This window comes from Sorex fumeus, unplaced genomic scaffold (genome assembly GCF_029834395.1).
Source record: "Sorex fumeus unplaced genomic scaffold, SorFum_2.1 ptg000265l, whole genome shotgun sequence".
NCBI lineage: Eukaryota > Metazoa > Chordata > Mammalia > Eulipotyphla > Soricidae > Sorex > Sorex fumeus.
In genome coordinates this window covers 12,191,438-12,335,616 of record NW_026606322.1, presented here as the reverse complement: position 1 = coordinate 12,335,616, position 144,179 = coordinate 12,191,438, and the positions used below count along the sequence as shown (strand labels likewise).

At 40.4% G+C, this 144,179-nt stretch overlaps 1 protein-coding gene across 1 annotated transcript; it reads left to right on the top strand.

Moving 5' to 3' along the window:
* Nucleotides 1–23,862: 23,862 nt before the first annotated feature.
* On the top strand, nucleotides 23,863–141,577 carry PHLDB2 (pleckstrin homology like domain family B member 2). Its single transcript, XM_056109422.1, has 18 exons — nucleotides 23,863–23,915; nucleotides 43,583–44,907; nucleotides 71,795–72,166; nucleotides 76,495–76,638; nucleotides 77,667–77,804; nucleotides 92,669–92,797; nucleotides 99,414–99,569; nucleotides 101,542–101,652; nucleotides 107,161–107,250; nucleotides 110,872–111,015; nucleotides 114,292–114,432; nucleotides 115,587–115,686; nucleotides 123,845–124,049; nucleotides 132,497–132,587; nucleotides 134,074–134,220; nucleotides 135,848–136,067; nucleotides 140,328–140,413; nucleotides 141,393–141,577. Exons 2-18 carry the CDS (start codon nucleotides 43,597–43,599, stop codon nucleotides 141,531–141,533), a joined length of 3,726 nt encoding a protein of 1,241 aa, XP_055965397.1. The 5' UTR covers nucleotides 23,863–23,915; nucleotides 43,583–43,596; the 3' UTR covers nucleotides 141,534–141,577.
* Nucleotides 141,578–144,179: the final 2,602 nt, after the last annotated feature.

Genomic DNA, 144,179 nt, shown 5'->3' with positions numbered 1-144,179 from the left:
AGCAATGCTCAGTGGTTACTCCTGACTCTGCACTCAGGAACTACTCCTGGCAGTGCTTGGGGGACCATATGGGATGCCAGGGTTTGAAGCCAGGTCGACCGCGTGCAAGGCAAACACCCTACCCAATGTACTGGCCCCTCAGACAACTTTTTTTCTAGGATTTTTTAATAGCTTGATTTCTAAAAGATTATGCTTCTTGAGATCTAGATGGAGGGAAGGGAATATTGGTGGTGAAACTGGTGTTGAAACGCTGTGTGCCTGAAACAACTCTATTATGAATAACCTTACAAACCACAGTGTCTCAATAAGCATTCCTGAAAAAAATTAACTAATTCTATGAAATATAGAGATTCTGCAGAGTGGAGTAAAAATATGAACGTTCATTATAGTGGTTGTCTGGAATTTGCAATTCAGATAGCACAGACTAAATCTAGTCTCTGAGCTAGAGAAAACAGAATGTGGTCACTCAAGAGAGAGAAATAAATGAAGATAAATGTTTATCTTTCCCTCCCCAAACATTCAGATTTTCTTACTACTTAAATAACTTCACCCAGATCTAGGATGTTTCTCTTCTATCATCACCATTAATTAAAGCTAAAATACTAATGATAGGGCTGGAGCGATAGCACAACGGATAGGGCGTTTGCTGACCCAAGTTCAGGTCCTCCATCCGCCTTAGAGAACCTGGCAAGCTACTGAGAGAATCCCACCGCAAGGCAAAACCTGGCAAGCTCCCCATGACATATTCGATTTGCCAAACACAGTAACAACAAGTCTCACAATGAAGATGTTACTGGGCCCCCTGGAGCAAATCGATGAACAATAGGAGAACAGTGCTACAGTGCCATGCTAATGATAAAAAAAAGATAATGGAAGAATCATTTGTCTCCTTTATCTCACAACTTCAATTGGAAAAGAGAGAACAGGAAAGAGGGTTTCCATGAATTGTTCGAACCAGTTACCTCAAAAGAAAAAACAATTTGAACTAAAGGACAGATTATTTTCCTTCCCTTGCTTGAAGGCACTGTACTTACTCTTCTCTGCTCCTGGTTCCTGGATGTCCTATTTTTCTCCATTTAAAACAAAACAAAATGAAACAAACAAACAAAAAACTGGTAAAGGGGGACTGGAGCGATAGCACAGCGGGTAGGGAGTTTGCCTTGCATGCTGCCAACCAGGGTTCGATTCCCAGCATCCCATATGGTCCCCCGAGCACCGCCAGGAGTGATTCCTGAGTGCAGAGCCAGGAGTAACCCCTGTGCAAAGCCAGGTGTGACCCAAAAAGAAAAAAAAAATTGGAAAGGGGATGTGGCTCAAGTGGTTGAGCACGTGTCTTGCACTGGATTCTAAGAAAGGCATGAAATGATCCCTGAACACTGCTGGGTATGATTCTTACAACAATAGTGACAACCGCAACAAAACAAAACCTGAAATACTGTCATCTTAGGAGCAGAGAACGGCTCAGTGCCTAAAGCACCAGCCTTGCAAGTATGAAGCCATGAGTTTGATGTTGGTGCTACCACCAAAAGCAGATACCGATCCTGGAAGTGCTGGTGTACCTGGCATCTGTGAGGTCTAGCCCTGATGCCTCTATGATTTCCACCTGTACTACAGCCCAGAGTGTACTATAAAGGATGTGACTCGCAAAGTCCTGTGATTAAAATTAGACAACATAGAATCTTACACATCCAACTCTGCTTCTGTAACGTTTAAATAAAAAAAGGACAAGAGAGGCATAATAGCAGGGTATTGCTATACCTACATCTGTTCAGAATCTATATGCACTGTAGCACTGTCCTTCCATTGTTCATCGATTTCCTCAAGCACGCACCAGTAACGTCTCCATTTGTGAGACTTGTTACTGTTTTTGGAATATTGAATTCGCCATGGGGAGTTTGCCAGGCTTTGCCATCTGGGCAGGATACTCTCAGTAGCTTGCCAGGCTCTTTGAGAGGGATGGAGGAATCAAACCTGGGTCAGCCGCCTGCAAGGCAAACACCCTACCTACTGTGCTATTGCTCCAGCCCAACCATTACCTTACTAATGGATATTTAAGTTTTTAGTCTAAAAAAAAAATGTATACAGGTCAACACCTACCTGTAGAAGCACTGGACTAGTGGTGCTCTAGGACCCTGCCTTTTGGTGCTGGGTAGAAGGAATAGGGTGCAAGGGGCTGAATCCAGAGCCTTGCCAATGCTAGCTATGTGTTGCCACTAGCATTCCCCAACTCTCTATTTTCATTTTTCAATCTTGTTCCAACCCAAACAATGCTACATTAAATATTTATGAACATATAACTATTTTTTCTATAATTTCCTTATTAGATAATTTTAAAAGTGAGATTACTGGATCATAGGGTATTCTGCATGAATAATTTTTCATAGATTTTATCAAATTAATAAGATCAATTTGGACTTCTCTTTCCCTTTATATCAACCTTCTGCTTTGTAGATTCCAATTCAAAGCTCATGGAAACTTCCTTTGAAATAACATCCTGTCCTTTAATCCTGATCTAACATCTTCCTGGCTTCATTGTTTGAAACTATTTAGACTGTAACATGCTTAGAAGCTGATTTTTGGTTCCTTAACTGGTTTTAGTATCCGTGGTCTCTGGTGAAATATTCTAGCCATATTTCACTCAAACTGCCCTGTTTAGATCCCATTTCTATAATCTTACGTGGGTCGCTAGTGTCTGGAATAAAAGAAAATATCTTTGATTGTATATTCAAGATCCTTCATAAACTTAGGCCTCACTTGCCATTTTTATTCTTTATTACGAATATAAAAATTTGAATAGAGGGGCTGGAGCGATAGCACAGCAGGTAGGGCGTTTGCCTTGCACGCAGCCAACATGGCCGACACGAGTTCGATTCCCAGCATCCCATATGGTCCCCCCAGCATCGCCAGGAGTAATTCCTGAGTGCATGAGCCAGGAGTAACCCCTGAGCATCGCCGGGTGTGACCCAAAAAGAAAAAAATAAAATAAAATAAAAATTTGAATAGAGTTAAGGATGGAAAAAGAGATTTACCATGATCCAAATGTTTATGCTTTAAATATTTTAATCCTCACATCACTTTCAGAAGAAGGAAAACATGGTTTGGGGAGCAATTTACTTGGTACCACAGAACTTTGGAGTCTAGAGTTGTGACATAAAACAGTGTGTCTGACAGGAAAATCCATTCTTCAATTCAGTAAATAATTTCCAACATAGACTTCATGCAAAACACTTCATTAAGTGCTACAGAAATGTGATTTAAGAAACATAAAGAATTGCAAACAATTGACATTTAATCATGGAGCTTTCTTCCCAAGCACCAACTCCTTCCACAGAGCATTCTTTGTGCCATTTGACCTTGCCCCTGGCAATAACTGGTTAGAACAAGGGTATCGTGTTCTGGTTATCTAAAGCTTCTTAACTAGCTCTCCCAGAACTCAGTGGCTTAAAACAATGAGAACTTTTATGTTGTACCCAAATCCGCATTTAGGTAAGACTCAGAGGAATGTCTTGTCTCAGTTCCGCTCACCATCAGTTAGGGGGGCTCAAAGGTGAAGAGTGGGAATTCTCTCAAATCTTGCTCAATCGCTAGTCGGGAGGTTGTTGCTGACAGTTATTCGGGTCTTCTTGTGAAAAGCTTCCCAGAATGTCTTCCATATAATCTTATCCCTTCTCCAAAGCTGGGTGCCTGCTTTCCAATGCAAGTTTCCAGGAAGAGCAAGGCAGAAAGTATTTTACAAGTGAGGATTTAGTCTTTAAAAAGTATATAGTAATCTCTGGCATTGCAGATAGAGACCCACCCAGCTCCAAGATAAGGAAGATCCCATTTCATGATGACAGGCTTTGGAAATCACGTTACAAGAAGAGGTGAGGCGTGCTGTGGCCCTCCTAATATAAATCTGCCCTAGCACTTACAGATTTACTTGTGACTTGTCAATGGAATATAAATCTGGACCACCAAACTCCCTTTCATGTGAATTTAACTTACTAACAACATTGAGTACATAGATTTGAGTATATGAGAGATTAATCTGGAGGGAGATATAGAAAAAGAGGAGAAAGATATGATGAAGCACACCTTAAGTTATTGTTGTATGCAGAGAGGTAGTGAGGGCATCTTGATAATGTACTTTGGGAAAATATTAAAATTTCAGAAGAGAAATTTTATTTCTCCTACTCCTGAAGTGGCCCAAAGGCATGAAGTTCACATTCCTTTGAAATACAAATCCTGAGCTATTTGAAGAGAAGAAATTGTGACACCACCACCCAGATACAGAAACCCAAAGCCCCACTCAGAGAAGGGTGGACCCCTCAGAAAGGAGAAGCTACAGAAGAATACAGGAAATTATGGAAAGACAATCAACAGTGTAGTGTTCCCATGACAATGCCCAGATTAACTTTCACGTATACAAAAATCTAGAAAAGCCTATTTGGAAGAACTGCATAAATGACTCCTCTGAAAGCCATTTGAGGTTTGCCCTCTGAGCCCATATTTTTGCTTGAACACATACATTTCTTGCTTGTCTCTGTTTCTTTGCTTGCTTATTTCCACTCTGGAGAAGTCTGTGTTCTCTCTCGAACACATACTTCTCTTTGTCTTCCCTCACATCTTTCTTAAATACGTTTTTTTAAAAATGTTTTTTTATTGAATAAGCGTGAGGTACACAGTTATAAAGCTTTCTTGATAGGTTTCAGTCAGCAATAAGTTTTAATAAAAACTTTCTTGCTTCACAATTTTGCTTCCTTCTGAAATTCCTTTGTGTGTGGGAAAGGTGACGAATCCAGAACACTTGTGCTGGGATTAGGACTGACTTGATCTAGGCCAGGAATTTTTTGGAGAGCTGGTGGCCAACGCGGGTTGACCAGCGAGGGAGAACACACTTTTCCTGAGTCAATCACTCTTGCTCACCACTTTACTGAGTCACTGGCAACATTATGAGGCAGTAGAAATGAGAAATAAGATGTCTCATTTATAGAAAATAATGAGAGCAACGAGAGTCACTTTTATATGCATCCTCAACAGAACATGATGCCAAGCACATGGTATATCCTCTTATATGTCTCTTCCGAAGTAACGCATAAACAGTTAGAAAGTGAGAACACAAAAGAAGAAATCCTTTTGGAGGGGAAAGTTGAGATTTTATTAGAAATACGTTGTTTAGATTTCAGTTATAGCCGCTCATTGAGATGTCTAACAAGCAGTGAGATGAGTCTGTGGATCAGAAAAGAGAACAAAAGTTCAGAAAAGGGTTTGGGAAGTCCTGGAAAAGTTTAGACTAACAACGAGGAACGTGTAGAGGAGGATCAGGGATGAAAGCTCAGGAAACCTGTTGTTAATATAGACTCAACCTGAAAGCTTAGGTTTAATTTCTAGAAACCTACTTCACGACTTTGTGTTTTCTTAGATTTAGCTACTTTATCTCTGCACTTCAGAATACTATTATGACATTACTATAATGTGTTTGAAAGAAGAAGCCTTGTCTTTTATAGAACTATGCCTTAAATGACATGCAAAGTACTTATAATGGAGTCTTCTCCATTTTAAGCACATAATGCATATTCATTACTATTGCAAATGACTTAGGTGAAGAGAGGAGAAGAGAGAGAAGAGAGGTAATAGCTTTGAGACAGGGGTCTACTACCTTCCTCTCTATCACTCTAGTCACTCAAGGGAAAGACCTGAGAGAGTCAGGACTGAAGAAATCTGTTAGGAGAACTTACATGACATAGACACCAGCATCTGCCAGCTGCACTCAGCAATCATCTGATTGAGCCTGAGATCCGCTTGCTCTGCAGGGCAGAGGAATTCATTATTGCTATTTGATTTTTCAGAAACCCATGAAACTTAGATTGAAGTAAGGAATTGCTCTTTGCAGGAAAAGGAAAATCACCCTTAAGCTCTGTCTAGGTTCTGTGCAAGTCTATTAACTTTTCTCAAGGAAAATAATGAGAGCAATGTGTTCAAGTAAAAACACAGACTTTTTAAGAAGGAAAAGAGCCAAGGATACTCCATAAAATAAAAGAAATTTCACATTCCAAGTTGAGAAGCAGGTGTCTCCCAGAACGGGGAAGCATATCACTGGATCTTGCAAAGTTGAAACTCTAGACTTTCTTCCAAACTGCACCAACTAGGGGCTTTCTATATAGACAACAGTTTGTTGACAGAGCGCTGTCAAGAAGAGCTTTGAATTATTGGTGGCCCACCTTCATGTTCTCATCACAAGTTTTCGTTCCTTTGAAGGATCTCCTCTCAGCAGGAGGTCTAAGTCTCCTAGGTCAGTACTGGTGTCAGTTAGAATCTTACCAGCCTTTGTTCCTCAGTCCACAAAGTGAGCCTAGCCTTTGTGCTTTGGGGGATACCATAGGACTAATGACAGAATAGCTTCTTCAGATCAGAACTTGGTTAAGCTGAAGAGATAGTACAAGAAGTCTTACATGCAGCCAACCCCAATACCCAATATACCACATGTAGCCTCCTGAACACTGCCAGGAATGATCCCTGAGTATAGAACCAGGAGTAAGCTGTGAAAATGTCTGGGTGTTGACCAAGATCAAAAAAAGAAAAAAAAATGTTAAGTCACATCTCGGTTTTATTATTTCCCAAGAACTCATTGCCAGCTATCCCTCTCAATTCATCTGTCTGATTTAACTATTATAACTATTGTCATTTTTCATTAACATGCAAAGTTTAGGAATGAACAGAGGAAGACTGAGAGAATAATACTGGACAAGAAGACTTTATGAAACCTTGTATAGTCCTGCTAAATAGATAGTTATAGTCATTAATGAAATGCTTAACATCAAGGAGTTAATGACTGCTAATATAGAAGAGTTGTATTTTATGTAACAGTATTTCATAAACTGTACTTTGGGGGCTGTTAGAGAAATATGAGTTATTTGTATAACTCAGAAATCCCTGAGCATTTCCAGGTATGGCGCAACAGTCACTTTCAAAAAATATATGCCTAATATGTATTGTATATTATATATACAATTAGGGCTGGAGCGATAGCACAGTGGGTAGGGCGTTCGCCTTACAAGCGGCCAACATGGCTGACCCGAGTTCGATTCCTCTGCCCCTCTCGGAGAGCCCGGCAAGCTACCGAGAGTATTCGATATGCCAGACACAGTAACAACAAAGTCTCCAATGGAGACGTTACGGGGCCCGCTCGAGCAAATCGACGCTCAACGGGAGGGAGGGCCTTTACCTTTACCTTACAATTAGGGGAATATGTATAATTAAGGGAAAATAGTTAGAAACAATTTACAAAACACTGTCACTGTCCTCCCGTTGTTCATCGATTTGCTCTAGCAGGCCCAGTAACGTACCCATTGGAGACTTTGTTGTTACTGTGTTTGGCATATCGAATACATCACGGGTAGCTTGCCAGGCTCTTCCGTGCGGGCGAGATACTCTCGGTAGCTTGCTGGGCTCTCCAAGAGGGGCAGAGGTAAAACATTTAAATGCCTGACCATGATATTAGAGGAAATCTGACAGAGTTCCAAGAACTCCCAGCACAACTTTGAGACAGAATTAGATTAGAATTTTTTAGACTTGCTTCGTATTCATTCCTAACACAATAAAGACAGAGATGTGCTCTCTGTGTGCTTGCTTAAAGTTTAATCTAAGAGCTGTCTCTTATCTACAACTTGGAGACCAAACAAATCAGAAGGACATTGACTTAAGAAAAATCTGTTAAATCTAACCTAAGCAAGATTGCCTTAGAACTATTTTGCCAGATTTTATTGTGTACAATCTATCTGAGAAGAACTCATCAAAGAGTAAGTCATTTGACATATATCCATTTTTATAGCACGCTTTAAAACTTTTACGGTTAAAATAAAAGATAAAAGCATGACATCATTTCTGGCCTCCTCTTTATACACTCAAGCAATTCTTTATATATATATTTTTTTATGTTTGGCAGAATGAATTTTGCTGTAGTCAATCTCTGCCTATTCTATCACCCGGGGTGTAATGGGGTCAGCTGTAGGATAAATTAGCCTCAGGGGCCACCTATGCTGCTCTTATAGATGAAAACTTCTACAAAGACCTAAACAATAAGTATAAAATATGACAATATATTAAACTCTAAAAGAGTCTATAAAGAGCTAATACAGCTTTTATTTGAACAATTATTTTAACTTGATTAAAATTTTTGGATTCAGTGTTAATGCTAATAATTTTCTGGTTTCAACTATTTTATTGATGTTAATTGGAGAATACCTGTCTTTGAAAGGGTACACACTAAGCTATGTAGGAGTTATGGGCAATATGTTCAAAATTTCTCAAATGGTTCTGAAAAAAAGTGTTATTTGTGTTATCCTCTCCCTACCTGCTGTATTTGCTCACCAGGCCTAATTTCCTTCTAGCTATTCTGAAGGTTGAAATTATTGATAAATTAACACTATATTTTTCAGTTAAAATTGATATGTTTGTTTTTATCACATTAACCTGTCAGTGATTCTCTTAAATTCTCTAAACCATTGCATCATCTAAAATTAGTTTTACTCTTTCTTTTGCAATTCCTGTCTCTAAGTTTTTTCTCCTAAAACTACTATATAACATTTTCAGAACATATTTCAATAGTAGTAAAAATTGTGAACTTTATTTTTTAAAAATAATTTTATTAGAAATGCTTTCTTCTCTATGTGCCACAGAGCTGACTCAAAAAAAAATATGTGTGTGTGTGTGTGTGTATATATATATATATATTATATATGTATATATGTTCTTATTTTCTTAAACAGTAGCATGGCAAATAAAGGCGTTTGCCTTGCATGCAGCCGACCTGGCTGACCTGGGTTCGATTCCTCTGCCCCTCTCAGAGAGCCCAGCAAGCTACTGAGAGTATCTCGCCCGCATGGCAAAGCCTGGCAAGCTATCTGTGGCGTATTCAATATGCCAAAAACAATAACAAGTCTCATAATTTGTTCTGAGACGTTACCAGTGACCACTCAAGCAAATCGATGAAGAATGGGAGGACAGTGCTACAGGGCTACAGTATCTATTAAAAAGTTTTGCCAAAGACTTTTTATTTGCATCTAGGGAATGATTATTATTCTTAAGTCTATCTAATAATATGGGATATATATTAATTGATTAACAAAAACTGAATAGTCCTTACATTCTGGGTCATAGCATATTTTCTTTGAGTGAGATTGAGTTCCATTTTACCATACTTAATCCTGAATGTTTTGAATTAATAGAGGATGAACGTAAATATACTTAAATTCTAGAATCATGTCTTTTCTATGGGTTTTAGAAGAACATCCACAAAAGAGAACTTAGTGATAGCAGAGAGGACACAGAAGCTGACATAATGGAGAAACCTGACTTTTGAGCTATAAAGACCTTGGGAAGATTCCCGACCCTCTCTCTGGAGTGACCATGGTGCAGTTATTCTTTCTCTTCTACTCTCTGTTTCTCAACTCTCAGATAGGAGACTCTATCAAATAAGTTGGATGAGGATTAATGATAAGATGCCTGTAAAGACATCGTGTACAATGTCTGGCATAATGTAAATCCACACAGTTATTGGAACATTCTAATAAGACTCTTCTTCTTCTCCTGCTCCTTCCTCTTCCTGTTCTCCTTCCTCTTCCCCTTCCCCTTTCCCATACCTTTCTCCTCCTTCTCCTCCTTCTCCTCTTCCTTCTTTTCTTCTTTTCATTTGGGGGCCATTCTTGGCAGTGCTCAGGACTTATTCCTGATTTTGTGCTCAGGGATCACTCTTGGTGGGTCTCAGGGAACCATATGGGATGCCAAGAATCAAAACTGGGTTGGCCAGTCATATATAAAGCGAACACCATGCCCACCTTACTATTGCTCCATCCTCATAAAGAAGTATATTTCTTCTGCTGCATCTCACATCCTAAAAGACGTCATGTTGCTGTAACAAGATCAATCCTACTTCAATCCCTGGTACCTCATGTGATATTCTGAGCATAGAGTCAGGAGTAGCTGCTGAGCACTACAAACAGTGGCCCAGAAACTCAAAGTAAATGAATTAGTTTAATTCATTCTCCTTATTTCTTCAAGCACAATTTAAACAAACACTAATGTAATTTAAGCATTTGAATAGGAAATGGGGGTTGTTACTTGATGTAATATATAAATACTGGTTATGTGGCTTTGATACCTGATTCTCTGCCTTCTAGTCTATAAACAGAATTAATAATAGTTAGCCTTAGAGTCACTGTGAAAGTAAAACCAGAAAGAAGTATTTGGTGCAGTTGGTGCTCTGTACATTCAGAAGAGTCCCCTACAGGACAATGAACCACATGATCTCTGCACAGGAAAGCTTTGGGAACCTGCATGTAAGTCAGGAGCAAGTTGGAGAGCTCTTAAGAACAAAGACTTTGGCTTCCTTTTCCAAAATATGAGGCTTTTGTAAAACTTAAAGAAATTATAAATTCAGGGCTAAAGAGAGAGTACAGTTGGTAGAGCACTTGCCTTGCATGGAACGAACCAAGGTTTGTTACCCACAACACACACTATCTCTGAGCTCAGTCAGGAGTGATGCCAAAGTGCAGAGCCAAGAATAAGCCCTGAGCACCATAGAAAGAAAGAAAGAAAGAAAGAAAGAAAGAAAGAAAGAAAGAAAGAAGAAAGGAAGAGAGAGAGAGAGAGAGATAGAAGGAAAGAAAGAAGGAAGGAAGGAAGGAAAGAAGGAAAGAAAGAAATCAAAACACCTAACAGGATGCCTGGTTTTTCAAAAAGCAAGAAATGTTTAGAAACAGGAACAACAGCATCAACAAAGCAGAAACAACAAAGCAAAACTTTTTGTCTAAGTATTGCTTATGACTTGCTTCCTGGCATCTGGTCTGTTAAATGCAATTATTTTGTCCAAAACTGTGCTCTCACTGGTGGGAGTTCTTGATTTCATCATTCTAAAAGATACTCAGTGGTGAAACAGTAGGAAAACCCAGTGTCTGTGCTCCACATTCAGCCACAGTGTTCCCCAGATGCTAGCTCTGTTGGCCTTCAGTTTGCAGAGGTCACTTTAATTTCCAGCTTCCCAATCATATTCGTTCTCTTTTCTTAGTGCGCACAGGCTTCTGGCCTCAGTCCCAGTTCTCCTCTGAGATACAGCAGAAGATCCTGATGGAGGAGGATAACACCCAACAGGAGGAGACCAAGGAGGAAACAGATGATGACAAGCAAGATCTGGGTGAGAATTCTTATGATGTGCTCTTCGTTCTTAGAAATTTCCAGTAAATATTTGCAAGTAGCATTTCTCCACCCTAGAAACTGGAGCCACCTGGCATTTTCGGTTATTAACTCAAGTGACCAGCAAGCAGCAGGAAGATGGCCTGAGGCTGGCAATCTTTGCTTAGACCTCTGGTCACAAGGTTGCACATGGCATGAACATTTTTGTTTAGACAAGATGCTGAATGACAGGCAAGTCGAGGCAGTTGACACAGACACATCTTTTCCAATGATTCAGTCATTTACAAATCAAATCCCACATTAAAAAAAAAGGAGAGCCCAACTAGTTGCTGCCCCCCTCCCCAACAGGTTTCTACCTGCTTCTATGTTCCCCCTCCCACCCAGACGGATGCACCTCAACACCAGCCACCAGGGAAAGCCCCCCCCACACACACACCTGCCTACACTCCCTCAGAGAACACCAGCCCAACTAGTTGCCACCTCCCCCAACAGGTCTGTGGACTAGCATCCAGATAAGCTGTAAGTGTGGCCTCCACTGCAGGGGGTGTGGCCTCCTAAAGTGGGCGTGGCCTCTTCTGAGGCAGGCAGCTGTCCACTGCCAGAGTTATATTTCCCACTCCTAGCACTCTGGACTCACATCCCAACCTTCATCACCTAATTCTGTGGAAAACGTCCTGGCCACCTCAAACACAATACAATAATAATCCACTGGCCTACTCCCATTCCAACAAAAGACCAGTGTACTCAAGAAATTGTGCAGGCCCAACATAAAAGAGCACCTTCTCCAACGCTTCACTCAATGCTATCATAAACCACAGAATAATGTCTGAGAGGAAGGACATATTCTAGGAAGGGGAGAAGGGTGACCACCATCGACCGACTTATTCAGAATCTTTTCCTGCAATAACTTGAAGGTTTTACCTCTGTACAACCACAACAGCATGAGGAAATAGCGCAAGTCTCCACTACAAGGAGAGGACAAAGAAAAGAGTCTCGAATCCTCAACAGAGGTTACCCACAATATGATCTTTCTGATAAAGAATTCCAAAATGAAATGCTGAGGATGTTCAAGGAATTCAAAGAATCAATGGAACAGACGTCCAGAAAATTAAAGGAAGAAATGAAAGAAACAGTGGAACAGATAGCTGAGAAAATACAGGAAGAAATGAGAGCAAAAATAAGAAAGCTATAAAAAGAAGTGTCACAAATAAAGGAGATGAAATTAAAAACTCAGTGGCTGCCCTCAGAAGAAGAATGACTACAGCTGAAGACAGAATTGGTGAGCTTGAAGATGAGCAGCAGAAATCATGCAGGCAACAACAAACAATGGGAAAAGACCTCTAAATAGCTCTAAGGTGAATCTGAGAGTTAGGGTTACCCCAAAATTGCTGCTGTGACTTTGGCCAGACCCCAAAACCTTGGGGCAAAGTTTACCAAGAAAGTAAATGGCCAAAAGTTAGATATGTGAGAGACACACCCACAAACCACCTCTGGCTCAGCTATATAATTGGAGGCATGGCCTCTCTGGTTCCTGATTGAACTGCTTAATAGCCATGATCCCAAAGACTCAGAAACAAATCTCAAAACCCAACAGCGTTTGGCAGAAATGCATTTGTTCCCTGCAGTAGGCTACCGGTGCTGGGCCAACTCAGGTGGGAATAGGTTTTGTGCCTTGGCCTGTTCCCCTGGCGGCCTGGTGGCCGTCATCCTCCAGAGGCCACTGGACAGTCAGTTTTGGACCCGCAGTGATGAGACACGTGGGGCCTCACAGGATGGGGGTGGAGCCGGCCCTTTCCTCCCCATGCCAACGAGACCCCAAGTTGCAGCCCACGAACGGCCTCTCCGGCTCCTGATCAAGCTGCTTAACGGCCCTGATCCCAGGGACTCAGAAATGAATCTCGAAACCCAGTGGCTTTTGGCAGAAATCCGTCTGGACCACGCAGTAGGTTACTGCCGCCGGGCCACCCCAGGGGGTGAAGGGTACTGTTCCTCCACCTGCTCCCCCTTGGTGGCCTGGTGACCACCATCTTCCAGAGGCCATTGGACAGTGAGGTTTGGGGCTGCAGTGATGAGACACGCAGGGCCTCACAGGATGAGGGTGGAGCCGGCCCTTTCCTCCCCACCCCAATGAGACCGAGAGTCACCACCCACAAAAAGCCTCTCTGGCTCCTGATCAAGCTACTTAACAGCCATGATCCCAGAATCTCAGAAACAAATTTCGAAACCCAACGGCTTTTGGCAGAAATGCGTGTGGGCCACGCAGTAGGTTACCAGCTCTGGGCCACCCCAGGTGGGAATTGGTTTTGTGCCTTGCCCTGCTCCACCTTGGCAACTTGGTGGCCACCACCCACCAGAGACCACTGGACAGTCAGGTTTGGGCCCACAGTGACCCCTGACTTGATGCTGGGAGTGGCTCCTGACAGTGCTCAGGGAACCAGGTGGTGCTGGAGTAATCCAGGCTTTATATGCAAAACTTTGCAGCCCTTTCTCCCCGCTCTGTGAAGTAGAATTTTGCACGAAGGAGACGGTGGTCCGATCCCGTTCGAAATTTTGGGACAACAGCGACATTGGTCAGGCAAAACCGTCGATTGAATATGATGTGGTCTATTTCGTTGTGGAATCGTCCACCGGGAGACTCCCATGTCCAATGTTTAGATTCTGCCTTCTGGAACTGTGAGTTACCATGGATGGTCTTGGTCGACATGATGAACTCAGACAGTCTCTCACCCTGTTCGTTCCATTCTAGGCCATGGGTCCCGATGTGAAGTTCTTCAGCTGATCTTCTCGGTCCTGTCTTGGCATTAAAATCACCCACAATGATCTTGTAGAAGGTGTGGTCTTCTTTATAGAACTTCTCCAGCTCCATGTAGAACTTCTCGATTTCTCTTTCATCATAATGAGATGTTGGTGCGTAGACAACAAAGATAGAAACTGCAGGCAGTGAGCCACATCTATTCAAATGTAAACATCCAATTTGGGTTGTTAGGCATTCGATTGAATCAATGGTCTTGGCCAAGTTTGTGTTGACAAGGACACCGACGCCTCCGACACCTCTTTTATTGCATGTTCTAAGGAACAATTCTTCTCCAGTGTTGAAAACGGCATGGTGAGATTCGTGCCTTCTTGTCTCGGTCAGACCAATGATGTCGTACTTGATCATGCGCACTTGTACCATCAGGTCCTCGATGGATGCATCTGATGCTAGCGTACGTGCATTGAAAGTACAGATGATCATTTTTGTCTTCCTTCGTTGTGGCAGCCTAGTTCGGCCCTGAGATTTTGTCAGCCTCTCCTTTCTCATCCTTCTCAGTGCTGCCATGTCAGTGAAGCCTTCAGGATCAGGTGAATGAGACCAGTTGTAGTTACTGGTTTTGGCATATCGAATACACAACGGATAGCTTGCCAGGCCACCCTCGAGAACATCATGCGACGACTGGAATGGGAAGGAATGGGAGTGAAGATAGATGGTCAGCAATTACACCACCTCCGCTTTGCTGATGACATTGTTTTAATAACACTAAACATCAGCCAAGCGGCACAAATGCTGGCCGACTTTGACCGTGAGTGTGGAAAGGTAGGACTACAGCTGAATCTTACGAAGACAATGTTTATGAGAAACAGCCTCGTTCCTGATGCCCCATTCGCTCTCAACGGAACGACCATCTCCGAATGCAACAGCTATGTGTACCTAGGTCGAGAAGTCAACATGACAAATGACCTGGCACCCAAGCTGCGCAGGAGGAAGAGAGCGGCTTGGAACGCCTTCAAGAACTTCGAAGAAATAGCTAAGAGGACGAAGAACCTCCGGCTCTGGGCACATCTCTTTGATTCCACTGTTCTTCCTGCATTAACATATGCCTCAGAGACCTGGGCCCTACGCAAACAAGATGAGAATGCTATTCGGGTTTCCCAAAGAGGAATCAAAAGAGCTATGCTTGGAGTATCATGATTCACTCAAATGAGAGAAATAATCCGGAGTTCCGACCTCTGTCGACGGTCAAGAATCAGGGACACTGTCTCGTTTGCCAAGGTGTCAAAAATCAGATGGGCTGGTCACGTAATGAGATTTAAAGACGACCGCTGAACTAGAGCTGTTACTGACTGGATTCCACGGGATATCAAAAGACTGCAGTGGCCGCTTACCTACCAGATGGTCAGACTTCTTCGTCAAGATCATGAACGATCTGTTTGAGGCCCTTCATGTTCCCAGAGCGAACAGATGCCATTGGGCTACACTAGCACACGACAGGGACAAATGGAGACGTTACTGGCGCCCGCTTGAGCAAATCAACGACTAACGGGAAGTTAAGTGATTAAATGATATGCAAAACATGCACTCCAATCCCTTGAGCTACCTCCCTACCGAAACTTTTTTTTATTTTAACTGGACCCTAAGTGAATACTCAAATGAACAACCTTCTTGTAGGGTTGATCCCTTTGTTTAACATATGAGGAAAAAGAGTCAGATCATTTTTAAAAATTCTTGGCTGGAGTTCGTCCTCGTTTTTCATCCTGGTCCTACGTTATCCATTTTCCTTTCCTTCCTGAATTTGTCAGTCAAGGAAAAATCAGAACAAGTTTAGGGTAACAAAATGGTTTCATTAAAATGATAGTAAACATAAAATCTAAAATTTAAAACCGCATCTATCCTATCCCAAATCTGGCACCAGCTGCCTAAGTATTTAATTACTTACACTCTCCGCTCCTTATACTGTGAGTTCTTGCAAGCTGTGCGACTGACCATTTCTCTCACCTGCCTTGGCTTTGTTGCCCCCGGCCTAGTTCTTGAGGTCTCCCCTGTCTAGCAGAATGTACTTTCTGTTCCTACCACCCCCCCATGTGAAAGCCATTTTTGTCTTCTTCTCTGATTGGCCCATTGGCAGAGTTATCCCAATCTCTGAATTCAATTATATAATTTCTTTGGAAGCATGGTTTAAAGTACTTTTCTAAGACACATAATTTGTATCTTATTTTATACTATGTTCCACCCTTCTTGCATATTGTGTGGAACAAGGAGATGCTTAATACATTTGTGTTTAGCAGTCTTCATTTTTCTGAATCTTGACCTGTTCTCTGATTTTTTAGAAGCTTCCAAGGCACTGATATCTGCAGATATCAGATACATCAATTCAAATACTTTTTCCTACCCAATATGACTCAAAAAACATTTGCATTATATCATAAGGTCATATTATATCATCTTATATGGAGAATTTGAAATCAAGGAAGGTATGATATAACTGCAAGAATGGGGAAAGACAGAACTTAAAAAATAAGGAACAAAAAATCTGAATTTCCCACAATATTGATTATAGCTAATAAAATAAAAGGTTTTTTTCCTGTAATGAGCAGCAGAACTATAAAAACAAATAGCTGTTAAGTCTCATTTGGGAAAAGTAGATTCCTCTAGTGATTAGACCAATGAGCTAAATAAACACAGTTGCACAGTTGGCATTGATTCATCTAAAAAAAGGCGGTGTGTGTGTGTGTGTGTGTGTGTGTGTGTGTGTGTGTGTGTGTGTGTGCCTGATTTCAGTATATACTCAAAGAAAAGACTTAGAGTAGAACAGAGCAAAAAGACAAGAAAAAGAACAAAAGCAACCAATGCTGGCGCGGATGTGATGAGAGAGGGACACTCCTTCACTGTTGGTGGGAATGCCGACTGGTTCAGCCCTTTTGGAAAACAGTATGGACGATTCTAAAAAAAATTAGAAATTGAGCTCCCATTTGACCCAGCAATACCACTCCTGGGAATATATCCCAGAGAGGCAAAAAAGTACAGTCGAAATGACATCTGCACTTTTATGTTCATTGCAGTGCTCTTTACAATAGCCAGAGTCTGGAGAAAATCTGAGTGCCCAGGAACGGATGACTGGTTAAAGAAACTTTGGTACATCTACACAATGGAGTACTATGTAGCTGTTAGAAAAGATGAAGTCATGAAATTTACATACAAGTGGTACTACATGGAGGGTATCATGCTAAGCAAAATGAGTCAGAGAGAGAGGGATAAACATGGAAAGATTGTATTCATCTGGGGGACATAAAGTAACAAAATAGGAGATTAAGACCCAAGAATAGAGGAGATCAGTACCAGGAGGGTTACTCCATGGCTTAGAGGCCAGCCAGGCATTCTAGGGGAAAGGGCAGCTCAGATAGAGAAGGGAGCACCAAATAAAGGGTGTTGGGAGGATCCTCCCAGGAGGGGAGATGCATGTTGAAAGTAGACTATGGACTGAACATGTTTGCCACTCAATGCCTCTTTTGCAGACCACAACACCCAAAAGGAGAGAGAGAACAAAAGGGAATGCCCTGCCACAGAGGCAGGGTGGGATGGGGGGGATGGGTGTGGGAGGGATACTGGGATCCATGGTGGTGGGATGGGCACTGGTGGAGGGATAGGTATTTGATCATTGTATAATCAAAACCCAAGCACAAAAATTTGTAAATCTGCAACTGTACCTCATGGTGTTTCACTAATAAAAATTAAAATAAAATAAAATAAAAAACACAAAAATAAAAAAACATTCTAATACAGACATTAATTGGATACTCCAAATGTATTCAGACTATTCTCATAAATAGCCAATTTATCATCTAATAGTTTGAACACAATGGCAATAAATTATTCACTTTGGCTAATTCTCTGATGTTAACTTGAAGAATGAACACCACTTGTATTTCATATATTAAAGATGTATTTGAAAATAGAATCAAAGCCAATAATTTAATACATTTATTAAAATAAAATAAGTAGAAAGCACATAAAATTGAGATAGAAGCAAAATCTTTGTTACTGTAGTACAAAAATTGTATAGTGGATACTGAGCTTCCTGACCAGATACAAAAGGAAACTTTGTTTTACATTGTTATCCTTAGCAATGATTCAGTGTGGATGCGGATGACCTGCCTTTCTAAGAAATGGAAACACACTGATAATTTTTTAAAGAAAGAGAAACTTGGAGCCAGAGAGATAATACAGGGGTTGAGATCCTTGCCTTACAGAATGTCAATCCTGGCTCAATTCCCAGCACTGCATATGGTGTCCTGAGCACAGAGTCCCTCCAGGTGTGGCCAACCTCAGTCCCCACACTCCCAGTGTATCACAGCACTAAATTCTAAACAGAGTTTATAAGGAGGAACTTAATTTATGTAGCACAGAAAAACACACTGATTGATGTCTTTGACAACAGTTCCACAAGAGAAGGGCAAGTGTGGTTGGAAACTATGCTTTTGATGAGGTCATTATGCTAAGTGAAATACTCCAGACACTGAAGAAAAATTGCGTGAGAGGTGGAACCAAAACGAGTCAGACGCATAGCCCTAAAGAGTTGAAAGTGATTTATCTACTGGCCCCTTCCCTTTATTTGGGAAATAAAAGCGATATCAATAGAAAGTATACAATGTGACAATTTCATTGATGTGAACATCAGGAAATGATTACGAAAGACAAAGTAATTAACATAAGTCCTCTGAAGTTACCTCTATGTACACACACACACACACACACACACACACACACACACACACACACTCCTATATGTTATGATAATACTTTTAGTTTGCCCTTACTCAATTTTTATCTTAAATACAGTATTCTTCATGTTCAATTTTTAAATTATTATTTATACTTTTAATTGAATCACAGTGAGATACACAGTTATAGAGTTATTCATGTTTGGGTTTCAGTCATATAATGCTTCAACACCCATGCCTTCACCAGTGTACATTTCCTGTGACCAATGTCCCTAGTTTTCCTTCTGCATCTCACACACCCGCATGCCTGCATAGCAGACACTGGAGCTCTTCCCTCCCACCTCTTTCCTTTTGGGCCTATGGGTTATTCATTCATCCTCTATTTTAGATGTATAGATTTACTCATCCTATTTCACTACGACTGTACACTTGACCAGCATCTCACTATTTCCTCTGCCTCCCTGGCCTCCACCTTTTAACTCTTTTGTCTGTTTGTTTTGCTTGAGGTCTGATAAATAGGAAATGTTCATTATACAGAAACTTCCCCTGGTCTCAGACCAACTTAGAGAAAAGTAGAGGGAAACATTTAAGAGCATCAACCCTAGAACCACAATGCCCGTGTTCAAATTCTACTTCTACCAACCGTTAGCTGAGTGACCACTGTCCGTGCCTCATTTTTTTCACTTCTATTTCATAGGGTTATTATAAGGATTAAGCTGATGAGTGCTATAATGCACTGGGAGAGTGTCTGATATATTAACTGTTACTTCAGTAAATGTTATTTATATTTTTAGACATGAATATTAGTGTTGTCATTCTTGGTGTGTTGTGTTGGATGCATACTCCTCAGCTACTCTGAAAAAGAATAACTGTGAATAACTGTCTCCAAGATTTTTTTTTTTTTGCTTTTGGGATCACACCCGGTGATGCTCAGGGGTTATTCCTGGCTCTGCACTCAGGAATTACTCCTGGCTGTGCTCAGGGGATCATATGGGATGCTGGGAATCAAACCCTGGTCAGCTACATGCAAGGCAAACGCCCTACCCACTGTACCATCACTCCAGCCCCCTCCAAGATGTCTGTTTAGTCAACTCTGTGGTTGGCACTGTTCAGGCAAGAACATTTTTGCACCCATGGTGCTCTGGGTCAAAGTTATCATTCATAATTTAAAAACTAACTACAGTCAGGCAAAAAACCATTCCAAGAGCATGAGAGATATATCATTGAAGGAAATAGATGCCCTTAACTAATCCAAGGTCATTGTGCCCGAGGAACATATGCCCGAGGAGCATATGCAGCTTGAATGGGAAGATTCTACATTTTAATGAAAACTGTCAAACAAACAGACACTGTCCTCCTGTTGTTCATCGATTTGCTCGAGCGGGCCCAGTAATGTCTCCATTTTGAGACTTGTTGTTACTGTGTGTGGCATATTGAATACGTCATGGGTAGATAGATTGCCAGGCTTTGCCACGGGCACGAGATACTCTCAATAACTTGCCGGGATCTCCAAGAGGGGCGGAGGAATCTAACCCGGCTCAGCCAGGCTGGCTGCGTGCAAGGCAAATGCCCTACCAGACACTAAATATATTTATAAAAGTTGGGGTGGGGGGCGTATTGGTGCCACACCTGATGGTGCTCAGGGTCTTTTCTTGGGTCCCTGTTCAGAAGTGACCCACAGCAGTGCTTGGGGAAGCATATGCAGAGATCTGAGGCCAGTTGAATGTAAGGCAGTGCCTTAACCCCTGTACCATTTCTCTGGGCCCAGAAAGTATTTTTATATGGCTTGGTACAAAGTGATCATTCTGTCAATTTAAAAAAAAAAACACAAAGAAACCTTAACTGGTAGAAAAGGTGATTTTTAATTTTTTAAATTTTAAATAGACTGTGGTCATTGTGCCCGAGGAACATGGTAACGTTTAAGCAAGTCTTTAAGACTGTCAAGTAATGTGTGATGCAGATACTTGGCAAGGGAGAATTCAGAGTGAGGAGGTTATTGTGGTCAGGGGCAAGTCTGAAGGCAGAGAAGAAGGAACCCAAGTTGGAGAATGGCATGCCATTCCCATCTGGGCCATTATACAAACTTTGAATTTCGATCTGAGTTAGATGGGAACCATCTGAGGGCTTGAGTACATCGGCCATAGGAAATTCTTAAAGTTTAGCCTGGATTCCTTGGCTGTGATGTTGAAAATATGTTGTGTAGGGCAAAAGAAATGAAGGTACCAAGATGAGAACACCCCAAGATCTTCAGAATTTCCCTCCTCAGGAGTATCTGTTCTGGCATGGGCGATTTTTTTGGAGCTAAGAGCAGTGAAGGCTCCGGAGACAAAGATTATGCTCTTATTATCACCTTAGTCCTTTTACCCTTTCACTAACCAAAGAAGAGAATCAGTCTCAACTTGTCATTTTTCTAATCAAAGAAGTAATAATTGCTCCTCTTTTATGAACTAGAAAAAATTTTATTTGGGGGATATCTGTAAACATGCTTTATATTAAAACTTTTTTTTCTTCCCAGTGGAAAGATGAGCACTTTCTTTTCTTGTGATCAAAATATTTCCCTTTCTCTCTCTCTTTTCTCTCTTTATGAGGACCTCTGGCCCCCCGACTGGGACTTATACATACCTTTCTCTCCTTTGCTGATTTAGGGATCTACATACTCATTGTAGCTCTCCCACACGTGCTATTAAATCCCTTGCACCTTACAGATGCCCAGGTATGACCTGTGGCTGCTGCTGGATTACCAACCAGCCTAACAACCCAGAAAGGTGAAGTCTTCCCACAACTCCATTGGTAGAACAAGAAAAGGCCAAGAAGGGAAGAAAGATTAGACAAGAGGATTCTAATAATGTTGCATTTTTAATTCATTTTGAAAGTACAGTGGAAAGACTTTTCTGATGGAAGAGTTTTGAAATATAAAAGAAACAGAAAAGTTAAGGATGATACCAAGGTTTTGAGTCTGAAGTGAAGAAACTATTAGGACAGGTCAGTTGAGTGTTGGGGGAGGGCGTACAGGATGGAATTTCACTATTGCAAATGTTAAGTGGGAGAAGTCTAGTGGGCATCCAAGTAAACAGGTACTTGGAGCCTGCAGTTTAAGGAAGATGACTAAGTTGTTGGTAATATTTGGAGTCTTTACCACATACAAGGTATTATGAATGCTATGAGACAGAATGAGGTCACTAAAGTAGTGAGTGTAGATAGATAAGATGCCCAAGGTCTGAACTGTGGGCACTCGATTGCTCAAAGGCTGAGAGAAGAGAAGGAATTAGCAAAGGAGACTGAGAAAGAGCCACCATGAAACACGCAACCTAAATGTCAAATAAAGCCATTTCCAGAAGGAGCAAGGGATTATTTGACCAGGAGTTCAAGATGAGAACTAAAGAAGCATTTAATTTATCAGTTAAGTCTCCATGAAATGATTTCCAGGGACTCAATAGAAGCAAACGTATGATTGGAATAAACTGGATGAGTATTGGAGACACTTTTTCTTTACAACTCTTTAAATGGGGTTTATTGTAATTGAGCAAAAATAAAGGCTGGAAGGGAAAGTGGAAAGGACAAGTTTTTATTGGAGTGTGTGTGCATGTGTGTGCGTGTGTGTGTGTGTGTGTGTGTGTGTGTGTGTGTTTGGGCTACATCTACCTACCTGTGATAAGAGTTTACTCATGACTGTGCTCAGAGGACCCATATGTGCTGCTGGGGATTGAACGAACTCAAGTGGAATCCAGCCTGTGAAAGGAAAGTAACATCTGTACTATCTCTCCAGCCCTGCTCTTTGACTCTCTCTCTCTCTCTCTCTCTCTCTCTCTCTCTCTCTCTCTCTCTGCTCACACCTATTTATTATTTTTAAAGATGAAGAAAAGAACAATAAACATGGTTTTACATTGATGAGAAAGATCCATAAAAGAGAGGAAGCTGCTTGTGCCCTTAACTAATCCCAAACGTTTCCTGGGACAGGAATGGGTAGGGGGGTTGGGGGTGGTGGTCGTGGTTTAATTTGGTGTCAGGAGGAGGGTCCTATGAACATCAAGTCGTCCTTAGGTGGGCTTCTCCTTGAACTTAGAATCCAAACTTTAACTGTATAAATGAAAAGAGCACTTAATAACACTCGAGGTGCAAGTTAGTTTGCATCCATTAAATTGAACCCGTTGACACGTAACCGCGCTCTTTTGTGTTGTTGTGAGTGCTCCGGGGTCAAAGGCCTCCGTCTTTGCCTCACCCAAGTTTCCTCTTTAAGAACTTGGCAGATGCTACCAGCCCCGGGTGCCCACATAGACGATGGGGCCGCGTTCTGGGGACCCTTCTGTTGTCCTCAGAAACGCCTGCTGGAAGACGAGCCCCTGAGCACGGCTTTCATTGGTGGCAGCAACTAGTGGGCGGAGGGAAGAAAATCCAGAATCTTTGATGTGAAGGGACTGAAAGGCAACTAGTAGTATTAGTTGTTGGAGACCCGCACCTTGGAGACTGCGGCCGTTCCCCAAGACTCTGCAAAGCTGCTCTTCTGACGCATAAGTTCCCGCCCGCGGGTCAAGCGTCGTCAGGAGGAGGTGCAGTCACCTGGAGTTTCCCAGAAGAAACTTCAGCGTCGGGGGAGAAAATCATCCCCCCAGGACGTGTATCTCACTGCACTCACTCGACCCGTACTTCTCTCCCAGTTCTCAAAATAAAGAAAAAGAAAAGAAAAGAAAGAAAAAAGGAGCTGGGGTGTGCGTGTGTGCATGTGCGTGTGTATGCATGTGCGCGCGCGTGTGTGCGTGTGTGCATGTGTGTGTGTGTGTGTGTGTGTGTGCGTGCGTGCGTGTGTGTGTGTTAACCCAAGTTTGCAGCGGCGCGGCTGCAAACCAGACTTGGAGAAGCCAAGGGCGAGCAGCCGCCAACCTGCAGGCATCGGGGCTTTCGCCGACTTCAGTGCTCCGGAGCTCGGGGCGAGACCGAGGACCCAGAGGCAGCGGAGCCCACCACCGCCGCCCGAGGGGGACCCCGAGGCCCGGCCCCGCGCCCCGAGCGCGCTCGCCCGCGCTCGCCGCCGCCACCCCGCCTAGCCGCGGCGCCAGGTGAGCGGGACGCCGCGATCGGGCCCGCCGGGCGGGCGGGAGTCTGGGAGCCCCGCGGCCCGGGCGTCCCCGCGGGCGCCGCCTCCCCCGTGCCGCCGACTTGGTCGCCGCCGGGTGCGCGGCGGGGTGGGCGGGGAGCCGGCGGCGGCCGCGGGGCCGAGGCGGGGCGCGGGCGGCGCTCGGCGCGTCCGGGAGCGGCGGAGCCGGGATGAGGCCGTGAGTGGGCGCCGGGCTCGCGCGATCGGGGTCCCCTTGGCAGGCTGGAGGGGACACAGAGCCCCAGGTGGGGGCCAGTCGGGGCCCGGCCGCGCAGCTTTGGGGAGCTCCGGGTCCCAGGGGCACCGCCGGGGCGGCAGGGCTCCGGGGGAGGGAGCGCGGGTGGAAGCGGGGACCCTCGCCGAGCGGTTGTCCGGACCCCCAGCCGCGTTTCGAGGTGGGAAGAATCGGGGGCTCGAGGCAACTTTGGCTGAGAATTGGGGACTATCCTCGAGGAGGGAGGTCTGGCTGGAGCGGCTTTGTCGCGGCCGGCAGGGGAAAGAGTGGTGGGGGGCGCGGGGTCCGGGGAAGAACCCTTCCTTCTTCCAGCCCCCCACCCCACCCGGGTACCCCGCAGGACCTGGCTGACTGCGCTGCTGGTTCCACTTTGTTTCGAGAGTCTCACCCGCCCGGAGCCTCACACTCCGATTTGCCTTTGGATTTTCCCCGAAGTTTCTGGTGCGAGGGTCTCTGGACGCCCCGGAGTGCGTGAAGGGAGCTTGGGGGGGTATGTTTTGCACCCCTGTTTCCCCCCCACCCCCCACCCCCCGCCCCGATCTCGCGGTGCGCCGCTGAAAATGTGGGCTGGTGCATTGAATAACTTCGCCCTAGCGGTCATCACTTATTAACGCGCGGGGGACCTGGCTGACTCCCGCCACCGCCAGGAAATTAGAAGGCTGACAGGCCGTCTCTTGCGGGGCTGGACTGACTGCAGCGGTGGAACCTGCTCCCCGGGCCTTCCTCGCTAACTTTTTTTTTTTTTTTTTTTGTAAAAGAAGGAATTGAGTCCGCACCCTTGTGAGTGGGTAGCCCGGGGCTGGGATTCCTCTCGGCAGCTGCTGGCTCTGCACTCTTGCCTCGAAGTCTTCTTTCTGCAGCCCTGCAGTGGCTTACAGAGTTCTAGAATGCACCACGATTAGTCCCAGCCAGATGCAGCTAGGAGAGGACCGAGAAGAGGCAGAAAACTGCGGAATCCCTTTAGTATAAATATTTTTAAGTCATGTTTCCCTTCATTATAGGTCCGTCTAAGTGACCGCTATTTCAGGTTACCAGGCTTCAAACTCTGGTCTTCCTCGGTTAGCTTTCTGGAGCACTGCAGAAAGGTCTTTTGGGAGTCTAGCCATAGTGGAACTCTGTTGGTAGGGATCTAAATGAAGATCACCATTTAGAGGGTTTCACTTCAGCCCCAAGTTCCTTGAATTCTTGTTCCTGGTAGGGTAGCAACAGAACAGTTGGGTTGGGGGATAAATAAATCTTTAGCATTGCCTACCATTTTAACAGAACGGCTATATCCCTGGTACCGTTGCTCTCAAATGTGTAAATATTTAAAGAAAGAGCGAACGTTCTTTGAAAAGTAACAGTTGTGTCTATTCAGGATTCAAACTCTTATTCAGGGCTTAGTTATTTAAGGTTTATTTATGCCTTTACATATATTGGATGTGGAAATTTCAACATGCCATGCACTTAAGAGACTCTCTAAAGTACCCTGAACGTTTGTAAGTGGTGTTTGCTTTAAGAGAGGGGGAGCCGAGATTTTGCTCCTAGTTGACTCCCAAGTCCTCAGCTCTGGAGGTTTGCAAATCCCAGTCTTCCTTGCAAATGGAAAGAAACGTGATGTTTGTCTAAGAGTGGTCATCATTTCAGTCAGTTTGCTCTCTTCAGTCAGCTTTATGTGGTTGGCTGCTGCATCTCTCTGAGTTGAGGATATTGTATATGGGGTATCTCTCGACTCCCCTTTTGAAGCAAAACATTCTTGGGGAATTTGGCTAAGTGCTTCTTAATTTCTATCTTCAAGAACCCACACCAAATCTGGATCTCTTTGGCAAACTTTGCAGAAATGTTTTATTGTTTGCACGGGAGAGGGAAGAAAAGAACCTAGGTGATTAAACTGACCTCTGGTTTTCATTATTTTCTTCAAAGCCTTGTTTTGGAGGTATATAGTCAGTAGTGGATTCTCTAGAGTTCTAGAGAAGTTATTGTAAAAACATGGGATTCTTTTTCAATGCTTTTTAAGAGCAGTTGGGACTTTGGCTTTACGTGATGATTTTCAATCATTTACAGGAAGTCTGTGCTGTGAGAGACTTGGAAAGAGGGAGGTTTTGTTCATCTTTCACACGAAATATGCTTTTGAGGTCGATTTGGTCTTGGTATACTTTTCTTTGTTTTTTTGTTTGTTGGTTGGTTGGTTCAATTTCGGGGGCATGCTCAATAGTGCATGGTGCTTACTCCTGGCTCTGCACTCCTGGTAAGCTCAGGAAGCAATATGAGATGCAGGGAATTGAACCTAGATTGGCAGCATCCTGGGCAAGACCGGCTGTACTATCTATCTTCCCAGCCCCAGTTTTAAAATATATAAACATCATTTTCCACAGAAACAACTTTTAAGCATGTGCTTTATTACTTGGGCGGGGGGTGGGGGTGGGGGGGAGGGTTCTTCCTCCTGCTTAGTGTTCTGGGGACCATGTGGTGCCAGAAATTGAACCCGGGCCTTTTTTCATGCAAAACATGCACTCCAGCCCTTTAAGCTCTTTGCAGCCTAGCATGGGCTTCATTTGAAAGCCCTGATGTATTTGCCAGTAGTGGTTCTTAGGGAGGTTGGAGTGGGGTGGGATTTTGCTTCACCACACTCCTCAACCCTTTGCCCCAGGGGATATTGGCAAATCTCTGGGAACATTTTGGTAAAGGCTACTATCAACTGGGTCAGGCATTTAGTGCACAGAGGCCTCAGATGCTGCGCAATGTCCTATGATGCACAGGACATGTGAAAAAGTATCCCCTCCAAAGTCTTTGCTGGAGTATTACTTTGTGGGCATATGTTAACGAGATTAGGCATCTTAATTTAATTCAGATCCTCAGGAATCCAACTGTGTTCTTGCTCAACACAAAGAAACCATGTCATAGAAGCCTTTTTGTCTGCAGCAGATTCTTTTACCCTTGGCAGTGAGTCCCAATGTACCATAGATATGAAGGAATGTGTTGTGCTCATTGACAACTTTGAATTGGCTTAAAATCATAGGATTTGGGAGCCTTTGAGAACAAAGGAACCTCAGAGATCACCTTTTCATTATGTCGATTTGAAAATGGAATTGGCCAGAGATGGCTGACTGGTTAAGGTCTCAGATGAGTCTGATGTAGACATATGTCTAGGTATAATACACAAGTAGAGAATTTAGAAACTGATCATCTGGCAAATGTCAGTGTTGTTAGCCTGGACCTCACTCTCTGTGAGAACTACTCTCCATAAGAAACAAACTCTTTAAAGAGGGAAGAGTGGTATTAACCATGGTGACTGAAGAGCATATGCCTGGGTGTGTCTGCCTCAAAAAGGAGATAATTCCGTTTGGTGACCTGTGACACTTCACTTCTGTGCCTGCTCTCTCCTTTCCAGGGTGGAGTAGGCAACAGATGGTTCCACAGACATAACAGATGCTGCTTTTGAATCCAGGTACAAAACAGAACATTTGAGATTTTTCTATCCCTCCCCTCTTTATGGGCTAAGAGTCTTGTTCATGAATGAACAGGATTAGATTGAACAGAAGGGGAAGTAGCCATGCCATTAGGGGGTGGCATTAACTGGTATATAAAAAAATGAACATGTATTTGGGACCACCGTGGGAGAAATTTACAAACTGATGAACTAATAGCTAAGATATATTTGACTACATACAAGTACTATTTGGAATTCGAAAATAATTTAAATTTACTTGTCCTTTGGATAAGTGAAACAGCATTGGGGGTAAACTCTCTGAATCATTTGCCATGATCCACTCACTTGTCCACTCTCTAGAGTGTCTAGAGTGTCAGACTAACAAAACAAATCTCTTAGTTCTATTTCAGGTGTCCTTTCTCTCACACCAACTGACTTAACCGTGAGAGAAAAAAGTGATAGTTAATATAAAGTTACAACTTTCCTGAGGGACTTGTAAAAGATGGTGTTTATAAATGGCTTTATTTCTAGGAAGTTACCATCTCAGTGAGTTTTTGATCATCAGAAAACTTGCTCACATCTGGTCTTACCAATTATAAACTATACCGATTCTAACATTTATAGGGCTATCGTTAACCATTATGCAAAAGATTATGAGTTCTAATTCTGTGTATCATGTAGTTTTGCCAGTTAAAATCCTCTAATCTTAGGGAGGTTTATTGCAATGCAGAATTTTTTTTAGTTTATCTTGGGAGAGGTCAGAGCTATGAACTATATGCCAAGGTAGGTTCTTATTTTGACAGACATCCAATGGGTGAATCTCAAAGCCAAGTTCTTAGTAGTATGTTTAGAAAGGATTTGAAAGTGATAACTTTTTAAAGAGGTCTGCACTCAGGGCTATAATAGAGAGCTATAATAAAGAGCCTTTTCATTATTACCTTTCTTTTTTTTTAAGTTTCAAGAAACATTGTGTATTCAAGAGATAACATAATAACCCATGTTCTCTGACATGAATGAAAATGGCTGTCAAGTGTTGTGTTGCTACAACTGTCAAGCTGTGTCCTTGGTTTTGCAAACCTCTGCCTCTTGTTTTTTTTTCTATTTACTTCTTTTATTGAATCACCATGAATTACAGAGTTACAAAGATATATATGATTGAGTTTCAGGATTATATTGTTCCAACACCAGTGTTCCCTACCCTCCACCAGTGTCCCCCAGTCTGCCTTAAAAATGTTTCTTAGGTGTCTAGAAGAATTCTTATATTAAATTTGTTTTAAGGACAAGATTGTTTTTGTAGCAGCTGGTGGTGGTCAGTAGAAAAACTCAAGTCTAATAATCTTTTTTTTTTGTGGTGCAGCGAGACATGTAGGGCTTAGAGACATTTGCTTAATGAAGAAACAGAAAAGAGATAAAGCTACCATCTAAATTCTATGACAACATTTCTGAGAATTTTTTGTTTTGTTTTGTTTTTGTTTTACAAGGGATGGTTTGTTTAGTGTGTGATTGATGGAGTTATTAGTTAGATAAGCTGCTTTCCTAACTTTCCAAAGTAAGAGGAAGAAAACATTTGCTCATGGAGGCCAGTTCTTAATATCATTACCTCTGGCAGGGTTAGCCTTTTCTAAGACTTGCTAAAATAGAGTTCAGTGGAAACGAGCTTGGGTCATCTCAGAATATTTTGTTTATTCATTTGCACGTGACTTCTCCAGATGACAGTATGCTTTGGGGATTAGCAGAAGGTATTGTGAAAAAGCCTACAGTTACAAGATTTGTTGTTGCCATTTCTTAACCACTGTACTAGAGCCGGTAAAAGCCAAAGTCAGGCAGCTCTGGCATTTTTTTGACCTGAGCAGACCCAGCTTGAGTGGTACGAGAATAGTGTTTCCTAGCCAAGAGATATTCAGAAGGGACTGGGAAGTGATGTCTGGCTGCCACGCTGCTGACATCACTGCTGAAGCCGGTTTTCAAAAACAACTTAAGATTTACGAAGGAAATTGCAAGTCATGGGAATGCAGACAAAATATTTCTGATACATAATGCTGAATCATATACCCTTGCTTACATCGCATTATGGTAACTATGACAGGCCTTCTTCCTCGTTGTTAAGCTGAAGCTATTTACCCTGCCCTTGGGATGTCATTGGTGAAATCTTTTCCCAGTTAGGTAGCTGCCACCTTATCTCTAAAGCATGTTTCTGTTCTGTGGTCATTTCCATTTCCTGCATTGTATAACTGGCACGTCTGTGTTATTTAACCAGTATCTACAAGACTCTAAAACTTGGCCCCGAAAGCACATCTAATTTGCCCTCAGAAGTTTCAAATGGAGGCAAACCTCTGCTAAAACCAGGTGAAGACAGCCACAGTGACTTGCTCCAGCTCTCATTTCTTTTGGTTCTTTTGGCAGAACCAGGGCTAGGACTGGTCTCCTGACTCATGTTCCTGGCAGCCTGGCCAGTGTTCTTTGTAGTACATAGGCCATGACGATAAAAATAACATCCTAATGTAACCGTTTCCTTTATTAGGTGGTCCTTTGGTCAGATGTGAAAACGTCATTGCGTTCTGTTTATTCAATTCATTGATCTCTGCCGGTTCTAATAGCTTTCGTCTTTTCATTAGCAGCAACAATTCAGCAAAAGGGAATTAGCCAGAAAGGATAAAATGAGGAATCTCATACTAGTCCATTTAGTCAATGGTCAAGTATTGGAGGATTGGTAGGGGTATCGGTTTTTCTGTATTGCGTTATGGACCATGCACTCATTTTTTGTGTTAGAAGTGAGAAGTGTTGTGGGGTGCATCATGTGATTTGCTGATGTTTGTTTCATCTCTTTTCACTACTTAGGCCCTGGCTAGCCTCAGATCATTAATGCCAGGCAGGGAAAATAAAATATTAGGGCTTGGAAAGAATTACTTGGGAATAATCAAAAGTGAATCTTATTTATTTATTTATTTATTTATTTGTTTTTTGTGTCACACCCAGCAATGCACAGGGGTTACTCCAGGCTCTTCACTCAGGAATTACTCCTGGTGGTGCTCAGGGGCCATATGGGATACTGGGAATCGAGCCCGGGTTGGTCGCTGCAAGGCAAATGCCCTACCCGCTATGCTATTGCCCCAGTCCCATTAAAAGTGAATCTTAAAGTGTATTTGATCACAGTGCAGTAGGGGGACAGGATGGTGGAAAACTGCAAGCTTGCTCCTACGATGCTCAGCTTGCAGTTCAAACATTTTTTCAGGTTCAGGAAAGGCTATCTTGGGGCCAGAGCAGATAAGGCACTGCAGATAAGGCACTGGCTTTGCAGACAGCCAACCAGGGTCTGATCCTTGGCATCCCATGGTGCCCCAAGCATGACCAGAAGTGATTTCTGAGCACAGAGTCATGAGTAAACCCTGACCACAGCCAGATTTGGGCCCCCAGAACAACAACAACAACCAAAAATGAAGGAAAGGGGTCAGAGCCATCTTGCAGCAGGCAGGGCACTTAAACATGACTGACTAGGGTTCAATGCCCATCTCCCCAGATGGTCTCCCAAACCCTGCTGTAGTGGTCACTGAGTGCAGAGCCAGGAGTAAACCTGAGCACAGCTGGACGTGGTCCAAAATTTGAAAAAAAAAAATAGGGGGAGGATTGGGGGAAGGATATCTTTATCCAAATGTACCCAAGGTCAATATTTTCCTTGAAATAAGCTCAGAGAGTGCTTTCTCCTGGAGTACTCCTAGACTCAGGACCTAAATTTGAAGGGTGGGTATACACAGATAATCAATTTAATTATTCTGTGACTATCCATTTCTCTGGTTTTATCTTCACTCAGGTGATCAAAAAATAAAAAGTGCTGCCCCCACACCCCACCCCCAGTCTATAGAAGACTGATGAGAATGACCTATACCCAGGGATGAATTATATCAATGATAAGGAATAAGAAGCATCTAGAAATCTAAAATTTATTTGAAAATATTTTAGAATTTTTTTAAAGAGGGATATTAATTTTATTTTATTTATTTATTTATTTTGCTTTTTGGGTCACACCTGGCGATGCACAGGGGTTACTCCTGGCTCTGCACTCAGGAGTTACTCCTGGCGGTGCTCAGGGGACCATAAAGGATGCTGGGAATCGAACCCGGGTTGGCCGCATGCAAGGCAAACACCCTACCCGCTGTGCTATCTCTCCAGCCCCATAGAATTTGTTTTTTTTTTTTAAGGTAGGAGTACTGCTATTTATTGAGCCATTGATGAAGCTGATTGAAGTGGGCATGAATTCCACAAGAATTTATTTTTTTTTCTTTTCTTTCTTTTTTTTTTTTTTTTTGCTTTTTGGGTCACACCCAGTGATGCGCAGGAGTTACTCTTGGTTCATGCACTCAGGAATTACTCCTGGCGGTGCTCGGGGAACCATATGAGATGCTGGGAATTGAACCTAGGTCAGCTGCGTGTAAGGCAAATGCCCTACCCGCTGTGCTATTGCTCCAGCCCCTCCACAAGAATTTCTTATCTTGAACTAGTATTCTTTTAGGATTTCATAAAGAATATGAAAATTTGGTTCTATGATTTCCTGCTTGGAGAAATCTCTCATTTTCAAAGAAGCAGTAACATAATTTAAGTATATCTAACTGGGGTCAAAGAGATAACTCAGTGGTGGGTAAGGGCCTTGCCTGAATGCAGTTGAGCTGGGTTTGATCGTCAGCACTTAGTCCCCCAAACACAATCAGAAGTGATCCCTGAGCACAGTCAGGAATAAGCCTTGAATACCACCAAGTGTGGTCCAATGACAAAACAAATGGAACAAAGCAAAAGGAATCCATACCTTTTTCAGTCTCGTTCAATACAATTACATAAAGTGTGTGTGTGTGTGTGTGTGTGTGTGTGTGTGTGTGTGTGTGTGTGTGTGTATTCTTAAACAAGAATAATCAAGGGCAGGAGAAATAATGTAGAAGGTAAGACAATTCCTATGCATGTGACAGAGTTCAGTTTGATCCCAAGCACTGTATAGGGTCCCCAAGAACTGCCAGGAACGATCCTTGAGCACAGAGCCATAAGTAGTCCCTGAGCACTGGTGGGTGTGGCCCAAAAACCCAGAAAGAAACTCAACTAGAAGCTACTGATGTAATCTATCCTTTGTAAAGTGAGCTACTGTAATATTCACGTCAGTATGTATTTATATTAATTTGTTTATGTTGATTTTAAGAATGTATCACTTAATCACTTAATCACTTAACTTCCCGTTAGTCGTCGATTTGCTCGAGCGGGCGCCAGTAACATCTCCATTTGTCCCCGTCGCGTGCTAGTGTAGCCCAATGGCATCTGTTCGCTCCGGGAACATGAAGGGCCTCAAACCGATCGTTCATGATCTTGACGAAGAAGTCTGACCATCTGGTAGGTGGGCGGCCACGCGGTCTTTTGACATCTCGTGGAATCCAATCTGTAACAGCTCTAGTCCAGCGGTTGTCTTTAAATCTCATTACGTGACCAGCCCATCTGATTTTCAACACCTTGGCAAATGAGACAGCATCCCTTAAATGTCTCATTTAAGAATGTGTACATTTTATAAAATATTTTATGATAGAAAAATTTAAATATACACAAAAATTAAGAAAAGAATACAGTGAAATGCGATGTGTATGTATCCTCAACTTCAGTAATTATCTAGATATGCTAATATCTTTGAGCCTTAGAATTTATTTCTCCGCTAAACATGGATTGCTATAAAGCAGATTTTAAATCTATTATTCCACCCATAAATAAGGTAAAATGCAACTTTTGCAGATTAGGATTTAAACAGATATCATAGTTGTTATCATAGTTAAATTAAAAAACGGCAGTAATATTCCAAACAGTGCTTACATCTCTGATTGTATCATTACATTTCCTAAAGATTTGATTTTTTCAAAGCCTGATTCAATGAATACTACAGATTGCATTTAATTGGTATATGTCCTAAAGTTCTCTTAATCTAATGCGGTTTCCTTTGTGGTTTTTTCCCCCTCTCTTACCATTTACTGATTGAAAACTTTGGTTAATTTTTTTTCTGTACATTTCCCCATATTCTAGATTTAGGTTACATGGTGTTGCTTAATGTTTCTCTTTCCCCCTGTATTTTCATAATTAAAGGCAGCTGCTTTTAATTTGAGACCTATCCTACCTCACCATTGTGTTAAAGTTAATTGCATTATTTATGTAAATACTAACTGATTTAGTACTGTTTAAATGTTGCTAAAGCTACTTTTATAGTGGTATAATTATAAATGTGAATTCAGTGGGTAAAAGTTCCATCTTGATGATTTAGGTAAAAGCCAGACATTTTGCAAGTGGGAAAGGGAGGGAATTTGAATGATTTAAATGTTTTTCAGGTTACTTTTGCTTTTTCTCCCCAGCCTTCCTTTCTGGCTGAAGAGTTATCACAGGAAGCATGCAGCCAGATTCCTTGCATAGTCTAAAGAATATCGTAAAGGTCATACAAATTTTATTAAAGAAGTAGTACTCAGTTTTTTTAAAAATCTGTACAATTGTTGCTTTACCATCTTCACTACAAGTCCTCTAAACTCCTTAAGAATTTCTAATAGGAAGCAATATAAATTTATTTCAGAGTCATTTGTGGTCACAGGGCATAAAGCTTCTCATTGGAAGTATGTTATTGCTGTTGGCTATGAGTACTTTGGAGAATTTTTGAAAGCCATTCAAAGGTCTGTTTTTGACAATGCTTTAGTATGGCAAGAAATACGGAGGGAATGGTAGCTGGGGTTAGACATCTATGTGATAGAAAGAAGTTGGAACTTTCTTTTACTTTTCATTTCTCCTTCTTCATCTGCATCAAATGTTTTTATCCCTGTCATTCCTCCTCTTCTCTCTCCTTCTTTCCTCTCTCTCTCTCCCTTTCCTCTCTCTCATCCCTCGCATTTGTTCTTTCCCTAATGGTCCTCCTTTCTTTTCTTTGAATACTTTTTGAATGTAATAAAGTAAGAATTCAAAAGGTTGGTCTTGCACACGGCCAACCTGACTTAATCCCAGCACCCCACATAGTCCCTGGAGTCTGCCAGGAATGATTCCTGAGCACAGAAGTAGAAGCCCTGAGCACAGCAGGATGTGGAGGAAAAAAATAATGAACAAACAAAAAAGAAAAAATAAGAATTTAAAATCAGAAACAATGTAAAGTCAAGAAAAACTGATCACTTCCTGGGGGGGAGGGGTAAGAATAAAGAAAAGCGAATCAGTTCCTGAGGTATCACGTCAACATTCCAGGGACTCCTTCCCCCGGTACTACCCTCATCATCCCAACGCCTGGAGAATTCAGAGCATACCTCACATTGCCTGGATTCTGAAAACTCTTCTCTGATAGACACAAAAAATCTTCAAGTTAGTTAGACTGCACGTGGGCAGTCAGTGTATCTATGTGTGTGCATGTCTACACAGTAGCATTTATAGCTGCCTATTTTAATAGGCTTCTTTTGCAAAAAATGAGATAGTCTTTTTATTTTGCCTTTAAAACATATTCCTGCATTGGGGAGGTGGGGATCTTTTTGAGTGAGGAAAGTATCTTCTAAGAGATTATCACCAACCTACCTGTATCAACAGATAGTGCTGTGGTTCAAGTAGGGAGCTATTTCGATGATAGTGAACACAGAGCCAAGGGAATTTGTTTGATGCTATGGTTATTTGCAAAGAGAATTGTCACTGTCATCCCATTGTTCATTGGTTTGCTCCAGCGGGCAGCAGTAACGTCTCCACTTGTCCCAGCCCTCAGATTTTAGCAGCCTCTCCTTACTTGTCTTTCCCAACGCTGCCATATGGGAGGCTCTTTCAGGGTCAGGGGAATGAGACCCGTTATTGTTACTGTTTTTGGCGTGTCGAATACGCCACAGGTAGCTTGCAAGGCTCTGCCATGACTAAGAGAACAATACAGGTAATTTTGCTTTTTGTTCTGTTTTTTCTTTGGAAACAAAAATCTTGAGTATGGAGGAAGAATGAAAGCAATAGATTTGAAGAAGTTAGGACAGGCAAGTGGCAGGTAAAAAGATTCTATGGAGATGGACATTGAGGCAGGCAGGTCGAGCATCAGGGGTACTTGTAGACTCTCTGTGGGTGGTGAAATGTGAGGAGGAGATATTTGGGGATATTTGCTGGGTAGACAGTTTCCTGATGGGTGTGGGCCCCCCTTGAGGTGGTGGGGTGAGACTTATGTGCCAAGCTGGAGGAGCTTGAGGAGGATTTTGTGATTAAAGGAAATATTTGTGGAAAAGGAGGGTACGTTTTCCAAGTAAGCATTGAGAGGACGGAGGGTTTAACTAAGGGTGGTGTTTGAATAATGGGAAGGTGGGGGTTTCTGGCATGATGAACGAGGAATTGCTGGAGAAGACCGTGGTTTCCCTTAAGTTTCTGATGAGCCACCTCTTATCAACCTGTTGGGATTAGTGAGAGTAGGACAGAATTTTCTGCCCGTTGTCCTTTATTCTGAAACTTGGAACGTGGGGCTGAGATAGATTTCTCAGGTTTTCTTTTCAGCCTTGTAAAAACTTCTCTTCAAGGCCCCATGTGTTGCCCTTGGTCACCACAAAAATACACACTCCCCGCCCCAAATTCAGTAAAAGAATGGCACTGCTTCTGAGAGATTGTTCTAAGCTGGTGTCTGAATTCAATTACATGTCATCAGTAGATGCTTTATTTATAACATTGCCATATCGTAAACATCAGTGCTGAAAGAGACCAGCTTGTGGACCACCAGTGTGCTGGTGGAGTTTTGAATCCCAGGCACCAGGCAGCAATTATATGCTCCCAGAGCCTGTGCTCCGTCTGAGGGAACTTGAGAGATACTGGCGGCAACTCAAAATTTATTATAGTAGGAACATGTTCACCTATATCTCTGTAATTTTTAGAAACAACTTTTTCCTGAATTTAGTTTCTTTTGTATGTGCTTATGTGCTTTATTTGCTTTGGTTTGTTGGATCACCTGGGGACCACATGGAGAGGTCATGCCTGGTCATGCTTTGGGGACCAAACCCAGGCCTATTGCATGGATACATGGCATGTGCTCCAGTCTCTTGCTCTCAAATTTCTTTATGTCTAACTTGGTTTTTACTTTCAGTGCTGGAGATGGAACCTACTGAGGCGAGCTCTCTCATTGATTCAGATCACTGGCCACTCTGAATTTGCTCCTGTGTTGGCTGAGTTTGCTCTTTCCCCTGGGCCCAGTAATATAAAATGAGTTCCACTTTTTAATCTCTTTTTCATGTAGTCTCCTTCAAGCAATTTCTGCTATATTGACTGATTCTAATAAATGACTTTGCTGGGCAAGGTAGAATGACTGGAATCCCTCCCAGCTTCCTTGGAAATGTTTCCTGGAAAGTAGTGTTGATATAGTGGTCAAACTCGAAGTCTCGCTCTTCTGACACAACACAACCCAACAAATATGTTATTTAATTTTATTTTGTTTTTTAAAACTCTGCACTCTGGGTGTTTTTTCATTATCTTGAAACTAAAATCACCCCCATCCTGGCAATTCTAGGCTGTCAAATCACTGTGTTGACTTGTCCCTAAGATGGAGTCAGTTGCAGTTGTGTACTTCCTTAACAGGGTTACTGAGTTATACTTTAAAACAAAGGTCAGACTTGTGCGAAAGAAAAAACAATCTATCAAGACATTCTAAAATGATCCTTGAGGTTGGTTTTTCAAGTACTTTTCTTCTCTAAGGAAAAAGAATTGCAACTTTCTATGCTATCTTTCAAAGCTCTCCTTATGGCTTCTTCTGGCATTTTCTAACTCAGTGGTGTTCAACCACCCATCCGTGCAACAGTGCCGATCCGCAGGTGTAGAAGGGCTGGAAACCACTGACCTACTGCTTGGGTTATAACCAACGATCCATAGGCTGGTCTGTGTGACAGGTGCTGGTGCACAGGTGTGAAAAAGCTGAAGAACACTTCGAACTGACAGGAGATGATGTGTATTTCAGGTGGTAAAATAACAAGAGCTCTGGGGGATTAAGTTTATGGATTGGGGAAAAAGCCAAACGCTTCAACACACATTAACTTTTTTTCCTGTGTAGGCTTCTCGTTGTTGTCTTTTCTGTCAGATGGGCACCAGATGCCTCTTTCCTTTTTCCAGGCCCTTCCACAGACACACAGATAAAATGTGCAGCCCTTCAAACCCTAGCTAGGCACTGCTTGGCCTCCCCAGGAACGTGATGCAGTGCTTTTATAATGTCAGTGAGACTTCGTTTTTGTTTACATAAAATATACAGGAAGTCATAAATAAACACAGTGCTGTAGGTCAAAAAGCCGGACTGTGTTCTCGTACACACCGACAGAGGCCTCTTTTCTCCCCTGGCCGTCTTTCTTGCCGCTGTGGCAGCTCTTTATGTGACACTGCCCTTCATTTCTCACCTTCTACTTCTTCCTCCTCGTAACTGCATCTGAACTCTGCTGCAGTCTCCGAAGCATCCTGTGTGCAGTGTTTTGATCAATCATTCCCCCACTTGTCACTGGGGAATTAAAAACACACTCTTCCATTCTACTCCTAGCTGACTCCGCTCTTCTTGCCCATACTCCAGTTTTCCTTCAAAGTATACTATACTAAGTAGACCCTTGTCTCCTCAGGAAATAGGTTATAAGATATGGGTGGCTGAAAGCCTATGTAGATGTATTTTCATAGGTACATGCATACCTATGATAGTTAAGTATCAGTGCATTGTGTCCTAAAAAAGACATTGTCCTTCCATTGTTCATCGATTTGTTCGAGTGAGCTAGCACCAGTAATGTCTCCGTTGTGAGACTTGTTACTGTTTTTGGTGTATTGAATACGCCACGGGGAGCTTGCCAGGCTCTGCCACGCGGGTGGGATACTCTCGGCAGTTTTCCGGGCTCTCTGAGAGGGACGGAGGAATTGAACTCAGGTCAGCCGCGTGCAAGGCAAACGCCCTACCCACTGTGCTATTGTTCCAGCCCCTATAGGTACACAATAGCAATGACAAATCAGAGAATTACACTTACAATGAATTTGTGCGATTGTGGCCCCTCTCTCAAAATATCTTATTTTTTAAGTAATACTTTTGGAACTCAGATGACCAGAGGTAACTTTTTCATTTTTTTTCATTTCATCATCCTGTTATTCGTCGATTGCCTCGAGCAGGCCCCAGTAACGTCTCTTTCATCCTAGCCCTGAGATTATATTCAAGGCTCTTTAGGAGAATGAGACCCATCATTGTTACTGGTATTTGGCATATTTGGTATGCCACGGGGAGTTTGCCAGACTCTGCCCTGTGGGCAGGCTACATTCGATAGCATGCAAGTTTGTCCAAAGTAGAAAAGAGACAATAAGATGTCATTAAAAAAAAGTTCTGATAAGATGTCACGCGGCCGCAAATGCGGCCACGCGATTCCGGGATCTGCATTTTATAGTCTCTGAGTCTTGGCCGCTGATGGGATTACACGGCGCCAGGGGGCCAGGTGGTGGCCAGAGGTAACTAAAATTACAGAAAATAAAAATGTGGATAGGAGGGAGGATTACTGTATTGCAAATGTAAATGATTCTACATTTTCTTAGATTTTTTCCATTCTGAGTCTCTTTTCATGTGTTCTCACTGGAAATGTAAAGAATACGCTGAAAGTAGGGAAGGAAAGAAATACCAGTCACGGTCACGGTCCTCCCGTGAGGACCGTTGTTCATTGATTTGCTCGAGCAGGCCCAGTAACGTCTCCATCATGAGACTTGTTGTTACTGTGTTTGGCATATCGAATATGTCATGGGTAGCTTGCCAGGCTCTGCCGTGCGGGCGAGATACTCTCGGTAGCTTGCCGGGCTCTCCGACCCATATTACCCTTTAGTTTTGAAAGGTTTAGTTTAGCTGATTCTTCAACTTTCAAGTTGAATTGATTTATGGCATTGATGTTGATACAAGTGTACATAGCCAATCAGCTATTGTAGACAAACTAAAGTTCAGAGAAATAAATCAATTCCCAATCTGTACTTGAGATAAATCTATAAATGAACAGCCTTTATATATAGCCATGGATCCAGTAAGGTTGAACTAGAAGACAGATATCAAACATGAATATTTCTCTAAATGTGCTCTATAATGCACCTCCATTCAAATTAGATTCATAGTCTCTGGGAAAGAGACTAACAAGCTTATTACTTGCAAATAATAAACCACATCTGAGAAATAAGAATGCAACATTTATTTCTCCACCAGATATATTTGTGAAAAAAAAAATACTGTTCAGTAACATTTTGGGTTTTTTTTCTTCCAAAGTGCTCAGTAGTTAGACTTTTTTGATTTAAGAAAAAGTCTGTGGAGTTCATGTCCAATTCTATCAGTTTAATCAATGGCTGAATAAATAGCAGTACTTCTACATTAATGAAAAAAAGAAAAAAGTCTGAGAAAGTGAGGGGAAACGAAGGTTGCCACCTTATAAGAAACAGTGGTTTAATGCTCTCTGTTTTTTATTGCCTAAATAAAGTTTGGTGATATTCCATTTGGATCATTAAGTAGCATTTACAACAATTTACATTAAGTAGCATTTACAAACAGACTCAAATATATCAAAACATTTTATGATAAAAAAATAATGGGCTGGAGCAATAGCATAGCGGGTAGGGCGTTTGTCTTGCATGCGGCCGACCGGGGTTCAATTCCCTGCATCCCATATGGTCCCCTGAGCATGGCCAGGAGTAACTCCTGAATGCAGAACCAGGATTAACCCCTGTGCTTCATTGGGTGTGACCCAAAAAGGAAAAAAAAAACCCCATTAGTCTTTACTGCTGAACTCAAAATTAAGCTTCCTTGTTTTGCTTTTGGGATCACACCTGGCAGTGCTCAGGAGTTCCTCCTGGCTCTGCACTGCCTTCCACAAAATAATTGTCATTTCTGGATCCACCTATATCCTAGTTTCTTCAGTGCAAAAATTATGTTACCTGATGGGGGCAGGCTTAAAAGGTGATTGGGAAAATTGGAAATAATGGTGGTAGGAAGGTACACTAAGTGGTGAGATTGATGTTGAAATATTAAGTGTAATAAATCATCATGAATATTTTAAAAGTTAAATTTTTAAAAGAAAAAGAATTAAAAAAAACACAAAAATATATAACTTGAGGCAGGCATAAGTTCTTTATGGGGAATAGGGAGTTCTGATCTCAGTTTTTTGATCCCGGACAACTGCAGGGATCACTCCTAGCAGTAATTTAGGATCCATGTGTGGTTCTAGATAGAACCAGGGCCAGCCACATACATGGCAAGCATCTTAACCCCTGTGCTATCTCTCTGGCTCTGGTTTGTACAGTTTTAATGTGACAAACAACCTGATGTTAATCATCAATAGAACGGATCAAGATGAGGGCCTATCTTGGTTTTCATTCTCCACCACTGTAAAGTAAGTCTTAACCCAGGGTGGTGTTGCTTTTCAGGCTAGAACTTGCATCAGTTGACAGTTGCTGAGAGGGACAATTGTCTTGGAGGGGGGGGTGGGGAGAGAGTACTGATGAGGAATAGAAGAATAGGTCAGTCAGATGGCAGAGCCAGAAGCCACCTGGGGGGCAATCCTAAAGGAAAATCTTTGAGTTTTACTTTAAAAAATAATGTCATCATGTAAGGTTAGGATTTGGGGTTGGAGGATAGTGAACCCAAGGCATTAACTTGTGAGGGAAGTTGTAGCTGTGTAGGGTGTGAGGTATTCAGTCATCACTGGGACTCCAGCCCTCCCCTGTGTGGATGAGAAACAGTTCCTCCTTGGGCTGCTTGAGTTTGCCCATGAAATCTGTGAGGATGAGAAGCCACTCAGGTCTGGAGGAAGTGGGGGGATGCGGACTGAAATGAAAGCTTGTGTACCCGGAGTGCTCACCTATGGGATGATGAAAGTCTGGAGAGGTGGAGATAAGCTTGAATCACTAGACGTGATTCTCTTCCCCAGACTTGTACCCAGTTACAGAAACAAGCACATTATTAAATTGATAACTAGCTGCAAACAATGTAGTTTATAAAGAGACCAGAGATGTAATAACTGGTGTCTGAGGCGCCTGAGGAGTTGGGAGGCAGCCTTATTAACACCAGGGCTGGGTGAGGATGTTTACATTGTATCCTTACTTGGAGGATGATAAGAAAGTCTTTCTTAATCAGAACTGTAAGGCTTGTTCTGGGTAGTGAGAATTTGTGTGAAACATTTTGATAGACTAAACTTTTGATTTCTTTTTATCCTCTTCCCTTGCCACTCCCTTTGTTATTGTTGTGATGTTCAGTGATGTTCGTGGTTGTGATGTGTGAACACTTTTGGCACTGGTGCGCACATACATGCTTGTGTAGCGATGTTGCACGCTTGTGTCACTGGCATCTCAATGGTTGTGCCAGTGATGACACTCATGGTTGTGAGTCAGGGCTAAGGACCAAACTTGCCACCTTGCACTTGTGTGACACATACCCCATAGAGCCTCAGATGTATTCTTGTGGGTCACTCGTCACTTGTCCTGTTGTTCATAGATTTGCTCAAGTGGGTACCAGTAACGTTTCTAGTTGTCCCTGTTGCGTGCTGGCGTAGCACAATGGCCTTTTGGGGGCTCTTTCAGGGTCAGGGGAATAAGACCCATTTTTGTTACTGTTTTTGGCATATCGAATACGCTACCGGTCGCTTGCCAGGCTCTCTGTGTGGGCGGGATACTCTGTAGCTTGCCGGGCTCTTTGAGAGGGAGAAACTGCATCGCTCTCTTCCAGGAGCTTGTTTTTATAGGCTTTGGATCTTTGCCGTAGATGAGATTACATGACACCAGGGGCAGTTTGTAGGTAGGTTCATATTTTTTTTTTTTTTTGGAAAAATTGAAGATAGTTTCCTAATCTGAGCCTTGAGGAACAGGGGTTTTCAGGTCAGTGAAGATGAGAGAAAAGGGTCTCCAATAAGGGAGTTTGAGATCAAGGTTGGGCATCATGCATTTTGGGGTACATCAGTTTTCAATATTTCACCCTCACCCTGACTCGTGCACACTTTCCCCCCTATTATTTTATCATTGTTTTTGGTTTGGGTGGCGCAACTGGCAGAGCTCAGGCTACTCTGTTTCCTGTGCTCAGGGGCCCCTCTCTTCAGTGCTCCATGCTCAGGGAGGCATACGATGACGGGCTTTGCACTGGGATCAACCACAAGCAAGGCAGTCACTGTGACCCCTGTACTGTCTCTCCCGCTCTCTTTCCTCTGTTACCTGCCTTTTCCTAGCGCTTTCAGAGACTTTACTAAGTGTTTATATTGAGAGGGAAATTCTTATTGCCTCCTTTTAAAAAGATGTCTTCTAATATTATTGATTAGAATCAGAAAACGAATTCTTTTCACTCATGTTTTCGAAGTATGTCTAACAAATGTTTTCTGACAAAAGTTTTTCCTCAGGTCTCCTGAGCAGTTCAAAGTTTCTAGCACAGACATCTAAAGGAGGGCCTGTTTTTTCATCCTTGGGGGTGTTTGTCAAGAAGCAGGTGGTCCTCCACAGACGAAAAGAAACTGTCCTTTTCATGTGCCAGCCTAATCCTGCATGTGTATGTGATTCGGGATTTATTCCTCTCAAATGCCATTGGTATCCTCCTAAGGTATTTCACTTTTGTACAGAAAGCATCCCAGATCAGCAGTCTTTATTCTTCATTTGGCTGTACAGTTTTATTCTGTTTATTACTAACACAGAGACCGCAGGACTATTTGTTCAGATGAAGGCTGACAAATGAAAAATGTCTTTTTTGTTATTTTTCGAGGATATGGGGATTTGAGGTCATACCTGGTGATGCTCAGGAGCCGTTCCCATCCCTGTCCTCGGGGAGGACCCCTGGTAGTGCTTAGTGATGTGAATTGGGGTCTGCCACACTCAAGGCAAAAGCCTGACCTGGTGTACTCTCATTCTGGTTCTGGTATTTAAAAAATAACAAAAAAGTTTATTTAGGAAATGTGAGGAGAGAGAGAGAGAGAGAGAGAGAGAGAGAGAGAGACAGAGACAGAGACAGAGACAGACACAGAGACAGAGACAGACACAGAAAGATAAAGTGAGAGAGACAGAGAGACACACAGAGAGAGTTGAGCTTTAATCTTTGTTAAGACTTTGTCACGTTCTCTCAGATGAAAGCCCATAAGTGGTTGGTATTTCTTTTTTTTTTAAAAAAAAAAGTTTTATTTAGAAAGTGAGAAGGAAGAAGGGAGGGAGGGGGAGAGAGCTGGTTGTTAATCTTCTCCAGTAAAACTTTCTCTCCTGTTTTCCTTTCCAGATTCCAACGAGAAGATGGCAGAGCATAGCCACTCTCCAAAGCAGCTGGATTTGCAAAACGGCAACTTAGAGGCCAGCTTGGTGACCAGTCCCCTGGAGAGTGATTCCCACAACATGATGGAGAGCCTGAGCCCCAAGAAGTATTCCTCCAGCCTGCGGTTTAAGGCCAACGGGGACTACTCGGGCTCCTATTTAACCCTCTCGCAGCCCACGCCGGGGAAGCGGAGCCCTTCCCCGTTGGGGTCCAGTGTCCGGAGCAGCCCCTCCTTGGCCAAAATCCAGGGGGGCAAGCAGTACCCCAGTGAGGGGGCCGACAAGAGTGTGGCCCTGAAATGCCCCGCTCCCTTGCTTAGCAGCCCGCCTTCGCTCAGCGGGTACCCCCTCGGCAGAGCGGACTGGGACCCCCACGCCGGCCGGGACAGTGAGCGGTCCCTGCGGCTCTCCGAGAAGCCCCCCTACTCCAAATACAGCCCGAGGAACAAGTCCCACGACAACGTGTACTTCCTGGGCGCGCTGGAGGGCCGCAAGGCGTCGGGCTCGCTGCTGCCCATGTGGAACGGGAGCGCGGCGGGCGCCAGCAGGTCGGGGGCAGCCAGCATGCCCTCCAGCCCCAAGCAGGCCAGGAAGATGAGCCTGCAGGACCACCCGAGCCTCCAGGCCAAGCTGTCCCGGCCCAGGGAGCCCGAGAGCGCGCCTGCGAGAGCCCGCAAGTACTCCAGCAGCAGCCTGAGCCACCTGGGCGCCTGCAGCCGCTCCCTGCCCAGGCTGTACCGCGCCTCCGAGCACCAGCTCGCGCCCTTTACGCTGCCCCCCAGGAACTCGCTGGGCAACGCCAAACGCACAAAACTGGGGGAGAAGGATCTACCTCACGGCTTCATCGACAATGACAATTACCTGAATTTTTCCTCTCTGAGCTCAGGGGCCGTCCCCTACAAGAGCTCCGTGTCCGAGGGCCACCCCTACGTCAGCTCAGCCCTGAGCGTCCCGGCCAGCCCCAGGGTGGCCCGCAAGATGCTCCTGGCCTCCACCTCGTCCTGCGCCTCCGACGACCTGGACCGGGCTCCCTACTCTGGCCTCAGCTCGGGCCATTCCTTTCTTCCCGGGGAGACGGACCACCGCATGTTTCTGGCCCGGAGGAACTTCTCCTGCGGATCGGAGTTGGATGATGCAGATCTGGACAGTCTGAGACAGGCCTCGGGAACCCCGCAGCCTGCCCTGCGAGAGCGCAAAGGCAGCATCAGCTCCGTTTCTGGGCGGGACGACCTGATGGAGTACCACCGCAGGCAGAGGGAGGAGCGCCTCAGGGAGCAGGAGATGCAGCGCTTGGTAATCTTTCTCTCTCCCCTGACCTCACTCTTTGATGTATCTGCTCCGGGGTAGGAGGACCCCGAGGATATCTGTAGAATTTCCTTGTGCGCTGCCCACTGCGCTTTCTTCCTAGAATATCTCCCGCCCTCCTACTCTTCCCCAGATGGCTGTTGATGATCACACGTGGATGTGTTCTTGAAGACTAGATGCCTAATGTTGTATTAAGTCGCTTTGCAGAGTTCTCACAGGCATCCATTCTAAAAAAGGTAGTTGTGAATTTCACTGAGCTTCTTAGATCTTACCAAAAGTTTCTTCCAAGACAATGCGAAAACACTGACTTTGGTTATTTATTTTATTAAACTTGAATGCGCATGACATTATAGGTCATCCGTGAAATAATGATTCACCAAGAATTAGGCACTATATTTTTTTTCACAGTTGCCCTCCAGCATTGCCCTGTTCGGCAAAGTTGAAAAGTTGCCTAAATGATGTTCAGCCTTTTTTCCCTACACCACTCATCTCGTAGGCTCTTCAGCTTTGTTAATTAGTATGCAACACAACTCCTTGCTACACAAACTTATGAAGTTTATTGTGTTTTTTCTCTTTAATCTCTATTGTGGAAAATCTTGAAAACAAGAAAGCAGAAAGCATGAGAGTGACAATAATGAATGAGATCAAACTGCTACATTTTTCTATTTTCCCTTTTTTCCCTTTATTATTTTACACTCAATAATAATAGAACTTTGGGAGTTGGGGAACTTCCCCAATAGAGGATCAGTGAGCAATTCTTGGTGATGCTTAGCCTGGCCGTGCAGGCTGGGTGGTTCAATGTTCAGGCATGGTGATGTGCTTCTTGGGCTAGAGGTATTTGGGGGTCACAGTCACAGTCATGGTCCTCCCGTTATTCATCGATTTGCTCGAGCGGGCCAAGTAACATCTCCAGCGTGAGACTTGTTGTTACTGTGTTTGGCATATCGAATACATTACGGGGAGCTTGCCAGGCTTTGCCATGCAGGTGAGATATTCTCGGTAGCTCTCTGGGCTCTCTGAGAGGGGCGGAGGAATCGAACCCGGCTCAGCTGGGCTGGCTGTGTGCAAGGCAAATGCCCTACCACTGTGCTATTGCTCCAGCCCTTTTGGGGGTCACCAGGACTATTCCCAGTCATGAACATGCCATGCCTGGAATTAAACTTGGGGTCTTGTGTATGTCAGGCACGCATCCAACCCTTGAGTTATCTCTTCATTCCAATTATTTTCCTTTAAATGTAATTTTAAAGGATATGTATCTATAATATATGTTATCTATAATCACATATATAATAAGATTATTTTTAACCATTATCCATTATAAACTTTTTCCTTAATGAAAGAAACACAAGAGGGTGAAGTTGACTTGCAAATGTATATAAATATTAAAGTATTTTAGTTACTCAAAGAAAGCAGACTAGGATAAGATTTCTGAGTTTCATACAAAAGTAGTTCATGCCTATAGGACAATAAAATTGTAACCTTTGGTTTATAATAAACAAACCATTTGTATCTGTAAAGAACAGAACTTGTTTAAAATTTATAAATGAATCACTGCATCCCCCATAATTTTTGATGCATTAGTGTCTATCCTTATCATGTTTTCAAATATCCTGATTAATAACTGTGTATTTAAATGAATGGCTAAACCCTAAAAAAAGAACTTCAGGGTGAGACTTTTAGATGGTGGTCCTGTGTGACAGATTTTTTATTCTGATAGCCTCCAAAGGTGAATTCCTCTAGTTTCCCCAAATCTGTTAAGATTCCTGGTAATTGAGGGAATGACTGTCCTTACTGCCTGTTTATAAGGTAGGTGGTCTCCATAGGCTGTAAAGCTAGTTCAACTTTGGGGAGAACTGATGGGTGTTGACTCCAATTATGAGTCTACAATTTTTCTCTTTAGTAATGAATTATCATATCTGATGAAATGAAGCTTGTTTTTATTTATTTTTTTTGCCTTTTTGGGTCACACCTGGAGATGCACAGGGGTTACTCCTGGCTCATGCACTCAGGAATTACTCCTGGCAGTGCTTGGGGGACTGGGATGCTGGGAATCGAACCTGGGTCGGCCGCGTGTAAGGCAAAGACCCTACCCACTGTGCTGTCGCTCAAGTCCCTTATTTTTATTTTTAAAAGATTAAAAGATTTCAAAGATTTTTTTTTTTTGTCTTGGTGCCATACCTGGCAGTGCTCACAGCTTACCCCTGACTCTGTGCTCAGGGATTACTCCTAACTGTGTGTGGTCGCCAGGGATAGAACCTGGGTTGACTGTGTACAAAACAAGTGCCTCATCCACTGTACTATTTATCCAACCCTGGGTTTGTTTCTTTTTAAGTTCCTTCTCCACTTTCGCTTTCTCTTCAGCATTGCCATTGTCATAATGACAGGGGTGTTTTACCTACATGGTTAGTTCACACAGTTTCGGCTATGGTACTCACCAGACTTAATATCAGGTTGCATTTTTTTGTACTCTCAGCCATGGTGCTCACTGAGGTTTGCATTCCTTTAGTAATGCTTACACGTGCACTCGCTGAGGCTCATGCTCTTCATTGAGACATTGAGACAAGTAATGGTTGTGGTGCTCCCTAGGGGTTTCTGTAGTGCTCATACAGGTATGAGTCAGGGATTGCACTTCCTAGAGGTGATGCTCGCACATAGTTTTAGTTGCAATAGTCACACCACTATGTGTAGTGCTCACACACAACTCTCAGTGGTGTGGCAGGAAATTGCTTGCAGCACCAGGATTTACAAGCAGCAGAATTGCCAGGATCATGCCCTACGTATGTGAGACAGTGGGAATTTGAACTCATGACCGTACATTTGTAACTTTGCAAAGCAGCCATTTATGATCTTAGGAAGCTAATATTTAAAAATAACTTCTGGGCTGGAGCGATAGCACAGTGGGTAGGCCATTTTCCTTGCACTCGGCCGACCCAGGTTCAATTTCCAGCATCCCATATGGTCCCCCGAGCACCACCAGGAGTAATTCCTGAGTGAAGAGCCAGGAGTAACCCCTGTGCATCGCCGGGTATGGCCCAAAAAGCAAAGAAAAAAAAAACCTTCTTAGGAAGCTTATATTTAAAAATAACTTTTTAGGTTTGATCTCAGTTTTAAAGTTTTACTTGTCTGATTATCATCCCAATAAAAGGATACTCTTATCAAGCCTATGTAATCAATAGTAGTACCGTTTTAAAAAAAGTACCTGGTAGAATTTCTTTCTGGATTCTGAACTACATAGAACAACAAGCTACATTTTAAAAGAAAAATTCACTAGGGGCCAAAGCAATAGTACAGTGAGTAGAGTACTTGCTTTGCACGTGACAGACCTGGATTTGATCTCCAGTATTCCATAGGGTTCCCATGCCCTGCCAGGGATAATCCCTGAGCACAAAGCCAGAAGCCCACAACCAGGTATGGCGCCAAAACAAAATAAAACTAAACTAAAAATATTTTATTAGTCTGAAGAAGTCAGATCAAATTGAATGTCAGATGAAAATGAATGCTAAAAGATATCTCCCTATTAGAAAAGCAAACATTAACAAGAATACCAGTAATTTTGTAAAACATATGATACTTGGTATCACTCCACTTAGTTCCTTTGTTGTCATTCTTGTTACATAGTATCTTGTGACATAATTGATTTTTTGAAATTCTCTCTCTCTCTGTATTTAAAAACTGCTCCCCAAATATCTGAGCTTGCTGCTTCATAGTGCCCTTACTTATCAATCCAATGTCAGTTAAAAATTAAGTTTTTTATCAAAATCTTCTTTGAACTATGAAGAAGGAAGAGTACTGAGTGAATTTCTCTCAACAAAGTATTGAGAAAAATCTATCTTTGTAGACATTTTAGTCTACTCTTAAGCAGAGTTATTAAAAAGCATGAGAGAAAAGCAGGGAAGATAAGACCAAGTGATGGTGGGTAATTTGTGGTTAGTTTGACAAACACTATCAGCAAGAAGAGTAAAAAGTTAAAGTCGGGGCTGGAGCGATAGCACAGCGGGTAGGGCGTTTGCCTTGCACGCAGCCAACATGGCCAACATAGGTTCAATTCCCAGCATCCCATATGGTCCCCCGAGCACCGCCAGGAGCAATTCCTGAGTGCAAGAGCCAGGAGTAACCCCTGAGCATCGCCGGGTGTGACCCCAAAAAAGAAAAAAAAAAGTTAAAGTCTCAGGACATAAGATTTAGTTTTTAAAAATCATTGTTGTTTCTCATAAAGGTAGGAAAGAGTGATAGAGAGTGAGGGCGTTGACTTACATCTAGGATCTTTCTGTAAAGTATGCAGTTTATGAACTTTTATCTGTATTCTAATTTTTTTTTTTGCCAGGGAAAAATTAGCTTAGAGAAGGCTAGACTTCTCATAGACATATTTTTCCAGCAATTCTTGACAGCGTTGAGTTACTTAAAAATAAGGGGCTTAGCAGATAAGCCAAATTACTTCTAGCATTCTTTCTGTATAGTTTAGGATAAATCTTTGTTATTACACAAGAATTCTCTGGGGAAAATTAAAAATTGTTTGAGTCTAATTTTTTTTCAATTAGAGTTTAATTTTGGGAAGTCAAAATCAAATGCTAATAAGAGAAGATTTTATCTTCCACAGATTTTATCTTCTATAGATGAAATCATCCTATAGGATATATAGGACTGTGGATGTCTGAGAACAATAAATGTCTGCAGTTTCACTGATAAAGTAATGGTCGATTATTTTATAGCACACAGTAAACTTAAATCAATCAGAAATTAACATCTTGGAGGTAATTTTATTTTATTTATTTTTTAAATTTATTCATTTTTTAAAAATTGAATCACCATGAGATACACAGTTACCAGGCTGTTGATGGTCAGGTTTCAGTAATACAATGTTCCAACACCCACACCTGCACCAGTGTGCATTTCCCACCACCAGTGTCCCAAGTTTCCCTCCTGCCACCCCATTGCCCCGAGCCTGTCTCTGTGGCAGGCACTTTCCTTTGGAGATCATTTTAAATGTGCAAGATTATGTACCATTTGCACAAAGCACAAAAGTTATTCTTGTGAGATACTGAATTTCTACTCTCTGGACAAATTACAGTTAAAATATAACCTTCTGCTTTGTGTAAATGTAGGCTGCTTTTTGCAGTTTCTCCATTTCAACAGAAATGCTACTTTAATGGCATGTGAGATACTGACTGGAGAAGTAGTTCAAAGGGCTGGAACACATGAATCTCTGGAGTCTGAGTCCTGGCACAGCATCTTCCCCACACATTCCTGGGAGTGACGGCCAAGCACTGAGCTGGAAGTTGTCCCCTAGCACCGCTGGGTGTAGCCAGAAATTAAAAAAGCAAAAATTAAAACCCAATATTAAATAGATTATTTTATGTGTAAAATCATCAAAGTTGTATAACTGTTGCCAATACTTTACCATTATTTCTTAATAGAGTTTCTCTTTGCAAATATAAAGTTCCTTTCCTACAGACTTATAATCTTTAACCTTTATAATCAACTTTTGTTCTCCATGGTTGTCTTTCACTTTCTGGAACAACCAGACACTTGAAGACAAATGTATTTAACTTAAGATATAAAAATAACGTTTCAGCTGATATATTGTGAAACATACCTATTATTTATATGAAAGGTCTGTCACCATTATAATTAATTTCTCAACTAAACTTTGTATTTTAAATTAGGAATATGGAAATTCCTCATTTTATATTTTTCTTAAACATTATTTGCAAATAATCTTAACTTAGTCTGAAGTCATATAAGACATTTAAAAGTTCTGATGAAGTAGTCTTTTTATGATAAAAACAAGTCCAAACTTGGGGCTGGAGAGATAGCACAGCAGGTAGGGCATTTGCCTTGAACGTGGCCCACCCGGGTTTGATTCCCAACATCCCCTATGGTCCTCCAGCATCCCCTATGGTCCCCCAGGAGTAATTCCTGAGTGCAGAGCCAGGAGTAACTCCTGTGCATCGCCGGGTGTGACCCAAAAAGCAAAAAAAAAAAAAAAAAAAAAAGCCCCAACAAGTCTAAACTTACTTGTTTTTATTTATTTATTTTTTTGTTCTTGGGCTACACTCAACCATGCATTCCTGCCTCTCTGCCTTGCATGTGCACTTAGCTGGTTGAACTTGTTTTCTGGCCCCCAAACATTTTTAAAATAAAATTATATCATTAAATGCACAGATAAATCAAGGTAAATACATATAGCTATATTTTATGCCATTTTTAAAAATCAGTCTAGTTTGTATAGGTAAACGTGTCTTCTAAGGGAAAAATGCTTTTAAAGTCAGAGGTTCTGATGAGAAAGGAGAGGAGAGTATATCTGCACTGAGGAGATAATGTACATAAAGAGCAGGTACCTAGAATGAGTGAAACGTTGAGTTTGGTCCCCAGCATTGCACAGTCCCCCTAGCATCATTGGGTGTAATTGGTGGCTGTAGAGCACCATTCCAACAAACCACTTGACTGTTTGGCTCACACCACAGGCATGTGGATCAGATATTGGGAATCGATCCCCCAGGGCACCAAAGGAGTGCCCCCTATTTTAAGAGGTAAGGAGGGCCTGAGTGGTGGTACAGCAGGTAAGGCACTTTCTTTGCACATGGCTGGGTTCAATCCCTGGCATCCCGTATGACCCCTGAGCATAACCAGAAATGACTCCTGAGTACAGATCCAGGAATCTGAGCATCGGTGGAAGTGGCCCTCAAACCAAAAGACGAAATATATAAATAAAATTTAAAAAGAAGGAAGAACACATTTAAATAATTAGAACATTTTTAAATCTGGAGGATGCTATTTAAATGTTTATTAGTCTTTATAAACCAATCTGCTTTGTTATCAAGACAAAACTGCAATTTTCTATTAACCTCAAGAATTAGAGAAATATTTCACTCCATGGATGGTGATTCTGTCCCTTAGTTACAGAGACACAAAGAAAGAACTACAGCATAAATAATGTAGTTTCTGCTACAAATTAAAGTAAACACTGGCACACAAAATCTCACTGTTCTAGAACTCAAAAACTGTTTTCATTGAGCATATAGTGTTGTGCTAATTTGACCTCTCAAAAAAACAAAGTAGCAATAAATTTTAAGCTACAATAATAATAATCAGAGTTCAGTGGTCTCTTACCTAAGCAAAGCTAAATTCCATTTCAACTTGACAGATGTCTCAGTAGTTGGACCCTAAAACCAAATTCCCAGTCACTGCTGGTAAAAGTGAGAGGGACTTGTATGTGTGCAAATCAACTCTCGGATCAAACGTGACCAAGGAGAATCTAAAACAGAAACAAAAATTCAGAGACAGGAAAACAAAAACTGCAAAGAAGTGTGATCTGAAAAGGTGAAGTTCTGCCCCCGTTTGGGATTTGCTCCAAGAGCCAAGAAAAACGGTGCCTGGGCTTCTAGCCTGTGAGATGAACTTTATGAGCAATGTAGTGTAATTGACTCTGCAGGCTGAGATCACTTGCACATTTCAGCGGGACCTCCAAATTGAAAGCATGATTTCCAAAAAGTAAACACAACCCCTATGTGAAAAAAAAGGAGAGAGAAAAAAAACCTGGAGAAATGTCAGAGATTTATTTTATTCATTAATGAGGAAACCAAGCAGGAAAAATCTGGTTGACTAAGCAAAATTTCTGAGTATGCTTTGGCTTAGATACCTATTATTATGCCAGTGTTTTATCAGGGGTTGTTTTATTTTGTTTTTATCATGGGGCCATGCCTGGAGGTGCTCAGGGCTTATTTCTGCCTCTTTGTTCAGCAATCACTCCTGAAGGTGCTTAGAGAACCTTATATGATGCCAGGGATTGAACCCAACAGCAGGTAAGCACCCTACTGGTTATATCATCTCTCTGGCCCTCATCAGGATCTTTAAAAAGAAATTTCAATCTTAATTTGAAAACTCAAAGGTTGAAACATAATTATGAACCCACAAGGACCTAATATGGAGGTATAATAATTCAGTTTGAGTCTACATTGAATAGCTTCCAACTGTCTGCTCTTTGAGATACTTACTTTTCTTAAAAAATAATTTTCCGTCTTCTTTCTTGACTCAGCTGCCAATTCTTGCTTTCGTCATTATGCCAGTTTTTCCTTTCTTCTTTTTTTAAAAAATGATTTTAGAAACCAGATATCAAGCCTTGCTAGAAAATATTCAAAACGAAAAGTTACTGGGTGCAAGTGAGGTCAGGGGAGTGTTCTGTGAGTATGAAGTCTGCACTCAGTTCATAGACTTGTGGCATCTTTTGGGGCTGGCCAGTGGTTGTATAAACTTCCTAGTGTTTTCCAAGTAAAGGATATTACTTGGATGGACAAGTTATCACTATAGTGCTAGGATGCAAGTCAAAATGGTCTAGAAGTTGTGGAGATCACAATAAAGTAGACAGGGTATTCTTTTATTCACCTTATTTGATATCTGCATCCTCTCTAGTAATATAGAAATATACCAAAACTTAACTCCATTTCTGCTATGTGTAACTCTTTGGGTTACACTGCTGAAAGCATCTGTACACTGCTGTGGAAAACCAGTGGGTTTCCTTAACTGTATTGCAGCATTTCAGTATTTTCTTTCCAGCTCATGAGTCAGTGCCTTGATAAGTAGCTTTGTCACTCTTTGGAACCCATGCAGGACCACACTTGATACTCATTTCTCAAACTTGCAGTGAGGCACCATGGAATAAATTTTTCCATTTTCTTTTTAATATATTCTTTCTTTAGAAGATAAAGCTGGTATCCTTTCATGGATCCTGGTAGTATTTCCATAGTGATTATTTAGAAATGTGAAATGTTTGCATCAGCAATTCTCTACTGTTTGGAAGGTGTTTTGTTCTAATGGTTCTCTAAAGCACTGCGCTGCTAAAAGAAATTTTATGTTGCAAGACTCTAGGACCATGTGTGTTTTGCTCACAGCTATATACCCACCTCCTAACCAGCTGACCGGAGCATGAGAGATATTACATAGTTGTTTTTACAAAGAGCAAATGAATGTTTTTGATTCACATTCATGATATTTAACCTGACTGTCTTTATTTGGTGGCTCTAGGCTGCAGCTTATTCCCAGATATCTCAAATTTAAGATTATGCACTTAGGTAACAGCAAAGTTCTATACAATAAAGAATGCAAATATCTCTGCATAAATGCATAACTTCTCACTTCCAGAAAAGAGGAAATTCTTTTCTAAGTTTTAACTAAAAATTAAAAAGTGAGGTTTGTTTAAAATTTAAAATGTTTGTAGCATTCTAAGGATTAATGCTCATACAAAAAAACTACAGTAGCAAAATTCAAAAGGCTTGCTTGCTTGCAATGCTATTGAACAGGCCATAGATTTGATGTTTCTAAAATTAATAAAATGGGGCTGAAGAGATAGCACAGCGGGTAGGGCGTTTGCCTTGCACACGGCCAACCCAGGTTCGATTCCCAGCATCCCATGTGGTCCCCTGAGCACCGCCAGGAGTAACTCCTGAGTTACTCCTGAGTGCAGAGCCAGGAGTAACCCCTGTACATCGCCGGGTGTGACCCCAAAAGCAAAATAAAAAAATAAATAAAATTAATAAAAAATGTAATTGAGCTCCAGAGAGATAATACAAGGGTTAAGGCACTTGCCTTGCATGTGTCAGACCCTGGTTCAATCCCCAACACCACATAAGGTTCTACAAACATCACATGTGGTTCCCTGACACCACCAGGATTGATCCCTCTGCACAGAACTAGAAGTAAGTCCTGAGCATTGTTGGCTGTAGTCCAAAAACTAAAAACAAATTGTAATTGATGATCTTTAAAGAGTTATACTATTATGTAAGTGTTTATGTTCACTGGTTTTCTTAGTGGTAAGATACGGAAACTTACAGACCAGAGAACAGACAGATAATATAAACTCTTGTAAATTTTGTAATTAGGAAAAACTGCTTGGAAACTCAAGAAGCTTGAGCAAGATGCAGTGAAAGTTACACTTCAACTTTTCTACCAATTTAGTGCTTCCCCTTCCTCAGGACTCCTGACCCCCAAAGTCATCTTGGACATTTCAGGCCTATGCTGAAATGTGCAAAAAAACTTGACAGCATCTCTTGGGTGAGAGCAGAGTGGACATTGTTAATATGAGTGCAGACTGTTGCCTAGCTGTAATGCGATCCATTTTCACCATAAGAATGTATTTGAAATTCACACGCAAGCTTAAGTATTGAAAACTATTTGGGCCTCCCGTCTGACTTAAAAGGGATCTCCTTCCTGAGATCCTGATGTGGCACTTCCTCTGCTACATCCGGACTATAGTTTTAATTGGAAAAAAAAAAATATGTTTCCACCAGTGGGATGTGAGCCAGTGAAATTGCCAGTGGGGCTGGGAAGTGGCTTTCCTAACCAAATAGACTCAATGTCTCCAACTTTTTAAAAGGATATTTAAAATGATAAGTCTACTTATACTCTGAATTAAAGTATATGGGTCTTACAGTAATTGATCACTTGATTCTTCTGATTCAGCATTCGTCTTAGACTGGCTGATTTCTGTGGAGACTTGCTTATCTTGGTTCTAGTGTTTAAAACAAATTGTTTTCTAGTATTCTCTGTCTTTATTCACTCACAGTTGGATATTTGTTGAGTCTATCTGAGGAATATAATTTAGGCCATAAATTTGAGCCATATATGTAATCTTAAATTTTTGTATAAGGAGAAAAACTTTTAAGAGGATTAAAAAAATTATAAATTGGGGCTGGAGCAATTGCACAGCGGGTAGGGCGTTTGCCTTGCATGCAGCCAACCCGGGTTCGATTCCCAGAATCCAATATGGTCCCCTGAGCACTGCCAGGGGTAATTCCTGAGTGCAGAGCCAGGAGTAACCCCTGTGCATTGCCAGATGTGACCCCCCCAAAAATATATATATATATAAATTCATTGGTCTATTGGGCATCGTGAGATTCAGCTGTTGATTCTCTCTTGCCAAAATCACCTATCCATTCTCTAAGCTGACTTCTTTTATTTCCAGTAAACTAGAATAATTCTATGTCCAGTATTAATAGAATGAAGACTTGTGTTTATGGTCAGATCATTTTGGATAATTAGAGAGTAAAACGCTTTATCTTTTATCTTTTAAATAGCAAATTCCTGTCATTTGGATATTAGGAAATATCGAAGAACATTAATTATTAGCAAATTAGGATTTCTATTTTTTCCTCATTAACCGAAAAAGTTAGCATAGCTTTTTCTCCTCCTCCAGCTGGGGAGGAAAAGAACAAGAAAGTAAAAAACTAAAACTTGCTAATAATCTAATTACGCTACACCTCTACACTGGCAAAGCAGAGCCAAAATTAATGTAATTCTGTCACAAAAAAATTCTGTTGCCACAAATTTTTTTTAATTGACTGAAATTCTGCAGTTTACAGTACAGCTAAAATGGTTCCTCATGCCCATAATTCCAACACCTGTGTGCCCACCACCCTCTCCCAAGGACCACAACACCCTTTCCTCTCAGTGCTCGCCCACCCCCACATAATTGTGTGGATCTGCTCTCCTGTTAAGTTGCCTTTGGGTCTTTGTTGCTGAAAATAAGCCTTAGGATCCTGTCACATACAGTGGCAGTACAATCAACTGCCTCTTGATGGTGCCACACATTTAAAAATCCCTGCCCAGAATTGAGGGACTTACGAAGCTTAACCTAGTTTAATATTCTTGTGCTAAATGTTGATGGTAAATTCAAATTAAAGGAGGTTATCTGCGTCACAATTTTAATTATAGAGAAAAACCTCACTTTTTAAATGGGAAGGCAAGATTCATTATTCATAAAGCTCACGAACAAAATTCATAGAAATGTGATTATACTGGCTAGTTCTCTGAATTTCCTCTGTGTTGTGGAGTAACACAGAAATAGAATTTTGAAAGACACTCTTTTCTATTAGGAGGTAAAGAACAAGGTTTAAAGTCATTTAGACTGAGAAGTATAATTTTAAACGTTGTTCTGAGAAAAAGAACAATTTGTCATTTTCCTAACATCTCAAGTACAGAGAGAAGACATGCCATTGTTTACTTTGCATTTCCATATATACTATTTTGCATCATGCCATAAAATATAATTCACACAAATAGTTGGTTTATAGTACTTTCAGATAATCCAGCCTATCTTTCTTTGCTTTTTTGGAATTGCCTACTTTTTTTTTTAACCCCTAATGACTTCTTTGTGATTAAAGTAGCTCTCTTCCTCTCTTTCTTTCTCTGTCTCTCTCTCTCTCTCTCTCTCTCTCTCTCTCTCTCTAGCTATCTATTTATCTATCTCTTTCTCTGCATAGGTTTTTAAATGTGAATATTTAGTTTTGGTACCTCTGAGACAATAGTTTTAATGAAACAAAATTGTGTATTTCATAAAAATTATTAAATTTTAATAGATTATGCTTTATAGCCATGTTAATGATTTTTTAAATATTTTTATGTAAGAGTACTGCTACTTATTCAGCCACTGATTCGCTGATTGAATTGTGCATGAACTCTACCTTACTTTTTTTTTCATTTTTTATAATTTTATTTATTGAATCACCATGAGAGCAGTTAAAAAGCTTTCGAGTCTAAGTTTCATACAATGAAACACCCGTACCTTCACCAGTGCCCATTCTCCACCCCCAACAACCCCAGTGTACCCTCATCCCACACCCTCCCCCTACCTGTGGGGCAGATGATTTCCACATTACTCTCTCTCTACTTTGATCACATTCAATATTTTGACACCTGACCCACAATTATTATTTGAGATTTTACCCCAACACTCAGATCTGCCAAAAAGGCAACAGTAGACAATTTGTTTTCTATTGCTGGTTATGAATAACATGATGTCACGTGGCTGCGGTAGTGGCTGCGCGATTTTGAAATTATGAAATTTCAACACTTAAATCTGGAGGGTTTTCTGCCAAAACCTGCTGGGTTCTGAGATTTGCTCCTGGTCTCTGGGATCATGGCTGTTAAGCAGCTTGATCAGGAGCCAGAGAGGCCGTTCGTGGGCGATGACTTGGGGTCTTGTTGGGGTGGGGAGAACAGGACCGGCTCCACCCCCATCCCGTGAGGCTCAACAAGTTTCATCACTATGGGCCCAATCCTGACTGTCCAATGGCCTCTAGAGGATGGCGGCCACTGAGCCGCCAAGGGAGAGCAGGCGGAGTGACAACACCCTTTTCCCCCTGGGGTGGCCCAGCGACAGTAATGTACTGTGGGGTCCGAACGCATTTCTGCCAAAAGCCACTGGGTTTCGAGATTTGTTTCTGAGTCTTTGGGATCATGGCCATTAAGCAGCTTGATCAGGAGCCAGAGAGGCCGTTCGTGGGCGATGACTTGGGGTCTTGTTGGGGTGGGGAGGACAGGACCGGCTCCACCCCCATCCCGTGAGTCCCCAAATGTCTCATCACTACAGGCCCAAACATGACTGTCCAGTGGCGTCTGGAGAATGGCAGCCACAGGGCCGCCAGGGGTAACAGGCCAAGGCATGAAACCTATTCCCACCTGGGTTGGCCCAGCATCGGTAACCTACTGCAGGGACCTGCAGGGACCGGATGCATTTCAAACAAAAGCCGCTGGGTTTCGAGATTTGTTTCTGAGTCTCTGGGATCATGGCCATTAAGCAGTTCAATCAGGAACCAGAGAGCCATTATATAGCTGAGCCGGAGGTGGTTTGTGGGTGTGTTTCCCACATACTTAACTTTTGGCCATTTACTTTCTTAGTAAAATTTACCCCCAAGTTTTTGGGGTCTGGCCAAAGGCACAGCAGCAATTTTGGGGTATATGGAAGTCTGTAGGCACCATCAGGCTGCTGATGCACTTGCCTCACAGGTACAGATTCACCTGCTGGCGGCACCATACCCTCTTGTTAATGATTTTTGAGGGGGAAAAATCCTGCTCTGTTAATGCAGTTAATCCAAGGAAAAATAAAAGTAGACTGTAAATTTGGTTAAAACAAATGATGTGCTTCAGAGTTCTGTTGAATTCTCTTTATGTAAAATAATTTTGATTTATTTATTTATTTTTGCCTTTTGGGTCACACCCGGCAATGCACGGGTTACTCCTGGCTCTGCACTCAAGAATTATCCCTGGTGGCTCTCAGGGGACCATATGGGATGCTGGGAATCGAACCCTGGTTGGCAATGATCAAGGCCAACGCCCTACCTATTACTCCAGCCCCTTGATTTTATTTTTTTACTTTATTAAACACCATGGTTTACAAAGTTGTTCATAGTGTTAGCACAAACGTGGATTTTCCTGCACCGGTGGGTTCTAGAGAATTGTATGAAAGATTTGCATAAAAAATTTAGTAAATTAAAGGTTAGAGTTTATTGTACAGATAAAGAAGATGGGTTCTGGTCCCTCCCAGATGTCCAGGCCTCTCTTCAACCTTCCCCTGACGCTGCCTCATGCTGTGAATGACTTCCCTCTCTGGTCCTGCGCTGGCAACTCAGTTCCTGTGAAAGATGGCCAGGCCCGGTCCTTGCACCACCCTCTCGAACCTGTGTGCTCGGTACCCATCACTGGGCCTCCCAACCCTGTCCCAGCTCTCCTAGTCCCCAGCCACTGCCTTCTCTCTCTCTTTCTCTCTCTCCCTTCCTTCCTTCCTTCCTTCCTTCCTTCCTTCCTTCCTTCCTTCCTTCCTTCCTTTCTTTCTTTCCTCCCTTTTTCTCTTTCTTTCTTTCTTTCTTTCTTTCTTTCTTTCTTTCTTTCTTTCTTTCTTTCTTTCTTTCTGTTTTGGGACCACACCCAGCAATGCTCAGGTGTCTCTTCTGGTTCTGTACTCAGGAATTACACCTGACGATGCTTGAGGAATGATATGGAAATGCTGAGGGTTGAACACAGGTTAAACATGTGCAAGGCATGTCCCCTACCTGCTGTACTATCACTGTGCCCCTACCTCACTTCTTTTTACTGTGTTTCTTTAATGTTAAAGATAAAATAATTTCTTTAACATAAAACTCTAGAACTTGTAGTAGATTTTCTTCTGAAACAATTCATGTAAGAGGAGAAACATCTGTATTTTTCTTAGAAGTTGTGTGGAAATTATGATTATACTCCTGAATTCTTTCCCTTTATAACAGTGTTTTTTAACCTACAGAAGAAGTACATTATTCCCCCCTTAAATTATCTGAGTTGTAGCAATGTTGTAAAGTCATTTGTAAGAGACATTCTATTTAAATGATATATTTTAAGAACAGTTTATATCACCACTAATATTTTATAAAAGCAAATTTTTTCATAACCCACATTTCTGCCAGATAATTTTGAATGGCAAAACGCTGCAAAAAGGCATCAGAAAAGTATTAAAATACAAAAGAAGTTCATTATTTATCTGATCTTTATGATTAGACATTGAGTCTGCCTTAGAAATGCAAGTAACAGGGGCTGGAGCTATAGCATAGTGGGTAGGGCATTTGCCTTGCACACCATCAACCGGGTTCGATTCCCAGAATCCCATATGGACCCCTGAGCACCGCCAGGAGTAATTCCTGAGTGCAAAGCCAGGAGTAACCCCTGCGGTGAGTGTGACCCAAGAAGCCAAAAAAAAACAAAACAAAACAACAACTGAAATGCTATTGGTATGTGACCAACCTGAGTTCAATCCCCAGCACTCCATATGGATCCCAAAGACTACCAGGCATGATCCTTGAGCCCCTAGCCAGAGGTAATCCCTGAGCACTGCCAGATGTGCACTCAAAACAGCAACAAAAATCTAACAAAAAGTGCAATCAACCATGAGAGATGAAATAGCAATCTGAAATATTCTTGAGTTAAAAAGTAAAAAAGTAAAATAATTAATAAAATCATGTGGTAATATTTTAGGACATGTTTGATAGAAGTAAAAATAAAGGTTCCAGCATATTTGCTACAACATACAGCATTTTAATTGAATTAAATGTGTAGGTAGTTATATGCTTTATACATAAAGTTATATGCTTTATATATATATGTATATATCAAAATGCAAGCTCGTAATAGAGGGACACATCCAGAAATAATAGTAGTAATTGTCTGAGAGAGATTGACGCAATGATGAGTAATAATCATTTTTAATAGTATGCTTAGACTGTGAAGAATTGATTTATGAAATGAAATGAAAAGAACTGAGTTTCCTTTAAATATGATGAAAAGCAGGATATGATAAACTTCTTAGGTATTTGAATGATGCATACACTCATAAAGTAGAACCTTGATCCTTCTCTAAGGTAGAACCAGGGGTAATGTGAAATAGAATCCCGGAGTTATATCAGGGGGGAAATGTATGCCACGGAACCTAGGATGGACTTGAGTGGGGTACTTATATCTGGAAGCTATTTGTCTGAACTTAATGTTGTATAGGGAATAGATGTTTCTCTGTGTTAAGGGAAATAGAGGTACCAAATGCAGTGAGAGACTAAAATGATTCTTCCTGAGTTACAGTCACCACTGGGTAGATGCCAAAGGCATCAAGGGAGGGAATTTGAGTCAGTGGATGAGAAAGAGTGGCAGGAACACCCAACAGATTTTGAATTTTGGGGGGAGACATATACTTCTATTTATAACACATTTTACGTATTTTTCCCTGAAACAATTTGGGTTTTAGGGTGTGTGTGTGTGTGTGTGTGTGTGTGTGTGTGTGTGTGTGTGTGTGTGTTTCTTGTTTCTTCTATTTTGGGACCAGCCACAACCAGCAATGCTTGGGGGTTAATCTTGGCTTTTACTTAGGGATCATTCCTGATGGTGTTTGGAGGATCATTTAGGGTATTGGGGATCATACCCAGGTCTTTTATATGCAAGGCAAGCACCTTACCCGATATACTCTCTCTCTGGCCTTTGGGTTTTAGTTTTTGTTTTTTTAATTTTTTTTATTGACTCAGCATGAGATGGGGCTGGAGCAATAGCACAGCAGTAGGGCGTTTGCCTTGCATGCAGCCAACATGCCGACCTGAGTTCGATTCCTCTGCCCCTCTCGGAGAGCCCGGTAAGCTACCGAGAGTATCTCGCCTGCACGGCAGAGCCTGGCAAGCTACCCGTGACATATTCGATATGCCAAACACAGTAACAACAAAGTCTCATGATGGAGACGTTACTGGGACCGCTTGAGAAAATCGATGTACAACGGGAGAACAGTGACAGTGACACCATGAGATACAGTTACAAGGCTGTTCATAATCCGGTTTCAGCCACACAATGTTCCAACAGCCATCCATCCACCCGTGTACATTTCCAACCACCAATGTCCCCGCTTTCCCTCCTGCATCCCTTCCCCTTCCCACCTGTCTATATGGCAGGCACTCTCCCATCCCCTCCTTTTAGGCTTTATGGTTTTCAATACAGATACTGAGAGGTTATCATATTTGTTCCTTGACCTACTTTCAGCATCAGTTCTTATTCGAACTGATCATTTCCAACTATCTTTGTCATAACGGTTCCTTCTCTATCCCAACTAACTTCTCCCCTAGCATTTGAGGTAAGCTTTCAACCATGGCACAAACCTCTGGCTCTTTTTCTACTGTCCTTGGGTGTTAGCCTGATAGATGACTGGTTAAACTATCATATACCTATGCAGTGGAATACTATGCAGCTGTTAGAAAAAAAACAAGTCATGAAATTTGCTTATAAGTGTACGAACATGAAGAGTATCATGCTGAGTGAAATGAGTCAGAAGGAGAGGGACACATATAGAATGATTGAGTTTATTTGTGAGATGGGTTTTAGTTTTTAGATTTGCATGTGAGCTAGCATTAGAGATAGTTTCCAAGGACCTGCAAGACAGTTCGTTATTTAACTTCATATTGTTGATGGGCATCATCTCATATCATTAACAAATACTGAGTGCCTCTGTGGCAGGACTCAAATATAGATTTTATAGTAAAAGTGTATAACATGTTCTCACACACATTACCTTTGCTGAATTGTTGAGTTCTTCCTAGAAACTCAAATTGGTGCTAGACTTATCATTTTTGTTTTACAAATCAGATAATAGAGATTCAAAAGTTGTGATTGATAGAAAATGTTTGGTCAAAGATCTGGTCAGTTCCAGAACTATACATCTAAATCTGTGTTATTTCCACTTAATTTGTGCACAAATTCTAGTCTGAGAGTCCCTTAGTTTTATGGAAGAGAGAGAAGTCCATTTATCCCACAAAGCAATCAAATATACTAATACAAAGACAGACAGCATACTTTTAAATCAAAATCCTGATGTTTATTTCAAAATGCTTCTGTTTTGTTTTGTTTTGTTTTTGAATTTATTCCAAATTTTTCTGGAGAAGCAAGGGTATCCCTTCTATATCAGGGTAGGTTCAATCTGCACAAAAGCAGTACGATTCCCACCACCTTCAATTACCAAGGACTAGAGTGAAACAAAGTGAAATGTAGCAGCTTGGTTATAGGAACCAGGGACTCTGAAGACAGTAGGGGAGTATACTAGATGAAGTGAAAAGTAGAACTTGTTTCTTGAGTGGGAGTTGTGGTTTAAGTACAATTTCAGGTAAAAAAGAGAAAATAGAGAAAATAAGAGTGATGATAGAACAAGGCCACAGGATGGTGGTAGGAATATGAGTGCAAGGTTGCAGACAGAGGCATTACCTGAGGAAAACTGAGACCCTCTTTTTTTTGATAACTGATATGTTTATTTATTTCCTTATTCTTTATTTCTTGGTTTGGGGGCCACACCTGTTCTTGCTCAGGGCTTACTCTTGGCTCTGAGCCAAGGGATCACTCCTGGCAGGTTTGGAGGACCATGTGCAGTTGCGGGGATTGAACCTGGGTTGACCATGTGCGATGCAAGTGCCTTACGCACTGTACTATCTCACTAGTCCTGTTATGTTTATTTTTGCCTAGGCATCATGCTAAGTTCTAACCATGGAGATAGATAGATAGATAGATAGATAGATAGATAGATAGATAAAGATGGATAGATAAAGATGGATAGAGATAGATATTTTTAGATCTCATGACCTCTTCATTAGGTAAGATTCTCTTATAATCTGTGCTGTCCATAGGGAAAGTACTACTCAGAGAAGCCATGTAAATTGCTCAGAATCACACAGGTAACTATGGGATCAAGGTTCAAACCCAAGCAGTGCCATGCTTTTGACTGTAATGGTACATTGAAGAAACCGAAGCCGTTCAACCCCAGGGTTCAAACCCATACACAGGCCATGCTTTTAGCCATAATGGTACATCAAGAAAAGACCAGAGGGATAAGAATGAAAGGTAGAGGAAAGAAGTTTCAGTATGATGGCCTTCATAGCCTTTTAGGCAGTGCGTCTGTATATTTTGGTATTTTCAATGTATTTGAGAAACTGAAAAATAAACAATTTGAAGCATCCTAGTTATTTGTGTGTATCTTTCTCTCCCTGTCTATAGGACTATGCATTATTCTGGAGGGAGAATATGTGTATGTAACAGTAATCTGCACACAGCAAATGTTTGTTGACCTGCTAATAGTTGTCACATTATTAGTAACTTCTCCACCAAGCTTGCAGGTGTCTCTGGAACAAATACAGTCACACAAAACCAATTTTCTCTATTTGTCAGTTGTGCCTCTTTCCAGCCCCACTCTTCTGATAAGGAACATATGCACACATGTGCACATGTTTAAACTAAATTCAGCAGAGTAAAGTGCTTTTCTGACCAGAAGACTTTATAGCTAGTCTATAAAATAAAGAATTTATGGCTGGATACTAAGCTTAATTCCTTGAAGGTAGTTTACAAAACCAAACAATGAAAACCCATATATATATATATATATATATATATATATAATGTACAATTTGTTAATCAGATCCTAAATTATAAAAGACATACTAAGGCAATATTTAGGTAAGTATGAAAGTCAACGATAAGGTCAAAGGGTATCATCTCCAATGAAAAGTGTTCTCTTTTTTAAAAAAAACAAAAAGATTTTCCTCACTTTTGACATAAACTGCTAATATGAAGGGTTCCCCAAAGTGCCCTTCAATTTGGTCATGCTTTAGGCAGATATACAGAACCTACCTAGAGACATTATTATCATACTTCTATATCTGTAGAGAGAGGTGGGTTTAGGCTGCAGTTAAAATCTACATAGTGAAATACTATGCAGCTGTTAGGAATGATGAAGTTATGTAATTTGCTTATAAGTGGATGGTCATGGAGAGTATCATGCTAAGTAAAATGAGTCAGAAAGAGAGGGACAGACATAGAAGGACTGCACTCATTTGTGAATATAAAATAACCTAGTATGAGACTGACACCCAAGGACGATAGACACAAGGGCCAGGAATATTGCTCCATAGTTGGAAGCCTGCCTTATGAGCTGGGGGAGAAGGCAGCTGAAATAGAGAAGGGATCACTAAGTCAATGATAGTTTGGAGGAATTCTTCAGGAAGGGAGATGTGTGCTGAAAGTAGATAAAGGACCGAACGTTATAGCCTGTCAGTATCTATATTGCAAACCATAGTCCCCAAAGTAGAGAGAGTATGGGGAAATTGTCTGCCATAGAGGTGGAGTGGAGGGGGGTACACTGGGGACAGTGGTGGTGGAGAATGTGCACTGGTGGAGGGATGAGTGTTTGATCATAATATGCCTGAAACTCAAACATGAAAGTTTTGTAACTGTATCTCACAGTGATTCAATGAAAATGAAAATTGAGCCAACTCATTGTTGGTGATAGTCAGGTGGTCCCAGAGAACCTCACTGTCTTCCTATTAAGTTTGATAGCCAGACTGATTCTGTCGATGGGGAATAAAAGAATTGTTTTCCTTTTGACACAGAGGACAATCATTTACCCACCCCGCCCCCCAGATTTGCCTCTAAAAATAAATAGACCCACCGAAAGGACCTTTCACCACTGCTCTGTTTCTCTTTTTAAATGTTCTGCCTAATGGCTACAACTGTTTGTTCAAGGAATTCTGGAAATTCTGTGTTGGTCCTGACAGCATGTCCTCTTCTTGTCCTTCCATCAACTCGTTCTGCTCTCTGAGGTCCAGACTCACTTGTGTATCTTATGACTTTATTCCTACAGTTTATTTAAGTTTGAGACTTATAGAAGTGGAAGAATGTTGACTCTGTATAGACCATCTCTCTTCCTCTGAAGAGCCCTTGTCTCTGGCCCTATGTAATAGTTGCTGATTTCCGAACCTGGAGGTAGTATCCACAGTACTTTGTCTTTGCTTGTGTGATCCTTTTACAGAAATGCTCTGACCACCACAAACCCATAGTTATCCCTAAGAATGTGACCCAGACTGTTTTTCTATAATTTTTGTGTATTGCTTCCTAGTATGTGAACCTGTAGATTTTCTGTCAATCTATTGCTACTATTTCTTTAATTCATTCCTATTTGTGCCTCCTTTAAAGATTTGATTGCAGAAATACTGTCTTTTTTGTATTCCAGTGTATTTTGAGTAGAGAGTAACTAAATATTTATTGAAATGAACATTATGGTACTATTAAATATTTAGGATTAACAGAAAAGAGAAGTAAAGTCATACCAATTATAACAGGAACTTTGTGTGTGTGTGTGTGTGTGTGTATGTGTGTGTGTGTGTGTGTGTGTGTGTGTGTGTGTGTGTCCCCTGAGCAGTGATCACTCTTAGTGATATTCAGTCAGGCCCACTGTTCAAAGTGAGGGCTCGAGAATGCAGACTTGATCAGGCCCTGCAGTGCTGGGCCACAAAGGCCACCCCAGCAGTGCTCTGGGCCTTTCGGGGCAATACAGTGATATGGTGCTAGAGAGTGAATCAGCATCTGTGCCTTCTAGCTCCTGCACTGTTTCCTGTGCCCTATGTTAGGTATTCTTGTGTTGTTATTATTTTTATTGAATGTGGGTGCTTTTTTTTTAATTTGGTTTGATTTTTTTTGTTTGTGGGAGGGGTCCTCCTATTGATGCTCAGGACTTCCTCCTGGATCTGCCCTCAGGAATCACTCCTGGAAGTTCTCAGAGATCATATGGGATGTTGGGGATCAGACCTTGGTCTGCTGCATGTAAGGCAAGTGCCCTGCCACTGTTCTCTCACTCAGGCTCCTATGTTATGTTAGGTATTCTAGGGGGGGAATAAACACCTTTCAAGAATATGGGTGATACTAATGGAATTAGCAGTACACACTAGAGCGCTGTCAATTAATAAATGACGGGTAGGGGTGGGAGGGATGAAATGTTGAGCCAGAGTGAACATAGGGGTCGGGGGAGGGTCAAGGGCACGTCTGTAAAGGGGGGTTTAGGAAAGTATCTTTGTGCATCAATGCCAAGAACTTGAACCCAAAAAGAAGAAAAAGATCATATTTCAACTAAAGTACTTCTGATTATTAGAGATTTACCTTTTCTTTTGTGCAATATGTGACATGACATATTTATTATAGCAAGAGGAGTTTAACAAAGATTTCACTTATGCTTAAGTACCAACAGTTGATTTTCTGCATCACATTTACAGTGCTCTGGCAGAGACTGGCTGCTGGTGATTACATGGAGGGACGGGAGATGGATGAGGCTTCTGACAGGGCTGTGAACTACAGCGAAGCAACCCCAGACACCCAGCCAGACACATTCCTTTGAAATGTGGTCAAAAACATACACAGCCCACAACTTAAAAAAAAAAAAAAAGACTTGCTAAGGGAAGGCCTGCACACCATTTCACTTCCATACGTCTTTTAAGATCTTATACCCACTTCAAAGTTTTCTTTGATGTAGTATATAGAGGATTTTTTTAAGGGAGGAAAAATGTATTTTAAATTATTGTATTCAATGTGACCCACTTTTTAAATCCTTAATACCAATATGTTGGGCCATTTAGGCATCTAGCCTTTCTACTTTTGGTTCTCCAAGAGTATGCACATTACAGTTTTGGTTAAGAACGGTGGGTATGGGGGAAATTGTCTGCCAGGAGGCAGGGGGAGGTGGGTAAGGGGGATATTGGTGGTGGGGAACGTGCACTGATGGATGTTTGATCACTGTGTGATTGTAACTCAAACTTGAAAGCTTGTAACTGTGTCTCACGTGATTCAATAAAATCTAAAAAATAAAACAGTATAAAGAATGGTAGGTAGGAATTAGAGACATCAAAGAATGTGGGCTCCTAACTAAGCAGTGTGGAAGATGAGACATTAAAACGTTAGCGTTTGAGTTCAGATGGCTTGATTCTCGGTTTGCCAGTCTAGTTTTCTTTTAATGATACAGCTTAACTCTTAGTTGTACCTGTGTTGAGTTTCCAAACTGTCCAGGTCAGAAGTGCTGATGTTAGTTCATTAAAGGTGGATGATGTTGAATAATAAATGGAGAAAAAAGACTCTGAAATCTCAATCAAGACTTGAGTGAAGCAAAGATAAATTTATGAGATTAAATTCTGCTCAGAGCTTTCCTTAAAAGGCCTCTTGCAATGCTTTCTGAAATGCCTTGCAAACTTCTGATGTACTTCTTATCATCAGTTTATTTTTCTTTGGTACAGCTTTTATGAGACCAATGTGTCTTGGCATGGCCTAAATTTCTTTTTGACTCATGGGCAGCAGTACCGCATGTGTGTGTGATTCAAGCCTGGGCAGATTGGCTGTGAACGAGGTGATAAGAATAGAGAGAAGTACATACCAGTAGACCAAACTTCCTGCATAAGCCTTTGAATACTGCATTTCACTGTCTGAAATAACATTCGTCTTAAGGCCTGGATCATTTATTCCCTCTAGAATTAAGCAATAGCACTTGCAGCAAAAGAAACTATTTTGGGCACATGTGGGAGAAATTTAACTACGTATTACTAGCTAGACAAGGTACCTTGTCTGCTTTCAAGACCACACTTCATTAGAGCCTTAGGAAATGGAAGTTGACAACTTTCACATAACCTCCAATGTCACCGGTGGTTATCGTGTGACATTTATTCGCATTCTGATATGCAGCTATAAGAAAAGACTGAGTTTAAATTCTTCAATTTATTTTACCTAAATGACAGAAAAAGAAACTTCCTTTGGAGATTACCTTTAGTGTAGATTCTGTTGAGAGAAAGGGTGCAAATTAACTGCGTGTTCTTGTCGCTCTTATGGTCCCATGTAAACTTTCCCATATTACTGGAGAAGCGTAGAATAAGGCACTGAGTGTTGTACAGCCCCAGTTTCCCTCCCTCCCCCCACCCTCACAGCCCCTACTCCTGAAGCTGAAGTGGGAAGGGCTTGGCAACTGGTGGCAGCTGTGGAGATAAATAAACAGCAGGGCTCCTGGTAGACAAGGGTGCAGAAGCACCAGGATGAGGTGGCACAGCTATGTGTGTCTGCCGTGGGAAGAGACCGTGAGGACTGAACTGCAGCTGGAATCCAGAAGCCCGGGCAGTGAAAGGGAGGTGGGAAGTCTGGGAAGCAGTTAAATAGTCCTTTTGATCAAGCATTTGCGATGGGGGGTGGAAAGGGGGGGGAGGGACATGTGGAGGCTGACTTTAGAGGAAAGATCAAAGTCAAGTGAAACTTAATAGATTCTATCTTGTCATTCTATTTATGTATTTAACAGAAACCAGGTGTTATGTTTCTATTTGATACTTACTCAACTAATAAAGTGCGAACTGCCTTTGGAATTTTGTCATTATGAAGGAATTGCAGTTAGAAATGGAAAACAGCAGCCCTATGCTGCTTATAGATTTTCTATTTCATTACTGATGACCAGTTTGGAAAAAGTGTCTTAGGTTTTTTAATTCTCTTTTCATTGTAGTATATATGTTAAATGTTAAAGTTCCCTACCCAAAAGTGCTGTGTAGGTATATGACCATCATTCTGTAATTTACATTCCACTATTTACAAATACATAGTGAATTTATTTGAGGTAAAAAAAATCACATTTATTCTACCTATATTGATTGCATAGGGAGCTTGGTAAATTGTCAGTGGTACCATTATCTACACTGATGATCTCTAAATTGATTTTTAGTTTATTTATTTGGATACGTGTTGGTCTAAGTGGTGCTAGCGGCTACTTCCAGCCCCATGCTCAGGGTCACTCCCAATAATGGTTAGAAAACCATATGTGATACCAGGGATAGAACTGAGGCGAGCCACATGTAAGACCAGTATTTTAACCCTGTGCTGTCTCTCCAACCCTACTTTTATTTATTTCCTTTTTGGTGTGGTGGGAAGGGTGTTGGGCTATACCTGGAAATTTCCAGAAGCTGTGCCTCGATCTGTGCTCAGGGATCACTTTTGGCAGTGCTTGGGGGACCATAGGAGGTGCCAGGGATCGAACGAGGATAGGCTGCATGCAAGACAAGTGCCTTTAAGCTCTGCACTATCTCTCTGTCCCTCAATAATATTTTAAAACAAATAGACTCATTTTCTTTTCCAGCTTAATGAATCAACCATTTAATGATCTCAGCCTTTGAGTACAATGGTCCCTTTCTGTCCTGACTTGATTCAAAATAGTTTTCATTTCCATGTGACATTCCTACTTCAAACAAATTGTCCTCCTTCTCTTTGTGGTTGTCAGTGCTGCTGCTGCCGCTGCTGCTGTGGTCGCTACTGTGACCTGCTAACTAGAGGCTCATACATTCGATTCTGTGCTTGCATACTTGGTGGTACTTAGACAGCGAGGTCGCCTGCAGTCGTACACTTGGTAAAGCTGCTTATGCTTTTTAGGTCCATTGCTTGCAGGAGGGCACACACTACCATTGTGTTCATACACACCTGCAACTGTAGTAGCAAGGATTCCAGAAGCAAAGCCAGGATTGTGGCCCTTGGGCAGAGAAGAAGTGCCAGGGAATGAACCAGAGGCCTCACCGGTCTCTGGCTCTAAGGCAGGAACTGTTTCCACTGGACTATTCACAGGCTCCTGTCTCCTCGCTTTTTTCATTTTTCTTCTGAGGACGGGAAGGCTGCATGCAAGGCTGTACTATCTTGTACTTACCCACTGTACTATCTTTTTGGCCCTACCACCTTTTAAATAACTTTAGTTACTCATGGGTGGAAATGACCTTTATTGGTGGAAAAGATCTTTATAGGATGATTAGACATTCTTTTAAGTTTTTATTTTTTTTTTAATATTTAAAGGAAATTGAAGGACTTTAGAAATAGTACAGCAAGTAGGATATTTGCTTTGCATGCGGCCAACCCTACTTGGGCCCCAGTATCTCAGATGGTCCCCTATTCTCTGCCAGGAGTGATCCCTGAGTGCAGAGCCAGGAGCAAACCCAGAGCACCTCTGGGTGGGGTCCAAAGCAAACAAACAAGAAATTGAAGAGCCAATTATGCTCTTTAGAAGAAAATATTCTTTCAGGAGCATTTTTACCTTTGTGTCTAGTAGTAGAATAATATTTGCATAGGAAGTTAAAGAATTATTCTCGTACCAATGTCTATAGTGATGAGCACTGTAGCTCTGTTCTCCCATTGTTCACCGATTTACTGGAGTGGGCCCAGTAATGTTTTCATTGTGAGACTTTGTTGTTACTGTGTTTGGCATATTGAATACGTCTCGAGGAGCTTGCCAGGCTCTGCCGTGCGGGTGGGATACTCTCAGTAGCTTGTCGGGCTCTCCAAGAAGGAAGGAGAAATCTAATCCGGGTCGGCCGCATGCAGGGCAAACACCGTACCTGCTATGCTCTCGCTCCAGCCCATAGTGATGAAAAAGCTAAATATTATTGGACATAGAATGTGTGCAGAGGAATGATGTTTTGAAGTATATGGAGCTCAAAATTTCTCATTGCGTTCAAAACTAGATGGGCCCTCTGAGTACTGCAAGGCCATCACTGGAGTATACAAAGAAGGGCAGAGATGGAATTGAGTTAGGGACAAAAATCAGTCATTGCTAGCCCAGGCTTTATCTGTATCCTTCAATGTATCTATCAGAGATGATAAAAAATCCTCACTAGCTGAGGGACTGGGTGTTGTGGGATGAAATTCGCCTAGACGTGGTTGTGGTTGTGAGTCTTCAGTCTTTTAACTGGCAGTGGTCATCACTTCACAGACTCTAAGCTTGCCCTGGTGTTCTGTGTTCCAGGAGAGACAGCGTCTGGAGACCATCCTCAGTCTCTGTGCTGAATACACAAAGCCCGAGAGCCGCGTGTCCCCCGGCACCACTGTGGCAGATGTGCAGAAGATCAATAAGGAGCTGGAGAAGCTGCAGCTCTCTGACGAGGAGTCTGTGTTTGAAGACGCCCTGGTGAGCTCCGACCTCAGATACAGGTGCCACCGGAAAGGTTCTCTGCACGACGCAGACTTGTCAGCCTTTGGGAGCCTCTGCCAGAGCAATGCCAGCCTCCTGTCCTCCAGGAGCGTCAGGAATGATGAGCTGCTCAGAAGCCCCACGCCAGCCTCCTCTGCCTTTCTGAAAGCTTCCAGCGAGTCCACTTACCTGAGTATCTTACCAAAGGTAAAGTTAGCAGAGCATATAGACCAGGACTCGGCATCAAGGACTCTGTATCCATGGGCCGAGTGGTTCCCACACTTAACTGACCTGCTGCCTACTTTTCAGGCGGGGAGAAAAATTATTGCTTATTCTGGAAATCTACTTTCAGTAAAAAAAAAAAATACAAAATAACCCTTCAGGGGCTAGAGTGATAGCACAGCGGGTGGGGCGTTTGCCTTGCATGTGGCCAACCCAGGTTCGATCCTCAGCATCCCATATGGTCCTCTGAGCACTGCCAGGAGAATTCCTGAGTTCATGAGCTAGGAGTAACCCCTGTGCATCGCCAAGTGTGACCCAAAAAGCAAAAAAAAAACCCCAAAACCCCTCCAAACCCACAAAGTACCCCTTTACCCTTACCTCACTCAACCTAAAGCTACTACCTCCAAGAATATTTTAAGTGCCCCCTCTCCCCAACCCAGAAATAGTAGCGTTCATACCAGGAAACACTGACTAAGAGACTAGAGGTTTTTGTCTGGCTTGATTTCCCAAAGCAAGCACCAGAGAGAAAGAGCACGGCATTTGAGGTGCTTCCATGTAAGCGGCTGACGTGGGTTTAATCCTCAGCACCACATATGGTTTCCCCTGATCACTACCTACCAGGAGTGACCCCCCAACCACAGAGCCAGGAGGAAGTCCTGAACTACAGCCAGGCATGACTCAAAACCTAGAAAGAAAAAGAAGTTCCCCTTCTCTGTACCCCTCCCCGTTGAACCCTTTTGACCAAACACAGTTACAATGTGTGACTTGCCTCCTGTACTTTTCTGAGCATAGATGCCGTGTATTATATAGATTTAGGCATACACACACTTAGAATTCTGCACATTTTTCTTACTAAATGTCTTGATCACCTCTGAATGTTAGTCCACTCAACTCAGTCTTTTTCTTTAAAATGGCCATCTAGTACTCCAATTGTTTGGAGATGCTATTTATTTCCAATTTTTCACTTTAATTCAATGAATTGATCACTTTAAAATCTATATACAACAAATACTTCAGGATGTCAATGAAACAAACATCAGATGTTCCCTCCTGCTCTTCTAGGGAGGATTTGAAATTGTGGTAGTAAAACATGTAAGTTCTATTGAATCTAATTCGAATGCAAACTTAGAAATTTGGTAGAAAAAGGAAACATATCCTATAATCACAAATTTATTTACTTAAGCATTAATTAATGGAGTGAATAACGCTGACCTTTAAGTTCAAACTATGACTGTTGGCAATAATGTTCAAGGGGCCAACAGTTGCTTAAAACTGCATTGGTATTTTTCTAATTAGAGGAGATCATATACTGATTCTGTAAGGAAAAGACAGTATCACCATGCTAAATTCTCCAGCTATCTCTTATCAGAGTGTGGTCTCAGCATGGTGGTGGCTTGTTTGGAGGTCTTCGGCTGCCGGAGCCCTGGTCGGGGCGGGGAGGAAAACTCAACCCGCTCCCCTCCATGGGGCCCTGGCGAGGACAGCCAGGCGCGGGGGCAGGAGACTCTGCGCTGTTCTCTTCTATAAAACCCAGCTCATAAAGCGTGCCCCGCATTTGCGGCCGCGTAACATCTTATCATCTCATTCCTACTTTGGACAAACTGGCAGGCTACCGAATGTAACCTGCCCACACTGCAGAGTCTGGCAAACTCCCCGTGGCATACCCAATATGCCATATACCAGTAACAATGAAGGGTCTCATTCTCCTAACTCTGAAAGAGCCTTGAATATGGCACTTTTTAAAAAAATCTCAGGGCTAGGATGAAGAGACATTACTGGGCCTGCTCGAGGCAATCGACGAATAACAGGATGGTTGTGACATCTCTTATCAGGGAGAGGATTATGTGCTTGTTTTCATTTAGTTGGATTGCAGCCAGATCTTTTCACCTAGTGTTGCTAGGCAGATCTTTATCGCCTTAATGAGTTCTGCCATCTTAAGGATCAGGATTCTGAAATGTTTAGCCCCTTCTTTCCTATAATGGCCTAATGGCCATGCTTACCTTACAAATTTTCTTTGAGAGTAATTTTTCATAGAACATCTTTCTCTGTTGCCAGGAAATTGCACTGGGTAGAAACCAAGATCTGGGTTTGGTGGCCAGAGTGAATCAGAAGCTGTTGGTTTTCTGGCAAAGTAAATGGTCCATTTACTTTGGTCCATTTTGAGAATATGAGTGTGGTCATCAGTCACTTGACTTCCTTAGAAGTCCTTGGCTTCCTGGGGCTGGAGATATTTCAGCTATCAGCAGCTAAGGGGCCTGTCTTGCACACAGTGGACATGGGTTTGATCCTATTGAAGATCAGTTCTCATGTTCTTTTTTTCCACTGTCTTTGGTATTCATTATTCCACCATTATGTTTCTTTATATCCTAGAAAAAGAACCAGCTTCTTTGCATTATTAAGCCAGTAACTATAACATTTTACAATTGCAAAATGAAAACAGCAGCCCAGTGGAATCAATTACTGAAGTTTGTCATCACTCAGAATATATTTAAATTACTCATAGAAATCAGTAATATTTAGTGAATCCCACTGAGGTCACTTAATTTAACAATTCTGAAAATAAGAATTCAGATACCACGTCATGTTCTTATTCGTATTCTGTTTTCTTCATTCTACTTTTCTGCTCCTTAAGAAGATTAAGTGATTTAGAAATCAGAAGTAGCAATTGATTTAAACAAACACAAGCATTCCTTCCAAACTTTGACATATAGCTGGTTAATCATCATCTTAAATTCAGCACCTTATCAACTAATAAAACAACTACTGACCTTTTAATTCAGGCAGTGAATCTCTTTCTAATACAAAGGTGACCGCTTCAGGCCTGAGGAATGCATCTCTCAGGGAACAGCATTCCAAAGCCACTGGCCCTAATCCTAGCAGGAAAATCTCCAGAAGGTGAGTATCCTGTGAGGCCAACACTTCAGATCACGTTTCAACTTCCACCATGGTTTAAAAATACCTCTCTTACTGGTAGATGCAGAACATTAATTAAAAAAAATAAATAAACCAAACAATATGCAAAACTATAAACAAGAAAGTAGGAAGGTGAAAAACACTATTAGTGACAATTTTAAATATCTGAGTAACTCAAGATGTCTAAAAATGATCACAATAGGTATAAACTTAAAAAAACTATAGAGAATTTTGGAAATATTGTTTATAGCAATAAATGCTACCTAAGAAATGATGCTTTATTCTGACATTATTTATAAAATGCAGTATCTTGAAAAGGCATTCTAAAACTCTGAATGGAGATAATGGTACTGTGATTTTGATTATATTCAAATTTAAAATATAAAAAGTGGTAGAGTAGCTATTAAAGTAGCATTGGGGCTTGCCCCTTCCCTTTCTCATTGCTGTTGTGATGACTAGGGTGATACAATTGTTGTGGTACTCTGGTGGTGGTCACACAACTTGAAAACAACTTCAGTTTATGGTAATAGAGAAAACTGCAATTCAAGTGCATCAAGGAATTTTGTTTTTGTAGTGGATTCCACTAAGAGTGACATGTTTTAATAGGCCACTTACACAGGCAAGTACACCCACATATATGCCTTCTTTGAGGAAATGATATCCACATAAAGAAAGGGGAGAGAGTAGAGATGAAACACCAGATCTATCCTTTGATTTGCTGATTTCCACCAGGCTCACACTTGATATATAGTGCCTTGCTCCAGAATGGAACTTATTGGCCAAATTTCATAGCTGTATGTCTGAAAAGAGGCACTCTGCCAGTGAGCTACAGCCCAAGCTCTTTATTTGTGTTTTGACATTTTTATTTCTTTCCAAGGAAGTCAATTTTTGTATGAAACTGTCTTATAAATGATAGCCAGTATCCCACTTCATGATAGAAAAGACCAGTTGTCCAGTTAATGTCTGAACATATAGAAAGAAAGTTCTTGAGGACAAAGACAGTAAATAGCATACTAACAGAAAAAGAAAAAAACATGTATTCACTTAATTATAAGCATGGAGTGCTTTTGGTTTGGTTCTGTTTTTATTAAGATGTCTTAGAAGGTTGCCAAAGTAACAGAGCTTGTATTGTGCTGGTAACTTTGGGGAACATTTTGGTGAGACAGGGCAAAGTGTTTTTTGTCCTTGCCTTTCTACCTTGTGATAGTTAGGAAACAAATAGACACTACTGCCCATTTATAGATTTTTTTTTTTTTTGCAATAAAGCCCAAGAGTATGTCTACAGACACTGGCATGGCCCAAAAAAGCCAAAATTAAAAATAAAAAAGAATTGTATAAATAAATTTAGGAAATCCTGGAATGGATGTGTGAGTGGTCTCTTTCTGTGTGATTATCTGCAGACCCCTGAGGATATAAGTGAGGAACAAAGGATTCAGGAGTTGGCCACCATGGAAACAACCCGGATTGCAATTCTGAACAACCTGGAGGAACTTAAACAAAAAATCAAAGACATAAATGACCAGATGGATGAATCTTCCAGAGAGGTACAAATTCCGAGCTTTCCCCCACTTACCCTCACTCTTGGTAGTTTAGCTGAAAAATGTTGCTTCTTGTTAAGGTACAGTCCTTGGAGGGTGATTACATAGAAACCATTATGAACAATCATTTGTTCAATAGACACTATGTGGAGGGTGAAAATGCCACTTTTTGGGTAACATTTCTTTTTTCCTTCTGTACTTTTTAAGAAATCGGATATGATACATGTATGAATTTATGTTTAAGGTACTTTATTTACCATGATGTTATCTAGCTAGTATGTGCTTTCTCACTTGCTACAACATATGTCAGTTAAGGTGTTATGAGTTAAGTGAGTTCAAGTTCAATAAACATTTATGATTATGTTAATTATCACTTAGGTATCATGCTGGTATTTCCGGAGGGAGGTGGGATTTACATCTGAATCAAACATAGGAGCAGAGGTTTGCTGGCCAGTAAGGAGTCAGATGCATATTCTGTAACTATTACTGAAAAAAAGAATTTTTTAAAATATTGCCTTCAGAGAGTGTAAAAGAGCAAGTGTTCTGCTAAAGAGGGAGAACTTTGCACATTTATACTCAGATGATTGAAAGAAACCCATAAGCGGAAGGGGACTATTCACCTGTCATCTTCCACACAGACCCCACAACGCTCTCCTGCCAGCCTTGCTAGGAATGCAGTGCTTGGATGTTGGGCTGAGTGTAATTTTCACTTTCTGTGCTCTGCAGTCAAAGAAGCAGACATGGCTTTCTTGGTTCATGCTTGAGCTTGATTCCAAACTGATAGGCAAAATATCAGAAAGAAGGTTTTGATAGAAAAAAAAATTACATAATAAGGTAATAAATTTTCTTAACAATTATATTCTGGAGATTTTAACTTTCTTTTAGAAGAACTTTCTTGTAGTCTCCTTGGAATATTCCTTAGGCCCCACAGTCCAGTTGGCTTTTGACATTTGTAGCTATTACAGATGCACATGTAAAAGTAGAGAGTTTCCTCAACTAGTGAGACATCTGTGGGCTTTGTTTTGCGTCCTCAGTTGGACATGGAGTGTGCTCTGTTGGATGGAGAACAGAAATCTGAAACAACTGAACTCATGAAAGAGAAGGAGATTTTAGATCATCTAAACAGGAAAATAACAGAACTGGAGAAGAACATTGTTGGTGAAAAGACCAAGGTAAGACAAACTTTTGTTTGGATATGATTTTTATGGAGAAAATGATATTTCATTTGATGGAATTTTAACACTGCCTGAATTACAGTGCTTTTTTACAAATTTGTGTGTAGATACTCTCTCTGCAGAAAAGTCTTGAGTTGAGTTTTATATTGTCATAAATTAAGAACTGACAGGTATTCAGCAGCTAATGCTGAGAGAATAGTCTGTGAACTTTTCAAGCTGATAATCGTAGCAGTTGATCCTACTTGAAATGAGTAAATTGCTTTTATCCATCAGTCTTTCATCTCTTTTGATGTCAATATGTTTTTAAAGACTTATTTTAACTTACTGAATTTCTATACCACTGGTGCCTGTGGGGATGACTCAAGTATATTCAGATACAGATGCCTCATTTCCTTTTATTTTTCTGTTTATGAAAAAGATAACTTGGAACCATTCATCTGAGCTCACTTGCCTTGCCATTGTCTTTAATGCAAATGCAGTGCCATTCGAAAAATACACTGAAGTTTTCAGAGCTTCACACATTGTCAAACACATTTGGCACATCTTGGAAAAGGTTTTGCTTTTAGACTTCAAGCCACAACTCAAATATTAGCTGATATCTATAAGGGAACATATGAAAAATTTCTTGCAGTTTGTAGAATTCAGAGTGGTAGTTGGGTTGTTTATTTTCTCTGAGAATTATTATACTTATTCTCCTCTTGGTTTTGAGTTATTAATAACTATAACTAACCCTATGGAGAAAAAATAAAAATTTTAGTTTAAAAAAGAAAAAGCAGATAAACTTTAATACACTCTTCCTTGCTCACCATGTTCTCCACTAAACTGAGAAAAAGATTTTAGTTTGAGTAAGCTGAAGTGGTAATATGTGGAAAGAATTTCTGCTAGATATAACTTCCTTTTTAGACTCTTTGTTAAGACCCATGAATAAGGGCATTTGATCTTCATGCCAGAGAATGAGTTTAAAATGTTATTGTCAGAAATTAAAGACAGATTAAAAGCTACACATTAATCCTTTTCCAGACTTTGAAATAGCAAAGCATATTTATTACATTATACTATGTACTATATACTGTGCACTGTAATAAATATATTCATTACTATATTATTTTATAAGGAAGGTTCTATCTGCCTCAAAAACTTCCATTTGGGTGGTCAGTTAATTTTCCCTTAACAGCTCAAAACCATGTCAAAGAGCTGATTGTTTAGTTCTGCAGTACAGTAGGAGTTTTTTTTTTTTTTTGAAGATTTTGCACGGACAGAGTAAGAAACTCTGGAGATCGAGACATCAGTTCACTTTGTTTTGCAACTTATTATTTGCTATTTATGTCATACTGAAAAAACTTGTAGAATAGAGGAATAAGATGTCATTTTCTCTGAAAACCTTTCTGCCTCTCTAGTCTGTGTAGATTTTTATTTTAGTGTGGCTCTTCTCTGGCATAACTATAATATATATATTCAATTTGCTTATCTACCGGATAAACAAATTTATGAAAAAACACTGGCTTCTTCATAAAAGTCACATAGGGTCATCGTACAATTATCAGTGTGCCTGCCTAGTGAAATTTGTTACAGCCTCCATACCTAAAGCAGAGATGGAACAAAAGGATAAAGGACGCAAATGAGCATGGGGACCATTTCTGTTCTTTCTGTTCCTGTTTTGGTGTCTTGACAAGCACCGCATAAGAGAGGATGTTGGGGGCTTAAAGTATAGACCAACTCTTGCAGCTGTTGGGGAGATTAGTTGGTCCTGGATGGGGGGATTATCATTGTCTTTCATCACATGATGTGAAAAATGACAGAAATTGGCTTTGGGTGAGGGATGAAGGAAAGGGGAGCAGACAGGGCTGGATGATATTACTGGACTCCTGACAACCGGACTCCAAGAGAGATTGGCTACTGATTAACAGCATCACCGTATTTCTCAAATAAACTTATCCCATCATTTTAAACATGAATATTTCATACCTTCACTTTGTTCTAACTGCTGGTCCCCTTTTCCTCTCCTGGTCTCTGAAATGATCTTACCACCTGCATTACTGAGATATTAGAAGTATTTTACCTTTTCACAACTCAGGAAGGTTTATTTCCCTCAAAGATAAATTCCTTTGTCTTCTCTGAGTTCTAGTTCATTCTACCATCTCAAGGTCTTCAGTCTTTCTGTAGCCCACTCTACTCTCCCCAACTTCGCTTCTTTGCTGACCGTTTTTGTCAACATTATTGTTTCTAAAATGCATTGTTATGTAAAAATAAATTTATATTTAGCTTTCATCTATTTTTTTCTTTTTGGGTCACACCTGGCAATGCACAGGGGTTACTCATGGCTCTGCACTCAGGAATTACTCCTGGCGGTGCTCAGGGGCCCATATGGGATGCTGGGAATCGAACCCCGGTTGGCCGCGTGCAAGGCAAACACCCTACCCGCTGTGCTATCACTCCAGCCCTAGCTTTCATCTTATCCCACTTACATTTCTCTTTTTGAAAAACACCTGACTGTGCTCAGGCCTTACTGCTGACTCTGCACTCAGAAATCAGTCCTGGCGGACTCTGGGAACCATATGGGATGCCAGGGATTAAACCCAGGTTAACTGTGTGCAAGTTACATACTATCTCTTGAGCCCCTCACTTACTTTCATGATGAAAAATTTGTTAGGTTTTTTTTTTTTGCACACTATCTATCCTCTTTCTTGGTTACCAGTTAGCTCTTTTTCTCATTACAATTTGCCCCGGGTCTCACCGCTCCAGCAGATTTGCTCCTTTGGGTGCTGCTCAGCCCACCAGAAGCTTTCAGTCATCTTGTGATGAGACTTTTTGAACAGCATTCAAGACAGGTTCTCTCTCACGATTCTACCCAACCAATCACCACTGCATGTACCTACAAGGCTCCCAAGCACCACCAGATGCGGCCCTTGTTGGACCCCAGCGCTTCCAAGCCCAGTAGTGGTTCCAAGTATCACCACATTGTCTTGACAAGTCCTAGCATGGAACCATCTGGCCTGGTTGATAGAGAATCTCTCAAAGTGGCCCTCAGACCCTTTGAGCACCACTTTGGAGATTTGGAGAAAAAAAAATTAAGCAAAAGTTCTTGATATAGCCATTAAAAGTATGACTAACAGTACTGTAAATCCTAATTTGTTAATGAAAATGGTTTTTAAAAAAGAAGACATTTTCCAAGGTATTTTCAAGCTAGCACTTGAGAAAAATACATTTGCCCTTAATTGAGAAGGATCAAATTATATGAAGAGTTGGGGTATGTGAGAGAAGGCTTACATTTGTTTTTATTTTTACTGGGAAGTAATATGAGTTAGTCTGGCATTGTTAAATATCAAAATATGTCTAGTAAGGAGCTAATATATAACTCAAGAGCTCAGGAAAGATTATATATATATATATATATATATATATATATATATATATGGTTTCAAAGCCAGGAAATTGAAATACTCAACCATGAGTTTGAAACACTCCAAGCAGAGGTCAAGGGAAGGAAGAGAATTAATAGAAATCACAAAAGCTAGAGAGCTGGGAGAATTAAATGAGTCAAGAATTCTGATAGCTTAGGGCAGGAAATGATTTCAGATGCTTCTGTCATCTTTCCCGCTCTGTTATATTCGGGATCCAGCTGCTTAGAAGAAATTCAGGTCTGAAAGAAAGAGTTATTTATAATAATGTGCCCAAGTGGCATAAAGATTCTGATATTAGTGTTTGAAAATATCCCTATCATGTTTGTGACATTAAAGTGGATGGATTGAGGATTGGACAGTTGAGACAAAAACTCTTGTCTTGTACTTAAAGACAAAACCTCAGTTCTATGACACTTTTGCCCAAAGTTACTACAACTTTGAAAGCCTTCCTAGGAAACTTATCAGGGGCTCGGATTTGGTGGTTGTTGCCGCTCTAAAGGTTGCCACGGACCTCACTTTGGCAGTACTCTATGATGTAGATATTGCTCAGGCAACTTCTTTTCCTGATCAGAACAAGAACGAGAAGATGAAGCTAGGGCCCAGTGTCCAGTGTCAGAAGTCTAGATTTAGAGGCAACTATCTTGTGATATCAGTGGCAGCCTGCGTATTGCTCTATTATATAGCTAAACAGATATGTGCTTCATCTTTGACACCTACTTGAGGGGTGGGAGTTTGGGACCACACCTGATGGTGCTTGAGGCTTATAGCTAGTGGCTCTGCTCAGGAATTTCTCCTGATGTTAGGGTGACCAAACCTATTTGGTACCAGGGATTAAGTTACAGTCAGCTGCTTGCAAGGCATATGACTTCACCCCTTTGTGGCCTTTCTGTCCCACCTCATTGGGATACTTCGTCAGTGTGTTTCAAAGTGAATCTGGTAGTTAAAAAACAAACACCTCACTTTGGGGGTTGCAAATGTAGCTGTTTTGGAATGCAGTTGTTTCCTTTGGTTCCAAATGTAAAACTGCATTTCCCAATATTCAGTGTAAAATATCACAATATTCAACGGTAAAATCTTATTTGTTACTGTCAGTCTCAATATTTTTTGTTTAGAATCAGAATCCAATTGAATTTCAGATATCTAAAGAGAAGGAAAAGAGAGGGTAAGGAAGTGATTTAGTGGAGTGAGACTACTGTATCGTACATCTGTGCGAAGAGAGCACAGAAAGCCGAGAAAGACATCACAGATTCAATGAAGTTACAAGATTTTCTTGATAAGAGTGGATGGCAAAATTGTAATTGGGAAGGGAAAAAAATGAAAGGATCAAAGAAACAACAATGGCAGGGGTGCGGCTGAGTACTGACGTCATGACTAGGATGTATGATGCTTTGGCTCAATCTCCAGCACAGAAAAAGAAAAAAGAAAAAAAATAACTTAGTAAGTAAGCTGAATTCTTTGTACATATTTTCCTCTGAAAGAAAATTAAACAGTAGTGGCCGAAGCGATAGCACAGCAGGTAGGGCGTTTGCCTTGCACGTGGCTGACCCGGGTTCAATCCCCAGCATCCCATATGGTCCCCCAAGCACCGCTGGGAGTAATTCCTGAGTGCAAAGCCAGGAGTAACCCCTGAGCATTGCTGGGTGTGGCCTCCCTCCAAAGAAAAGAAAATAAATTAAAAAAAAAAAGAAAATTAAACAGTAACTGCATAAGGGATAATAGAAACTATAGTATTGCTATGATAAATAAAATGATTTAGCATTTTGGGGGGAGTATATATTACTATGAAAATTAAGACAAGGGTCAGCAAGATCCTGCAGGAAGTGATGCAGTTTTCTTGCATGAGACTGTGGCAGTACCACCCTGGTTAGGGTCTTAGGTACTATGTGTGCCACCACCATGGCCACTCCTCCTGAGCACAGAGCCAGGGATAACCCTTGAGTACCACTGGGTGTGGCTCAGTCCTTCCACTCAAAGAAAGGGAAGGGGAAAAGAGAGAATTTCTAGGAGACTATCTCTCACTCTAAGGAGAACAGGATGGGATCCAGGGCTTAAGTAGATGGGTTGGCCTTGAGCAATAAAACATGAAGTTAGTCCATCGTTAACAGCAAAAAAAAAATAAAATAAAAAGGCAAAATGCATGTGTTCAGACACAGAAATTCTTTTTTTTAATTGTTAAGTTTTTTAATAAAACAGTTTTCACTCAGGAAGCCCCAGAGGACACATCATAGGGCAATTCTTACCCATTTTCCATAATTACCATACCATGTTTGATGGAGTTCAGACAGTAAGCAACAAATCATAGAGAGAAATATACATATGCCTCTCGGAGAGCCCGGCAAGCTACCAAGAATATCCTGCATGCATGGGCAGAGCCTGGCAAGCGCCCCGTGGCATATTCAATATGCCAAAACCAGTAACTATAACAGGTCTCATTCCCCTGACCCCGAAACAGCCTCCAATCATTGAGAAGGAGTAAGGGGAGGCTGCTAAAATCTCAGGGCTGGGACAAATAGAGACGTTACTGGCACCTGCTCGAGTAAATCGATAACTATGGGATGACAGTGATACAGAGAAATTTTTTATAAAGTTGTTCGTGGTGATTTGTTACAGACATTGAATATTCCAACACCAATCCCACCACCATTTCACCTTCCCACCACCATTATTTCCAATTTTCCCAACCATCACCCAAGTTTTCCCCCAAGACAAGCCCTAAATAATTTATTTTATATCACTTGTTATGAATAATTCACTAAAAATGATCAAAAAGGGTTTCTTTAGAAGGAAGTGTGTGAAGATTTTTGTATCTCACCCTTGAGCCATTAAGCCCTTGTATAAGAGATTACTAACATGAAATTTCAGGTTAAGCCTTGTGTGTTAGTTAATGTTTCCTTAATTGAGATTGGTCACCTTCTACTTTATATCCCCAGACAAAAAAATTATTTTATTTATTTATTTAGTTAGTTAGTTGAATCACCATGAGATAGAGTTACAAAGCTTTCATGTTTGAGTCTCAGCCACACAATGATCGAACACCCATCCCTACCCCAGTGCACATTTTCTACCACCAATGTCCCCAGTATCTCCCTCACCCCCATCCTAGTCCTCACCCTGCCTCTATGGCAGATAATTTTCCCCAGTGCTCTCTCTCTACTTTGGGGCTTTATGTTTTGCTCAGATTTTTCCACCACCATTCAAGCCTACCTGCCAGGGGCAGATGCTAGATAATTTGTTTTTTTATTGCTCATTTTAAATATAATGAGAGTTTGCATGGCTGCTTTTGAGGCCACATGCTTCCTGAATTCTAGATTGTAAATGGTTGGGTTCCAGAGAACGTCTCTGGATGGTACTAATCCATGTGGGGATTCAATTGGGAGTCTCTGGACCAAGGCTGTTCAAGTGCTAAGATGGCGACGGAGGCAGATTGTGGGTGTGACAGGTAGGCCACTGAGCTGGTGATGATCCGGAGGGGGACAGCCCCACTCCTCTGCCACTATGTGGCCTGGAGATTTAATCCTGGAACCTGTATACCTGGGCCTTGCTTATGAAAGCTCTTGGTTGCTGGCATTCCATCTGGAGTAGGTAGGGAGAGTACATTTCCATCTGGGGTGTCCCAGTGAAATTGGCTCAGTATGGGTCCCAGAGAGATCACTGGCACTGTGGTACACAAAAATTCTTAAGTCCTGAGAATCTTGGTGGAGGTTCTCTTCTGATGTTTTCAGTGAAATAAGTAGCAAAGTTCATACGACTATTGTGCCTTTGAAAAGAGAAAGGAACTGAGGGACAAATGGATTAAATAGGGTGTGACTTTATGTCACCTTTCACCGATCTAAGCTAAGAGAATGATGATAGTTTGAAAGGGGTACGATCGGCATTTGCTTCAGCCACGTTCAGCTAAATAAAAGCACAAACAGTTTTTGAAGAACCAAATTGAACAACAACAACAAAATGACAGTAATAGGGGCCAGGGACTTAGAGTGCTTTCAAAGGAATTGTCTCTTTATGGAACCACAGGAGGAAAGAAACGAGACTCTTTACACTGCTACTATCAGTGGAGTACTAGACTGGTATGTTGGCTTCCTAAAAACGAAGAGGCTGGGAAAAATGGTAGTTTTCAACGAGGGGGTGTCTCTATATGACGTTAGCTGTTGGCCAGGTTGAGTCTGGGAATGTGAAGGTGGAAATGCTGGAATCCCGCAAGCTCATTGCATGAGACATACTTATTAGGGGCTGCTGGGTTGGTGACAGTAAGTAGAAACAATAATAAGGAAATAGAGGACACAGTTTTCAAACTGTGTTTCTATAGACCCAGGGGTAGGTAATAAGAAGGGGGGCGAGGGATCGTTCCTTAGGCTCCTGCCCCTGCAGCTTGAACACGTGGAGCCTTAGAAACTGAGCTTAAGGGGGTTGGGCCCCACACCTCACCATCCTGGATATTGATGCCTGCTGGCAACTCTCTCCCCATCACAAGCCCAGGCCAGTGTGCCTGCAGTGATTTGTTTCATGGGTGAGTTCAGATTCCAGACAGAACTCCTGAGCTACCTTACCCTTTGTCGGTTGCCTGATCAGACCCTAGATGGCCAGCCATGCACCCTGGAGGGGAACAGGACTGTGCCAGCCCTGTGCATGTGGGGTGGGGGGTGGGGTCTGTCCTGGAGACACTCCACACAGAGTAGTTACAGTGTCATTTGAAGACAGCAAACCAGATCCTAGTCCGGACGGTTTTCCATGGGAGCTGGTGGTATGTGTTAGTTTTTCAGAGAAACCCTATGAAAAATTTTCAAATCATATTTTTCCTATTTTCATTCGATCCTTTTCAGAATCTCATCTTAATATTGATACATGTTTGGGTCTTGTTAGATTTTTATTTCTCTCTCTAGCCTGTGAAATAGAAGAAGCTAGTATTACTCGGTTATACAGTAGATAGGTGGTGTCCAGGATGCTTTGTGGCTATTGTCCTTGTAGCAGCGGTACAGACGGGGGCCTTCAGAGAAGCACTCGACCAAACACTTGCCCGAGAGCTCTCCGGGCTCATGTTTCGGGACAGCTGGGCTCATCTGCCCAAGTGCACATGCCAGCAAGCTTGTGGTCACACTGCTAGTTGAGCCCTCGAGTAAGACAGAAGGAGGAAGTGGTCTTTCCTCTTTAGATCTTATTTCCTTTTCCACTCACCTGTTGCCGCTGCTGTTTAGTTACAACCTGTGGAATGAGAAAATCAAAACTTGAGACGACATCCCTGTTGGGCAAGCTGATTCAGAGGTCGATGGCACATCCTGTAAACCTGGCCTAGTGTTTTGAGGGCAAGGCCGGGGGTGTGGGAAGCAAGTTTAATAACACCCCAGAATTCAGATTTTGGTGTGAAATTTGAACACTACTTCCTTATCTCTCAACGCCATAAGGTTTTTCAGCTCACTTGGAAACTCTGTTTTACATTTTGAGTATAAGTTAATAAAGAATATAGGTAACCACTATTTATTTTATTTCATAAAAACAGAAAATATGGGCTTATTTATAGATACAACTAAAATATAGATGGTATATTAAAATTTATTGAACATTTTTTAACAGTTTTCTTGACAGAACCTCTCACTGGCCTCAACTGGGGAGGCTAAGAACCATGAGCTTGATCTGTGTGGCCCTGAGTTAAGTCCTTGGCCCACTGTATAGTCAGATATCACAGATGTTTCTATGAACATGGATAAACCTGGGGCAAATATGAGTGTCCACTTGAAACAAATGAGTCCACAGAGGTTTATTTGATGAAGCAGTAAGCAAAGAGGCTGTCCTGTTTTCTTAGGATGCATGCAATGAGAGGACTGTTAACCTCTGTTCTAGCATCTATTTCAATTAACGGGTTTTGTGGCTGAGCCTGGGGAAACCACAAGAACCACCAAGCACATTTGGGGCCAAGGCCTGGTTATAAAATTGGCTTCTCAGTCCCCTTGCTCCAAGTTAAAACTGCTGAGAAGACATGGGCATTTGCAGATGTTTCTGTATGGTGTGTTTTTTTTCTGTCCGTGTGAATTTCTGATAGCATTAAGTCTTTAAAACTAAAAATAGTTTCCTAATTTCCTCTATTCTACTCATCATCTCTGCTCCATAGCATCGAAAATCCATAAGCCAGTTACACTGAAATTAAACAAATCGCTCAGGAAAGACCTCTTCCTCTTTCAAAGACTTCCATAGTCCTCCCATTCACCAGACGGTAATCACAAAGCTCAGACCCTCCTTTCCACTAGGGATCTGTCCTTCTGTATTGGATCCTGATGCTAGCCCCTGGCACTCTTATAGATAAACAGACTTCATAGTGAATCTAAAGTTTCAGTGATCTGTAATATGTGACATAGACCAGAGTGAAATCTTAAAATAGTTGATGGGATTTTCTACATGAAGTAGGGATCTTAAATGGTTTAAAATGTTTTCCCTCTTATTATCTTACCAAAGTACCTGTTACTTCCTCCCATCCTTCCTCCAGAGTCAGGGCAGAAAGCCTGACCCAGAATTCCTATACAAAGTGTTAATACCTTACGAGTGCAAAGCATTTGCCAAGTCACAGTCAGTGTTCAAAAGGGAGCCAGCCCCTCCCCTGCCTCTTTCTTACATTTCAAAGTTAGCTCCCTGGTTAGAGGAAGTGGAATTGTATCGCAGGACTTGGGGATTAAATGAACAGGATTCCAAATTAGGGTTATTTTGGGGGGATGGTTGTTTGATTCTATAAATCTTGTACATTCTTGCACGTGGCTAAACTGGGTTAAATCCCAGGTTCCTCATATGGTCCACAGAGCACTGCCAGGAGTGATCCCTGAGCACAGAGGCAGGAGTAAGCCTTGAGCACAGGAGAATGTAGCCCCCAAATCAAACAAACAAAAACATTGAAAATCAAATTTAGCTGGGAATCCTCCGTCCCTTAACTGGAGTTATACAAGCTATCAAAACAAACAACATTTCAAATTATCTGCTCACCAAATGTTGCACTTAGATATAGTAAAATAATGTTTTCATTAATATTAGACTGTGTTCTCTGTAGCATTGGATTTAAAATCGAGTCAACAAGTTCAAGTGTAGTTCCCTCCTGTAACAATATGACTTAAAAGAAAATAACTTGGGGCTGAAGAGATAGCACAGTGGATAGGGCATTTGCCTTGCACACAGCCAACCCAGGTTAGATCCCCAGCATTCCATATGGTTCCCCAAGCACCACCAGGAGTAATTCCTGAGTACAGAATGAGGAGTAACCCCTGAGCATCACTAGGTGTGGCCCCCAAAAAAGCAAAAAAAAAAGATGGAGAAGATAACTTATATTGCTATTTTTAAACCACAGCTGTAACAAAAGAAACACATGGCTGTAGAATAATTTTTTTATTATAAGATCAATCAAGATGATTGGTCAGATGATTGGTCATGTGTGTGTACATAACAGAATTACTTAGGATGAACTTAGAACCCACTCCTTCAGTTGCATGATTAAAAGACTAATTTTGAGGGGCTGGAATGGTAGCATAGCGGGGAGGGCGTTTGCCTTGCACGCGGCCAACCCAGGTTTGATTCCCAGCATCCCATATGATCCCCTGTGCACTGCCAAGAGTAATTCCTGAGTACAGAGCCAGGAGTAACTCCTGAGCACTGCTGGGTGTGACCCAAAAAGGAAAAAAAAAAAGACTAATTTTGCTCCTGTATTTAAAATGCTGTATTCCTCTCTAATTAGTATGTTGTATATTAGAACCTCTCGCAGTTTACTTTTCATTTGATTTCTCTCAGGTATTTAATCTGAATATGAAAATTTTACAGGTTGTTATTTGTAAGAGCATCCTTTTATGCTGTAAAGAAAATGTATAAAGTACAAGAGAAAACCAAATGGTTTCAAAGTAACTTTTAGAAGGTACCGGTGTTAATAGTATGTACTCATTTGAAAAATGTCTGAAAGTTAATTACCTTTGCCTCTCACATTCACCTGGGTAGTTAAATGAACAAATCTCAACCAGGACACATAATTAGGTGTTTGGTTTTTTTTTTTTTTTGGAGGGAGGGTCACACGTAGTGGTACTCAGGGCTTACTCCCCACTCTGTGTTCAGGGGTTGCTTCTGGCATTGTTTTGAAGACCCTGCAGTGCTGGGAATTGAACCCAGGCTTTCGACAGGTGAGGCATGCATTCCTCCCACTAAGCTGTCTCTTGGACTCTAGAGAAACTTTTAAAAAGCTCCTTGCCTACCTGTTGCCTAGGAGTTTTGAATAAGTGAGAGCTTTGAAAATAGAGTATTTGAAAGCCCACCAAATTGTTATAACATACTATCAGGGTTAGAACCACAGAGCTAGACAGACCACATCTGTAGGGGACAGTGATCAGGCGCCCTTGTTTCCAGTCAGTGGGTACTGATCATAAATAAATGTTTCTTGAATAAGTTAAAAAATAAAGTCTCACCATGGAAGCTAATATAAGCCCAGTTTTATACTCTGATTTTCATTTTTATTTGCCTGTGAATAATTTACCTTTGACTTTTAGAAATGTCAGTCTTAAATCTACAAAACCAGCAGACAGAATGAATTTGACATCCAAATGGATTTTGCCAGGATATTAAGAGGAAAAGAGTGGGTGTAAGGTTAGCACAATACAAAGCTAATCATCTCTCTTGAGAACTCACATACCGTTCTTGGTTTTGTAAATGCTTCCTTGGTCTTCCAGTGTTTTCTAATTCCTTGCGATCTTAGTTTTCAGCATAGTTTTTTTTTTAATCAGATTTGTTTAAGATGCGTTTTATTCTATTTATAGATTAGTGAATTTTTTAGTTATTTTTTTAGTCAATTTTTTCCCTAGTTGCGATTTGGAAATATTGAGATATCTCTTGTAATTGAATGGGTTTACCAATTTCTCTTCCTGGGGAAGAGAATAAATCCTTTTCGCATGTTAAAAGCAAGAATTCTTGAATCCTGGAACCCCATGTATTTATCCATCTGATTTTTTGTTGTTGTAGAAAGTGATACTTCAGCTCTAAGTAACACTTGCCTAAAGCCATTTTTACTTTGAAAGCTTCCTGGGCAACAAAAGGAAGAGAGGCGTATTAATTTCATTCTGGCTCACAGTTGATCTGCTACTGGCTCTTGCAGGAATGCTGTCATTTCTGTAGTCCTCTGTGACTGACGATTGTCCCTCTTGTCCCTAGTTCATCTTTCATCCTTCCCCCTTTACTTCCTTTGCCCTAGCTTTGGCCCCCTGAGCTTTTGCTTTGAGTCTCACACACCACAGAGAAACGGCAGAGGGTTCTGATGGTGCCTGCTTGCATCCTTCTTCTTACTGCCCCGCTGTATGGCATTGCGAAACATTTTCAACACCCGAGAAGCAAGGCACTATGTAAAGATAAGGTACTTTCAACTGGTTGTTTTCTCTCTCTGTGTGTAGCATTCATAATTTTAAGAATATAAAGATCCATCCGAAGAACTTTTCCATTCTTTCTTTTTGAGACTCAAGTTTTAGGCCAGGGCCTTTTCGTGTTTTTGAATATTGTATCAGTGTTTCTATCAATGTGTTTTGAAATGTTAAGGCTTTGGACCCGCAGTACTTGAATTGGAATGGATGAGTTATTTTCTTATTTAACTTTTTGTTTGGAAGAAATTTGGTATCTAGAAATAGATTTCTTCCTGGGTAAGATAATTTTGCTGTATAAAGGCTATCTTTTATTCACAATAGAGGAAATAGCAAATTTTCTAGCTGAAAGACAATGGGTGTTTTATATTGCTGATTTTCCTAAGGGGAAGATTATTCTGAAACTCAAGACCAAATCTAATTGGTGCATATGTTCAGTTTTACTCTGAATTAACAATTGTGAATCCTTTTTCCTGTGAAGGATCCCAATGAATTCTCCAGCCTGTGTACAATCTGTGTGCACAGTGAGAAAACTTACCTTCAAGGATTGAGGAGATTTTCTTTATGGGCTGCTAAATCTTGAGTGATAAATTTATTTTTAGATTATATGAAGTAGCCTTCTGAATTTTATGACTTCCAAATTTAGTCACTTTGAGTGGAAAATGCATTTATAAATCTAAAGATACTCTTCTAACCTTTGTAAAAAAATATAAATCAAAATAGAGATTGAAGCTAAGCGTTCAAGGTGTTTATATCATATCCTTTTATATTTAAACTGTAACGTCTTTTATAAAGAATCTAAATGTATGTTTATACAGGAAATCATGGCCATTTGGATGAAGAAATTATAGTAAGTATAATTTTACAGGACTGTTTTACAGCTTCATCCATTTTAAATAATCCTTCCATTAATATTTTTAATAACCAGGGTTTTCTGCATCAATTTGCATAAAGTGAACTAGGGAAATAAATAAGTGAAATAGGGAAATAAAGTGATAATTTGACATGGAGGATCATATCGTGGCAGTATTTCAAGTGCTTTTATTTAGATTGAGATTATTATTCAAGGAGGGAATTGGGTCTAAAATTTGCTTCAAGGGTAAATTTGAGCATCATAAAGGGACCACAATTTGGGGAGATTAGTACTAAACAAAAGTTTTGTTTATTTAAGAGGTATAATTATAAGACCACATAATCATAGTGTTACAATGTCTGCCTGTTATACCCTGGAAAATGTTTATCCAGGATCACTCTGGAGTGTAATGTGGGAGAAATTTAATTTTATCTTTTCCTTTCTATTTTCTTAATCTTAGTTGTTCTCTCCTTTCCCCCTTTTTCTTTAAATCTATATTTTGATTACATTTTGTGTCAGTCATTATAGTCTTTATCTTCACAGCATGTGTCAGTGTCATCCTTCTGATGTGACCATCTGATCTACCTGTGATCATCTCCCCTTGTCAGCCTTGCATACTGACATCTCTCCCAACCTCTGAATTAGATACTTTCCTTGGAATCAGATTTTTCTATTTGTTTAATTCTAAGTTTTGCCCAATAACTAGAACTGTTTCACGTGACCAGGGTATCAATTACTGCTTCTGGCATGTTTCTGACCTGAAAACAAATGTTTAATACTTTCCAAAACCTGCTTCTTTAAACACCTGGAGCAAATTGAGTTACTAGCTTCTTGGGGTAAACGTCCTCTCCTTTGTCTGATTCTTTGTCAAGTGACTCTTTTGAAAGGCTCTTTTATAATTTCTATTGGCATCTTGTTTGTTCTTTATTGATCATTGACCAGTGAAACTAGTGCTTCCCTGGCTTTTATAATGTGGTTGGAAAGAAGGTGGGAAGGAAGAATAGGAGTCCCTGGCGATGCCCAGAGAAGGGGACTGTGTTTAGAGACTCTATTAATGGGGGCTACCTTGTCTTTCCTTCCACTCATGTCCCTTTATGCTAGTCACTAACAAGACATGTTTCTACATTCATAGGGTATCTAGAGTTGGTGTATGTTTGCTTATTTTTGTTATCCTAGATAAATGTTCACTAACGTCTGCTTGGGCTCTGAAGATAATTTCTATTCTATTTTCTGATTTCTGAACTTCAGGAGAAGGTAAAGCTTGATGCTGAGAGGGAAAAACTAGAGAGGCTTCAGGAGCTTTACTCCGAGCAGAAGACCCAGCTGGACAATTGTCCTGAGTCCATGAGGGAACAGTTACAACAACAACTGAAGAGGGTCAGTAGCAAACAGGACCGCAACAGTTATTTTTCCTTCTTGTTTTTTTCTTATCAAATTCCATTTACTTATGATATCTTACTTCCCATAACATAAGTTTGCATAAACAATAGTTGTTAGATGCTTTCTAAATAGACTTATGCATACTGACAGTGTGTATTATTTCATGCTAAAAGTTTTTTTAAAATCCTTATTAGAATACTTCCCTTAATTTGTAATGCAAAAACATTTCTGAAGTCAATCTTTGTAACAGAACAGAACTGACACATAACTTACACCAGGATTCAAAACACTCAAATAAACTGACATTTTTTCCCCCATTTTCTGCTGCATCGTGTACTATTTGCCCCTCTCATTTTCTTTTCTTAAATTGATTTTTATACTCTTTCTCACAATGGAGACGTTACTGGTGCCCGCTCGAACAAATTGACGAGCAACGGGAGGACAGTGCTACAGTACTACAGTGCCAAAATTATTCTGTTCGTTGATTTTCTCGCCACCACCCCCCATTGTTTTGTTTCTGTTTTTTTATTCTGCTTTGTAGAACACTGAACTCTTAAGCACAAGCACTACAATTGAACATCTAAAGCCTGGGTGCGCACGTACCTTGCTCTTGCTCTCAACACCATTTCCGATGAGCTTCTTAGCTTCCATGAATCTTAGGGCATCTTAGACCTTCTTGTTGAGTTTTATTGGGTTATTCTCCAATGCTTAACGCTCTCAGTAATAAATATGATCACCCTGGTTATGTTTTGGAAGTGAAACTTCCCAGGTAGAATTTTACAAACATCGAAATGTCCACTAAATATTTCACATTCTCTTTTCAACTGAATTTTACCCTCTAAGCAGCAGCCCAAATAAACTGTGACCCCAGGAAAGCAGTCAATGACAGTTTTGGACGGCAGAAGGAGCCCTTAGTAGTACTGTGTCCTCAGCCATTAGGAACTTAGAATTTCATGTGAGTTAAAAAGAAAGACTACTCATGTTGTTATGTCTGTATCTTCATAGGAATGAGAAAATTGAAAAATAAGTTAATACAGCATACTTTGAAAATTTTTATGACCGTTACACAAAAATATTTAATACCACTGAGTATCACCAGGTAAAGAAAACTTGCAGTTAAAATTTATGTAATTAAGGACTAGAGAAATATTACAGAAGTAAAAGAGATTCCCTAACAACCAACCGATTACAGTTCAATTCTCAGAACTATATATGGTTTCCCAAGTACCACCAGGCATGATCTCTGAGCACAGAGCCATGAATAAGGTCTTAGCACCTCTGAGTGTGTCCCAAAAACTCCCCCCCACCAAAAAAAAATAACACTTATGTATTTCAGAGGTTATCTGATAGTTTATTAACTATCTTAATAAAGAGTAATGCAAACATGTTAAGTTACCCAGTAACAATGTATTCTAGTATTTTTCATTAATTATAATATTATAGCAAAAAGTTTTTCAATAATTTCCTTCTTCCTTAGTCATTTTATTGTATACAGTAAAATTTTCAGTAAGAAGAGAAAACTTCCTGATCCTTAATGTCACCAACCTCTGGTAGTCTTGTGATAAAAATGAATAGTTCTAAAAATAAAAGGAGTAAAAGGAGTACTATTGTGAAATTAATTCTTGTTGTAATTTTTATGTCCATTTACAATAGAGTTGAGAAGTATTTTTTATTGTTTTTCAACTCTCCTTATTGCTAATGATTTTATAGTCTTCCAAATAATTTTATGAGTGAGCAGATGGTTATAAATTTTATTCTTTTCATCATGTAGTTATCAAATTACTAGATGGCTCTTTGTAAACATTTCTTATAATAAAATTTTGTGAGTTCTAATTAATAAGTTAGACTCAGGTTGTTATCAATAATTTTTAGTTTAATTGAATTCTATAGGATAGCATAATTTTGTTTATGCTCTAAGGATTATGTCTATGAAGAAGAAAAGGAAATGGTGCAGGCAGTCTATTCTACTAGTTGAAGGGGAAGACTCCTTCCCTTTCCATTTTAAATGGAGTATACAATTTTTATCATAAAACTTCTTTCCTTAGGAGAGAAAACTTAGCATGTGACAGCTTCTATTCACCTGATATTAAGAATCCTACTAATTCTGTTTCCTAGGGATGCCAAGCATAAGAACACTCCACCAATTCCTTGGCTTGATCACGCAAAACTCCACTCATTTCATGAGAAGTTTATTCATACTAGAAACTTCCTTCCTTTGTTATCAAAACTCATTTCCTTTCAGACTTCACACACTTTAGAACACCACCTAATTACAAAGCTTTCCTCAAAGTTTTTAAACTAGATTCAATGAAATTGTTTTAAATACAAATGACTACACTGGGTGGCAAATCTTACAAAATTTTTAAATCTGATGAGAAAGAAAGAAAGCCATTTCTTAAACCATATACGTCTCAAATACTTAATAGGAAATTATAGAATGATTCTGTGCATACACCATTTGGATTTATGACTGGACTTCTTAATTGTGAGTCACTGCATTATATAAAGTTAAAATACAATTTTTATGTGATGTTGATTCCATGACTTGTGATTATATTCATTGATGAGGCTTAACCAGATGAATTATCATCCCCCAGGTATGTACAAGTAATACAGGAAAAAAATTGAAAATGAGAGTCTTTCATGTGCTTGAATAGGTTCCAATATTAAATGGATTTGGGGAGTGGGGACCCCACCCAACAGTCCTTAAGACTTACTCCTGCCTCTGTGCTCAAGGATCACGCATATGGGAGACCATATGGAGTGCCAGGGATCAGCTGCTTAAAAGGCGAGCTTCTTAGCCACCCTACTATGTCTTGGCCCCTGGTTCTACTATTAAATGGAAGAGACACCTTGCCAGAACCATTTTCTTGTGATTTTGGTATTTACTCTGCTCACTGGCTGTTTGTGTTCTCTTAATTAAAGTGGTGGGGGGAGAGGGGAGCTGTCTGGGAGACTTCCATGATTTTACAATTTAGAAACTTTTTTTCCTCCATCAATGAATTAATCATTTAATCTTGAACAAAAATTTAGTCTTGAATAATGAAGTTATGTAACTTCACTAGTCCTCTCTCTCTCTCTCTCTCTCTCTCTCTCTCTCTCTCTCTCTATATATATATATATATATATATATATATATATATATAAAACAAGGCATCTGTTTTCGCTCATTTCCATTGGCTTCTGCAGATTCCAGAAGTATACACTTAAAGAAGCACTTGAGTATAACTCATAAAATGAAGAAATGTTAACAAACACTGCGCCCCATTTGCCTTCAGCACTGGCCTTGAGCTGTCATAAGATTTTAACTGTAATCTCTACCAGATATACCACTATACTGCACTGTCTGTCTGCACTGTCTTCCTGTTGTTCATCGATTTGCTCGAGCGGGCCCAGTACTGTCTCCATTGTGAGACTTGTTGTTACTGTGTTTGGCATATTGAATACGACACCAGTAGTTTGCCAGGCTTTGCCTTACGGGCAAGATACTCTAGGTAGCTTGCTGGGCTCTCTGAGAGTGGCAGAGAAATCGAACTCGGGTTGCCTGGGTCAGCCACATGCAAGGCAAATGCACTATCCGCTGTGCTATCACTCCAACCCAATAGACCACATATATATTATTTTATTTCTGATCCCCAGCTAAGCAAAGAAAACAAAAATTTGCTTGTAAACTTCTATTAAATAAAAGTAATTGGAAAGAAAAGAAGGCATTTTAACTGACTCGTCTTGTTAGCACTGCTGTATTATTTTCTATCATGCCTCTCCTTTGAGCTTGCAAAACAATAGAGATTTATAAAGTTCTTTTGGTGGGAGAAGTTTAAATAAGATTTTCACTCACGCAACTATACATCTGAATTTGATTGCTTATGTATTATTTTTTGCTCAATTAAACTGTGCCCACAGAGTTTATCCCTAATATCTTCTTTTATTTTATTATTTTTGCTTTTTGGGTAACACCGGCTGTGCACAGAGGTTACTCCTGGCTCATGCACTCAGGAATTACTCCTGGAGGTGTTAGGGGGACCATATGGGATACTGGGAATCAAACCCAGGTCAGCCACATGCAAGGCAAACGCGCTACCCACTCTGCTATCACTCCAGTCCCTATTCCTAGTTTCTTATCTTAAATTTCTGAAAGCTTTTTCCCCTCCCAAGTCGATCTTTTTGGCCCACAGTACAAGTTTATATACATTTATTTCATGGTTTACAAAACTTGATCAGATGATTGCTCCAGAATATTCTTAGTGTTGAGCTTAGCTTTAATTTTCAACTTTCCTACCTCGTGTACTATCAGTTTCATACAGAGGTTGAAATACTTACTAGAACTAAATTTGTGACTCTGTAACTTCCATGCACATCAGTAGCATGCTGCATAGTACTAAAGGTGGAGTAAGTGACTAGCATTGCATATATCGTGAGTGTTGACTTTGGATTATGATTATTTATAATTTTTTAATATTTATTTTTATCTCAATAACTTTCATCATAAACTCAGATTAACTGAAAAACCTTAAAAATTGAAAACGTATGCCTGTATGAATAAACATGTTTTTTCAGATTGTAAATATTTTGTTGAAACAAATCGCTTGAATTATCTTTTATTCCTTTAGTACTGAATAGATTTAGTATGACTTTATTAGTTCCTTTAGACTTAAAAACATAAGTTTTTTATTAAGCTGAAATCTTAATCAGTGACTTAAAACCAAGGCCAAGACCAAGAGTACTTTCTGTTGGTCAATTAAGATAAAAATCTATGAAGTGTTAGGCAACACTGAATATGTTTTTAAGATTATTTTGCTTTCCTTAATCTCAGAAGATCCATGGTCAGTGTTGACACAATAATGTTGTTGCTATAGTGTTGGTTGTAATTATATGGAAGCTAATAGCCTTCTATGAATAATTCCCAGTATGATTGCAGAATATGGAAATAAATTCCATTTGATTAAAATGTTAAAGAACTTAATTTATCACTTACATAAATATCAGAGGAAGGATGGTGCACTTAAATGCCAAAATAGCTAACCTATCATATATTTATTTAACTCTTTGGTATATTGATTTAAAAAAAACATTTTGACTTAACATATGAAGAGCTTCAAGCTATATAGCCCACCTATTTTCCTTTTGGGAATAGATTGTTTACATACGTATGAATATTTTTATATAGTTTTAATATCTTCTCTCATTGTAATTCTCTCAAAGACTCCAAATATAAAGGGAAGGAGAGCTAAAATAGGAGAAAAATTTATGCAACATACAACAATCTCTATACAGATATAATTATTCTTTCTTCAGCATCTTATAACTTGGTTAATGGTTACTTTGAACAATTTTATTTTTATGATTTCTGATTGCTCCCTAATGTCCTAAGACAATGTTCAATGTAGTAGTGCTTAACATGTTAAACCACCCTTTGTGCTTGATTAAATCTGTGGTTTCAATCTCTCTAGGAAAAGTTTTTGCAAACAATTTTAAGGAATGGACAGAAACCAAATTAAAGACTATATCATACATATATTTAGAATTATAATGTTAATAATAACAAAGTTAAAATATATGTATATATGTCTTCATGTATACATATAATGCATGTGCTCAAATATACATATAGTGTAAATATACCACCTCATTGTATATACTCTAGAAAATATTAACTGAAAAACTGCAAAACAGGAAAACTAAAACATGAGAAAGTTCTAATATTTCCCCTCACATCCCAGTGGATTTTGTTCTGTCCCTTTTGGGATAGTATATACATTTTTGAGACCTCTTATCTATTATGCATGCCAGTTCTTCCCATTTTTAAATAACTAGCAACTTTTTCTTCTTAAATTTAATCTACTTAGATTTATATATATTAAGGTTTAATTTTACTTAAAATTTTGTGGAAAATGGGAATTTTCTCAAGAGATCATGCCTTTGACTGCAGATAATGTTTTAAGTCATTTACTGAATTCTGATTTTATCTATCATACATTTTTATGCTAGCTCATGGATTTTTTTAGAAGTTAAAAATATCCTATTTATTTGCAGATTAAATTTAACTAATACAAAACAAATCTGAAAGAGTGAAAAAAAATAAAACTACTTTTAGAATAACAAATTCAGCGAAGTTACATAATATAAAAACCAACAAATAAAATCATTTGCTTTTCTGTATTTTGACAGTGAAACATCTGAAAAATAAAGAAAACAATCTCATTCACAATACCTTGAAAACAATAAAACAGCAATTAAAAATTGAATGAAGTCATTGAAAACAAACTATGCAAAAGAAATTGAAAACAGAGTAGTTGTAAGTTGTTCCATGATCATAGATTGAGATCATTAGTCTTGTTAAAATGAGAACCCGATCCTCAGCCATTTGGAGCTGAAGCACATATATGAAAGCAACAGTTCGTATGGCTGCAAAGCAGTCTAAAACTGATAATGAAGTAATCATTTGCTCCCCCCCACACACCTCTCAATTCCATTCTGTCGCTGTTTGGGGTGACAGAATGCTCAGTGTTGGAATTGGAAACACATTTTGGAATGCTTACTTTTAATACTTTTTCACCTTTTGAGGAATGCCTTAACAACTCCCGTGCTTTGTTTCCATTCCTTTTCTCCTAAGGATGCAGATCTATTGGATGTGGAGAGCAAACGCTTTGAAGACCTGGAGTTCCAACAGCTGGAGCGCGAGAGCCGTCTGGATGAGGAAAAGGAAAACCTGACCCAACAGCTCCTACGAGACGTGGCTGAGTATCAGCGGAACATCGTTACTAGAAAGGTACTTATTCCAGCTGTTGTTAAACATAGAAAGTCAATTCTGAGCCAGGGAGGTAGCTGGAAAAGTTGGAGTGTGCACGTAACATGAGCAGTCTCACCACCGGGCTCTGGATTCAATCTCACCACCGCCCTGTGGCACCCAGCTCCACTGGGTGGACCACTCCAAAAGAGAATCAGTTACAATTATTGTTATAGTTGTCAGTGTGTGTCTGTCTGCCCATCTTTTTATCTCAGTGTCACATATTAGATCTTGCAGATTTCGGTGGTTCCTGACATTTATATGCTAGTGACACTCCAAAACAAATAAATTAAGATGTGGCTATTGATGCCAGTGGCTGAGGAAAGGAGGGGGGAGCATGGGAGGTAGATAGAAAAGTGTTTCTCCCCCTGCTTGAAACACCTCTGCCACCACTTGTTGGAGAAATGCCTCCCCAGGTCAGGTCAGCCCCAACCTCAGCAGAGTATTTTGGATCCATTGTCTTTCCCTGTCAGGAGGGAGGGAGGGAGGGAGATAGGGGGAAAGAGAGAGGGAGAGAGAGTGAAGAGGAGAGAGGGAGGGAGGAGGGAGGGAAGAGAGAGGGAGAGAGGAGGTAGGGGAGAAAGAGAGGGAGTAAGGGAGAGAGAGAGAGAGGGAGAGAGGAAGGGAGAGAGGCAGGGAGGAAGACTGAGAGAGTGAGGGAGGGAGAGAGGGAGGGAGGGAGGGAAAGAAGAGAGGGAGGGAGAGAGTCGAGCGAGAGCAAGAAGGAGGGAGAGAGGGAGGGAGGAAGAAAAGAGACCATGAGGAAGAGAACAAGTGGGAGAGATGGAGGGAGGGAGGGAGGAGAGGGAAAGAGAGAAAGAGAGGAGAGAGAGAGAGGGACAGAGGGAGGGAGAGAGGAAGGGAGAGAAAGTGAGAGAGAGAGAGAGAGAGAGAGAGAGAGAATGCTTTTCTATAGCTTCTTCTTTCCCGAGAGGTCCACCTTTCTCTGTATGTGGCCTTGGATTTCTGCATCTGAATAGAGCCTCAGTTTCTCTTCTATAGTGGTCTCAGTATTTGTATGTGTCAAAGGGAAGTGGTCTTCATGCCATTGGGCTACTTCAGTTAGGATATCTCTTCTTAAGTTTTATTATTTCCCAAAAGTACATAGCCAGGTTCTCCTTACCTATACTCTAGATGCATTTATGAGCAATATTGAGTTTTTTTTCCTTTTATGTAAAAACCAAGACAGAGAAAACCAATAATTTAGATTTTTTTTTTAAGATTACTTTCTTTTGCAGTTATAAGTAACTTGGTTCAGAATAGTTTCATGAACACAGTCTAGTTTGGAATTCTCTGTTTCCATTCCTTGATAGTTCTCAAAGCTGGCTGATACATTATTACTATTAGAGACAGCAGTCTGCAGTGCCATGTAGATTATGGATTCCATTCAACCCCTAGTGTCAGAATGCAGTTTTTATTTCAAAATTTAGAATTACCACCAGTGCTCCATACCAAACCAATAAAACTGAGGGAAGAAAAGTTGGGTGTGAGGAAGACTTCTTATGCATTTTTCTTTTTTGGCAAGGGTGGGCATGGGGTGTGTCAGGGTGTGCCAGGGGTTGAATGAAGGAGTCATATTCCAGTACAGAGCAGAATTCTTGAGCTCTTAGTTTAAAAAAGAAACTGTATTGTATTTCCCATGGGGCACCTTTCAAGACGATGTTTTGTAAAAAATGTCCATTTATAGTCCAAAAGATTTCCTGTTGACTTCTGGTTTCCTCAAATACATTTTTAAAGCACTTGATTTGTATTGGTAAAGAAAGGAAACATAGCAAGTCCAAGAAATTGCTTTTCACATGCTGGGTAGCAGTTACAGACTACCATCAGCTAAAATGTGGTCAGTGTTACTCCAGTTGTAAACATCTTTCTTCCTTTTTTTTTTCCCAGGATAGTCTGGCAAACTCTTAAGTCTTTAAGTGTATTTTTTCTATGATCATACTTTGCCCCCCTGCAGGAAAAAATCTCTGCTCTGAAAAAGCAAGCCAATCACATTGTTCAGCAGGCTCAGCGAGAGCAAGATCATTTTGTGAAAGAGAAGAATAATTTAATAATAATGCTACAAAGAGTAAGTACTTCCTTTTCAGTCCTGGTCACAATGAATCACGGGTCGCTGAAAGAGGTGGCTGGCCTTGACCAAACCCGGAGTGTGTAAGCGCTGCCTGTGACCCCCACAACTAAATAGCGCTGCAAGTCCGGCGGCCAGGAAGGGCAGCGCCTGGAGAGCACCTGTGTGTGCGCTGCCGCCCCCGCTGCAGGCTCAGGGATGCAGAACTTGTGTGAGCATCGCTCCAGAGCAGGAGCCCAGGCAAGCAGGGAGTAACCCCACGGGGGATGGAGCGAGCACCCTGCCAGGCGCCCCACCATATGTGTGTAATCCCACGAGTCACGGCATGAAAATCAAGGGAAAGGGGAGGGTTGAGCCACTGAAAACAAAAAAACAAACAAAACAAACAAATACCCAGATTCATAAATTCCAACTTGGGGGAAGGTGGAACTTAATAATGAGAAGTGAAATAGAATTTAATACTTTTACATATATCTTCATGTAATCCTCCACACTAATAAGCTAATATGTGAATGATGAGTAAAATTCAGGAAACACGTAGGAGTGTTTCGTCATGCTTTTTTTCTCCACATAATGGAATTATATTATTAAATATTATTTTTTTACATTGAGAATGTATATATTACCTGATTTTATTCTTTTTTTAAAAAAAATTATGTCTTTTGTCAAATAGATAAAATATAGTTTCCATTTTTACTACTCTCACACATCTTAGTTCTGGTGTTTTGAACACTTATTCATATGTAGGTCTTCTTGACAGAAAAAAAAAAAAGAAACACATAGTTTGATTTAATGGTCTAGGTGGTTTTGTTGTCTGACCTGGGTCGCACTATCATCCTGATCAAAGGGACCGTGTCCTTATGTGCCCAACAACTCTTGGTTGACTTGTAAAGGAATTTCTTTTGGTCAATCCACAGCCTGTTTTTGTTGCTGCTGTTTTGTTGTAGTTGTGGTGATTGTTGTTTCACCTAATCACTTTTCTGTCTTCAGGGATATGGCGCCATAAGTTGATGGGGATGGTCTCAGTACTTAGGTTTGCGTACATGATACCACAACAGCACTGTAACACTTGGGATCAAAAATTGTGAGATGGACCCAGAAGGAAGTGTATGACAAAGACTAAATCCAGAAAGAAACACTAAGGAAGGAAGTTCTATGATAGTTCTGTGGTGATCTTCAGCACTGTAGCACTGTCCTCCCATTGTTCATCGATTTGCTCGCGCGGACCCAGTAATGTCTCCATCGTGAGAGTTGTTACTGTGTTTGGCATATCGAATACGCCTCGGGGAGCTTGCCAGGCTTTGCCATGAGGGTGAGATACTCTTGGTAGCTTGCCGGGCTCTCCGAGAGGGGTGGAGGAATCGAACTCGGGTCGGCCATGTGGGTTGCGTGCAAGCCAAACACCCTACCCACTGTGCTATCGCTCCAGCCCCCTGTGATGGTCATACCTATAAAAAAAAGTAGATGGAGTAGTCCCACCTCAGCCAATTTTGGGTTGAGGAAACCCAAAATCAGCTTTTTATGTAGAATTATTCTATTACATGCATAATATAATGATGTAATTATTATGTACAAAGTGTAATAATTATATCCTTTCTGTAGAAATTAGTTCTTTATGTAGAATTATGAGTCATATAAATTATTTATGTAGCCTCCATAGACTCTAACAACATTCCTTTTCCTCCTTCAGTATCAAAAATTTTTTCTGGAGGCAATTGTTCTTCTCATCCCCATCTCTTCTTTTGGGTTGAATTGACTCGTTATCACTATTTGCCCTTCACACATAATATAAAGGCACAAATTAATGTAATTATTTTTATTTACTTATTTGTTAGATGACATGGTGTTTATTTCTGTAACTTATTCAAAAAGAGACTGGATAGAGATACCGTTCTTAAAGTGGATAGATATAATGACAGGAATACTATATTTTTTAAAGAAATACATTTTTGGATAAAAACATAGAATATAATTCTGTGGTAAAAATTGTGGTCTAAAAATATTAAGACTTGTGTTCACTCATGTGTGAGGCTCTGCACGAACGTGTGGAGAACAGCCTTGAGCATTGTAGCAGTTGGGTTCTAGAGGTTTTAGGCTGCGGGGGCTGGGTCCCTTTGGGCGAGGAGGGCTCTCACCCACACCCCTCTGGGACGCCCTGAGTGAAACAGCCTGGCTCTGAGCCCAGTGGCACGGCTATGGCCAGCATCATGTTGCTCCCTTCTGGGAGAAAAAGCTGCGACTGTGCAACACATCATAAGATGTTTTTCCATAATAGACAATAAAAAAATATATTATTTTGGTTGTGCTTTGGAACAAGGATTGGGGCTTGCGATGGAAACATCCCAAATTTGGTGTTGGGAAGGTGTAATGGTGGTGGTATTGGTGTTTGGATATTAACTGTAATCAAATAGTGTGAACCACCTTATAAAATTAAAAAAATTATATCCAAAAGAACAAAAGCAATTGGTGTTGGCACAGATGTGGGGAGAAAGGGACCCTCCTTCACTGATGGTGGGAATGCCGACTGGTTCAGCCCTTTTGGAAAACAAGTATGGACGATTCTCAAAAAATTAGAAATTGAGCTTCCATTTGACCCAGCAATACCACTCCTGGGAATATATCCCGGAGAGGCAAAAAAAGTACAGTCAAAATGACATCTGCACTGTTCACAATAGCCAAAATCTGGAAAAAACCCAAGTGCCCAAGAACAGATAACTGACTAAAGACACTTTGGTACATCTACACAATGGAATATTATGAAGCTGTTAGAAAAGAGGAAGTCATAAAATTTGCATACAAGTGGTTCTACATGGAAAGTATCATGCTAAGTGAAATGAGTCAGAAAGAGAGGGACGGGGCTGGAGCAATAGCACAGTGGGCAAGGTGTTTACCTTGCACGCGGCAGACCTGGGTTCGATTTCCAGCATCCTATATGGTCCCCCCAGCACTACCAGGAGTAATTCCTGAGTGCAGAGCCAGGAGTAACCCCTGTGCATCACCAGGTGTGACCCAAAAAGCAAAAAAAAAAAAGAAAGAAAGAAAGAAAGAAAGAAAGAAAGAAAGAAAGAAAGGGAAAGGAAAGAAAAGAAAAGAAAAGAAAAGAAAAGAAAAGAAAAGAAAAGAAAAGAAAAGAAAAGAAAAAAGGGACAGACATAGAAAGATTGCACTCATCTGGGGAATATAAAGCAACAGAATGGGAGACGAACACCCAAGAATAGTTGAGATAAGTGCCAGGAGGTCTGCTGCAGGGCTTGGAAGCCGGCAGCACATGCTGTGGGGAAAGGCAGCTCAGCTAGAAAAGGGAACATCAAGTAAAGGGTGTTGGGAGGATCCTCCCAGGATGGGAGATGCATGCTGAAAGGAGACTATAGACCAAACATGATTGCCACTCAATGCCTCTTTTTAAACCACAACACCCCAAAGGAAAAAGAGAGCAAAAGGGAATGCCCTGTCACAAAGGCAGGGGGGATGGGGGGATGGGGGATGGGGGATGGGAGGGATACTGGGATCATTGGTGGTGGAGAATGGGCACTGGTGGAGGAATGGGTACTCGATCATTGTATAGCTGAAGCCCAAGCACGAAAGTTTGTAAGTCTACAACTCTACCTCATGGTGTTTCACTAATAAAAAAAAATAATAATTTAAAAATTCAAATATAAAAAATAAAAATTCTATATAATAGAACTAAAGAAAAAAAGACTTAAAAATTTCCCAATTTGGTCAGTAGATATCTCCATCCAAATAAAAATCTCAGCAGACGTTTCTGTATCACTTGATACAGCGACACTAAAATTTGTAGCTGATCCTCAATATTTGTGAATTCTGTGTTTGAATTTATCTACCCATTAAAATTTATTTGCAGGGCTGGAGCAATAGCAAGGTGGTTAGGGCATTTGCCTTGCACACAGCCAACCCGGGTTCGATTCCCAGCATCTCATATGGTCCCCCGAGCACCGCCTGAGTGCAGAGCCAGGAGTAACCCCTGTGCATAGCTGGGTGTGACCCAAAAAGCACACACACAAAAAAAAAAATTTGCAACTGTAAATCATTTCTTGTGCAGTCTGCATGGAACACTTTTAGGTACTCAGCTTGCACATCCCCAGCTGAAATATTTGTAATTTATTTGGTTTGGGGTCCACACCTGGTGGTGCTCAGGCCTTCTCCTGTTTCTGTACTCAGGGAAACACTCCTGGCAGTGCTTGGTGACCATATGCAATGCTAGGGATTGAACTGAAGTTGGCTGCATGTAAGACAAGCGCCTTAACCCCTACGCTCTTTTGTCTGTTCTCTCTCTCTTTTTTTTAACAGTTACAAAGCTTTAGTGTTTGAGTTTCAGTCATACAATGATCGAATACCCATTCTTCCACCAGTGCACATTCTCCACCACCAAGGTCCCCAGTATCCACACCCCCCCACTCCAATCCAGCCCTGTTTTAGTGTTCATTTTAACTTAATTTTAACTAAAATATGCACTATTTTAGTCTTCGTTTTAATGTAACTGTTATGAAAAATGAGACAACTATATGTTAAAATGCAGAATGTATTGATTATTCCAAATAACTTTAATAGGAACAAAATTGGAGAATCTATGTTATTTTATTTCAAAATTTGCTATAAACATGCAGTATTTCAGATGCTCCAGAAGTAGTTCCATACCTATTCGCTCTGTTCATTTTTGACAAAAGATCCAAAACAATCCAGCAGGGAAAGGAAAGTCTTTCCAACAAATGTTGCCAGATAATCTGATTCAATATGGAAAAATGCAAACCTGAATACCAGCTGTTCTCCAACCATGCAGATAAATTCAAAACATGTCATAGATCTGTCAAAAATGAAATGATATAATTTCCAGAAGCAAATGTAATAGTATATCGTTATGGTCTTGGGGTAAGCAAAAACTCCTTAAAATGGGGACTGGAGAGATAGCAGAGCGGGTAGGGCGTTTGCCTTGCACGCGGCTGACTCGGGTTCGATTCCCAGCATCCCATATGGTCCCCGAGCACTGCCAGGAGTGGCTTCTGAGTGCAGAGCCAGGAGTAACCCCTGTGCATCTCAGGGTGTGACCCAAAAAGCAAAAAAAAAAACCTCCTTAAAAAGGAATTGACAAAGGACTTACAGACAGGATATATTGAAAACTCCTGGGGCCAGAGCAATAGTACAGCAGATTGGCCATTTCCCTTGCACAGGACTGACCTGGGTTCGATTCCCAGCATCACATGTGGTGCCCCCAGCATTTCCAGGAGAAATTCCTGAGTGCAGAGCCAGAATTAAACCCTGAGTGGGTGTGACTCAAACAACAACAACAACAACAACAAATAAGAAGAGCAATATAAAAACTTAAAAACTCCTACAATTCAGTGATGATAAATGCACAAATAAAACAAAGACTTTAGTACAAACACTTAACCAACACAAAGATATTTTAAGATCTAATATAAAATTTTAAAATATCATTAATACCACTAAAATCCGAGGTTGACTAAGTTTAATAGATGTTGTTTTCTTCAGGAAAAGGAAAATCTTTGTAATTTGGAAAAGAAATATGCCAGCCTCTCTGGGGGGAAAGGTTTTCCTGTGAACTCCAATACATTAAAAGAGGTAAGCTATGATTTTACATGTCCACTCATTATGCCTTCAAAACCAGGAGATGTATCACAGTTTTATGTGATTCATTGAATAGGAAAACCATGAATTTAAGATTAAATAAATACACAATGCTTTGGTAGTTTTTCTACCTTTCATCATTCATGTTTTGAAGATTGTGTGTGTGTGTGTGTGTGTGTGTGTCTGTGTGTGTGTATGTCTGTGTCTGTGTCTGTGTGCTTTGCTTGGCAACGATATGATTTCTCTTGGACTTTCAAAAAATATAGGATCCAGAGAGACTACTTTTAAATTTTCTTCTCTCCTTCCTGCAATATCATTTTTCACTGCCTACTTTTTCTTTCTTCTCTACATCTTAATAAAACATTAAGTTTGAGGATATGGTCTGGTTTCTTTTTTTCTTCTCTGTTTTTCTTCTTCTTTTTTTTTTTTAGTTGTCTCCTTAAATTGGAAATTTCACTTTACCTTAAACTATACACACTCTTTATCCCAAACATTCATCTTTTTCAAACCTCATTACTATTCTTTCCCAAGTATCTTTTTATAGAATTACATGGCTACGTTGGTAGAATATTCTCTAAGTTTAGAAATGTCACTCTGACTGAGAAAAAAAACCTTTTTTGTTAAAAAACAAAAAAAAGGTTTTCTTTTACATAAAATGTGCATGATAAAAAAAACTTTTATATATTGTATTAAAATGGACAGCAACTAGGAATTCTCACATGAACAGTAGTGTGTGTGTGTACACGCGCATGCGTGTGTTTGTGTTTGTGTATGTGTGTGTCAATATGTGAAGTAAAATGTTTGTTAATATGTTGTGTTCTCTGTGGATGTTAGAAACACTTTATGTAATATTTCTATGAGTTCTTAGACCATCCTATTTCATGGTTTCTCTCATTATTCATAATACAGACCTGGGAGTTTCAGTGAACAAAGTATGGTAATGAATGGAATTTAGCAGATTGTCAGCAAGATAGGCCAGGCCAGATTCTGAGTCATGTTAAAGAGGTTGGTGGCTTAGATTAGAGCAATAGTTGAGAGATGGAGAAACTTGGATGCAGTGAGAGATAAGCAGAGGGAGGTTGACTCACAGATTAGCTCACAAATTAGATGTGGGGATGAAGCAAAAAAAAAAAAAAAGAGGGAGGTTTTTAAGGAAAGAGGCCATTATATCACTTTGAATAAGTAGGTGGATTGTAATTTCATTTTCCTAAGAATAGGCAAAACAGAAGTAAGAATAACTTTTTAAGGGATGGTTTACTGTTGACTCTGGATGGAGAGTTTGGAGTGTTTATAGCATATAAATGAAAAAGATAGGTTCCAGACTTCTTCTAGTACAAGAACAAAATCTTTTCTTTAGCTGACATTGGTCCTTTTCTCTTCAAACTTTTTATGTCAAAAGTTCACTTGACCTTTTTTATTTTTTAAATTTAATTTTATTTTTATAAAGTTGTTCATAATGATTTATTACAGTCAATAATCCAACACCAAATCCACCATAATTACATCTTCCCACCACCATTATTTCTAATTTTCCAAATCACCACCCAAGCCTGCCCCAATAGCAGGCCCTAAATAATTTATTTTGTATTGCTTGTTATGAATAATTCACTAAAAATGATCAAAAAAAATTTCTTAGAAGAAAGTGTGTGAAGATTGTTGTATCTCTCCCCGGACCCATTAAACCCTTGAATAAGAGATTACTGACATGTTGGTACAGGTTAAGCCAGGTGTGTTAATATTTTCTTAATCGAGATTGGTTGCCTTCTACTGGACATCCCATCCAATGTGGTGTTCTACTTCTGGGATATCAGTAGTGTAGAGTATGAGATGTCACTCCAGGAATTCTAAAATTTTGCATGGAGTGATAAAGCTGGTGTTAAATTTTTAACTGGATGATAACTTTGGGATCTGGAAGCATCTCTGCAGCCTATTGATCTCTTTCAAGATTTATTTGTGAGTCTCTGGATCATGGCCAGTTAATGAGCAAGGCTCCTGGAAGAACAGAGGGATCTGGGGGAGATCGCGCATCCCTGACTCTGTTGAGAGCCTGGAGATTTTTATCACAAAACCCACATTCCTGAGTTTTTCAACAGATTGTTCTTGTATGAGGCTCATCCCGAGCCTGTGGAGTCTGGCCATGAGTATACGGTGATTGGATTTTAGAGGCTCTGTTTGGGAGGGTGGTGGGCTCACCCGCCCCCTTCCGGGGTGCCATGGCTGAGACTCAGCTTAGTGTGGGGTCTGAAAACATCTCTGCCTCACTTGGCTTTTTGACTATTTTCGTGCATCTGTAACTCTTGTGTTTATTATTCATATGTCCTATTTCTTGTACCAAGTAGACTTGACTCACAAGCTATGCTGATCTCTCTCCCTTCCTTCCTATGATGTCTAATCAGTATAATGATTTTATTTTGTACAGTTTATTATTTGAAAGGATTGATGAGTTAATAAAAGATCCCAGATGTCAAATTTAACTTAATTCTACTTTAGAGAGAGAGATTATTTTATACCTTCTTTTCTTTATACTGTTTCATTGGTGTGGTAAAAATTATGATTGATCTATACAATTAACTTTCCATGAAAATTTATAGTGTTTTTTCCTAACAAATAAATTCAGGAGTTCTGATGAGTAAGATTTTGATTCATGGATATTTTCTCTAAACTGAAGCCAGAGCTAAATTTTGGAATTTCAAGTCACTAGAAATCCACCTGGGGATAGTTTGGGAACTATTGAAACTGCCCTAAATTGAAATATCCTGCAATTGGAGTTCTGCCTTATGTGTTTATAGTTGTATATGTGGTGCATAAATATGTATAATTAAATTAAATATGTATATAATTAAATAGGAAAAACTTACCCCATGACTCTGTTCTTTTTTATTCTCACTTGGTTGAATGCCTTATAGCTAGATTGGTATGGTATAGTAATAACTAGATCACCATTACATGATTTAAGAACAAATTACTGTTTTTAAAATATTGGTGTAAAATCCAACAATACTCAGACAATTTTACTCACACTCTAATTTTTTTTAAGAGAGAGGGAGCAGTTTGGGCCACACAGAGGGGTACTCAAGCGGCTACTTCTGGTAGTACTTGGGGACTTTATGGTAGGGGTCAAGCTGGGGCCTGCCGCATGTAAGGCAAATCCCTTAACATCTATTATATCTCTGGACCCACACTCTAATTTTTCAGGAAAGAGAAGAAGAGGGGGAAATCTAAAAATAAAGATTTTGGAAAAGGTAACTGAATTAGAGTGTGAGTGATCGCATTGTCAATATTACGTCTCAGATTTTTGTGTGCTATTTGTTCAAGTATTGTAAAGTAAAAATATCATCACAGAATGATTGTGGATACCTCTGGATATTTCAATGTTGAATATTCTCAATATAGTCATTCTGATTTCACCAAAAAAAATGTAATATTTGGGACATAATTCTTAAAGATTAAGCACCATATTAATTGCTGATGATTCCTTTAATGAAACATTTGATAATACCACAGATATCTGGCTATGCTGCTCTGAGCTAACTCCATTGTACTGGGAGCATTAATACCCTTGCATGCTTCAGCTTTGGCTTTCTTTGTGTTTAATTTCTGAATTCCTCCTTTTAGGGCTATATCAGTGTAAGTGAAATTAATGAGCCATGTGGCAATTCCACGAATCTATCCCCTTCCACTCAGTTCCCTGCTGATGCTGATGCTGTTGCCACTGGGCCTACCACAGCTGTGCTGGTGAGCCAGCCACAAAATAAAGAGGTGTGTTGGCATGACATTTCATTCATTCATTCACTGCTTTACTCATGTCAAAAATTAACCCATGGTTAACTGAAAATGAGTATATGTCTGACAATGTTATATCTGGTAAACAAGAGTGATGCTGAATTTGACAAACACCATTTGGAGGCCACTGCTCTATAATTATGATACTTAAAAACAAGAAACGTATGGCAGAATGGAGTCCTAAGAGTTCAGCATCTTCGAATTACATCTTAAGTCTCCAATCTGACTTTTCTTGGAAATCATAAAGTCTTTCTAAAATGATTGCTTTAAATTACCTCTCTGATTTGATTTTTGGTTTTTGTCTGTTTCGCAGTCTAGATTCTTAAAATTATAATGTCAGCAAACCTCGAGGGATGAGAATGTTTTCTACTGATCCAAGTTGCTTACATTGTGGGATTTTAAAAGGAAGCTAAATTAAAAAGTTAATGCCCATCATTTGTGACTTCTTGATTTAATTATGACAAAGCCAAGCAATTGGATTGATTTTCTTTCTTTCTTCTTTCTTTTCATATGGAAACATATATATATATACTTCTTTCTCCTGTAAAGCAAGGATCACTTGTCTATTCTGGATTTATGTTTCCTTCCACTCTTTTTCCTATCACTCAACCTCCATCAGCCCCTTGGCCTGAAGTCCTGGCTTCATCTGTCCATCCTTTCCCTTTAAATGACACGCCTCCTCCTTTACCAGCTAAGAAACACAGAAGGCAACAGGAGCAACAGGTAACTAGGAACTCGTATTAAAAGTGTGATTCTGACCTGATAGCAAAGTAACTTATATGAAAATTTTTTTCAACTTTTACAAAGGGATTTTTTTAAAACAAACCATATCCTCCTTTGGATTTGGATGTATTTGAGTTTGGTTTGGGTTCTTAAAGGACATTCAGCATAATCTGAATTATTAGGATTATTATAGATTTTTCCCCCCTCCCAATGGGCTCCTAGTCAACACTCAGGGGACCTGAGGACCAATCCCAGAGGGTCCCAGTCAGTAGGGCCAGAGGGATGAATTCTAGTGCCAGGGGATGTCTTGCTGTTTGGACCCTGCAGTGCCAGAGACAAGCAGGGTCTCCCTGCAGTGCTTGGGAGCAGGAGTCAGGGTCCTACCTAGCAATGCTGCTTAGACCTTAAGGGTTATACCTGGCAATGCTGGAAGACTTTGTGTTGCCAAGATGGAGCCAGGGTGTGGTATCTCCCCAGGCTGTCTAGTTTTTAAGGCATTAGTCACCTGGCTTTAGACATGTCTGAACTCATATCACACCCTTAGGCTTCAGCTCACATTCATCCAAATATTTCCACTTACCTTAGGTGTTTCCCAAAGTAATGATTATTTGCATAAATTCATGGTAGAAAGAGCTGCCATGTCTACAGAAACATTTTTTTCTGCACATTATTGAAACCATGATCACAATCACAACCATCCTGTTATTCGTCCTGTTATTGCCTCGAGCAGGCCCCAGTAACGTCTCCTTCGTCCTAGCCCTGAGATTTTTTTTAAAGAAGTGCCATATTCAAGGCTCTTTCAGAGTTAGGAGAATGAGACCCTTCATTGTTACTGGTATTTGGCATATTGGGTACGCCACGGGGAGTTTTCCAGACTCTGCCGTGTGGGCAGGCTACATTCGGTAGCCTGCCAGTTTGTCCAAAGTAGGAATGAGATGATAAGATGTCCGCTTCCGGGAGCTGGGTTTTATAGTCTCTGATAACCGACATATTTCCTATGCTATCTGTCAAGATATGCAAAACTTTTTACAAATATTTCATTTTACCCTAACCAGGTGGGATAAGAATTATATCCATGTTGACATTCAATGGACAAGCTAGTTACTCACATCTGTCTATCTGTCTAGGCAAGTAGCTTGTCCAATCAAAGGCTACACTACAAGCAGTGTACTACGACTATAAGACAATAGTTTTTTCTTGTTTTCATTTTTGTGCCATTTCTAGTGGTGCTCAGACTCCTGGTCTTGCACTCAGGAATAACTCCTGGTGGTGCTTGAGGGACCATATGGGATCCTTGCCAGGGATCAAACCTGAGTGAGCTGCATGGGAGGCAAACACCCTATCCTCTGTACTATCACTCTGGCCCCAAACAACAGTTTTCTTCATTGAACTTTTAAAAAATATTTTAAAATTAAATAAATAATTTACTATTCTAAATGTTTTGATTTTTTAGTACAATCAGTATGTAAGTACTATACTAATCGGTTTGGATATCCCTTTTGGCTATGTGAATTTGACCCCCTCAAAACCCTAAAATATCCTAAGATTGTCAGATCTCCAAATCAAGATTTGCTGTACTTAGCCCTTACATTTCCTGAAAGTACCTTTTACTGTTAACTTCTCTTAATTGTATCTGCAAACTATTTTTATGTTAGTGAACAGTAGCTAACATATATAGGTAACTGTAAAGTTAATATGCACATATTTCTCATGACCAGAATAGAGATTGACAATAAATTTGATTACTCAAATTTACATTGATCTTATGAAGCATTGCAAACCCTATAAAGAACTTTAAATTAAGAAATAACTTTACTACTAAGTACATTTTTAGAGGTAACAAAGAAAGTGTGTATAGATTTCAAGTGAGCAAAATTTTTTCCTTAGAATTTCAAAGAAAATAAAACACAACCCAAAAAACCCCCAGTTGTCCCCACTAGGATTTTTAACTGAGCGTTTACTGCCAGGTTCCTAGGGTTTTTTTTTCCCAGTAAAATATCACTTAGAGGGATGTTTTTCATGGAGACATGAGAGTTTAGAGTTTGTGGGATTAAATTATTATTCCATCTTAGAAATAGCTTTCCAATTCATTTTTCTTCTTTTCATTTTCTTCCTTCTCCCTGTCCTTGGTCCCCTCACACTGGGATCTGTGCTATCACACAGAATGTGCCCACACACAAGGGGAGAAACTGTGCTTGCAATATTGCACTGGCTCTTTGCCATCCACGTGACGACCATCATAATAATTTATAAGTTGTCCCAAGGCCCCAAGGCAGCAGGAACTAAATATGGAAGGTGGATTTTAACAAATGTTTCTAGATTCAGTCATAAATTCTTAAGGGTGCCTATATTTCTTGTCAAATGTTAGTCTTCATCTCTTAGTGAACATGAGTGAAAATGGAATCCTTCTAAAGATATAATCTGATAAAATTCTAAAATTTTTTTTTTTGTAAATACGTACTTCTTCTTTTCTCTGGCCTGTTTCAGTTTGACAAGTATTGCTATTTTGCTTTATATTTGCATTTAAAGCACTTTAGAAGTCTGGAAGAAAGAAAAAAACAGCACAAAGAAGGCCTCTATCTGAGTGACACTTTGCCTCGAAAGAAAGCGGCCCCTTCCATATCCCCACATTTCAGCAGTGCTACTATGGGGAGAAGCACCACCCCAAAGGTAGGACTTAGGGAGAACCCTGAGTTTCACATTCAATGAGTCTTCTGCTCTTTATGTTAACAGATGTACAAAGACTCAAAGAAAATACCAAATAAAAGATCATTAAATTTGCTTGCAGGGAAGGCTCTATGTCTAAATCTCATTTTTCCGTACTCTTTGGAATCGTAAGTCCTCTGATCAAGGAAAGAGGACCAGGGTTTAATCTAGCGCACGAGTGATGGAACGCATCCACGTGTGACAGATTCTCCTGGCTGCATTCCAGCTCTGAAAACGGGAAGATATAAACTGTGGATTCCAGGAGTAATAGTCACAAATATTTATTGAGTCATTTTCATACATGTGATGCTAAGCTAAGCTAAGCCCTATATGGGTATCGTCTCCTTTTAAAACTATGCAGAACACTATGCAGTAGAGGTGCTATTGTCTTCTTTGTTCCTACGGATAAACTGAGGTGGTAAGAAGCAAACTGGCTAGCCCAAGTGCCCTGAGCCAGTCAGTAGTGATGCTTGAAGGGGAGCCCCCCAATGCCTGATGCCTGAGTCCTTCTTGTTCCATCACATATTCAAGGGATCATGGCTAGAAGAGGTGGGAAGGCAAGAAGGCCGAGAGACAAATCCTTTTGACCCTCTGTTTGCGCTTAAGCAGAAATTATGTACGAATCTCCTTTATAAACTATTGTTCCCAAGTGTATTTTGCATAAAGAATTTTACTCTTTTTCAAAGTAAAGGCTTTTTGGACGCCCTCTGGGTAGTTCATAGCTTTATCCAGTTTTCAGTCTCTAGAAAATAGGAGCTTGTGGAGACGGATGCACTTGTGACTCCGTCCGGGTGCATGTGTGCATGCGTGCCAGTGCTTGCGTCTGCCCTCTGCTTTTGTGCATGAGCAACTTTCAGTCGTTTTTAAGTTGGTTTTACATCATGTTTTCCCCCATGCACCTTAGCCCTTGGAATCGCTGATGCTGGAGGAATTGCTGTGATGCGAACCCCTTGGGAGGGACAGCAGCCCCCCTTTACAATGTAGCATCAGTAAAGGGGGTGCAAAGGCATTCCCTGCCCTCTGCACTTGGATTGGAACTGTGGAAACAGGAATGGTCCATGTCCTAGAGGACCGCTAGCAGCAAGTTTTGCTGGAATATTTTCTCCCGATTCTCACAGGCTCACCTGCCCCTGGGACAGAGCAACAGCTGTGGCAGTGTTCTCCCCCACTCGCTGGCAACCATAACCAGAGACTCAGAATCTCGGAGGATGCTCAGAGGTATGTACCTTTGGAATCAAATGTCATGTCTTTGGTTCAAGCATTAGATTCCTCCCTGAGACAAGATCAGAGCAGGTATGGGATTGTCAGAGGGATTCAACCAAAGTCGACGATTGGACTCATTACTCTGTCCCCTCTGGAGAGGGATGCATCTCTTCTTATTCTTGTTTTAAGATCACGTTCCCATGCATGTAAGACTGATACCTTTTAAACATACTCAGTGTACTTCATAAGTGAAGTAGAATTTTTAAATCCAGAAAACGCCTAGAAAACTATGAACCGTCTTGTTGGGTAGAAAGGTAAGATCGCTGAGATTCAAAATTATTATCAGGGCTCTTCATGATGTTGCTCACCTGCTTTGTGGCTAAGTTACTCTTTTGGTCCATGTTCTGAGGGTCTTTAAAATGATGGGATCCTTACCCTTGAAATTGTAATAGTCAAGTGAGAAAGAAAGACACTGAAAAGATATCCATACAGTGTAGTAAATGTGGTGGCAGAGATATGCCTGGGGTGTAAATGGGGATGCAATGAAGGGCACGCATTCAATCTCTCTTTTTCATTCGTTTTTGGGTCACACCTAGTGATGCCCAGGGATTTCTTCTGACCCTTTGCCAGGGATCACTCCTGGCAGCATTCAGAGGACCATATGGGGTACCAGGGATTGAATTCAGGTTGGCCGTGTGCAAGGCAACCACCTTACCTGCTGTATGATAGCTCTAAACATATTTGAACATTAGTGGGAATGAAACTGTTTCTCCAAGCTGCTCTGGAATTTGCCCACCCTTTACTGCTGGTAACAGGGATAAACACTGGTTTTCTATTAGCAAAAAAAGAAAAAAAAAAGAAAGAAAGGAAAGTGCATTTATATATACTAATATATTTGTACATATATTCATAATTTTTGATATACATATATGTACATACATATGATGTGTAAGATATCTGTATATAAATATAAGCATACCATACATTTTATATTATGTACTACCTCTAAGGACTGTAGCCATAGCATAGCAGGTAGGGCTGTGCAAGCGGCCTTGCAAGATCCAGGTTTGATTCTTCCACCCCTCTCAGAGAGCCCGGCAAGCTACCAAGAGCATCCCGCCCGCACGGCAGAGTCTGGCAAGCTCCCCGTGGCATATTCGATATGCCAAAAACAGTAACAGCAGTCTCACAATGGAGAAGTTACTGGTGCATGCTTGAGCAAATCATTGAACAGCGGGACGACAGTGCTACAATGCTACAGTGCTACTACCACTAAGAACTTGCTTAAGGTTTTCAAAACATTGCTAGAAGTCATTCGAGTTAAAAGAGAGACCAGGGAGATAGTTAAAGTAGTATGTGTGCACCTCTCTTTTTTTCTTGTTTATTTTTGTTTTGGGGGACCACAGTTCATCAGTGCTCAAGGCTTACTTCTGCTTTTGCACTCAGAGATCACTCCTGGCAGTGCTCAGAAGGCCATCTGGAATGGCAGAGCTCAGACCCAGGTCAGCTAAGTGCAAGGCAAGTGCCCTACCTGCTGTCCTATCTCTTTAGCCCGAGTGTGCAGCTCTGACTTCAATTCTCAGCACTTCATGGCCGTTGGGTACTACTGGAGAGTGACTTGGTAGGCCACAAGCAATGAACTAAACCATTATACCTATAGCATCAAACTGAATTTTGCTGAATATGGCCCCAGGGTCCCCAACACAGCATCATTAGGAGTAGCTCCTATACACATAAAAGAGTTAATCAAGGTTATAGTATTCATGAAATAAGTATATAATATATAACAAATTTACCATGTTAACATTTGAATGAAATCAGATACATTTATCTTCTATTTTTCCTAACCCAAGTTCTTACCAAATTTTTAAAAAGATCTTAGGTAAGGTAAGGTAAAGGCCCTCCCGTTGATCGTCGATTTGCTCGAGCGGGCCCAGTAACGTCTCCATTGGAGACTTTGTTGTTACTGTGTCTGGCATATCGAATACTCTCGGTAGCTTGCCGGGCTCTCCGAGAGGGGCGGAGGAATCGAACTCGGGTCGGCCATGTTGGCCGCTTGTAAGGCGAACGCCCTACCCGCTGTGCTATCGCTCCAGCCCTAAAAAGATCTTATAATTCATAAAAAATAAATTAAATTTATTTAATGGACTTTTTAAAAAAAAACTTTAATTTGGGGCTTTTAACCAGTGGTGCTCAGGCTGTGTGCTCAGGGATCAGTGGGGCTCAGGCGACCCTATGGAGTGCCTGGCATTGAACCTGAGTTGGCCATGTACAAGGCAAGCATCCTACTGTACTTTTCCACCCCCAATTAATGAATGTTTATAGATTTGCCTCATCACTGTTCTCTTGTCAGTTAAGTCTATTTCTGTTCTCCGCAATGGCTGAAGACAAGGCGTAGATTAGCCATCCTGTTCTTCATATTGAAAGTATTTTCTTTAAAAAGAAAATAAAACTCAACTTATATTAAGTAGATAGATTCATGATAAACAAGAGCTGCTGCGACAGATGCCTGGAAAGATTCTCATGAATGTTTGATATCTAGTCTTCTATCTCTTTTTCCTTCAAATAAATAATGGGAATCTCCACATAATACTCGTAGAAGAAAACTTAACTACTCCCCATAATTCGTATTTTTCCGAGTCCAACTTTGGTCTATCTTTTATGCTCTTGTTTTTCACTAGTAAGTCTTTTCTTTTGTACATCCAAAGAGACAGCAGCCTTGATCTTTCCCTGGCAGCTTCAAAGTTTCCTTTCAAAAGAGTTTCAGGTGGTGCTGATTCAACAGTTTCTGAGGAAATAAAGAATTATCCTGTGTGTTGATGATCCGAGCAGATGTGATATGTCTTTCTAGGCTAGCCTGTTGCCCCTGGCTACCCCACCCAGAGGATGGGGGTGGGAACTGGAGCTTTTAAGAGTTACAACAGATTGTAAAATGGGCAGAATTTTCTAAGCATATACAGGTGGCCCGTGGAGACCAGGAAAGATGAATCATTGTCTCATTCAGAATGGTTTCAGTACCATTTGTTAACTTTACTAAAATAGAAGGCACAAGTGAAATCCCACAGTTTTGAAAATAAAAAAAATAAATTCAGCTTGGTACATTCTTATGAATTCAAATTGAGTAGATCTCATCAGTTTTCTTGAGTTCCACAATTAACTTGAAGTGAACTATTTTTTTTTGCTGCTTATTCATGATGGAAATATCAAGGACATTAGTGTAAGTATAAGCCTGCCTTCAATCAGCACTATTTTAATGGAACTGACAACATGAATCATGCAAATAAAGATCTGTGGGGACAGAGTAAAAGAAAATAAACTCTTGAGTTGTGATGGTTGGTGGCTTTTGTACAACTTGTGAACTATGCTTTCCGTAAGAGTGAATGAAATCTTTGTCCTTTTGTCTTCTGTTAAATGCAGGCAAGTCCAAGAAAGGTATGACAACCTCCTCCTTGTGGTGTCTTTGTTTTCAACAAATAGTGGAAGGTCATTTTCAAGTCATCTTTAAGAAGTGACCAGATTTTAAAGTGTTCAGTTGGTGGAGTTCTAGCCTAACAGTCATTTCTTTTACACAATAGAGAAAAACTGTTGCATGTTCAGTGGAATCGCAAGGCCGGGTCCAGCTGCTGTCCATTCTTTGCACAAATCAGCAGCTGCATGACCCTCTGTATTTTGTTCTTTTGTTAGAGGTCAAACTTTGCAGGAAGCAGGAGTGCTATGGGAGCATTGTTTTGTAAGTCTTAGGATGTAGATAAAGAAAAGAGTAGGCATTGTGAGGCAGATAGGCTCAGTGTAAAACATGTTTCTCTTTTATAAAGGTCTGGTATAAAATAAGTCAGCAAGTAGTGGGGGAGGAGGGGAGGATTGGAAAGTTCCTGCTCATTCATTTCATTTAAGCCTATTTTATAACGAAGACTTAGCAGGGAGTAAAGAACAGTTTTTAAAACTTCCTTAAATGAATAAGATGTTTATTGCGGTGCTAGGTGGTTGAGACACAGCGTGTTCGAGGAATAACTGGTTATCAAGTTTGATGGACTGTGCTTCAAATAATTGAATGGCACTTTACAGACTTCAGCTCTGAAAAGCTATTCATTCCTGTCTGCTTGGGGAAAAGAAATTGTTTTGTAGATATAATCCTGTTTTTAGTTTCCATTTTCTGCTTAACAAATGTGTGTGAAAGAAATTTTCCTCTGTAACATCTTTGTCTGACTAACTGTATGCTCTTTTGTTAACTTCTTGAGTTCTTTCTAAGCTCAGATTTAGTCTAAAAACATGAACATTTATTTTATCTGGCATTATGACTAACACCATCATTGATTACATGTTGAATATGTTATATATCTTTTCTCTCCCCTTGTCATCCTTCTTGATCCTATGTCTTTTTCCTTTTCCCTGTCATTCTTCTACTTTCCTGACTCGTCCTGTACCTTCATCTTCCGGCTGCGGACTATGGTTAGGAAGAATGAATTTCTCTACAGGTGAGCTATGAAAGGCTGAATTGTCAGAAGTACTGATTAAGTTTGTCCCATTAAACCCAGGTTATAATTTAAATCACCTTATTTTCATATGAAGAGAAGCATTTAAAGCATACATCACCAATACTAGCAAGACTGCCTGTGACAAAATGGATCCCTAATGAAGGACTCTTCAGACCAGATTAGCCAGAATTAATAAAGATTTATATTAAAAATTAGCCATGAGCCCTGCATATCCACTCTGTTGGTCTCGTCCCCACTCCCATAAACAGTGGAGAGAACTGAAATTGGTTTGGGTTATTTATAGTTGCTATCATCATGACAAGGTTTTATCAGGTCTCACTCTATAAATTTGATAAATGCCCCCTTCATTTCTGTCTGTAAAGAAAATATTTAGAGCTTTAACAGGTTCTGTGTTACATTTTCGTTGCCATTTTTGCATTATGAGGCATTGCATTGCCTTATAATGTAAAAACAAACAAAAAAGGGAACGACGAAGATAGTTCAAGTGGTAGAGCACATGCCTAGCGTGTTTTCTGTATCGTTTTAAATTTTATTTTAGGTGCCATGGCTTACAATACTCTTAGGAGTCGGGTTTCATGTGTAACATGTTGCAGCACCGCACACTCCACCGTCGTTTCCACCTCCTCCCACCATTGCCCCAGTGCCCTTCCCGGCCCTCCACCATCTCCTGTGTTTGAGGTTCTAAGTTCGATTCCACCACTGCATAACTCCAAGAGTACTGCTGGTATAACCTTGATGATTCCCAGCTCTGCCAAGTATGGACCTTTCTTTTCCCATTTCAGTTACTTACCCCCACTCCACACCATAGATGCAGTCTACTTCCTTATTTAATAATGGAATTGATTAGATGTAATTACTCATGGAATTGGAATTGAAAGAAAAGAAGGCAAATTCATTCTCTGACCATTTCATGATGTCCATTGGCTAAGTAATTGGGGATACTGGGGTAAACAAGACATAACTACTCTCGGTGATAAAACTTATACCTGCTCTGAGACGACTTCACTGTACCATCATTTATTATTGGGCGTTGGACCACATTACCATGCTCTGCTATAGTGTCTCCTTCTGTTATAAGCATCTAGAGCTTGATATGACCACTCCAGATCTAAATACACAAACCAGCTTTTCAGTATCAAACTGACACAATTCAGGGCCACAGGGAAGAGGCCCATGCCCTTTCTTGTAATTGCAACACTAACCTGGTTTTTGGATTTATTTGGGGAATAGAAAGCTATGTCTGGTGAGAGCAAGTTCACTGTGATCAATAAAGTCGAGCCTTTGGGGACAAATGAACAGCACCCTCTGGTGAACTCTCCGATTCATATTGGACTCAGGGGTCCAAATGCCCTACAATGGGAAAATTTGCTCAGTAGAAGCAGGCATTTTCATTTGTTTCCAAGAAAATGGAGGTGCTTATTCTACCACCAAAATGAGTGAGGTCCCCAAGACATAGAGCCAAACTTCAACAAGTCATGAGGAGCACTGGGGACTTCAACACAATCATTAATTAGCGCAGTGCACAGTGCAATGCAGTGGTGTTTCTTGTGCTCACCTGGGAACATTTGGTTTACCATCTGACTTCACCTGAAGACTGTAAATTTATTTTCTTATTCTGTAATACTTTTGAAAAAAAATGAAACCCTGGAAGATTTGGGGATCAGGAGATAACCCTTATATACTCCAGGAATAGCTGAGAGATTAATCAGTAGTGATAATGAAGGGTAAGCTCTTTCCTCCTTTTCAGAGACATGTTTTTGTAGAACTTGATATTTCCTCCTTATAAAAAACAGGAGAGGAAAGGAAGGTTATGGCACATGTGATTGCCAAAAAGATACTTCTTAATTGTTCCCAATAAAGGGTTTTATCTTATTAAAACAAGAGAATGACTCTTGTGTGGATACTGCCAATGTAGGCTATTTCTTTGCCACAGCCTCTCTTAAAAGAATATGGAAAGCTACATATGTGACCTTGCAAATAATTTGATTTTTCTGTTTCCTTCCTTTTCAAAATGAACTAATTGGAAACTATTTCAAAGGAGAATTTAGTAATTCCAAAAGTTCAAGTTTCAAAGGTAAATATTTGAGTACTGTATCTTTGCCTGTCTTTTAGTCAGAGAAAATGGTGTGCTTTTGTGTTGTGTATTTTCCCCTAGCCTAGTGACCTGGGGAGAAGTGTCTACAATTTAGAATTACATGTAATATTAAGAAACTTATTTTTTGTTATTTTATTTCTCCTAGATATCTAAAATTGTACTGTTCCAATTATAGTAGAAGGAAAAGTCCTCATGGAACTAAAATTTTTTCATTCAATTTTAGTACGTAATTTTTTGCTAAAGCATCCTGGATGTGACTTCAGTTTTTCAATAGAAATCTTTAGTTGGGGGGCCTGAGTGATAGTAGGTGTTTAGGTTGTTTCCCTTGCACACAGCCGACCCAAGTTTGACCTCCAATATCCCACATGCTCTCCAAAGCACTGCTAGCAGTAATTTCTAAGTGCAGAGGCAAGAGCAAGCCCTGAACATCGCTGGGTGTGGTTCCCAATGAGCAATCAAACAAATAAAATTGTAATCAGTAATTGAGAAAGCTGTTTGCGATCACTTGCCATCTTTCGTACTCTGGTCTGCTTTTTTTTTTTTTGGTGTTTCATTACCAATTGAAAGCCTTCTTAAAAATATTGTAAAGCACAAGAAAAATGAAAAAATTCAGATAGCCCATTTGTGAACTCTTAATGGGTCTGGTTGTAGTAGGCAGAAAGAGATTGCAAGCTAAAGTATTGGCTAGGGAAACGCCCTTTTAATAAACCAAGAGATTTATTAGCAGTATGATCCCCACGTTGTATGTACATAGTAGAGAATTGAAAGGAAGAATACATTGATTGTGGTGTCCCAAATCAGCTATCAGAGAGAAAATCAGACTAATAACACAAAGTAGAGCCAGTGACCTAATGTACCTGGGCAGGAAAGACACCTCTGACTGGGGGTGCTTTTCTTCTGTAGATATGATTTTCCTATGGTTGATACCATTGATTAGCTGGGAAAAAAGCTACTTACACAGTCATGCAAATACCTTCATTGAAAGGATATTGACAGTGAATATTTAAAATAATTGATAGACAAGGGAAATTGAAAAGAGAAATGAGAAAATATGCAGTTTGGATCTTCTTTGCAGTTGGAAAATGTTAGTGAGTTATGAATGAGATAAAGGCTTCTCTAGTAATTCATCTGAATTTTCCTTTTGCTGTTTTTGACCAAGTTGAGTGCTACTGAATTTGAACACTATCAAAGTGACTGCACGAGTGTCACTTGTCATTAGGTGACTTGCTTTTACTTGAATCCTGCTATTTTTAGAGGATTCAAGTCCTTCAATAGTGTTTCCTGTTTTGTTTGTGTGTATTTCTGTATGTGCTAATATGTTATTCTCTATTGTGCTGAGATGTCAGAGCTGCATGGAAAAGTATCAAGTGATCTGCCAACAACCAAGACCACGCACTGACCACTTTTTAAAAACTCTTGCTTGCATTGAGCATGATGTTCTTTCTTTGATCTTTTCGGCTCTGAAATAAATTAAATCAAGTCCTAGTTTCATGGGCAGATGTTTGGGGTTGCTGATTTGAGTCTTATAAGATCTTAGACTGAAAAATAAGGCATACTAACATATTTATGACTCTCTCCTCAGGGTATAATCACCAACAGATGAGTGAAGGACAAAGGCAGAAACCTGAATTTTACAGCCGCACAGCATCTGAGTCAAATGTCTATTTGAATAGTTTTCACTACCCAGATCACAGTTACAAGGACCAGGCCTTTGATACTTTGAGCCTAGATAGCTCTGATAGCATGGAGACCAGCATCTCTGCTTGTTCACCAGACAATATCTCTAGGTAAGAGTTATTCACAGGTAAGGTTTCTGGTTTGGCAAAGCATCTGCCGGTTTCAAAAGTAAAGATGACAGTTTGAGGTAATGTATTTGAGTACATGCTCAAACTTCTGAGACATAGAAAACCTACAGGGCAGAAGATGTTGATGTCATGGTGGCCTTTAAAAAGGTTCCTTTGTATCGTGTGTGACTTAGTCAGATACTTGATACTTCATTTTTCTCTTTTAATCTGTTTCTTTACATTGGAGTTTTCATATATACATATATACACTATGCTTTAAACAAAATTGATTTGCCTCTTTTGACTGTCTCTGGACTTCATTAGGACTGTTTTTGATTAAATATAAAATAATTTCCAACAACAGAGTAAGAATTTGGACTGGATTTTTACCCTGGTGTTTCTTTAAAAGGAAGAATTTGACTGTTTGGCATATTAAAAGTATACGAATTTAACTGTTCACATTTGTGTTTATCCTTTGAATCAAACAAAAAGTTGATCTCATGGGATTATGACAAAAGACTCATCTCATATATAGATTTCGTCATGGTACTCCACATTAAAATCTTAGGGAAGTCAAGAAGAGATCTCAAAGGGCTATAGGGCATATGTTCTTCATGAGGATTCACCCCTGAGCACTGAGCTGGGTATGGTCCCAAAACACACAAAAAAAAGCTTTGAGGTACTCTACACTAACTTTTGAATAAAATTAGATTTCCACATCCTTGGAATTTTGTATCCAACCTAATGCCTTACTCATTTTTCCTTCTTGACATACCTCACAAAGTTTATTAGTTGAGTGCTTGATGAATTATATTCCTGTGCTTTTTGCTGCATTGGTCCTAACCCTGGAATGATGTCTTTACTCATTTACAGACTCATCATTCCACAAATACTTCAGTCTGAAGTAAGGTGGACTATTGGAGTTGGCTGTGCTAACAGCCAAACGTGCACTAATGTGTACATCTCCACCTAACTTTGTGATCAGTAATGTCATTGCATTTGGCCATGGTGGGAGTATTTACTCTCCATAAATTGACACATACTGCATAGCTGGAGCTATAGCACAGTGGGTCGAGTGTTTGCCTTGCACGTGGCCGATCTGGGTTTGATTCCTCCGTCCCTCTTGGAGAACCTGGCAAGCTACCAAGAATATCCTGCCCCCACAGCAGAGCCTGGCAAGCTCCCTGTGGCATATTCGATATGCCAAAAACAGTAGCAACAGGTCTCACAATGGAGACGTTACTGGTGCCTGCTCAAACAAATTGAGGAACAACGGGAGACAGTGCTACAGACAGTGCTACATAGCAATTTTCATTTTCCTCTAGAGGGATGTTTGACCTGAACACTACTGCTTACAATCATTTCATCCTTTCTTTTATTTCACCTAGACTTACTAAGCACTGATAATGTCTTGCATTGCAAAATATCTTTACCAGCCTTCAACCTCTGTTTTACCATCCTCCAGTCCAATTTCACCATTCTCCCTTCCTATTTTGCCTAGAGAATTGTTCCTTATCCCTCAAACTTAATTTGGAAACTCATTAAAATTTTTTCTTTTCTCTCCTTTTCAATACTTCTATGTTCCATGACCTTTGATACTGTTTTTCTATTATGCCACCTGATCATATTTCAATGTACATGTTTCCTTAATAATTAATTGGTGAATTCCTTACTATTAAGGAGAATGTCTAAGTATCTTTGGACTTTCACACCCAGCAGAGTAGTTGGCACATAGCAAGCATTCAATTAGTTCTGGCTGAATAAATTACTCAGGGTATAGTAAAGGGAATATAGTTTTAAATTTTACATTTTACTATTGGATCTATCTGCATGTTTTAATTTACTGAGAACCATTATGATTTCAACCCAGGAAACATCCATTTTTCAATAAATGTTAATTGAGTGCCAATGTGCCTTAGATGAAGATGTCTAGTTGGATAACTGCCCTTGAGCAAACTTCCCTGTATTGCAAGAAAGTCGTAGGCTTAGAACAGGGAGATTTATGCTCTTGAGATTTGCCTGATAACTGATGGCGTTATTTGAAGCAGATTACAGGCTGGAAAGGTCTTGTTTTTCACTTACAAAATGTAGAAATTATTTTTGAACATAAAGAGATTATGGATTTTTTAATGGTTTGATTAAAATTGTCATCATGTAAATATCATTCCTTTATTTTTAAAGATTTGAACAATTTTCTCCTCTCTTGACTGTGCCCTTTCCCTCTCTCACCAACCCCCAATGTGGCAGTGACAGAGGAAAAATCATATAAACAAAGCATATCTATTTTGGATCAGTGTTTCATAAATGAGTATGTAAAACCCCAGAGTGCAACCAGTCATTATAGGCAAGGATTTTGGAGGTGAAAGAGGAAGAAATGCTGAGTGGAGAGTGGAAAATAAGATACACTGGGCTTGAATTCTGACATTTATGAATGAACTATTTATATTACTACTAATATTACCAGATACAGTCTATTAGAAAAGGAAAGATATAGTCTATTCAAGTAAAAGAAAAACATTGAAGGAACCATGAAAATTATATTATAGTTTGCCACATAGGAATAACCAAAATTTAAGTAGGAAATTATTTGATGATAAAGAGTCATGATGATTATTACTTTGTGTCAGAAAAGTTAATGTTTTATTTTAAGTAGCATTCATAAAGGTAGTGTCTTGTTTTTTTTTTGTTTTTTTCTTGTTGTTATTTGTTTTGTTTGTTTTTTTTTTTCATTTAATCTGACCACTTTGGAGGAAGACATAAGTATGTGTAGTAGTTGGGCATCAAAGAATCTCCAGAAACTCAGGTGGTCTGGTGATGCTAACTACTTTATTTAATTTAATTTAATGTTTTTATTTTGGTTTTGGGCCCACACCTGGCAATGCTCAGGGGTTACTCCTGGATCTTCACTCAGGAATCATCTCTGGTGCTCAGGGGACCATATGGGATGCCAAAGATTGAATGCAGGTCAGCTGTGTGTCAGATAAGCACCTCACCCCCTGTAATGCCAGCTACTTTAGAGAGTTTGTCAGGGCCATCCCTTTCAGGGCCTGGAACCAGTCCCTCAGAATGACAGAAATCCTAGAAAGTTGAGAAATCATTCATAAATGACAGCAAGTGAACCAATTAATTGTGGTACTTTTGAACAAAGAAGATTGAAATAGAAGTTGCAACTCAGCGGTTATTATAGATATAATGATAAGAGAACACAAAATGGTTTAGTTTTCCAGTACAATAATCTTAGAGGAACTTCCTGTGTTAGTTTGGCATAAGCGTCATCATTATTTTGAAAAAAGGGAAAAAACAATTCTCCCCTCTAAATTTATTTTGAAAAATTTATGCCAGTATTCCCAGTGTGAACACTTGATTGTGAACTCTTGACAGCTTGACCTTCTTATCCTCTGATTTTCCCCACCCTTCATAAATAATCACATTGTATTTCACTGTCACTGTCCTCCTGTTGTTCATCGATTTGCTCGAGTGGGCCCAGTAACGTCTCCAATTTGGACTTGTTACTGTGTTTGGCATATTGAATATGTCACGGGTAGCTTGCCAGGCTTTGCTGCGTGGGCAAGATACTCTTGGTAGCTTGCCGGGCTCTCCAAGAGGGACGGAGGAATTGAACCCGGCTCGGCCGGGCTGGCTGCACGCAAGGCAAATGCCCTACTGCTGTGCTATCGCTCCAGCACATTTTGTCACTGTGACCTCCCGTTGTTCATAGATTTTCTCGAGCGGGCCCAGTAACGTCTCCATCGTGAGACTTGTTACTGTGTTTGGCATATCGATTATGGGTCGGCAGAGAAGGGCCCTGGTCCAGCACATTGTATTTATCTTTCTATTTTGATCTTTTTCTTCGTCTGTATTCTACCCAGTAACATTTCTTCCCCCTACAAAAATTAAAGGTAAATATTTACCTTTTCAAATTACCACTCCTTTCTTGATTTCTTATATTTAGTTATGGGGAACAGCATAGTGCTTTGGTGAGAAGAAAAAAATTACTTTCAGTGATATTTACCTCACCACAGTGATTCAGATAGGGGTACTAAAGCACAGCTAAAAGCTCAACACTTAATTTGTGTTTGTTTTCTCATCTGCTAAATGTTTTAGAAGAATTTGCAAAGGTAGAAGATGAAAATGGTCCCACTGAATATGCCATTCTAAGAAACCAACCTCATCGGAAAGTAAATCATCTCCTGGCAGGGAGCTGCACTTAGCCTGTTCCTTTAGTTTGCATTGTGATTTCACATAGAACTGATGACATAGTGCTAGAAATCATAGATAACAAGTCACCATGGTCAAAGACTACTAAGAGTAACACCGTAGCACTGTCCTCCCATTGTTCATCAATTTGCTCGAGCGGGCACCAGTAACGTCTCCATTGTGAGATTTGTTGTTACTGTTTTTGGCATATCAAATACATCACGGGGAGCTTGCCAGGCTGTGCCGTGCGGGCAGGATACTCTCGGTAGCTTGCCAGGCTCTCCGAAAAGGGGCAGAGGAATCAAATCTGGGTTTGCCTGGTCAGCCGGGTCAGCCGCATGCAAGGCAAACACCCTACCTGCTGTGCTATCACTCCAGCACACTCACTAAGAGTATTTATTTTATTTTATTGCCAAATTCTCTGTCATAAAGATGAGGCCAGGAGTGAGAGACAGGGCTCAAGTGGATGCATATACCCTGCATGTGTAGGGCCCTGGGTTTGATCCCAGCCCGAATTACTGCATCCCCTTTGCATCACTGGGACCAGATGTGCTAAGAGTGGCCGGTACAGCAAGTTTTTTAAACTGAAGATTAATTAGAAGATGCCTCTAAAAAGTCTCATAGAAAAGAAAGAGGGGCCAGAGAGATAGTACAGTGGGCAGTGCACCTGCTTGCATGTGACAGCCAGGTTCATTCCCCAGCACTGTATATGGTACCTCCAAGAACTGCCAGAAATGACTCTTGAACATAGGGCCAGGAGTAAGTCCTGAGTATCACCAGTCATGGCCCAAATTTTTGTTTAAAATAGAAAGAAATTGAAAACTAAACTTTGTTCTTTGCTTAAGATTTTAAATAAGTGCAAATCTAGGGCCAGAAGGATGATACAGAGGACAAGGAGCTTGCCCTGCACACAGCTAATCTGAGTTCAATCCCCAGCATCACATATGGCACCCCAAGCCCCATCAGAAGTGATCCCCAAGTGCAGACACAAGAGTAAGCCCTGAACACATCTGGGTGTGGCTCAGAAAACTGAAAAAAAAAGAAAAATTAAAATATTTTGAAATTATAATCATATTAATGTTTTAACTCTGTGCTGAAATTCTAACAAGACTAATTTAGTCTCCTGGTTTATTCATCACAAACAACCATTTATACAACTACAGAATGATTCAGCATTGTGGGTACATTTGCTATTCACTCTTTGTTGAAATAATTTTTTGTCTACCAGAAAATTCCTTGAGGGAAAAACAATATTTTAATTTTTTCATCATCATTCTATTTACGTTGTAAACAAACATAAAGCTTGGTAAATAGGTCTTGACTCTTAGGAAGTAGCAACTGAAAGTCACCTCTGGATAGAATCTCTATCCTGCTGGAATCACCAAATTGATTTATAGAAGATATTATAGGAATACCACTTATAATGATGCATTATTAAAATTGAAATGATCACCCTGTTAAATTCTTATCTCGTGCTCATTCTTTGATTTCTCAAGTCCACCCAAAGTAGAAGAGGAGTAAGACTCCTTTCATTGCTTTGACTTTTGACCTTCAAAAGGCAGATATGCACTTCTACTTATGTGTGTAATGCTCTGAAAGTATTCGTGAGACCGGATCACTGGGCCATTCACAGTATAAAGATTGTTAGCTGTACCTGCTTTTTCTACCTAGTTATATAATGTTGTGCTATCAACTGAAGGTTGCTTTTATAGCTGACCAACTTTGGTGAAACCATATTCAGAAAGGGAAACAAAATTCCATCAAGCATAGAAGAATTCTGAGTAGCATATGTAAATTTTCAGAATAGTTTGCAACTGTTGTCTTTCAACACAGTTCGGATTTGCTCTGTATATTCATCCACCTCTGCCTTCGGTTTCCGCTGCAATCCATTGACAACCACTGATCTTGTTATTGTCTTCATAATTTTGCCTTTTCAAAAATGTCAGATCATTGGAGTCATACAATATTTTGCCTTTATACCACTTAATATTTATGGTTCCTCCATGTTCATTAGTGCTGAATAGTGTATGTTGTCTGCATGTACCACAGTTTATTTGTTCATTTATCTACTGAAAGACATGAGTGCTTTCACAATTATAATTTTGCAATTATAAATAAACTGCCATAAGCATCCTTGTTTTAAAATAAAACATTTATCCTGTTATTACATTCATTATTTCTTCAAAATAACTTTAAACCACTTATTGAAATCACCCTAGATTTGAGTTCATTCAATGTATGATTTAAGAGAGATAATGCAGGGGTTAAGATGTTTGCCTTGCATCCACCAACCCAGGTTCAATCCCTGGTATCGACTATGATCCCTTGAGTGACCTCGGAGTACAGAGCTGGGGCAATTCCTGAGCACCACCAAATGTGACCTAATACAGACAACTCCCTCCCCCCCAATCCAAATGATTGCTAATTTACTTGAACAATTATCTTAATTATCTTATATACAAAGTTTAGGTGAATTTATCTAGCAAACATAAATGTGATCTGTGTCAGACAGATGCAGGGATGATAACCTTCATGTCTCAAAGAGAGTCTAGAAAAGAAGACACATTTTTTCCCCTTAAATTTTTATTAGTGAAACACCATGAGGTACAGTTGTAGACTTACAAATTTTTGTGCTTGGGTTTCAGTTATACAATGATCGAATACCATCCCTCCACCGGTGCCCATTCTCCATTACCACCAGTCCCAGTATCCCTCCTACCCCCCTCCCCCCAATCCCACCCTACCACTGTGGCAGGGCATTCCCTTTTGTTATCTCTCTCCTTTTGAGTGCTGTGGTTTGCAAAAGAGACATTTAGTGATAATCTTGTTTGGACTATAGTCTACTCTCATCACGCGTTTCCCATCCTGAGAGGGACCTCCCAACACCCTTTATTTGGTGCTCCCTTCTCTATCTGAGCTGCCTGGAAGACACATTTTTAAAATTATACAAATCGACATGAATAAGGAGCAACCTTAATTCTCCAAAGATGAAACTTCAGAATAAATAAGTTTTGGCCTAGGCAATGCTTCCCTTTTTTCTAGAACAGTCAAGTGCAACTTAAATAAGTGCAAAAAATTTTTTTGAATATTCCCAAACTCCTTTATCTTGGAGATGTTCTAACTTTATTGAGGCCTGAACTCTATTATCTTGATTTCTCTTGTTCAAGTGAGTCATTCTCAATGGTTGTTTCTTATGCAGTTCTGGAATTCTCTCAGTTTTCCTCACTGATGGGTGTCATTGACAAAACTGGACATTACCAGTCCATGGAAATAAATTGCCCACATATATGAAGACACAACAAAAAAGCAGCTAATGACATAAATTCCGAAACTGCATAAAATATCTTCAAGCCTGGATGTAATCTATATAGAACTTCAGTGGACCGCCTTGCTGGTGTGACCTCTCTCAGTCAATAAGCTAAATAGAGGAAGGCCTCCCACTGGCCATGCTTTCAGACTAGTAAGGAGAGAGAGAACAAAAGGAAATGCCCTGCCACAGAGGCAGGGTGGGGTGGAGGGGACAGGGCAGGGGTGGTGGGAGGGATGCTGGGACCATTGGTGGTAGAAAATGGGCATTTGTGGAAGGATGGGTACTCGACTGTTGTATGACTGAAACGCAAGCACAAAAGTTTTGTAAGTCTGTAACTGTACCCCATGGTGATTCACTAATAAAAAATATTTTTAAAAAAAGAGGGAAAAAAAGACCAATTTGAGGGCACATTTTATAAGATATGTTTGGCTTATATCTTTAAAGTACTTAATTTGATGTTTGAGGGACTTGCCTTTATTTTGTGTCCTAAAGTAGTTAAGTTGGTATCTAACACTTGTAATTTTCAAACGAAAAATTGTGACCCTCGTCTGAACAAAAACTCAGCCAACATCCTGTAATGTGTCTATGCTTAAGTTTTTATGTACCTCCCTGTGTGTGTGTGTGTATGTGTGAGCCCACACACATGTGAGCTTGAGAAACATTAATAAGAAACTATGTTCCGGGGCTGGAGCAATAGCACAGTGGGTAGGGCGTTTGCCTTGCACGCGGCCGACCCGAGTTCAATTCCCAGCATCCCATATGGTCCCCCAAGCACCGCTAGGAGTAATTCCTGAGTGCAGAGCCAGGAAGAACCCCTGTGCATCGCCAGGCGTGACCCAGAAAGCTAAATAAATAAATAAAAACCAATTAGGATATTTGTAAAAAAAAAAAAGAAAGAAAGAAAAGAAACTATGTTCCTAAAAATCTTCTGTGTTTCATTCAGTGCCAGCACTTCAAATATTGCCAGAATCGAAGAAATGGAGAGACTGTTGAAGCAGGCTCATGCAGAGAAAACACGGCTTCTTGAATCCAGGGTAGGCAAAATAGCTTTTTCTACAAGGTTGGCCAGGGGAGTTTCAGGATACTCTGAGTTTGACATCAAGAATTCACCTTCTGTCCCCAGTGATGTTGGAATAGTCTCTCAATCTTTCTTTGCTGAAGAGTGCGGGTGTTGGAGAGAAGGTGTTGATGAGTCTTAACTGCACCCAGTTCTCCCTCATTCCAAATACGTATCACGTTAGACTGAAATGAATGTTGCATTGTATTTCCTCCCTGATGGCCACATGGCGCTCCTACTGAACAACAAGGAGCTTTGTTATATCTTATTGCAGCTTGCATTGGCTGCACTATTGTGATTTTTTAAATCCCACCTTATTATGACTGTATTTCAAGTCAGTCTATGAACTTCCTTAGGAATCCCCCACAAATGCCTTCACTTCCTGCCCTGCCGGGCACCTCCTTTCCTCTTCTCACTCCCAGGGGCTTCCTCTGCAGCTTTCAGCCAAGAAGCTGCAGAACAACAGGAACAACAGGAATTGGAAGAACTGATGGCCTTTAGTTAAAAGACAACTATCTATGGCTGCTTCTCTGGACTAGCGTGGGGTGGTGGCGCCTGAAGCTTTGTATTTTAAAAAAGTGAGAGGTTTTTCGACCTCCATATGAAATAACTGAATATAGTCTACAAGCTAGATTTGCACTCATGTCTGAATTTTTTTTTTGCTTTTTGGATCACACCCAGCGATACAGGGGTTACTCCTGATTCGTGCACTCAGAAATTACTCCTGGCAGTGCTCGGGGACCCTATGGGTTGCTGGGAATCGAACCCAGGTTGGCCACATGCAAGGCAAACGCCCTACCCACTGTGCTATTGCTCCAGCCCCCTATTAATTGAATTTAGAGGTTGTATTTCTACACACATGATTTTGTAAACGATGTGAAAGGTGGTTATGAGTTGTTTTGTAACTTCAAAGGTCCAATGAATAGAGAGAAGGTGACTGTTAAACTTTTATTGGCAAAGAACTGGCGGGTTGTGAAATGACAGATTCATGTCCTATAGAATCATCTTATCTGCACAATCACAAAAAGCAGATTTTCTCAAAAGAGAGAAGAGGGAAGCATGTTTTTAGAAAAAGTGTGTTGCAGACTGGTGAGTACCAGAGTGACCAACACATTCCCCAGAGGCTATCCCTCAGGCCTTCTCTGCTGTATCTGTAAATCTAAGCAAAGATTTCTGATCAAGGGGTCTTATCCCGTAGAACAAAACAAGAGGGCATGCTCAACAAATAGTCTAAGCTTCCCTGCCCAGAGGGGTCACTGCCCAGAAGCTTGCTGGTCTCTCATTTTGAATTCAATTCTTAATTGCTTTTGGTTCAGGTTTAGTTTGACTCTAGGTTATAGATGCGAGGGGAGTAGGCTATAAATCAAGAATTGTCTGGTGAAATGTTTCTTTTTCACATTATTTGGAATCACTGAAGTACAACCAGTATGTCCTAACAATTTGTTCTGCATGACAACTTTTAGGAACGGGAAATGGAAGCCAAGAAACGAGCTCTGGAAGAAGAAAAACGACGCCGAGAACTCCTGGAAAAAAGATTGCAGGAGGAAACTAGCCAGAGGCAGAAGTTAATTGAAAAAGAAGTGAAAATCAGGGAGAAACAAAGGGCCCAGGTTTGTGATCAAATGTGAATGAATGAGAGTAGGCTGCCCCCTGGTGGTGCTTTTGTAGAGGACGCTACACCCCTCACTGTCCCTTAGACCTTGACTTGCAATGAGTAAGAGGAAGATGATCGAACACTGGACACCCTTTCCCCCAACCCCTCGCCCCCACTACACACACACACGCGCACACACACACACACACTCACACACACACACGTACCAGTGCTTTTCATAACTCACTGGGTTTCTACTAACTATATCACTTTTTTCCCCACACCTTAACCGTTTTGATGGGAGATGTTTATCACTTTTTTTTTTAACCACTTTTTGGAAATGTGTTTAAAAGAATATTTTTTGAGCATCATTCAAGACTCAGATGAATTTGCTACTGAAAACAAATATAACACCCAAACTAAAAAGTCCATGTAACTTCAAGTTCAAATCCATTTACAATAAAAACAATTGTTTTTAATCAGTTTACAAATTGAGACTGATGAAAAGGAACCATTTCCCTTTTCATAGTTGCTGGCAGTTTGATTGTAAAACAGTTCAAGACCAGAGTGATAGTATAGCAAGTAAGTGCTTGCCTTGCATGAAGCCGACCCAGGTTCAATCCCCAACACTTTAACCCCTGCCAAGAGTTATCCCTGAGTACAGAGCCAGGAGTTCTGAGCATTTTAGGTATGTCCAAAAGATCAGATAATAACTATAATAAACTATTTAAGACTTTGTGCTTGAAATATTAGTGAGTTCCTAATACCGGTATACAAAGTACCACAGAATCAAAGGCAAAATATTAAAGGGGAAAACAAAAACTCATTGTACCAAATCTGCCCAATTCTAATTTACAGTGAAAGTTGTCCATGCGTGCTTTGTATCTGAAGCCAAACTAAAAAAAAAAAATCAGAAATATATTTTAATCTTAATTATAAGTTTTGCCTCCAAATATATGATTAGGTCCTTTTCCTTGGAGCAAAGGGGAGGAGTTGTTAATAGAATAAAGTAAAATACCACTTTTAGATCTAATACTCCTGGTTCTGTATGCTTCCTAGATTAGTTGAGTGACCACTCCACCCGAAGTAAAATAAAAGACATACCTGTAGCTCCACCCCTACAGTTTCTGGTCCTAGACAGCTCAATTTGGAATCACTTTTGATGATACTTATCTTTCTACTGTCTTAGCTTTGCTTTTCAAAACATAATCACCGTCTTACATTTCCCCCAGACATGATAAACTGGCAGGCAATTTTGGAGGACCTTATGGAATCATACTTCCTGACCCCATTCAATCTTCTTGTTATGTCTGAGATTACTCAAGGAAACGTATTGTTCAACCAGGCAGGGATAAGCAGAAGCTTGGTCATGTCTGAATTCTGATCTCTAATTAGCAGCACAGATAGCTCTTTCCTGTTTTTTCTCATCAGCCCATTTCAAGGTACAGGATCGATTGGCCTCTCATACAGTAGTAATCCTTCTTCAAACACTAACCATGCACTTGGCTCCAAATGATGTTTGTCTTGAGTTCTCGTGCCCATAGGAGCCTTTGAGAGTGTGTGCTTTCGTCCGGCTTCTCGTCAGACCTTCTGTAAGGGCCCAGAAGGGCAGCTACAGATAAAATGCGTCTTTGTTCTTCTAGGCTCGTCCTTTGACACGCTATCTGCCAGTCCGGAAGGAAGACTTTGATTTGCGGAGCCATGTAGAGACAGCTGGCCACAATATTGATACTTGCTATCATGTATCAATCACAGAAAAGACCTGCAGAGGATTCCTCATCAAGATGGGTGGAAAAATTAAAACTTGGAAAAAACGTTGGTTTGTTTTTGATCGGAACAAGCGGACATTCTCTTATTATGCAGGTGGGTGATGAAGAAAATCAAATCGACTTGATATTGACAAGTCAGGAACCCTCCATTAGAGAGTTAAGTCTACAAATTTCAATATAAGTCAATAGTTAAGTAAGAATTAATGTCATTATGGTCTTTGTAGGTGCACATAATTTTCCTAGTATATATACCCAGCATGACAGTATTTCTTTTCTACAAACAGTACCAACATTACGTTATTTTATAAAGTGTGACTTTTTTGATCCCTGGCACCCAGAACACAATGAAAGCAACCCCTGAGCACAGAGTCAGGAGTAGCCCCTGAGCACTGCAGAGGGAAGGCCCAAAAGCCGAAGCCAAAATCCAGGATAAACAAAAAGATTGAATTGGTGCCAGGTTTGATCTCTGATCCAAAAAAAAAGAAAAAGAAAACCCTTGTGAATTTATCTATTTTAGTTCTTAAACAAGCTAGTGTCTGAATAAAAAAAATAAATGGAAGCTATTTTTTAATCAACATATTGGATTTTAATCCACAAGTCGAAAAAGAGAGGGCTTCTATCTATTCATGACCTAGTATCCTATATAAGTTACACACAATTAGGGAATCTTGACTGACAATCATCCAGGTATCGCTTACAAACAAGATGCACAGTAAGTGAAGGTCTTCAGAAAAGAAGAAAGTATTAAGTGACTGAAATAATTTTGAGATGTTTTAAATGATGGATTATGTGAAACAGCCCACTGACACCCCATAAATGCAGGAATACTCATGTGATCGGTGTATGCATTATGAAACCTCTTAACAGCCCTTGTGTCACGTGAAACATGCACCCACACAACTCTGGTGCAGCTTTCTTTTACAGCCATGATGGAAGAGCAGTCTCATCAGAGTGATTATGCAGAGATCCTGTTTGGGGATGACTCTATCAACATTTATGAGCATTGCCAGGAATTGCTAAAGAGTTTATAAATAATGGATAAAAGTGATAGCCCAGGGGCCAGAATGATAACACAGAGAGTAAGGCACTTGCCTTGCACACAGCCAACCTGGCTTCAATCCTTGGCACCACACATGGTCCCTTGAGACCCCCGCAGGGATGAGGCCTCCATGAAGAGCCCAGAGAAAGTCCTGAGCACCGCTGGGCTTACTCCCAAAAACAAACGAAAAATGCCCAGTCTTTTAATCCATCATGTCCGATTATGTTTCTAAAAAGAGGTGTGAGAATCTAAGAGCCTTGTGTGGAGAAGAAAGCCCAGACTAGGGGCCCTCAGAAATGTGCCAAGGAGATTGAGGGACAATGCATGCCTTCTCCTTAGGAACTCTCTTGTTTTTCATTTTGTTTTGTTTTGGTCACACCCACTGGTGCTCAGAGATTACTCCCGGCAGTGCTCAGAGGCATATGCTGGGGATCCAACCCTGGTCGGCTGCCTGCAAGGCAAGTGTCTTGCTTGCTGTACTGTTCCTCCAGCCCCTCCTGTTAGTTTTCACAGTAGCTAGTGTCCTGGAGTTAATGAGCTACGCTTCCCAGGTGTTGCTCCCTTTTTGAGAGCCTCTGACCTTAAATTTTATTAAGTTTAGGGACACTCTCTTGGTACAAAGAAAAAGTTGCCAATCTAGCAAAAAGTGTCAGTTTAGTATCTTCAAAAAGTGGGTAAGGCAAATTTTTCTGTGCGCCATTCTCCTCAGATAATTTTCCCAAATAAGTTATTTAAATAGCATCATGCTAAACAGCTTCCCCCCTTATTGCCTCTCTTTCTAGGAACCTCTTTTATTCTTTCCTCTGTCAGCTAGGTGAGTTATTTAGTGCCCTTTCCCTCCGACCTATATAATGCATTTTTCCAAATTTAAACTTCTGGTGATCATTTTTTTTTTTGCCTTTTTGGGTCACACCCAGCAATGCTCAGGGGTCACTCCTGGCTCTGCACTCAGGAATTACTCCTGGCGGTGCTTGGGGGACCATATGGGATGCTAGGGATCGAACCCAGGTCGGCCGCGTGCAAGACAAACGCCCGACCCTCTGTGCTATCGCTCCAGCCCCATGGTGATCATTTTGTAATTTTAAATACCAAAACCTTCGGTGGGGGAGGATGGGAAGAGGGGTGTGAAAGGGAGGCTATAGTATAAGAATGATCTCTCGGACTCCTAACACAAAAAAATAGAAAGCTGAACACACAAATTATATTTAATTCACCTTTTAGTATTTACCTATATAACTGATCACTGTGACCTAGTTGGAGAGATACTGTCTAGGGCTCCTTTTATAGCTGTCATCAACTTTGTCTGTTTCTGGGACACCCCCACCCCCAACCCGCCAATTCCCACTCTCCTCTCAAATACCACCAGGATGTCTTGCAGATTGTGTTTCAGGCTTACTGTGATTCCAAAAGCCCCACACACTTCAGTCTGCCGGTGAGGCAAATGGTCAGGGCCTGCGTGAAGCAGCTGCTGAAAGGCAGAGCCTGAGTTCTGTGTGTGGGTCACAACCCTGACCCCAGTGCCTGGCTTCCTGCTTACTACTTCGATAACACTAAAGGAAGTTCTGAAGAAAATAGAGCCACAGAAGCCTGGTGTGGTGCTACAGAAACAGAACAACTTGCCTTATCCTGTCCATTTGCAAGGACATTATTTTTTCTCCTAACTCACAATATCAGGACCCCGCTTATCAGTTTCTTCTTATATATGAAGTCCCCTAACACCCAAGTTTTATTCCTCAGTTTCTGCCTTGAAACATTGATGAGACTTGCTTTTCTCTCCATCTTTTGCTTTACATGGTTTCAGAAAAAAACAGTAATTGTGCTCCCATGATTTGTTGTAGAACCTTTTCTTGCAAATGTTAGCGTGGTGCATAATCTTCAATTTCACAGAAACTGATGGAAACTCACCAAACATGATATTGATTAAAACACTGTTTCTTGAGGAAGAATAAAAACAAATACATGAAAATAGGGTTTATATCAAATAGATTAGGGAAATGCTAGATTTAAGGAAATAAAACAAATTTACCTTCTTCTGAATATTTCAGGGTAACTATTTAAAAATATATATATTATTAGTGTCTTTCTTTCACTGTCACAAAGGTCCTGACTTTGTTTTTCTGAAATCTGAAATAGCCTTTCAGATTGCCTGTATCTGTTTTCTTGTGTGTGTGTGTGTGTGTGTGTGTGTTTTCTTAATATGGTGATATAAATTATTTGCTGTGTTTGTACCTTTTTTCAACATATAAATGTTTCAAGATTATATGCACATCTTACCTCTGTATTTTCAGTGTCTGTGTAGATTCCATGGTATGATTAATCTATAACTAAATCAGTTCCTGTTAAAGTATAAGCGGATCTTTTGCATCTTTAGTATAGCCTTTCACTATCAAAAATACAAATCGATATGCACTTGCGTATAGCTTTCATAAATAATATTTTAGCAATGTGACTGTAGAGGAATTTTGCTTTTTGTTTTTAAAAATTACCTTCCTCAGTGCAAGAAATAGTGTAGTGGGTAGGGTCAATTGCCTTACCTGTAGCCAACACTGGTTAGATATGGTCACTGAACACTGCCAGGAGTAATTCCTGAATGCAGAGCCAGGAGTAACCTCTGAGCACCGCCAGGTGTGGTCCCAAAACCAAAATAAATAAATAACCCTCTTCAGAGGGCTTTCTTACTTGCACTTTCAACTGGGTTCAATCCCTGGCACCTCTTATTGCCCCTTGAGCACCTCCAGGAATGATCCCTGAGCACAGAGCCAGGACTAATCCAGTATTAAGTGTGGCCTTCCCAAAAAAGATGTGAAAAGATATTATTGACATGTAGCTTTATTGGAAAAGGGGTGGGGGGGAATCAAGTGTTTTGGATAGAAAATTTGATAGGAAAGAAAAACAAGTAGAATAGTATTTAAAATTACATGTAAAATACCAGACTTCTTCCCAGTTTAATTGCAGCAGAAAGAGGTATAAATATTTCTGCTACAATGCCCTAGTTAAAGAATGTGGCAAAATCATTTGTATTGGTGTCAATGTTATTTATGTTTTGTGTGCTAACCTGGCAGTTAGTACTTGGGGTTATATTTTGATGGATAATTGGGTTAAGAGCCTGGGGCAAAGTTATTTAGTCCTCTATGATTGGACTAATAATTAAATCAACCATCCCTTTTAAAAAATACAGATCCCACACGATGCATTAACCTAGATTATCTGAATTCATCTTTGTTCTAACACTAAACATTTTATAATAATTACATTATTTCCTCTGTTCATCGGTAATGATAAAGTGCTTATTTTACCTTTCTTCTATCATTGCAGACAAGCATGAAGCTAAATTAAAAGGAGTTATATACTTTCAAGCCATTGAAGAAGTATACTATGATCACCTCAAGAATGCTAATAAGGTAGACATTGACTCAAGATTCTAATTTGAATGCATAAGTAAATTGGAAGAAATATGTTTTATAAGTTTAAACAACTTAGATTATTGTTCTGGTATGATGTGTAAATATGAGTATATTGATAATGAAAAAGAAGCATAGAAGGGCCAGAGAGATAGTTCGAGACTAAGGCACTTGTCCTGCATATGGTTAACCCTAATTCAATTCCCACCACCACATATGGCCCCCTGAGCACTGCTGGGAGTAATCCCTGAGCACAGAATAACAAGTTAGCCCTGAGTGCCTCCAGACATAAGCATAAAACAAAAAGGAGAGGAAGCATAGTATAATGGGATTGCTGATCTTTTTTGTGAGAGGAAAAAAATGTCATGATGAAGTGAGTCAACACTACACAAGTTGATGTAGGAGCTCCTGCCAAGCTACATGGTATATGGGTTCTCAGAAGGAGCCACTGCTTAGTCATGAGATAGAGCACAAGAAAGGAACCTAATAGGACTAAGTATAACAACTTTTTTTTTATTGAGTACCTACAATCATCTAGGTTCTCTGCTAGAGCTTTATGAAACTCGACTGAGAAGATTTGTGTGTGGGGCCAGAAAGCTAGTGCAATGGGCAGGGTGCTTGCCTTGCTTGCCGCTGACATGAATTCAGTCTTCTGAATACTGCCAATAGTGTTCCCCGAGAACAGAGTCAGGAATAAGCCCTGAGTACGGCAAAGTGTGGTCCAAAGATTAATAAATAAATAAATAAATAAACAAAATACATGTGTGCTCCACATAAGATTTTTTGCTCAGAAAAATCAGAACGATGATTAATCTTGACACAGGCATTGGGAGTTGGCTACAGGTTATACTATAAAAAAAAATGCCTGTAGATTTTAGCAACATTCCTAAAGGAGGCAGCCCTTATACGTGTATTATAAAATATTAAAATCATATAGTTTTCTTTTTATTTCATATTCTTTTCCTCTTTCAATTTTTAGAGTCCTAATCCATTGCTGACCTTTAGCGTCAAGACACATGACAGAATCTACTATATGGTGGCACCATCACCAGAAGCCATGCGAATTTGGATGGATGTCATAGTTACGGGGGCCGAAGGATACACTCACTTCCTGTTGTAATGAACTGGTGCAACAGTCCACCTGAGGGCAGATTGCAATAATTTTTTACATAAAAGGAAGCCATATTCAGTCCCCAATAAAGGACACAACAGACCCAGCCTTCTTCTATGTACTCAGAAGTGCTTTCATATTAGAAAAAAGGCATCGTAAGAGACAAATAATGGGTTTCAATTCTAAGCTTGGTCATTAATAGCAAAGGAATTGAAGCTTTCATGTGAATGAAAACACTTGATAAATATCACCACTTACAAAGACATTTCGTATAAACTAGTTTTTAACATTGTTAGTCTTAGAGAAAGGAACTACACTGTTTATAAAATATATGTCCTTGGAAATATGAAATTATTTAAACATTTTGATTGGCTTTAACATTCTTGGTAAGCAGTTTACTTTTTTTAAAAGGAGCATTTTGCTAAAGGATATTTTATAAATAGCCGTCATTAAAGGTTGGGGGGGAATATGTTTTGCCAAAATTTTAAGTTATGACATGCAAACCAAAGACTTGACACGACTTCATTTTAATAGTAGTAGTCATTGATGAACTACAATTAGTGTTACTGTATATTTGAAATGATATTTTAAAGCCATCAAGTGCCCAGGAAGCTGACGTTGAAGGGTCACCAACAGCCTAAGCTACTGTATAAATATACCCAACCACTTTCGGGGGAATTTTTTTTTTTTTTGTAAAAAGAACAAAACCTGTGTGTGTTAGAAAATCTTAGACTGTGTCACATGGAAAAATAAAACAAAGAGAATATATGTGTAAGGAGCTGTAGATTTCTTGCAAGAAAATCCTCCATCCCTGGTGCTGAGAATAAAGATGACCAGTAGCCAATCTCCTGTCGTCTTGATTCCGCTGTGTAATGGAGCACACCTGTTAATTGCAGCCTCACATAACGTAACTATGAAATCAGAGCTCTGCAGTCACCAAAGAACAGATCAATTAAAAAAAATACTTATTTACAGATGTGATGTAGGTCTATTAAAAGGCAAATGAAGTTCAACTTAATGTTCTCTGTAATGTACTATTTTATTATGTATTTCTTTACAATTACACTTTTTAGAGATAAATTAATTTTTGTTGAATGAAATGACTTCAGGCAAGTCTCTTTTATAATGGTTTTAAAATGTCACGTATTTTCTTTGTCACGTTGTGTTTGTGAATATAAATGTACTCTCCTAAAACTGAGCAAATGAGTAGAAGTAGAAAATAATGACCTTACTAGTCCAGAGTGAAAGGTATATAAGAAGTGTCTATAAAATCCTTAGAAGTGTCTGTAAAATCTTTGTGAGGCCTGATTGGGTACAATTTTTTAAACTTGCTATGTTATGTGTACACATGTATTCATGTTGCCAATATTAAGATGTTGCTACTGGATGACACATGATTTTACTTGAACAGTCAAATTCACAATTATAGAGGACATTTTTATAGTCTTTTTTTTTTCTTCCAGAGATCACATTGAAGCCCTGTAATGTTCTACAACAGTAAAATGCAATTGTTGTTTAATATGAAGATAGAAATATAAAGCTATTCTAATCAACTTTATTCTAATCAACTTTATATCTTGCATGATGTAGTAAACTTTAAATAGGTGTGTTAAAGTAAGTTGTTTGGTTTGAAATGTTGACCAGATTTCATATTTGAAAATAAAATCGTCTTTATTAGGAAGTTACCTCTTGGTAATACAAAGGGGAATGATTTAACAATGGAAATTGTTGAATCTACATTAAAGTTGTTGTGTGCTAGCACTATGATATGTGGTTTACATACTGAATTATAAGCATCTGTGGTCATATTCCTCTTGCATAAAAAATGAGATAAACGCTGAAAAATCTGACATCTTATTTCTTGTCTTTTTGTAGAAAGGCAGCTATTACTGGGGACTTCTGGAACTGTCTTTATTTTCCCATCTGGCAAAAAGAAAAGAGTCCCACTGATGTGAAATAAAACTTGAAGTATTAACTAGTTAGGACTTCCTTAGTCTCCCTGACCCACAGTAGCAGATTTCAGAGGGCAAGAGAATCTTTCCTCAATACTGTCCTTTTAGTATTGCCAAGGAAAGCAGCTTTGACGGTTGGTGCCCTGAACCGAAACAAAGCAATCTCAAGCTCCTTGCTATAGGTAAAAGTGTCGTCACTTGACCCTAGTCAAGATGGCTAGAGGAAAAAAACCATGTGTTTCCTTGCCTTTTAATGCAGTTCCCTCACTAGGAGAACAAGTTAGGTTTTTCATTTTGCTGCAGATAAATTGGAAAAAGATCTACAAAAACAAAGGTGGAGAACGGGGCCATGGACGTAGCTGCTGCATTCCAGCGTTTAGGTGGCCCTACACTCAAGTCCCAGGACTGCAAAACGAGATATAAAGAGAAAGGGTGCAAATAATTGAGAATATTAGCATTGTCTGTCACTGTCCTCCCGTTGTTCATCGATTTGCTGGGGCGGGCCCAGTAACATCTCCATTGTGAGACTTCTTGTTACTGTGTTTAGCATATTGAATACTCTGGGTAGCTTCCCAGGCTCTCCAAGAGGGACAGAGGAATCGAACTTGGCTCGGCCAGGCTGGTTGCGTGCAAGGCAAACACCCTACCGCTGTGCTATCACTCCACCAATTATCCAATAACTATAGAAGCATTTTTATAGGGT

Excerpts from the sequence above, each read along its gene's own strand:
- PHLDB2 (XM_056109422.1), top strand. The coding sequence starts at position 43,597 with ATGGCAGAGCATAGCCACTCTCCAAAGCAGCTGGATTTGCAAAACGGC. Across the intron at positions 124,050-132,496 it reads TCACCAGACAATATCTCTAG|TGCCAGCACTTCAAATATTG; the intron begins GTAAGAGTTATT and ends TGTTTCATTCAG. Across the intron at positions 136,068-140,327 it reads GACATTCTCTTATTATGCAG|ACAAGCATGAAGCTAAATTA; the intron begins GTGGGTGATGAA and ends CTATCATTGCAG.